Below are 119454 nucleotides of genomic sequence, written 5' to 3' on the forward strand. Positions count from 1 at the left end.
TGCTGTAGTACCATTCCACTCGGTGAATTTATCTAAGGCTAGATTTGAGTCAAGTTTAGCTCAATTGAATTGAATTTAAATTGTGGTTATTTCAATTTGAATTTGAGAGCTATCATCAGTTAGAGTCGGGTTTTTTGGTTTTAAGTCAACATTGAATCAATTCTTGTTTGGGTTCAACTCTTTTCAAATTCATCCCTGCTATTGCGATCAGAGTCATAGGATAAGAACAGTGTATATGGATTACAAATATGCAAACAAGTAGCAATTTTATTTTTGCCAACGTGTTTGCCATACAGTCAGAAGTGACCTAGAATTGAAATCAAAGCCCAACAAAATCTATTGTCCTGTGTATATAAATAGAACAAAATCTAGTGGGTATCCCTTTCTGTATCCACAAGGTATAAATAAATCTTTTTTTTTTACTTTTAATTGGGTAAGTTGGATAAATAATTCTTTCCTCTTTAAGCTTTTTGAGTTAACACAAGTCTGTCTGTTTTGGATTATGAAATTATTTGATTCTACAGAGATTTTGCTAAGGCTTGGGTATAGTTTTATTCACTTGTGCTTTACAACCGTACACAATCTTTCAACTTGCATTAAATTTATTGGTTAACAACTTGTAACCCAACTTGTTAACTATATGTATAAATATAGGTATAAATATCGATATATTGTTATGTAATTTTATATTATTTTATCTTTAATTTAAAAACATTCAATCATATAATAACACATCAATATTTATATTTGTAGTTGTGCTTGTTGTTAATATATAAAATATTATTGATAATAAATAATACTACTTCTATAAGTAAATTATATTATTATAATAATATATAATTAAATAATTTTAGAATTAAAAAAAATTACAAAAATTACTAGTGGGCATGAAAATGATTGGGCTAAAACCCTATTTTTTGATGCCAAAACTGTCCAGCCTTGTCTTCCATACACAGATTATTTTATCATCTGCGGAGATAAACTCAAATCCCGAAAAGCATTTGAAGCCGATAACAGGATGCAAATCCCAACTTGCAAAAGGCTGCTTTTTTTTTTTTTTTTTTTTAATATGATATGATATCGACCTCTGCATGCTTCACAGACAGCTTATTTTACTTCAATATAATCTTTTTCACAATCTCCAATGATTCCTTCGTATATCTCGCAACATTATATCATACTTTATAAATTCATACAAGCTTTCGTAATATTTGTAGTAAATATAAAAAAATATTAAAATATAAAATTATTAAAATGCCTTTTTAATTAATAAATATAAAAGTAAAATCGTGGTATACTATCTTTCCAAAGCAAATAAGACTATTGGATCGAAATGTTGCAACTTTCTTCGAACGCAAACACTACCTTCACTTTCTGTTGTCTCCATATATGCAAGCACCAACTATATATAACCCCATAATCTCAAACCCTTATTCACAGGCAAACTCTCATCAATTTAAAGCTTAGAGTTCTAGTTTCAATTCTGATACCTAGAAGGTATATATTCTAGATCATAAAAATGGTTGCTCACCCTCCTCAATTTGTTTCTTCACTTTCTTGTGAACTAAGAATCATAAGAGCCAAAAACATTGAGCTCAATAAGTCCATCAGTAATGGTGGACTCTTTGTTAGATACTATCTCTATGTAGGCAACAACAAGAGAATTCAACTGAACACTCAAGAGATCTCACCAAGCTCTGGTCATCTCATTTGGAATGAGTCCTTCTCATTGGAGTGTTTAGGAAGCGAAGAATCCATTTCCAACTTGAAGCAACAGACTGTAGTTTTTGAGCTGAGATGGAGAAGAACAACCCCTTCATTTCTTGGGAAAAAATGCAAGTCACAACTAATGGGAAGGGGTGAAATTCCATGGGAAAAAGTCCTTGAATCGCCAAAAATGGAAGTAGAAAACTGGGTTGTGATGGCTTCAAAGCAAAGTGATAATAATACTAGGGTTTGTAATGAAGATGTTAAGCCTCCATCTCTCCAAGTAGCCATGAAAGTTGAAGTTCCAAAGCTGGTGGAGATGAAGAGAAACGAGAAGTTGAAGAAGAGGGATGATCATCGTGAAGAGTGTGGATGTGGAGATGCTGGGGCATTTCATTGTGTAGATTATGAATTATATGCCCTGATGGGAGCTCTGGAAGTACTATAATTGATTAGCTTAATTAGCTAATTAAGCACTAAATTAGATTATGGTTGGTGTTGCTTCATTATTAACTTTTTTTTTTTTTTTTTTTTAAGTTTGTTCTTTTGAGTTCAGTGTATAAAAAATGGCTAAGATAAAACTTTTAGCGTAAACAATCAAGTTTTATATTAATCTATAACCACATGATTTTAAGAGAGTTTATGTTGGTTCATCTTCCGTAAAAATCAAGTTCAATCTTTGGTTTGAGCATGTTATCCTTTTACAATTTTTCTTTTAAATTTTACAATTCAAAATTTGAAATAACTATCTTGTCATATCATCTCAAACAATGAAAGATGTTACATTCTTATATATATATCTAGTAACAATGTGTTTGGTGATAAAAGTTGAACTTAGGCTATTAAACTTGGATTTGAAGTAGTTAGACAACATGAAACTACAAATTCCAAGTTGAATTTGACTTGGGGGCAATAATCTAATTTATACATTTTATATATCGCAATGGAGATTCTCTTTCCAAACTCATTACTGACGTTAGGGGTGTTAATGGGCCGAGCTAGACCCAGTTGGGTTGGCTCAGGCTCGACCCATTGGGCTAATACGCCGGGTCCAAAGCCCAAACAATAATAAACTTTCGACTGGGTCGACCCACTAATATATAAAAGCCTAAGGCTTGACCTATATAAAAATGAGTCTTAAATGGGCCGGGCCAGGCTGGGTTTTAAATATTTAAAAAAATTATTTAAAATTTTTAAACACAAATTATTTTTTAAATTATAAAACATAAATAAATATATATTATGATAATATTCAAATGGATTGAATTCATATGATACTTGATCCATTTGTAATATTTTGTAATGATAAAATAAAAATAAAAATAAAATTATAAACACAAAAAATTATTATTTATGCATTCAAATATTTTTTGAAAGATAATTGATGAGAGGAAATGAGATTAAAAATATAATGAAATAATTAAGATTGAGAGATTTGTAAATGAAATTGAAAATAAAGAAAAATTGAATAAGTTTATATAAAAATAAATAAATTAATTAAAAAATTAAAAAAAAAATGAAGGCCAAGGCTTCTACTACAAGGCAGAAGCTTTGCTTTCCTCTGCCTAACAAGGCTTTTGCTTTGCGGTAGAAGGCAAGAGCTTTCTGTCACAACGCAAAAGGATACACAAGACATAAACTTTGCTTTTGCTAGTAAAAATTAAAATTTTTTTTTTTTTTAAACAGTATCGACGTGACTGGACCAACCCATGGGTTTAATATTAAAGTTTGAGACTCGGCCCAATAAGCCTATGGGCCTAGCCCGACTGTTACAGTATCAGTTCAAACTTTCTCGTGCCGTACTTTTTATTCGTACTTCGTATTGAATCTCTATTCGATTTGACCTAATTGACATGTCTAACTGACGTAGATAATATGTATTATGCATATTGGTAAGTTAAGCTCGTGATTGTGATTCATCAAGTTAATAAAGCTCTTGATTGAATGGGCAAATTCACTTTAGATTGTTCTATGGAGTTGATATATTATCACGATCAAATTGAGTAACAAAGAAATTACTCAGGCCAATGAAGAACTTGCAACGCATTCAATCATTATTTTAAAAGATGGCGAGTATCAATACAATTTTGTACTCGTGAGAGTACCTCTTTTTCAAAAAGTTTAGTGCATTTTTTAAATTCAAAATAGATAAATAAAATTAAAAACAAGAGGAAGAAGAAAGGGCAGGAACTGGAACATGTAGAGTACAACGCCAGTGAGGAAGCCTCACATGTCAACTTCCGATCTGCTGACGTGGTCCGAAGTTCCTCCGTCGGAATCCGCCGCACCCGTCTCCGCTACTTGTTCTCATCTCACCAAGTAAAATCTCATGCATTTCTCTCTCTCTCTCTTTTTTAAGTTTTAAAAAATGTTGTGATGTTTTAGTCATTGTGAACTGGTGGGTGTGCAATGAATCTCAGCTGTCCGATGGTATCAGTAAAGTGTTGTTCGGAGGTCAAATCACCGACGAAGAAGCTCAGTCACTGAACAAGAAGTAAGTAAAGTGAAGATCTAGTGTGAAACGGCATCGTTTTTCAGCTCGGTTTTGGTGCAAAGTTTGGTTTTTGAGCTTAGTTTATCTGTGGAGTTTTGTTTTTTAAAATTTGCATGCGAAAATGAGGGGATGTGAAATCCGATCTAGTGTTTCATTTGAACTGATTTTGATTGATTCTAATGCCGTGAACAAGTAAAAATTGTCTTTTTTTCACAAGAGCTTTAAAATGTATTTGAATTTTTTATCAAAAAAATAATCTTGTTCTAGTAACAATATGGTGCTTTCTTTTGTTTTGGGGGACAATTATAGGTTATTGTAATTTTGATGATTCTGTAAAATATTATGCTAATGTTTATAATTGGACAATTTGAGCTTGTAATTTGATGGAGGAAGCTTATTGTTTTATTTTTGTTATTATTTCTTTTATTGAGTTTTTTTTCTAGTGAGCTGTAAATTTAGGTTTTGCAGTGTTGCATGTTGGCCTGTGACTTTATATTCTGTTGCTTTGTCGGGATTTTGATAAATTTTTTGAAATTTATGCTATAGAACTGGTAAATTTGGGGTCAAATGTGTTGATTGTCATCCTATTGTTGCCCGTAATTTGGAAAATGTAGAATCTAAACTTCTAACTTGATTTTTTATTTTTCTTTTTCCTGTTTTATGGTTAGCAGTACATGTAATTTTTGTAATGCTGCATGTTGGTGTGTGGCATTTTAGAAATCTGTTGTCACACCTGAAGATTTTGATAAAATTTTTAAATTTATGACCTTTTACTGGCAAATTGGAGCTAAATTTGTGGATGTTGAGCCTATTGTTTTTTGTAATCTGCAATCTAGTTTTTCATCATCTCTTGTTGAACTTTTTTATTGTCTAATTCATGGTGAATTGAAATTGTGAATAATGCTTTAGGTGGTGATACTGTTGAGAGTTTCAAATATGTTCATGACAATGCATAAGGCTGTATCATGTAGTATGTGCATCGAATGGGATATTGAGTGTCCTGTTTTCAAGATATTAATGGCTGTTTTCTTTATCTACTGTGATCTGAAGTTTTAATCTTTGGTGTTCTCAGGAAGCCTTGTTCAGGGTATAAATTGAAGGAAATAAATGGCAGTGGCATATTTGCAGCCAATGGCGAAAATGGTGGATCAGAATCTGATTCTGCTAATCATAATAAAACAGGGGTGCACATTTATCAGGTATGTATTTAATCTCTCCATATGCTTAGACATGAGAAGTGTTCATGAGCCCAATTTATTTATTTGCTTTTGATGGTTGAATTTCAGCAAGCATTGAATGGAATCAGCCAGATCTCATTCAGTGTTGAAGAGACTGTTACCCCAAAGAAGCCTACCTCTATGCCTGAGGTAGCAAAGCAGCGTGAGTTAAGTGGGACATTGCAATCCGAGGCAGACTTGAAGAATAAAAAACAGATATCAGAGGCAAAGTTCAAAGAGATTAGTGGTCATGATACATTCAGCCCTGCTCCTGAGATTCAGCCCAGATCATTGGCTGCTGCACGCTCCTTGGAATCCAAAGAAAATAAAGGCATGGGGGAACCTGCGCCTAGGAATGTGCACACTTCTGTTAAAGTTTCCAATGTGAGCATACTTCTCCAGTGCCCAATGATCTTTCCCCTGTATTTATCTGGTTACTTTAATCTCTCTTTCATGTTAATGATTCTAATTTGCCTGGGTAGTTTATAATAGACTCACCAGCAATGAGTTTGTTTTATATACCACTTTTATAGGTAGCATTGTGATAGTTGAATCTATCATGATTAAATTTTAAAGGCCTATAGAATCAAGATGTAGCCCAGTTCCTGGTGCATGTGGAAGACTGAGGAGGATCCAACAATTGTGAATTGTTATTATAGATTCATCTGGTTAGCTTTTCAACTTTACCATCAGTGGTAATTAATGTAACTCGTAATGAACAGTAGCTTTATTTTTTATAGCCTGCTGGAGGTCAGAGTAATATCCTGTTCAGTGAAGAACCTGTAATCCAGACCACCAAGAAAATACACAACCAGAAGTTCCAAGAGTTGACAGGCACTGATATCTTCAAGCGAGATGTACCACCAGGATCTGCTGAAAAGCCTCTAAGCACAGCTAAGCTGAGAGAGATGAGCGGCAGTAACATATTCGCTGATGGAAAGGTAGAGTCCAGAGACTATTTTGGTGGTGTCTGCAAGCCCCCTGGTGGCGAAAGCAGCATTTCCTTGGTTTGATTTACAACCAACTTTGTTGTTGTGTCACTTAACTATCAGTAAATGTAGGCTTCTATGTATCCCAGTGTAGTCACTATGTTTTGACCCGTGAATGGCCAATGCCTGATGAAGATCATGGGCATAAGAAATCTATCTGAGTAGCTATATTGTGGCGTGTGCAATACCCATTGAATGGCCTGCAATGCTTAATGATCATCATCAGCATAGGGTATCCATTTGAGTACGTGTATCTGGTTTATGCACTACTTTTTAGTTCTTAACTTTTAGATCAGAGCCAGTGGGGAGTTGTCTAATTTAGTTATTTAAACTTTGCTCTCTTTCTGGGCAGTTTTATTATGTTTGTTCATTTTACTCCCATTTTCTCAAATAATAAAAAGACTCCCACCATTATCATCTGCTTGATGACTTTGAATTGATACACGATGAAAATTAGTGATAGCATATAGCCTTGAAAATGAAATGAAGAACATGAATGATTAAACAAGTTGTTCTTATCTTTATTTATAAAAAAAAATATAGATAAATTTTTTCTAAGCTCTTTAAATGGTAATGTGTATATATATCTTTGTTAAAGAATGAGTGAGATTTCATTAAAACCCAGATTGAAAGCATTTTAGACTTTGTGGTCTGATGAATTCTGACTATTTCTATACTCTACTGTTTTTCGTTACAGTAACTTAAAAAGATGACTATATTGAGGAATTTTTCATAATTATAATGCTAATTTGAAACTTTCATAACCATGGCAATGACTAATCTACAAAAAAAGTCCTATTATTCCATTATTTCAGAAAACACCCACACGTTCCAACTTACAGCTCTCAGAAAACTGGTAAAGCAGAGTCATACGAGTACAATCAGCCAAGCATACAAGCAAAAGATAGTGCACGGCTAGTAGCACAGACTATAAGCTACTGCTTAAGCATCTCCATGTCCAATCAAAGCAAGAAGAATTTTCTCATAGTCCCCAGAAGTGTCACCAACAATTGCTTTCTCCAGTGTGACACTGTTCCTCTTATGATATTCCTCCTTAATGCGTTGCATGTCCACCTCTGCACGAGTTGTTACTACTCTTGTTAGAGCCCATTCATCCGTTCCCAACTTGTTGATGGCACGGCGCAAAACCTTCTCAAAGTACTTTTCTGGGCAAGTTAAGCACTTGATTGTGGCTCTCAGTAGTTTGAGGAACTCATCATTGGGATCAGCCTTCAAATTCTGTAAATAAGAACCCATTTTAGAATGGCAGGGAACTGAATATGGCATATATTAGCTACAGAACATTTCAATACCTTGTTGATAGCATTTCCAAATGCATTGTTGTAGTGATTGAGAGTTGCATTCAGCTGTGCCTTGCTCCGTGTAGCAAGAATCCGAATTACCTCTTCATCATTATACTTCTTGTCTGAGATCTTCTCGTTAAGAATCTTAGCCTCTGATTTTGCCAAAGTCATATTTACCTCATTTCCTTCATAGCGGAATGTGCTCACAAGAGGAACCAAAAGCTGCAAAGAATCTTGAGAGTTAGAACGAAACAAGAAAACGTATCATGGTACGCAATCGCATTACAGTAGAAAGACTTGCAATGCTAAGAAGTGAATCAAGTTTTTTTGTCAAGTTGGAGCAAGAACAAGTAAATTAAGCAGGCTATAGTCTAAACCTTGCGGTAATCTCCGGTTGTGTGATGTGCAACATCTTCCTCAAGGGACTTCTTGTAACGTGCATGGTAGGCCTGCTTCACAGCAATTAGTTCAAGTGAAGATCTAGTACATGCGATTTCCATGAGAGTCCAGTTGCTTGAAGTTAACTTCTTAGTCGCCTCATTAGCCAAATATGCATCACGCTCTGCAGGGGTCAATGTCCATAGCAGCACAGCCCGCTGTTTTTTGAAGCAAACAAACACAAACACACAAAAGCTGATGAAAAACTAAGACCATAGTGTACAAATCAACCAAAACAAGTCTGATGCATAAAACAACCAGGTGAAATATGAAGAAAACTTAAGAAACATCACAAATCTGACCTCAAAATCACTTGAAAGTTCTTTATCCAGTGCCTTCAGAAGGTCTTCTCCATAAGTTGAAGCATAGACTTCTCTAATTTGCTTGCGTTGCTCAGCATTTCTGTGAGCCAAGATCGAGATGATCAAAGCTTCGTTCGTGCCCCATCCTGCAAACATGCTCCTAATTAGTGATCCTCAAGACATAGAAGCAACAATACAGATCAAACAGATGCAATATTAATATAGCACTAGAATATAAGCACAAAAGAGCACGATGAGGATGACACTAAATTTTAGATCCAAACAGCAACAAAGAGAAAAATACAATCAACAGAGTGAATATAGGCTTTGAAATCATCAAAACTCAGATTTTTAATCTCAAAGTGACAAACAATTGATTTTGGCAGTTCTACAGGTTTAAAGGTCCAAAATTTACAGAAAGACTCCATTTAAAACTCAAATCAACAGTAAAAAACACACAAAAAAAAAGACCTTCACAAAAGCAAGATTACACAGATCCAACAACAACATATAAAGTTATGAACAGTAGATGATCCAAAAACTTGTTCAAAGTTAAACAAAGAACCGATCAGGATCCTACATTATTGACTTGAAAGATCATCAAGAAAAAACCAACACAAACATAAAAAAAGGCAGTGATGTACATTGTACTAACAACAAATGGATGAACAAACATGAAACAAAAAGATCAAACCCCATAAAAAAAATGAAACCAGAAAGAAATAGGAGCAAAAGGGTGATGAAAAAAAACCTTTAAAAGCTTTCTGGAGTTGCTCAGCATCCTCGGCTGCAGAGGGAATCTGGGATGGAACTTTGATGGTGGCCATCGTCGTTGTAGTTGTGTGTTGGTGGAGAAAAGAAAACGTTTCAGGTGATGAAGAGGTATGAGGCATTCAGTCATTCTTATAGCGGATAAGTGTAGTCCTTGCGTGGATAATGTCGTGAAATTACGGTAAAGCCGCAAAGTATTAGTTTTTTACTACCAAATAAAACGAGTAATAATTTATGGCTATCTCGTGTTTATTGTATTTTTAATATAAAAATTACTTAATTATATAATAATATATTATTTAAATAATTATTTAATTAAAATTTAAATTAACTATATATAAATTTATTATAAAGTATAAAATAATATTATTTATAATTATTTTTGTATTTAATCAAATAATTTAAATAATATATATCATATGATTAAAAATTATTTTATTTTAATTTAAAATTATTCAATTATGTGATAATATATTATTTAAATATTTTAAATAATACACCTAAATATATTTAGTTTATATAAAAAATAATATTACATACATCTAATTTTTATATTGAATGGAGTATTTATTCTAATAATATTTTATTTTAATTTAAAATTATTTAATTATATAATAATATAATTTTTTATAAATTTAAATTAACATATATAATAATACAGATAGTTTTATGATAAACCTGACGAGTTATAATTTAAAAATAAAATAAGTTTAAATTAATATTTTATTAAGTGTAGATAATTGTATAATATGTACATGCAATTGAGACTTGGATGTACATCCGAATGCCACGTGCTAATTATAGAAAGAAACAGTTGGTGAATCAGCAGCAAAGGCTGTCGTTTGTTGTCATTTCCTTTTTTGTCCTCTTAACATTTTCATCGCTTTCACACATGTGTGGGCTCCACCTCTGTTGTCGTCTTCCTTGGGATTATCCATTTTCTTTTACTTCGTCGGTAAGGAGTAATTTTGGAGGAAAGTGGGTGAGCCAGAGTTTTCTTGTTTTGTGTTTGATGGTATCCAGATTCCAGTTTAAGTATCGTTAAGGATGGATGATTTGGTTTAAGTAACAAGATAAATTATTTGAGTCTGAGATCGTTGATTTGAGTTAGCCTTTGTCCAAGATCCAAATTAATCTAAACTAAGTATTAATTGGCTCCAGTTCGAAAAAATAATAACTGATTTGAATTTAATTGGATAAATTATAATATTATATTTAAAATTGAAAGTAAAATTTTATGAGTTTATTATGGTTATAATGAACTTGAGTTTAATAATAATCAAGTTAAGTTAACTTGATTTAACTTATTTAAAGCTCTAATTTATGTCACATATGAAATACTAATTTTATAAATATGAACAAGGTATTTGTATAATAATGGACAATATTTTTTCAAACCTATAATCAATTTTAATAAAGAGTAAGAAAATTTAATTTTTGCAAAACTAAAATTATAAACTCAACGACTTCACTGGGGATCGAACCCAGAATCTCTGGTTCCGTAGACCAGCGCCTTATCCATTGGGCCATGAAGTCCCCTCTGTTAGATATTTTTTAATTTTTTCTTGAAAACTGCTATTAAAATCTGAGTCTTAATGAAAATTTAACTACTCATAAGTGAGTATTTGAGATTTTCAAAGTTAAAGGGGGATACTTGAAAAAACAGCAATCCTTGGGTGGGAAATTGTCCTTTGGCCATCATCAATTCCAAACTCACATTTTTCATCTCAAAGCGACAAACAATTGATTTTGACAGTTCTACAAGCTTAAAAGTCCAAAATTTGCAGAAAGACTCGCCATTTAAAACTCAAATCAACAGTCAAAAGCACAAAACAAAAAAAAAAACCTTTACAAGAATGAGATTACACATAGATCTTGAGCAAATACAACAGAAAATAAAGAAGAAGAAAATGGAGAGAAGTCCAGTTTATTCTCTTTAGAAGAAAAACAAAACAGAGTTGTGTTTATATACAAAAAAAAAAATCTAACCAACCTGCTGTCAAAACTAATTACACGACAAAACTATGCTAACAAAATAATGCTAACTTAATAACAGAATAAAAAAAAGAATAAAGGAATAAATAAAATAACAATCTCTACATCCCCCTTTCAAGTTAGAGTTTGGTGGATGTCAAACAAACCCAACTTGGACATGAGAAGACTGAATTGAGAACCAGAAAGAGGTTTTGTAAAGATATCAACAACTTGCTGGTCAGTTGAAATATGCTGAGATTTGATAAAACCTTGCTTGAATTGCTCTCTGATTAAGTGACAATCAATGTCCCGATGTTTTGTTCTTTCATGAAACACTAGATTAGCAGTGATATGTAAGGCAACTTGATTGTCACACCAAAGAGGAATTGAAAGCTGTAAATAAATGCCAAAATCTTTGAGAATATAAGAGATCCATTGAAGTTCACAAAGCGTTGATGCTAAACTCCTATATTCGGCTTCTACTGAGGATCTGGAGATTGTAGTTTGCTTCTTGGTCTTCTAGGAAATTAATGCAGAACCTAAATAAATACAAAAACCTGTTAAAGATTTGCGAGTTTCAATGCATGATGCCCAATCTACATCACTAAAAGCTTCCAATTTGAGGGAGTTGTTGATTGGATAGAACAAGCCTTTAGATGGACAACCTTTTAAATACCTAAGTAAGTGTAAGGCAGCCTCCCAGTGTGATTGATATGATGAGTTAACAAACTGGCTAAGTTGCTAGATTGTGTAAGTGATGTCTGGCCTGCTAATGCTGAGATACAATAAAGGCCCAACTAGCCTTCGATATCTGTCTGGTTCAATCAATAGGGAACCTTTGTTTGCAGAGAGCTTTTGACCTTTAGGAAATGGTGTTTGTGTTGGTTTAGCCCCTAGGAGTCCTGCATCTGTCAAGATGTCTAAAATGTATTTCCTTTGATTAATAGCAGTACCTATAGAACTCCTTGCAATCTCCAAACTAAGGAAGTATTTGGCATAGCCTAAGTCCTTGATTGTGAAGATTTTATCCAAGTACTGCTTGACAGAGATAATTTCTGCTTCAGAGGTACCTGTTAGAAACACATCATCTACATATACTAACAGTGCAAGAAAAGAATTAGATGTGTGCTTGACAAATAAATAGTGATCATGTGTTGATTGTTGGAAGCCAAAATCCTTAAGTTTAGCACAGAATTCAAAGTTCCATTGCCTTGAGGCTTGTTTCAAGCCATAGAGTGACATTTTTAGCCTGCAAACTTGACCTTTATTAGCCTTGAAATATCCTTCTGGAGGCTGCATATAAACCTCTTCATCTAAGTATCCATGCAAAAATGCATTGTTTATATCCAGTTGATGGATGGGCCATGATTTGGATGTGGCAATAGCAAGGAAGATTCTCACAGTGACTATCTTTGCTACAAGAGAAAAGCTATCAAAGTAGTCAATCCCTTCCACCTGATGAAAGCCTTTGGCAACAAGCTTGGCTTTATACCTCTCCATACTACCATATGGATTCAATTTCACTTTATAGACCCATTTAGAGCCTATGACTTTCTTTCCTTCTATTAAATCAGTAATTTCCCAAGTTTTGTTCTGCTCAAGTGCTTCTAATTCCTTATTCATGGCTTTAACCCAATTAGCATTAGTACTGACTTGCCAATAAGAAACTAGTTCTTGAATATGTGACACATTAGCTAAAAAAGATAAGGTGCAAAAAGTAAGGGTGGTTGAATGAATGGATATGTTGGTGGTGTGTGAGGTGTTGATGCAGAGACCTGTGATTGATTAAGGATTCTCTCAGTAAACTTAACAGTAATACAAGTTAAACTGGTGACATAATCTATAAGTCATGCTGGTTTATTTTTTATCCTAGTATTGTGTCTAGAAGGAAGTGAAACATCAATAGGGATTGGAATTGAGGGTGTAGAGTTTATTTCTTCAGGTAGAGAAACAGAAGATGTGTCTGTAATATCTGTTGTAGGTTCAAATGTGGGCATATCTATAGGTACAGGAGAATCATGTTGCACATTTGTTGTAGGTGTAGGTATGGAAGCATTATTGTTGGAATTAAGCAAGGAATCTGAATTTGAATCTAACACAGGCAATGGCAAAACAGTTGTAGGATTGACAACAAGAGAATCAAAAGTAACTTCATAAAGAAAAACCAATTCATGAAATATCACATCTCTAGAAACATATATCTTATGATTTTCTAAATCATAGGCTTTGTAAGCCTTTTGACCAAGACTATATCCTATAAAGACACATTTAAAAGCTCTATGGTCAAATTTGTTCTTATGAGGAATGATATTTGTCACAAAGCATAAGCAACCAAAACACCTCAAACTGGTATAATCAGGTAGTTTATTAAACAAGATTTCAAATGAAGATTTCCAAGCTAACAAGTAAGTAGGTAGTCTGTTTATACTGTGGGTGGCCATGAGAATTAAATGTCCCCAAAATTTTTTTGGTAAGTAAGATTGAAACATAAGAGCTCTTGCTATTTGCAAAAAGTGCTTATGTTTCCTCTCAACAACTCTATTTTGTTGAGGAGTATAAACACATGATTTTTTGTTTAACACCTCTTTGCTAGAAAGAAAAGATTGAAATTCATGATTTGTGAATTCTGTTCCATTATCAGATCTTATGGTTTTGATAATTTTATCAAATTGTGTCTAGATTATGTTGAAAATCTGAATGAATATGGTAAGTGTTTGGGTTTTATGCGACATCAAAAAGATCCAGGTGGCTCTAGAAAAGTCATCCACAATTGTTAAAACATAATGTGCCTCACTGATTGAAGGTTCTTTATATGGCCCCCAAATATCTAAATGCAACAGTTCAAATGGTTGTAAGGTACTGATGTTACTGACTGTAAAAGGTAACCTTTGTTGCTTAGATATGTGACAAATTTCACAAACATGTTCATTTAATATATCAAGATGATTGAGGAAATTAATATGTTTTAAAGCATTCACTGAGGCATGCCCCAAACGCTTGTGCCAAAGAGAAGATGAGGAATGTAATGAACTTTTATTACTGGAAACAGTAGCAGTACAAGGTGTTGAAATATTTGAAAGATTGGAAAAAATCCGATCACATTTAAGCTTATTGTTACAATTGAATTGCCTAAGACAAGAGTTGTCTAATATGTATAAGCTTCCTATGAGTTTGCCTACTGCTAGAATCCTTTCAGTCTACAGGTCCTGTAGCAAACAATGGTTGGGTAAGAATATGAACTTCATTGTAGCAAATTTAGCAAGTTTATTTACTGATAACAGGTTGAACTTAAAGCTAGGTATATGTAAGGCCTCTTTCAAGCAAATATCTGGTGACAAATGTATATTTCCAATATGATGAACAAATTTGACAGATCCATCAGGTAAGAAAACAGGTAGTAGGTGTTTAATTGGTCTAGGTTTATCAAAAAATGATTTATTACCACATATATGGTTTGATGCTCTTGTGTCAATTATCCAAGTATCAGGTTTCAACAGGTCAATAGTACTTAATGCAAAACTTAAAGCACATTCAGTATTTAAGGAATTACCTGCATAATTATCCAGGTTTGCAAAATTGACATGGCTTCCTTCCACAAGCATCTTGTCTTTCATCAGTTTTAGCACTTCTTGTTGCACCATGCTAGCCAAATCCATTTGCTTATTTGCCTTACCATTAAACTTCTTTTCCGTTTCAAAATCTAATGGAGTATCCACCATATTAGCCATACTTCTGCTTACTGACTTCCCTTGTTGCTCCTTAAGTTCCTTATACCAATTTGGGCATCCATGGAGCTTGAAACAATTCTCCTTCATATGCCCTTTCACATTGCAATGATCACATAACTTACTATCCTTATCCTTCTTACTAAAGTCTGTCTTCTTTGTATTTCCTTTACTAGTTCCATCTCTTTTGTACGATTGTGCATTACTTTGGGTTTTAGTAAATAACCCAACAGATTCAGTGTTCTCATTGAAGGTCACATGTACTTCCCTTTGCTTCTCAACTCTGAGAATTAATGAATAGACATGGTTCACAGAAGGTAAGGGCTCCATTACAAGGATTCGGTTTTTAACATTGTCATAACAGTCATTAAGACCCATCAGAAATTGCATTAGTCTATTTACTGTATTAAAATCAACAACAGCTTTAGCAAAACCACAAGTGCAAGTAGGAATCGACATCAAACAGGTTAATTCATCCCATAATCTCTTAAGTCTAATATAGTATTTAGCTATTGAATCATTTCCTTGAGATATTGAACTTATATCTCTTTGGATTTGATACAACAAGGGCCCGTTACTTTCACCATATCTTTCAACAATTTCTTCCCAGAGTTCTTTAGCAGAGGTGGTATATAGAAATGCATCTACTATATCTTTAAAGATTGAATTAAGGATCCAAGATGTTACCATGTAATTTACCCTTGTCCACAGCTCAAACTCAGTTGTTCCTTCATCTAGTTTGGAAATCCTTCCATCTATGAAACCCAACTTCAATTTCTCCTCTAGAGCTATCTTCATAGATCTGCTCCAGGTGAGATAATTATTTCCAGTCAATGGTACTGTCACAAGCACCATTCCAGGATAATCTGAACTTTGCAAAGAAAATGGATCTCCATTCAAGTTATAAGCCATCTCCTTCGTGATTCCACTGGCAGCTACACCGTCGGTTGTATTCTGGGCATATTGAGTAACAGAAACATCTTGCTCCTCTTCCATTATGATAATAGAGATTTACTTTAATCGATCATAAAAAAATCACAAATACTAGATCGAATGCTCTGATACCATGAGCAAACACAACAAAAAATAAAGAAAAAGAAAATGGAGAGAATTCCAGTTTATTCTCCTTAGAAGAAAAACAAAACAGACTTGTGTTTATATACAAAAAAAAAAAAATCTAACCAACCTGCTGCGAAAACTAATTACACGACAAAACTATGCTAACAGAATAATGTCAGCTCAATAATAGAATAAAAAAAAATTAAGGAATAAATAAAATAACAATCTCTACAGATCCAACACCAACATACAAAGTTATGAACAATAAAAGATCTAAAACCTTGTTCAAAGCGAAACAAAGAACCGATCAGGATCCTACATCATTGACCTAAAGGATCATCAAGAACAAACCAACACAAACGTAATAAACATTACATAAAAAAGGCAATGAATGGATATTGTAATAACAACGAATAGATGAACACAAATGAAACAAAAGGATCAAACCCCATGAAAAATGAAACCAGAAAGAAAAGGGTGATGAAAATAAAACCTTTAAAAGCTTTCTAGAGTTGCTTAGCATCTTTAGTTGCAGAGAAAATTTAGATAATATATTATTATGTAATTAAATATTATTTATTTTAATTCAAAATTATCTAATCATATGAAAACATATTATCTAAATATTTAAAACTAATACATTTAATTGGTTAACATGATTTTATTATATATAAACAAACTTTATATTTTCAAGTTTTTTAATGATAACTCGAAAAAATATAGACATTAGATTTTGATTTAAGGTTTTAAATTAAAAATAAAATAAATAACAAAATTTATTAAGTGTAAATAATTTTATAATATGTTGACGCAATTGTGACGTGGATGTAAAGGTGAGCTTGCTTTTTTTTTTTTTTTCCATAAAAGTAAATTAACATCAACCCTCTTTCTCTCCTTTTCAATGTACGTACCCAAGCTGTGAAGCTGATGCCTTTCATAACTCTAACAAAAGAATGCATGTAAAATGGTGGAATAGTCTAAACTTCAACCATTAATTAATAAATTAATATAACACAAGTTCACGCCCACATCAACTCATTCAATTTTCAAAATATAAAACACGAGGCCAATTGTGATATATGAAGCAATGGGTTATTTTTTGTGCTTATGATTGTTAATGCGAAGATGGGGGAAAATCAGAATTTCACTCCTCAAATTTCACTTTAAAGAAATTATTTTTGTATAAGTTTTTACTTTTTCTTTACATTTTGGTTTCAAAAAACCCTTTTCATTGTTTTGTTTGCTAGAAATGCAAGATTCAAAAAAAATTCAATTTTATGATATATCTCTACATCTTTTGATTTTTTTATTTGCTCGATTTATTTGTATTTATTCTCATAAATTCTGATCTTGCTAACTAGCCTGATTCACAAAAAAGACTTTTTTAGTCATTGAAAAGTGGATTTTCAATCGATTTGACAATAGCAAAACGAAAAGATTACTACGTAATATATGCTGCTCTCACTATATATCACTTGCGGCTCTGTTAAAAAACGACGATTTTAACCTAACTAGAAATGGTTTGAATGAACTGATAACAATATGTGTGCTGTGCGCTTTGCCCTTCCGATATTGTAGTTCAATTGGTCAGAGTACCATCCTTTCAAGGTGGAAGCTGCGGGTTCAAGCCCTATGAGTATTGATGGATCCAAATCCAAGAACCAATAAAAAAAATACGTCAATGGACCCCTTCTTTTTCCGTTAAACTGGTACAAATAGTATAATTTCATTCCCAGCAGTAAGGGTAGATTCGAACTGAATCAAATTTGAGTTTAAATTTGGTTCGACTTAATAATAATAGAGTTTGAGCTCAGGTTTGTCAAACTGGTTATGCTTGAGTTCGAACTCAGTTCAAGTTTAGTTCGATTTATTTTGAATTCGAATATTTGTTATTAAAATGACATCGTTTTAATACATATTGATCAAAACAACGTCATTTTGTATCAAAATTTTTAATTTACAAACTTTGACAATTAAGTTCGAACTCAAAAATATTGACTCAAGCTTGCTCGAGCTGGCTCATTTGAGTCAAACTTAAACTCAAATTTAAACAAATTTGACTCGAATTCAACCCTTACCAATAGTATCCTCCATTTTTCGTTTCGCATTTCTCATCAACCGGCACGGTTAATGAGAAAGAGACATGTAAGGAAATAAGTCCTTTGGCCTATTTTGTGTGCTTATGATTAGGACACTGCCGTCCAAGTCAATTTCGGTGGTCATTTATTTCGTTTCACATTTCTTTACTAGTTAAAAATATGAGATAAAAAGAAGACTTTAGTCAACGTACGCAAACTATATAAGAAAATAAATTACAAGATTATTAATTACAATTAATAAATATGTTATAAATAATCTAAACAATAATATCTAGTAAATAATGAATTTATATACATTTCAAAGAATTTCTTTTCTTTTTCTAAAATTGTCACTCCGAACTAAATAATATTACAAAATAAATGAAAATATTTTGGAAAAACTAGTGATTGGAGGGATGTTTTTATAATAGTCACAATAGAGATAGGGGCCGTTGCGAACTTGAATTTGCATTCAAAATTCAACCCACTAGGGCCCCCAAACAAACGCGAAGATTGGGGCAAATCACAAGTTCACCCCTCAATTAATTTTGTATATTTTTTACATTTCAGTCCTCCAATTTTCTAATTAACAAACAGGAGAATAAAAAATATACAAAAATTATATAAATACAATATGACAAATGTTAAAAAGTATATTTATAAAATGTAATCATAAATTCGGATGTGAGAAAATTATAAAAGGGGTATTCAAAATTTAATACAAAACATCGACAATAATAATAAGTTTACATAAATATTATAATATAAATATTACTTTTAACACTTTCTATATATTCTATAGCATTTTAAAAATAAAATATTTAATTAATTATTAAATTTAATAAAATAAAATACGAAATCAAGATTCGAATTATAGTATCAAGACTTTCAAACATAATACATAGTAAAAATTCAATCATAATCTTTCAAATATATGACATAATCAAGATTCAACACTAACATTGAACAAAATTTAAGTTGTAGTCTATGACATATAATATATAAACAAACAATAAAACTCAACATTAGCATTGAATTCTTTGGAATGTATTAAAAGTAATTTTATAGTACTGATTAATAAATTACAATAGTTTATTTTTCTAGTTTACATACATGAGTAATTTAACAATAATAAATTATTTGTCAAACCTTTCTCCTTTATACCAAAGTAAGATTCAAATAATGTAAATATCATCCTCATGAATTAAAAAAAACACTTTAAAAGTAAATAATAATTGAAAAAATTATAAACCAGTGACTATAACAATGAAATTTAACAGACATATAAGTATTTAGATTTTTAATAGTTATTAGTTGAAAGTTGGGTTTGCACCAAACCTTAGGCGAGAAATAATCATTTGGTTTAAATATTTAATAAAATTATATGTATAATTTTATATATAAACAATGATATATCATCATATAATTAATTGTTATTTTAATTTTAATTTAAAATTATTTAATTATAAAATAATATATCATTATTTATATACTAATTTATATATATTATTTATATACGTAATATTACTAATAAATATTTTCAGGTAGAAAGTCAGCTAATAACCGACAAATTGGGAAATAAAAATAAGATACCTTCTATCAATAACCAAAAAGTCTTGCATTTAATTATTTATCATCGTTATTTCTTTTATTTTTTCTTGTAACGACCATCATCGTTGTCTTTTGTAAGTCACTAACATCATTTTCTCTTACATGAAACTACTGTTTCATTTTTCATGAAGATTCCCCTGGAATTAATTTATTTAAAGTTTTTGTAAATGTTATATTATCCTAGAGTTGAAAGTTTATGTTAACAGATTTCATACATATTATCTCAGTTTAGATTTTATATTAGAGATCTTTAATTATAATTTAATCTGAATTAGAATTATATCAAAATTTTTTAATTATAACTCAACTCTTTAATATTCAAATTGATTCAACAAACCCAAATTTATTGAAAATAATATATTGTTTTCACTTTTTAAAATATTTTTACTTTTTTATTAAATTACCTTGGCATATTATCAATAAAATATATAATATAATATTTTATTTTATTAATAAATAGTCTAAAAATTTATATACTAAAATTTTAAAATATATTAATAAATTGGCTAATTAAATTAAAATTTTACTATCTAGAAATAAAATAAAATAAAAAAATAAAAAAAAACATAAATAATTATAATTATATAAATATATAATTTATAAATATTTTAAATACTTATTATAAAAATATAATCTATAAATATAAGACAAACGAATATACACACGTATCTTGCATCCCTTCTCTGTCATTACCTGTCAAAAATAAGAGAAAAATTAAGGAAACTTTCGCGAATTTTATAATAAAATAAATTAAAAGATTAATAATTACATTTACAATTAAGAAATGTATTTGATTCCTTATCAAATATATTATAATAAATTGATAGATCTCTTATTAAAATTCAATAAATCTTAAAACTTATGTTTATATTATTTATCTAAATTATAATTTTTAAATATATTAAATATATTTTTATTAATTATTTAAATTTATTTATAAACTTAAATTTATATATAAATTAATATTAAATTATTAAATTTTATTAAATAAAACTATAATTTGTGTTCGATAAGATGATATGGATATTTTGCAGAAATCTGAGGAGAGAGAGAGAGAAAGGGCTAAAATGGAAAGTTGGAAAAGCGAAGGAAGAAGAAAAAAGTTAATGGAGAGAGAGAGAGAGAATGAGGTGGGGGGCTGAATCTGTGTCACAGAGATAACGGAGATGGCGCTGCCTCGTTCTGTGTGTAAAAGTCTCACTACGTCTTCTTCTCTTTCATCACTGTTACAAAACCCAAACGGAAACAGAGAGAGATGGAGGCAGGTTTGGCCCGAATTGGGTATATTAAATTATTTGGTATAGCAAAATGTAGGTTTCTTTGTTTAATAAAATTATATAATTAATGGTGTATTATTACATAATTAAATATTATTTAATTTTTAATTATTTAATTAAATAATAATATATTATTATTTATATATATAATATTATTTTTTCATCTTATTGATATAATTGAAGGTTTAAGTTTGAGTTGAAGAATATTAATATTGTATCTTAAATTATTTGATATAATAAACTCAAGTTTTATTTAATTGATACAATTTAAAAAAAGTAATTCAGTTTAAATAAAATTTTTATTAAAAAAATTAAAAGATTTTAACTCTAAGGATAAACTTAAAAAAAATCCAAACTTAAGTTTAAGCCACACACTTTCAGAAATTTACTTTTTGTGGTCTTGTCTTAATTAGTATATTTGCAAAAATTAAGATAAATTAAAAGATTAATAATTACATTTACCATTAAGAAATATATTTGAACCCATAATCAAAACAACAATTCAGAGATTTTTTTTCTTTTTTAACTATGCCAGAAAAAATAAATTAAAATACTTCAGAACGCGAAGTCAGCATTTCAAACTTAAAACAAACCTTGGGTGCGAAATTACTTTTTGACCAACGACGAAACTAAACTTTGGCTCAGAGATGTCATTGACATTTGCCCCGCAAAGGATTCAGTGAGTCAATACTAAAACTCCACTCTTCTTTCTCAAACACGTTCACCATTGTTTAGTGAAGAAGCAGCAGCTACTAACAGCCTCTGATGAGGCAGCCATAGTGTGTTCTGTATCTCCTTTTCCGGTTTTGTACTCTCATCCTTTCCATTTCTTTTCAGCTTAAAACCTTTGTTATGGAGATTTCAGGTGGACGTTTTACTGCTCAACAAGGTAAGCACTTAATGAATGAGCTACACTATTGAAAAGAAGATCATGACCAAACCAACATCTTAATTGTTTATTGATTTGAATGATACAGAAACCGTAGCAATACGGCAAAAAGCTAAAATCCGATGGTTTTCTGCTGTTGAAATACTTCAAATATTTGCCAACCATGACAGCCTCGATCTATTTATCTCTGAACAACCAGAAAAGCCTGCAAGTATAGTTTCATTTTGAACTCTGTTTCAACAAACTTTTTTACCCACGCAATTCACTGTTGCATTTATTTACATTTATTTGTAAATTCTAATTCCAGGTGGTTCATTTTTTATGATAACTCGTCAAAATAGTAGAAAGTTTCGAAAAGATGGACACTTGTGGAGCAAAAAGAAAGATGGAAAAACAATTCAGGAATCGCATGCCAACCTCAAGGTTATATTGCATAATTTGATTAAAAGAGATTTCAATATGCATAAAAATTCATCTTTGTAAATTTATATTATTCAATGGTGTTAGTTTAGCAGATTAACAATTCGAATTTTGTCAGGTGGGCACCGTTGAGATGGAGTGCTTGTATGTCCGTTCGCAAGAAAATGAAAATTTTCAAAGACGCATCTATCGCATGATTAAAGAGTAAGAACTTATAGTCTCAGAGATTTCTGGGTTTACCGAGTTATTATCCTGAAGGATTTTGATTCTGTTTTACCTTTGATTTCCTATTACTGTTCTTTTTTTTTTAGAAGAAAAATCTCCTCCGATAATAAATTTGCTTAGGTGGCCACTTGAATTAAAAAAATAAAGAAAAAATATATATTTCAAGCGTTGACCGGCCTTCTCAGTCACCGGTTTCTGATAATATGATTGTGTGCTCTGTAAATGCTGACTGCTCTTTCTGATTTGGTCCTTATACCATCACTCTATCCATGGATTTTCAGCTGTTTTTGTTGATTTGGGAGTATATGATTGAGCTTAATATGATATCCATTTCCCCTTTCATTTTGAAAGAAACTACTTTTTTTCTGTTGTTGACTACTGCCTAATTGAATCCTATTGCTGCAGAGAGCCTTTAGACATACTTCTTTTTCATTACCGAGAAGACAAGGTTAGCTCTTATCTTTCTATTTTTGTGCTTCGTCTGTTGTCATCTAAAATCTGCTTATTTATTTCAAGCCCTTGTTCAATTCTCAGAAAGCCAGGAAATCTGACGAAGGCAGAAAGAAGACCGCCAAAGTAACAACGCCATCTTCCCAAGGAACTGCAGAAACTAATCCCATTTTGGGGGCAACAGGTTCTGCAGAAACTAATCCCATTTTAACAAATCAAAGCAGAGCCTTTAGTTCATCATTAGCTCTGTGGTTCTTTAACTTTATATCATTTACTAGTAAAATGGGTTGATTTACTAAAACTGTGCATAGTAATACATGCATCTTTTGCTTCTTTCTGTTGAAGGAGATGGCTTGCTATATTATGATAACAACTATGAAGATGAGTCTTATTGCAATATATGGTTCACAGGTATTCAGTTGAATAGTTTTCTCTGATTAGTTAAGAGGAGTGCTCGTTAATAGAAATGTTGCTTCTTTTCTTTTCTTTTTTTGGCAGGATATGGCATGCAAGATTTTAATGACGACTTTGAAAATCAGCCTTTTCTCCCTGTAATTGCGGGGATGATTTACTCCCAAACCTGAGTATGCCTGGGAGTCCTCCTGAATTGCCGGAGTTGCTTAACTTTATAGAACAGTATTCAGAGGTGAGGCATCATAAGCTTCTGAAATTAGCTCAAATATAAGAACTTGAACTTTGATTGTTGGCTTAAGTCTAACTTTGTGATCTGACATTGATGGAAAATAATTGTAATAATTTTCTTCTTCGATTTGCTTATAGTTCTCATGTTTTGGATCTTAATACATCTTCTTGAAATTATCAGAGAAAGATGGAAGATCCAAATGGAGGGAGTGCAATTCCTGGAGAACTTGCTAAATGAAGAAACAGTAGACGTGGCCGCCATGAAACTTCATCATGATGAGCACTTTGAAGGAGATGGCTTGCTATATTGCAATATATGGTTCACACGTTTTCAATTGAATAGTTTTCTTTGATTAGTTAGGAGTTGTGCTCGTTAACAGAAATGTTGCTTCCTTTCTTTTTTTTTTTTCTCTCTCCCTCTCTCTTTTGCTTTTTGTTTTTTTTTTTTTTTGCAGGATATGGCATGCGAGATTGTAATGATGACTAAGAAAATCAGCCTTTTCTCCCTGTAATTGGGGGGGATGATTTCCCCCCAAACCTGAGTATGCCTGGGAGTCCTCGTGAATTGCAGGAGTTGCTTAATTTCATAGAACAGTATCCAGAGGTGAGGCATAATAAGTTTCTGAAATCAACTAAAACATAAGAACTTGAACTTGATTGTTGGCTTAAGTCTGACTTTGTGATATGACATTGATGGAAAATAATTGTAATAATTTTCTTCTTAGATTTGCTGATAGTTCTCATGTTTTGGATCTTAATACATCTTCTTGAAATTATTAGAGAAAGATGGAAGATCCAAATGGAGGGAGTGCAATTCCTGGAGTCCTTGCTAAATGAAGAAACAGTAGATGTAGCGGCCATGATACGCCATATTCAAAAACATAAAAACCTTCGTATTATAATTTGGAACTGTTTTTTTCTTTAAATTACTGTTGTGTGTGTGTGTGTGTGTGTGTGTGTGTGTGTGTGTGTGTGTGTAAGGACTAAACTAAAATATAAATGTTGTTGTAAAATAGAGGGTACAGGCTTTTTCTTTTTTTAAATTAACTTGGGAATCTTGTGATAAAGCCCGAGGATTTACATTCACTTAAACCTGCAGTTATGAATCGAATAAATAAGAGATAAACTTTATTATGATACATCACGTTAAAGTTATTCAAACTCTGATATTTACAAATGACCTTTTACCTTTTATCACTTAAACTATTCTTAAGGTTAGGCTACAAATGACCTCATTCCTTTGAGTTTTATTTTATGCATTGAAATGGAGAGTGATTAATCTTTCAGGTCTACACTTGAATATTTCTGGGCACACTTGAAAAATGACTCCAGAAAACTCTATTTGTTCCAACTTTCATATCTTTTTTTCTTACATCTCTCAACCAAATCAAGCGATCAATCACAACCCCTTTTTAGATTGAAAAAGACATTTGCGTTGTGTGGTATAAATGTATTTTCTCCTCACTTTCTCCTGCCAAAAAGGCACAGACAAACATTACTTTAAGCAACTCAAAAAAGGCCCTTCAAAAAATTAATCAATGTGTTATACATGGTGGATTTTTCCACCACATGCATTTGACTTTGGCCAAAAGATAATGGGAAGGCATTAATGCCTTGAAAAATTAGCTTAGAAAATTGTCATTTTTGTTGACTGGAGGGGCGGCAAAATTTCCTATAAATACCGCACCCGCCCCCCTCTCTGCAATGTAATATATACATTTTCCTCTCTTCATCCGAATTCTATATAAAATTACTCTCTCAATTCTTTCTCACTTCCTTCAATTCTTTATTTATCTTTCATATTGGTTAAATTAATTTTATAACATGTTATCAATATGAGCAACTCATGTATATTATAATTTTTCCATTATATCATTATACTACTTATATATTATAAATACGAATATCCCAATTGTGATATCTCAGTTATCTTTTAATTTTTGTTATGTTTCTATTTAATTTTTCTTTATAATTATATCATATTTACAACCTGAAGTTTACAAAATTATAAATCTTGACCTGAAGTCCTGAAACCTTTGAATCTAGACCTGAAGTCTGGAATATCATAAATCTAGACCCGAAGTCCTGAATATTATTTGTAACTTGAAGTTTACAAAATTATGAATCTAGACCTGAAATCTAGAATATCACAAATCTGGACCTGAAGTCCTGAATATTATTTGTAACTTGAAGTTTACAAAATTATGAATCTAAACCTGAAATCTAGAATATCACAAATCTGGACCTGAAGTTCTGAATCTTATTTGTAACTTGAAGTTTACAAAATTATGAATCCGCACCTATAGTCCTGAATATCATGAATCTGGATCTGAAATCCTGAATATCATTCGTAACCCGAAGTTTACGAAATCATAAATTTAGACCTGAAGTCATAAATATCATTTGTGACCTGAAGCTTATCAAAACCAAGAATTTGGACCAGAAGTCCTGATATTATTTAAATATTTATTTTTATTATATTAATTGTATTCAGTTTATTTTAATATTTATTTATTTGCATAGTTAGTTATTTGAATATTTATTTATCTGAATCTTTATTTTTATTATGATAATTATATCCGATTTACAACTTGAAGCTTGTAAAATCGTGAGAATATATATATATGGGTCTGAAGTCCCAAGTTTTACGATTTGCAACTTGAAGTTTGTAAAATCATGAGAAATCATATATATGGGCCGGAAGTCCCAAGTTTTATCAAAGTCTTTATTTTGGAATAATGATATCACTTTTGCAACCTGAAGTTTGCATAAAGTGTGAAAAATATGGACTTAAAGTCCAAAATATAATCAGAATACGTATTATAATATTCTGAATACTAATTACAAAATCAGAAGTTTTGTAAATATGAGATAACATATGAACCTGAAGTTTCTAAAAATTAGTTCCAATATTTCTCCTACAAAATTAGCTATTTTGTAAATATGAGATAATATTTGAACCTGAAGTTTCAAAGATTAGCTCATATATATTGTCTACAAAACCAGAAGTTTTGTAAATATTATAATAATTGAACCTGAAGTTCCTAAAATTGGATGGATAATATTAAATGGGCTTTTTGCATGAGTCTCCATCTAGAATTTATGAGCCTTGAAAAATTAACTAAATAAAATATCCCAGAAGGACAAATACAAGACTATTATCTTTCGGCATCATATCTCTGAAGAATTGCAAGCCGAAATATGGATATAATGATAAATCTATTAAATTTGTGGAGAAATTTGAAAGATATATTTGAACATCAAAATTAATAATACTCTCAATGGCTCTATAATTTAGTATGACTTTGCAATGTTCAGAATCTTTTCCTGAATATGGAAGATAAAAAATTTTTCACATTTTATTTTATGCTCCTGTAGTAGCAATATCGAAAAAAGAAATTTTGAATTAATATTTTCTCGTTATACATCGTTCCCTGAAGTTAACGTAACTATCAGAAGTAGTTATCATAAGTATGAGTAACTCACCCCATAAGTATTATATTGTTCCCTGAAGTGAATACAACTACTAGAAGTAGTTATCACGGATGTGAGAAATAATAGAAAATCTCAGTGACACCACCAGAAGTGAACTAAGACTGAGACGAAGTAAATTATAATGTAGAGTAAACCATAAAATAATAAGTGTAGTTATAAATGTCATTGGTGGTGTACCTATAGTACACACAAACATTGAGTGGATCTATATTAAGCACCTATAAGAATTAATTTTTTGATAAGTTAGATCATGTTGATCTAATGATTTTTGATATTTCAAAGCTTCTTTCAAAGAATAACAATATGAGTCACTTGAATAGTGACAAGGATGTCCAAGATTTTTATAAGTCTATCATATATATTTTGGAGTCATAAATATTATTTTGTCTTTTAGTATCATGTTCTCTTCCTTTCAATATTTTGTGTACGTTATAACTAATGTAATTTTTAAATAAAAGGAAATAAACTCCAAAATTGAAGCGTTGACTTCGAAAGCTAATGTGAGAGACATGTGTTTGGTAGATAGTGCAACAACGCACATAATTTTCAAGGAAAAGAAATTTTTCTTAACTTTAGCATTAATTGAAGCTAAAATAAATACCATATCATGATCAATTAATCTAATAGAAGGCTCCGAAAGAGCCACAATTATGTTAAACAATGGGATCAAATTAGGCATCAATGATGCATTATATTCAAGTAGATACAGAAGAAATCTACTAAGTTTTAAAGATATAAGAAAAAATGGTTATCATCTTGAAACCATGAGTGAAAATGGTGCAGAATTTATCTGTATAACTAGTAATGCCTTCGGAAGAAGGCTTATACTAGAAAAGTTGTCTGCTTTATAATCTGGATTGTATTATACAATCATAATGACAATTAAAACCTACGCAGTATCGAACCAGAAGTTCGTTGATCCAAAAGTATTTATGCTTTGACATGATCGTTTAGGCCACCTAGGATCTATAATGATGCATAGGATTATTGAAAATTCACATGAACATACATTACAGAATCATAAAATTTTATTGTCTAGTGAACAATTCTGCAATGTCTATTCTCAAGGCAAATTAGTAACAATTCTGCTTGCGACCTTCTTATTATCATCAATATTCTCCCCTACAATTGGTTTTTGGTCACCAACCTGATATATCTCATTTCAGAATATTTGGTTGTGTTGTATATGTCCCTATTGCGTCTTCTCAATGCACAAAAATGGGACCCCAACGTCGCTTGAGAATATATGTTGGATATAATTCACCATCTATTATCAGGTATCTGGAACCATTAACAGATGATCTTTTTACTGCACGATTTACAAATTGTCACTTTGATGAGACAACTTTTCCATCTTTAGGGAAAAAGAAAATACCTCCTAAAGTTAGACATGAACTTACTTGGTATGTACCTACCATGTCTCATTTAGATCCTTGCACATCCTAAAGTGAAACTGAAGTGCAGAGGATAGTGCGTTTACAAATTATTGTCAACCAAATGTCTGATGCATTTGTAGATACGACAAAAGTGATAAGATCATATGTTCCAACTGCTAATACACCAGCAAGAATCAATGTGACTGTTGAACAGTCCATTCAAGCCGTAACTGATCAATCTATTATACACCAGAAGCGTGGTAGACCTGTTAGATCGAAGGACACTGTTTCTCGAAAAAGAAAGGCAAATAAATAAACAAATATCAATCATGATAATCCTAAGATAAATGAAAAATCTACACTCTCTAATACTCCTCCAAAAGAGGTTATGGTCCCTGAAGAAACTCAAGCCCTTGAAGTGGCATAAGCCCCTGAAGTGGTATAAAATCTTGAAGAATAGGAAAATGAGAATATTAAAATATCTTTAAATTATGTTCATACACGAGAGATGTGAAATCGTGAAACAATTATAATTGATGATATATTCTCATTTGCAGTAGCTACTGAAATTTTGACTGATGATGACTTTGAACCACGTACTGTGGTTGAATGTAAACAAAGACATGATTAGCCTAAATGGGAAGAAGCAATTCAAACAGAATTCACTTCTCTAGCAAAACGTCAAGTGTTTGGGTTTGTAGTTCCAACACCTCAAGACGTATAACCCGTTGGATATAAATGGGTATTTGTGAGAAAAAGAAATGAGAAAAATGAAATTGCTAGATATAAAGCCAAGCTTGTAGCCCAAGGCTTTTCCTAAAGGCCCGGTATAGACTTTGATGAAACATATACAATTGTGATGGATATAATCACATTCAGATATTTAATCAGTTTAACAGTCTCTGAAGGACTAGATATGCGTCTAATAGATGTAGTTACTGGTTATTTGTATAAAAATTTGGACACTAAAATTTACATGAAACTCCCTGAAGGATATAAATTGCCTGAAGCAAAAAGGGTCAATTCGAAAGACATATATTCAATTAAATTACAATGATCATTGTACGGATTAAAAAAATCCGAACGTATGTGGTACAATCGCTTTAGTGAATATTTGAAAAAATAAGGCTATGTGAATGACTTTATATGCCCATGTGTCTTTATTAAAAGGTTAGAATCGAAATTTGTTATTGTAGCAGTTTATATTGATGACATGAATTTAATTGGGACTTTTGAAGAGCTCTCAAAAACTGCTGAATATCTGAAAAAGAATTTGAAATGAAGGATTTGGGGAAAACAAAATATTGTCTCGGCCTACAGATCGAGCACAATTCAAATGGAATACTAATCCATCAATCAACGTATATTGAAAAATTATTAAAACGCTTTAATATGGATAAGACTTATCCTTTGAGCACCTCAATGGTTGTTCGGTCTTTTGATTCAAAAAATGACTCATTTCGTTCTAAAGAAGAAGATGAAAAGATACTTGGTCCTGAAGTACCATATCTTAATATCATTGGAGCCTCATTATATTTGACCTAATGCACGAGGTCGGATATATCTTTTGCAGTTAATTTATTGGCCCGATTTAGCTCTATACCAACCCATCGCCATTGGAACGGAATCAAACATATACTTCGTTACCTATGTGGAACTAGAGATTTGAAATTATTCTATTCTATCAAATCCCCTAAAAATTCTAGTTTAGTTGGATATACAAATGTTGGTTATCTTTCTTACCCCCATAAGGCTCGTTCATAGACGGGATATGTTTTCACTTATAATGACACAGCTATATCATGACGCTCTACCAAACAGACCTTGGTTGTAACTTCTTCGAATCATTTAGAAATTTTAGCTCTCCATGAAGCTAATCGAGAAGTATATGGTTACGGTCTGTTATCTATCATATCCGAAATGCATGTAGTCTTCTTTCAGGAAAAATTTTGAAGTTTATCAAATATTAGACAAAATGTGTACTGTACTTTTTTTTCCTTCACTAGGTTTTGTCCTATTGGATTTTCCTAGTAAGATTTTTAATGAGACAGTTTAAGCACGTTCAACGCCAATTTACAGAACATTTAATAATTATGTTTCTTTGCTTTGGTTTTTATCCCACTGAGTTTTTCCTTAACAAGGTTAATATAATTATCTGTAAGTGGTGGAAATCCAAGAAGAAGTGTTATACATGATGGATTTTTCCACCACATGCATTTGACTTTGGCCAAAAGATAATGGGAAGACATTAAATGCCTTGGAAAATTGGCTTGGAAAATTGTGATTTTTGTTGACTGGAGGGGCGGCAAAATTTCCTATAAATACCCCCTCTCCTCTCTTTATGTAATATATACATTTTCCTCTCTTCATCCGGATTCTATATAAAATTACTATCTCAATTCTTTCTCACTTCCTTCCTTCAATTCTTTCTTTATCTTTCATATTGATTAAATTTATTTTATAACACAATGCAAATATTAGTTATCCGTGAACACAAATAAAAAGTCTCAAATGTTCTTATTCTAATTTTGGATTTCATACTTACTCGTAACTCTTATTATCCTTATTAATTTATTTTCTTAAACCTTACTTTATATACATATTGTAAAGTTTTCCATAAAAATGATTTTAATTTATTGGATCTAGGGTTTATCCTATTCGGTGTAGTTAGTTTAGTTTTGAAAGTGGTGATCCGGTTTGGATGGAGTTTCTCATTACAAAAAAAAAAAAAAAATCTTTTTTTGACACTTGGACCTACGTTTTTCACCCAATAAGCAAGATAGAAGTTTGATGGTTAAAACTATGTGTATCTACTTTGATTATATAAATAAATACATATTTGATATGTGTTATTATGTGATTAAATAATTTTGAATTACAGATAAAATAATATATAATCACATAATGATATACATAAACGTGTATTCATTTGTATAGTCAAAGAGGGTATGCATAGTACTGCTCATGGCTAAGTTATCTTCGGGCTTCATCTTCCATCAAATGTGTTTTTTTGCATCTTTAAATTTGATTTGGTGTTATTTTATTTTTAATTCAAAATCATTCAATCACATGATGATATAATATTTGTATTTTTAATTATATACTTAAAAGTATGTACACATAATTTTATTAATATAATATGAATTAAGTTGTAACTAAAGATTATACTTGCTTTCATAAAATAAATTGACTTTTGAGTTTAAATGAATATTTGAATTTGAGTTGGACCGGATTGAATTTTAAAATAAATTATTTTTAACTGAAATCGAGTCTTAGTTCAAGTCTTAGATCACCTAGGACCTTGTTCAAGATTTAAACTAGGGTTGAGCTCACCTAAGTTGAGTATTAATTAGTTCGAGCTCAGTTTGATTGTATTTATGTAAAGCTAGAACATGAGATAAAAACAATTTATTTAAGTTCAATTCGAGAAATTATATATAAATCTTATAATTTGTATATTTATCAATTATCATTATATTCAAAACTATAAGTAAGATTTTATAAATGTAAATGTAAAATTTTAAACTTTTAAAGATTTATTAATGTTATAACAACAAACAGAAGCTCAACAATATTTAAGTTAAACTAACTCGGTTTACTTGTTTCAAGCCCTAATCTCCACCACATATGAAATCTAATATATTTAAACAATTTTCAAGAGAAAATGTAATGCTAACCTATTTTTAAAATATTAAAGATATTTTTTTAGCTCGACTCAATTAATTCGCAGTCCAAATCTACACCACAAATGGAACATACTTGTAAAAACATATATAATTATACAAAAACACAATTATATGTCCTCTATAAATATTTTAAAATTTTAATATAAAGATACAATATATAATTATAACAGTAAAAACTTTAAAAAACGTATATAATTTGATTAATCAAATCAAATTTTTACTACTTAATAATAAAATAAAAATAAATAATTATAATAAAAGTAATTATAATTATATGCAATTTATAAAAATTTCAATTGTTGTTGATATTGTCTTTTTACATTTCTATAATTTATCCTTAACAAATTCTATTAAAGTAATATTTCTTTAAAATATTCAAATTATTTTCATGTGAACCTTAAAACTACCTAATTTAATTTTGTGTCATATTGAGTTGACTCAAAAAAATTTGGTGTCGAAAAGCTCAACTTTAACACGATATTTTTTGTGTCATGTCATGTTAGGTTAATGGGTCGTATTGAAAATTGTCAATTCTAAAACACCAGTTTTAATTAACAAATATTTGTTCAAAACTATCGAAAATGTAGCTCACGAACTTGGTTAACAACCAATGGAGATTTTTATGTACACAACAAGATTTCAATAATTTTTTATTACCTGTAATAACATGACAGATAATATAAAAAATAATCTTATTATCACCTTCACTTTTAAAAAATTATTAAGATAAGCTTAATTTTTGTTATTATTTTATCATTACTTATTAAATTTTTTAAGACAAAAATATCTTAAATTTTTAATTAAAATAAGTAATATAAAAAATATTTTTATATCTATTAATTTTTTATATAATAAATAAAATAATATATTAATATTCTTTTATTACTTTCAACCAACCACAATAATTATTTATATATACTAATTTTGTCAAACATAATAATAAATTTAAACCTAGATAATCTATCTTCGCTATACCTTTCATTTTAGTAATAAAATATTACTGAAAGCCAAAGGCAACTTAAATGTATCAATCATTGTACACAATCTTGTATATACAGAGTACACTCTTGTAGTTTCATGCAATTTTATATATAAGGCCAAAGGACTTATTCTCACCAAGTTATAGTGAAATTCCAAACTCCTGCTTTCAAAAACTTATTCATAAACAAATTTCTATTAAAAATCTTAGATAGAGATATGGATAAAATCGTCATTTATTAAAAAATTAAAGTTTTATCACATTTTCTTCCCCAAGTTTAGAAATCTTATAATTCCCTGCCCCCCCAACCCAAAGTTTCAAAATTGACAAATACCCCATAGAATTTGTTCCTTCTCTCTCTAGCGTCGATTCGCCGTCTTTGGCCATCGGTCGTTTTCCCTCCTACCTTATCTCTCCCTCCGATCACTCTCTCTTCCCTCTCTAACCGTTTTTGGTTGAGACAAAGACGAGATGAAGACAAAGACGAGATGAAGATGAATGGTCTTTGTCTCAACAGAAGACTACCGGAAAGGAAAGGGAAAGTGATCGAAAGGAGAGCTAAGGCAGGAAGGAAGATGACTGACTGTGAATCAGTGTCGGAGAGAAGAGAAATAAACCCGAGGAAGGTATTTGTCAATTTTTAAACTTTGGATTGGGGAGAATTATAAGTTTCTAAATCTGGGAAAAAATGTGACAAAGCTTTAAATTTTTTAATAAATGACGGTTTATTTCTAACCCTAATTAAGATTTTTAACAGAAATTTACTTATAGGTAGGTGTTTAGATTTATGAAAGTTAAAAGATAAAAGTTTGAGATTTCACTATACCTTGAATGGGAATAAGCCTTTTGGCCTTTATATAATCAGTTAGTAAGATTTATGCATACTATTAGCTAAATCACCATTTATGATAGAAGAGTCTGAGATAAAAACATAAGGTCTAAAATTGTTACATTTATAATTGAAGAGAACATGGTAAATTACAATTAAATTTCATCAAGAAAAATTTTTCCTTGCTAAAATAAAAGTCCTTTTCATCTCAAATATTAACGTAGATCGGATGTTGATCTGGTCAAAGAGTTAGTCAAGACCTGCGTATTGATTTGACTGGTTCATCGACATAAGCATAATATTGGATAATGTTGAACAAAAATGCGGTCATGGCGAGAGCTTCAAGCTTTCAACTAAATCCAGTGTAACCATACCTTCGTTGTCAGTGATTAACCCTTGCGCTGTCTTCAATCAATTGCTATTCATTGGCTTGGCGAGCTTAGTTTCTGCTGCTTCCTTGTATGCAGCTTCATGCACACCCAGGGCAGCACGACCAGATGGATCAGGATTTTTAGACCATGCAGCATCCCATTCCACTGCTTTTGCGGTACTGCAAGCCACACTTGGACCTCCAGGAACAGTTGATCTTGCAGCATTCTACATAAAAGTGTAAAATCAACACCATATTAAAAACAAATTCAAGGACAGTCAGTTGAATTCCAGACAACATTTAAGCTTTCGTAACAGTCTAAATGCTTCTAAAAATCAAACTAAATACACATAAAATAATGTTACAACATCTTTCAATCATATACTAATACATCATTATTAATTATATATAGTTTTATTGTCGACAGAATACCCTACCTTTGGATAGAATTTCTCAAAAATAGTTCTATAGTAGTATGCCTCTTTGGTGGTAGGAGTGTTTTCAGGGTATACAAAGTTTGCATTCATCAGCATTGCGTCAGTAACCTGAAAGTTGCAAGCATAACTTAGTAGTTGTACAAATGCAGCAACGCACTGAAAATGATAGAACAGAGTTGAAGAGAACAAATCAAATGTACTAATAAGTTAAGGCCATCACGCACATGCTGGTTCGCATGATCCCTCAGGCCATCAATCCAGCTGTACCCGACTCCGTCACTGAATTGTTCCTTTTGCCTGTATAATATGTGCTTTACCAAGACAAAAAGAAAACAACTTTAGAAAGTCCTAGCAAGAATATTTGTAAAAGGGTAATCCAAAATGATAGTGATCTAAATGTTATTAGCTCATGGCTGAACGAAGCAACAGCAGGAGGCATTAAACCTTTGGCAGGTATGGCTCCTCTTCATCATCAAATGCATTGCGTAAGACCCACTTCTCTATCCTTCCAAGATCAGGCCTGATCTGTGATCAGCACAAAAAATTGATGCAATTAATGGTAAATAAACAGTGATCAAGTTCTTTTGTTTTCATATTAACAAAGACAAAGATCTCTCATAAAATAAACAATGCAGAGGGTGTCTAGAGTGTAAGGATAGTATGACACAAGGACCAGATACACACAATGTATTTTCAGATATCATGGCTTATAGAAGGTAAAACTAGAGAATACAGTGTGAGAGGAGAATCATTCATGCAGTAAGTGAGAAAACAGATCCATCTGATTAACTGTTGTTTTTAAACAAAATGAGCTTATTCCTTGCTCATTGTTACTCATCGTAGGCCAATAATTACAAGTGATAGTAAATCAGCCTGTATCATAGAGCAAACTATGGTTCATATAGCTCAAAATGGAAGAATAAACATGTAGGCCATGAAGTCCCATACCATTTTCCATTCTGGATCTATACTCATTGCAAGATTGATGAATTCTTTGTCTAAGAAGGGAACACGCGCTTCAACACCCCATGCACAGGTTGCTTTATTTGCTCTCAAGCAATCATAAAGATGAAGAGCTTTAATCTGTTAAAATATCAAATCTACATCAGAACACTGAGAAAGAAATTCAGGCAAAGTAGTATGTCAGAAATACCTTTCAACATGTTTCTTGGTGAAATTCCTCTTTGTTGGGTGCCTTGTGGAAATACAGATAACCTCCAAAGATTTCATCTGAACCTTCCCCAGATAAAACCATTTTCACTCCTAAAGATTTAATTTTTCGAGACATAAGAAACATTGGAGTGCTAGCTCTAATAGTGGTCACATCATATGTTTCAATATGGTAAATGACTTCCTCAAGAGCATCTATTCCTTCCTGATATTGCAACAAAAAGTAAGACATAATTTTCAAGTACCAAGGATGCACACAATAGGTCCTACTCCTAGTTTTTGCTGGAAAAACATGAGATTACCTGAACGGTAAAGTGGAACTCGTGGTGACGAGTTTTAAGATAATCTGCTACCTCTCTGGCAGCTTTTAGATCTGGAGAACCCTGAAGAATGAAAATGTGAAGGGAAGTACATTAATTGAAAGAAAATTTGCAGAAAAAGATTATCTCAGGATGAGATAATTACACACAAGAAAACAAGGAATATCTAAAATATCAATGTTGTCAATACACACTGAAATTGTAGAAGTTTAGTATCTCCCAATTAAGCATCAAGTAACTAGCAAACATTTTTTGTAGTTATTGGTGTGCCAATAGCTGCCACATACAGCTTAATCAAAATTTCAATGATCTTATCAGATACAAAGTTGAAGAAAGTTACACCTAAATTGAAGAAAAAGTAAAGTGACATTTCTTCTTATTTAGAAAAACATAATCAAGGATTCAATTTGATTTTCAGAACTCTAGTAGTAAGATACTCCTAAGTCTGTAATTAAAGTGTATAAAAGAAAGGGAAAATGCATGAAATTTCAGTTTGACACTGAATATCCATTTGGAAGCAATCACATATTTGCACTTTCTATATCTAGTCAAGGTAACACTACTTAGAAAGGGAATGTAAAAGCACAAAGAATAAACATAAATTGGAGTTCCCTTCAAAAAATAGGATTTAAGATAGACTACTACACTAAGAGGAAAGGCATGTGATGTGATTATATACTTGCACATTTAGAAGGAAATTACAACAAAACAACGAAATAATTTATACCATACATATACATAGAAGATGACTATATCATGTGAAAGTGAGAATCAACACCTTCAAACCAATGCAAAAAGTGTGCAACTGAGACCCCCACTGACAAGCACCTTCTGATTCAGCTAAATAGCGGGAAGCCACAGCAGCAACAAGTGATGAGTCCAGTCCTCCAGATAGAAGCACACCAAATGGTACATCTGTCATAAGTCTCTTTGACACAGCCTACAACAGATCAAGAGACAAACAAGTTAAGAATTATTATATAATAGTGTTCTACTTCATGTATTTCTATCCAAAAATCTCCCACCAAACTGGTTAAATATAATCTTCTCTATCTCTCTTATTACACGTCTAACTCCATCCATTCATGGATAGCTAGAAAACAAGAGCCAAGAGAAAATAAGGACAGTCCGGTGCATGCCTTCTCAAAGGCCATACGTAAAGCCAAGGGATCATATGGAGTTGAAGGTATCTGCTCTGAAAACCAAGGTGGGTTGTACCACCTTCTAAGCGCTCCTGCAAATGTTTCAAACAAAAACAACAGATTTAGAATGCTACATCATACAATTCACAATAATAGAAATGTTATAAACTTAAAAATTATACATTAAGGAACATAAAAGAGTATTTAAGAATAGATGGAAAAGAAATTCTTCCCCCCTCTACTTTTTGTTAAAATTAGTCCCTCATATTATAAAATTTAATTTGGTCAAGTAGCAGGTTAACACCCAACTAGTTACTGTGAGTTCTTTTGTCTAGCACAAACCCATAAAATACTTCAACGACCTTGAGATTACTACGCCAAAATGCTAACCACCCAAAACTGAAGTGTCCTCAGGTCCACCTGATGATTATATAACTTAACTCACAGGTTAATCTAATTATTATCATCACAAAATCCAATCATTTACATGCAATCTTTGAAGTCATGCATGAATAGATAACATTAACTGAAAAGAATATTCAAATGTAATTACTAGTAATTGCTGTGATTTTTACATTACTATATTAATTTCATCTTAACGTTCGCCTCCAATGTAATTTTGGGTCAAACCACTAAATAAAACAGTATTTCTATTGAAAACAACAGAAATTAATTCCAACGAGTCATAAACATTCATTATCTAAAGACTAGAAATTTTTCAAGATTATGAAAAAGAAAATGATAACTAATACTGAAGTATCCCAGCTTAAGATATACAAACCTTCTTTGCCTGAATAAATATGCCCTGGGAGGAAAGACATGAATTGCTCGCAATCATCACTCAAAGCTTTCATTTCTGAAGCGAACCATATTGATCCTGCAGGATAGTCAGCAATTAATAAAGGTGAAACTGTGAATTTTTTAGAAGGGGAAGAAATTATTAAACACAAAACTGATATCAAAACTTGTAGTCGGATACAAAACAAAAGCTGAAGCGTCATTTTAGCCAAATTACATAACATCAAAAGAAAAGTTCAAATACCATCAAGACCCCAGCCCATATAAAGTGGGATAACGCCAATAGCATCCCGAGCAGCAATAAAGCTGTTGTCACGTGTGTCAAGAAGGGCAAATGCGAACATGCCATCCAACATGTGCACAAAATTTTCTCCATATTCTTCATACTAGTAAAATAAGTAGAAAAATTACAAGATAATAAACAAAAATAAATAAAAGCAGCAACAAAGTCCAATACTTCTTAAAAACAAAAATTCCAATTTCCTCACTACCACTATAGATATAAAAATTATGAAAACCTATGGATCTCAATTAGTTTGTAGGTCTATCAAATGCAAGCTGCATTTATTGAAGCTGCGAATAGAACAAGACAACAAAAAATTGCCATGGGCAACATAATTACTCATATACTTACAAGATGAGCAATCACTTCACAGTCACTTCCAGTTCGGAATGTGTGATTCTTCAGCTGTGCTTTCAACTGTTTATGGTTGTATATCTCACCGTTCACCTAAATCACAAAGTTCCATCAGTCTATCATAGGAATAATTACAAATAAAAATACCAATCAAAGGAAGACATACATTATTCTCTCAAAATCTAACATGATCCCAGCCAAACAAACAATTACAATAACAAATGCATTTTCATTATCATTGTAAATAACATTTGTTGAATAGTTAGTATAGAGACGTTACAGTGACAACAACAGTCTTGTCTTCATTGTAAAGCGGCTGATCCCCTGAAGTAGGGTCTACAATAGCCAATCGTTGGTGAGCAAGATAACAATCCCCATGACAATGCAAGCCACTCCAATCAGGACCTCTATGACGCAACCTGCACTTCCAAACCAATAGAATCAAAACCACTTCACACTATTTGGATCAAAATCAATTCCATATAACCAATAATTTCAACATGAATTATAAAAAAAAAAAAAAATGGACTCATACATGAAGACTATTCCAAAAAAATACTTAAATTGCTATTTCAACAATCCCCATGAAGACTAGTTTATCGTATATCCAAAAACTAATTTTTTGTACTGTATATTACATAAGTAGGACACATAAATTTTAAAATAATTATAAAATAATACAAATCTCTAATTGTCATCTCATCGTTTTGGAAAACATCATAATCACATACAAAGTTTTAAAAACATCATCGTTCCACTTAGAAAGGTTCATCCATTGTATCAGCAAAACTATACATAAGGACAAACACTTTTAGTATTCTACAATACAATCACCCTATTATACAAATTTTTGATATATTATAAGATACAGATCATTTTCCACCCTTCTCTTAGCTTATACTACTGATAAACATGCTATTTATATCCAAAACTTGACATGCAAAAGAACGTATATATCGTCTTCCTTTCTTCTAATTACTAACATCTAAAAAGCAATATAAATCCAAACACAAAATTAGCACAAAGCATTACTATTTTCTTTTTAAATGAACCGACAAACACGCATCAAACATGCAATGCCTTCAGAAAATCACACAATAATTATTTTAAACAATTTGGAGAAAAACGAACTGGAAGAGAAAAATGGAAAGGAGAAAACCTTCGAGATAATTCGATGATACGAGAGCGTTTAGCTTGAGAGTTGTCAATGCAACCGAAGACGGCGAGAATTCCGCACATGGCGAGCAGGCGGGTGGGCGGCGGCTCGCCTTTTCTTCTTTCTCTGGTGGCAAAGTGAAGTGAGAAATGAAGGAGAGCGGCTGACTGAGCCACCGGCTGCTGAATAGGATGAATTTATACTGACAACTTTAACAAGTGATTCTCAGACAGACGTCACCTTTTTCTATTAAAAAAATTCCACCCTTTCTTTCGGTCAATTTCATAATTCTCCCTTTAGTTTAGCAAACTTACGGTTAAATCCTTTAGGAGGCTTTTGGTTTGACATTACCTTAATTTCCTTATTTGATTTATAAGGGGATAGAAATATATGATAACCTGATTATTATGTCCCTATAAGATATTAAAATATTAGAAAAATCATTTTAATAATATTATTATTATTTTATCTCTATTTATTAAATTTTTTAAACAAACATATCCTCAATTTTTAGTTAATATAATAAATAATATCGAAAATTATATACATATATATATATATATATATATATATATATATATATATATATATATATATATATATACACGGACAATAAGATTATAACTAAAACAAATAATTTAATTAATTTATATCATAACTTGATAACATGAAAAAACTCTTCATATATTAATAACATGGAAAATAGTTTAGAAAATACACAAATAAAATATATTAACATAAAATATGTTAATTTAACTAAATACAATACTAATTTATATCTAATAATTTTTTAAAGGCATTTAAGTAAAATAATATTATAATATTCTTTTATAACTTTCAATTATACACAATAATTATTTATTAAAAACCTATTAATTTCCTTCTTTCATCCCACCAGTTTTTCCCAACTTCTTGGTTTCAAGTCATTGTCAATAACATTTTTTTCCTATATTTCATTTCTTTTTACCTGTTTATCTTCTTCATCGATTCGACTATTTTAGGTTGTCTTCGACAACAAGTTTCATTTGATCATGTTGTTGATTATTTAATTAGTTGAAGTTGTTGTTGATGATAACTTATACCACAATGGAAGAGAGGGTGGTTGGTTGACAACGCTGGCATGGTGGTAATGTTAAAAACGTTTGCGGGGGGCTAAGGTTCCAAAAAATTCCAAGGAGTACTTTTAAGTTTTAAAATTTTTTTAAAAGTTAAATTGTCATGTCATGAATGTTTGACTTTGATTTGTTAAAGAGTTTTTTTTTTTTAATTAATTGATAATAAAATTATTATTTTACTCTTACATAATTAATTTTGTTAAAACAAATATTAAGACCCAAACCAATCCTTTGATCAAGTTAATACTCTATTTAAGTTTAAAAACATTATTTTGAACTTTGTCTTACATACAATTATTCTCCTTTCAATTATAAGATATAGAATAAAATTATGTGTATTGGGTACCAATAATAATATATTATTATGTGATTAAATAATTTTAAATCATGAATAAAATAATATTTAGTTATGTAATGATATATATCATTCATACCCAATTTGATTAGTAATTGTTTTAAGATAAATATGGGAAATATTGATCTTCTTTCCTACCCTACCCCATTAGGGCATCAATACAGGCAAGTTAGTGGTCAGAGCAAAGAAGGAAGGCAAGCCATTGATAGATTTGAGTAGTGGAAGAAAGACCAAAAGTTGGTGAGAGACTAGAGAATGAGATGTTAGGGTTTGAGATATTTATAGATAGTTTTTGGATTTTGGTAAACATTTAAAATTACAAAAACTATTTTAGTAATTTTATATAGGGAATATTTTCGTAGAGTAGAAAGATAATTATCTTTATTTCTTTCTCATTTGTGATGAGTTTTTTTTTTTTTTTTTGTCTTTATATTTATTAACTGTAATACCCTCAGGTATGTTCTAGGGGTAATTATATTTTTCGACCATATTTTGAGATATTTTCTATTTTAAATATATATATATATATATTCACATGTATGGATGTGTTTATATATATATATGTATAAATGACTATATAGTTATATACATAAATACAAAAAGAGAAAGTGATAAAGATGTATATAAAGAGAGAAAAAACAAAAAAAATAAAGGAAACTTCAAGCTTTTTCTATCATCTTCTCCCGTCCACTCTAGCAACCAGCCTCCTTCATGTTGTTTTCTTTTGTTTTATGAAGTAAAAGGAAGGAATTGTAAGGATTTTGGAAGATAAAATAAGAAGAGAAAAAAAAAAGAAGCATTTTAGAAGCTTTGGTAACCAAAAGATTTCCTTCATTTCCCTTTACCTATGATTATATATATTTGATACATGTTATATGAATATGTTAGTGTGTTTTGTATTGATTTAAGGTGATTTTGGTGATAAATGAAGTAAGATAAGGAAGAGGAAGCTAACTTGCAAAGATTGACTTGAAACAAGGTAAGGGGTATTATCCTTGATATGTTTTATGTTTTTGGTTTCTTGGATCTATGTTATAAATGATGATTTTGAAGTTGAGAAATGTCATTTTCTCATTTGGAATATTTATGTGTGTGATTTTGTTCATGGCAAAAAGTTGGATAATATTTACAATTTTATCACTGATTTCATCCTACGTTTTGACTATTTTAAATGATGAATCATGAGTGCTATTATAGCTTGTTGGAAAGCTCTTTGAATATTTTTTCCAATTATATATATCTTATATGAATTAGAGATCATTTAGACTATTAAATATTGTATGAACCAAAAAGACTGTTTTACCAAACAAACATAGAAGACAGTTTTTTGTCATTAATTTCATCTCACGTTTTAACTATCTTATCTAATGAATTATGAGTGCTATTATAGCTTGTTGGAAAGCTCTTTGAATCATCTTTTCAACGATATATAGCTTGTATGAATTAGAAACCGTTTGGACTGTTAAATTGTAATAAAAAAAAAAGGTTGTCCTGTCAAATAAACAGTATTTCACAGTTTTTGGAAAAAAAGAAAAGGAGGAGAAAAAGGAAAGGAAGAAAGAAAGAAAAGAAAGGAAAGGAAAGGAAAGAAAGGATAGAAAAAGAAAAGAAGAAGAAAAGAAAGAAAAGCAAGAAAATGAATTTGAGACTCAAGATTCAGGGGTCGTCCCAAGAGTATGGTCTGGTGAGTTTTAAATAGCTTTAGGTGAAAGTAAGATTAGTAAGATATAATATACGTATGCATGCTATGAACTATGAGGGCGCACTTTACACTACATCGCTCTCAGTAGGACATGTCTATAGTAGGACATATACCCCTCGTAGGGTCTGTCCACAGTAGAGCATGCTCGTAGTAGAGTTCAATTCAAATTCAAAATGGTGTAATAAGTGAAAGGAAGAGAGCTCGAGCTTAGAAAAATGTCAAATCCCTATAGTCAGCTTCCAAAAAATATCAAATCGACACCAGATGGGACAAAGTATGATCCAAATAGTAAAGAATAAACTAGATTATCCCCTCGATTTCTTATGGAGGTTATGAATGAGGTTGAGTCTCGAGAGTAAGTTAAAACAAGAAAGGAGATAATTTACTTAATTTTTTCCCCTTACTGAATGTTCTTATCTCTCACTTCCTTTTCTTTCATGATTACAAGTACAAGTGATAGAGGTAGCTGTGAGGCAAGGTCAAGTCAGCGAAGATAGATCTGACTGGAGCAGGTTATCTCTGGTTTATATTACATGCATACAGTCGCATATTCTTATTTACTTTTGACCTTTTTGAGATGATTGTACAGTTATATATGAGTACTCTATGTTTTCAGATGCTTTCAGATGAGTTTTCATATGAGTATATACATCTTTTATTCGCTTCTAGATTTTCAGTTTTCTTAAAATAATTTCTAAACACTTTTAGTGATGCGTTCATTTTAAAGTATTTAAAAAAAAAATAGACGCTTCAGATATTAATTCGTAACATTTCTCTTTCGACGGGTAGTACTTCTAGGGGGGGATGTTACATTAACCGTATTCAACATCAGTTACTCAAACTGTGTTAACATTATTTTGAACTAAATTAAATTTTTTATTAGAAGAAAATACCATAAATGAGAACTAAATCAATTACTAGTTAACAAATAAATAAAACGGTACTCAAACAAAAATATTAATTTTGTTATTTTTTCAATTGGTAATCAAATCAATTTTATCAAATGATCTATTTTTTCAATTTGACCTTAAGTATTAGTTTGTAGGCCAAAAGAATTATTTCCATGCAAGCTTATTTGCATTCACAAGGTTTCAAAAATTTAAATACTCACCCGTTATTCAATTTTTGTTAAAATTTTTTATTAGTTATAAGGGTAAAACCATTATTTTGTTAGTAATATTAAAATAAATAAAATTATATATCATCTTCCCACCTTAATTTTTAAAACTTACAATTTTCTTCTATTATAAGTTTTAAAAAATTGCATTTCCCCTATAGGGTTTATTTTTCAAATCCAATATTTTCTAACCACCAGAACTGCTTCTAGCGACCGTCAACCCACTAGACTCTCCCTTCCAATGTGCTCTCTCTTCCATCGGAATGCCCCCAATGTGGCTTTGTCATATATGAAGATGAAGAGTTTATTCGTCTTCGTGCACGATGGCTCTTCGTCTTTGATCCGTCATCATGAGCCAATGACAAATGAAGAGTCAACAAGAAGACAACTAGAATGCTAGCCCATTTTCATGAAGCATTGACAAAGATGGGTGAATAGTCCATCTAAATGAAGCACCAACGGATGATCCGATTGGTTTTTGATTTTCAACGAATGATAGGGCTTAAAGAGATATCGTCGAGAAGGAGAGAGACTAGGCATGGGCCATCGACCGAAGAGGGAGAAGGTGACCAAAAAGAGGGAGAAAGAAAAGTAAACTCTAATAGGGGAAAATACAACTTTTCAAACTTTTAAATTGGTAAAAGTTGTTAATTTTTTAAATTAAGAAAAAAATAAAATATAATTTTATTTATTTTAATATTATTAATAAAATAATAGTTTTACTTTTATAATTAATAAAAAAATTTAATGATAATTAAATAATAATTAGATATTTAAATTTTTGAAATCTTGTTGGTGAAAGTTCCGGGGTTGATTAAACCTTGGGTGGGAATAGGTCGTTTGGCCCTGGTTTGAAGTAAAGGATAATTTTTGTTTCGCAAGAGACTCTACCTTATACGGACGGCGCAAGAATTCGGAACTTAGGGGACAATTGTCGTCTTTACATGAATGCTATATTGACTGAAAAATAGATAAATAATAATAGTAGATTTTCAGGTAAAATCAAATGTACCTTTCTTCTTGGGCAAGGGTCAAGACGACGATTTGCAATTCCATTACATAGGAAAAGCAGAAGAAAAATCCCAACTTCAAGGCTCATCGTACCAATCGGAGTCGTGGAAATGCGGTCGGCGGCGATTAAAGGAACGGCTCCACCTGTGAGCTCGTCGAAAATGAGCTCAAGGGTTTTGCTCTTCTCCATTCTTCTTGCTCTGCAATACGGCTCTCAGCCTCTGATCTCCAAACGTTGCGTAAGGTATTAAACATCGATCTCTTTTCATTCTTGTTGAGCTTAAGTGATTCTATTATATGGGTCATTGACAAAATTGGAATTGTTATCAATTACTCTTCTTGATCGTGCAATGATCTGAATATACTCGTAGAAATTTCAATACTAGATAGTTTGAACGACACCTGCTATGTTAAGTGCATGTTTCTCATTAAAAAGAAAAAAAAAAAATCTGGGAGGGTAGTTTTATTTATAACTGTAATCTTTAGTCCAGTGGTTCATTGATTCTTGGTGTTCATACCATTTGATGTCATAGAATCTTCTTTTGATATAAAATTTTCTTGGGATTTTTATGTTATTAGGCAATTAATTTTTTAAAAAATTTGCATCTAATAGTTCATTTATACCGTCTGGTGTTCTTTATTGTTTTACTGTTTCAATGGGAATGCTATGTTGGTAGACAAATAATGTTCACAATAACGGCCTTTTCTCATCTAATTCTTCATTTATACATTGTTTCTATTTCATCTGGTATATAAAATCTCTATTACTATGTATAGATCTTCTCCATGCTTTGCATTGTAGGTCTTGGACCCTTGCATACTAATCTATACAAATTGCAAAGATGTGTGCAAGTCACTAACTCAAGTTTGCTCTTGCTACAGGCGAGAAGTCATTGTGACTACATCTGTCTTAACATGTGAGTTAGCAAAGGTAAATCATATACTACAAATATGATTTTCTTTCATTTGTATGCTTTGCTTTCCCAATTTCTCCCTCTTTAATTTGTAAAATGATAATTGCTTTTCGTATGTCATTAGGTTATATGTGCCTTATTTCTCATGGCAAAAGAAGGTACTTTGAGGAAACTATTCAACAATTGGACTTTGGTTGGCTCATTAACTGCATCAGGACTTCCTGCTGCTATTTATGCCCTGCAAAATAGCTTGCTGCAGATTTCCTACAAGAATCTTGATTCACTGACCTTCTCCATGCTGAATCAGACAAAAATATTCTTTACTGCTTTCTTTACATATATAATATTGAGGTATTTATTGATTCTCCTCTTTGTTTACTTATTTTGAACCAAAGGAATATCTTGATTAATATAAACAATTAATTGTTTTTAAGCACTTCATAAATGATCATTTATGATGGGATAACAGGGTGTTTTTTGTATTTTTGGTCAGAAGTTTTAATATGATTTGATGTCAGGCTTTGAAGAAATTTTAGTTTTACTTTTTGGTGAATTAAGGCTGACTTTTACGTGGAAACTAACTGATAGAGAAAGTAAAATTTTTTGACTTATATCTGAACAAAGGAGTCTAAATGACTTTTGGACTCAACTTGTATAGGCAGAGGCAATCAATGCAACAAATTGGGGCCCTGTTTCTGTTGATCATGGCAGCTGTTCTTCTTAGTATTGGTGAAGGCTCCAGCAAAGGTTCTAGTACTGATGACCCTCACCAAATTTTATTCTATGGGATTGTTCCTGTCTTGGTTGCATCTGTTCTCTCCGGTCTGGCTTCTTCTTTGTGTCAATGGGCTTCTCAGGTTAGTTAGACTTCTCAGTTCTCCTTACATGATTCTGCTATCTTATAAAAGAGCTGATTTTATGTTCCCTTATGTTTCCTTTTACTTAGGTTAAGAAGCACTCGTCTTACTTAATGACTATTGAAATGTCTATTGTTGGTAGTCTGTGCTTGTTAGCTAGCACCTCTAAATCTCCAGATGGAGAAGCTATAAGACAACACGGATTTTTTTATGGGTGGACTCCACTGACTTTGGTAAGCATCTTCTTATCATTTAAAATTTTTCTCCTGGTGAAGACAGAGTAAATGCAGTCTTTAGCTCAAATATTACAGTTGGATTGTGAATGATTTTGGCTTGAAAGTTAAAGGGGAATGAACTTTGGTTCTTTAGTCTTCTAAAGTGAATTTAGGTGACATAATATCCTTTCTTGATTGAGATAATCCTCAACAGCCATTTTGGTTTCAGGCCAAGAATAATTTACACTAGGCATCTTTTTATTGAGTTTACTGTAAAACTCTTTTGAAGCAGGTCGTTTTCATTCAGTGCTATAGTGAGTATTGGAATGGGTGTCGGTTTCCTTTTCTTCTTCATTCATTTTACTGGAGCCTTCTACCATCCTCTCACCAAGTTCACTGCAGATTAACTTTTATCAACAAGTATGAATATATACATCTTATTCCTTTTCCTAGTGCCCACAATGCTTTTCCCCATCCCAGTTTAAATTGAAAATGTGACACCTGAGGGCTTTGTCTTCTTGTTTGTTCATGGATGTGCTCTTTCTTGGGCAAAACTTCGGATGGTTTCCTGGTTTTGTTGAATAAGCTGTTAGAACACATTTACACAAGCAACTCAAAATTTAACAATCTTTATTTGTTCCATTTCAGATCCCTGTTATATTAAATGCTCTTGGTGGAATTCTAGTTGGCCTAGTTACAACCCATGCTGGTGGCGTTAGAAAAGTAAGTTTGATTTTGTGGTTGTAAACAGTTTTTCAGACAAAATATAGGGGAATAGAAAGACATTAATATGGTGTTTGAAATGTTTTAATACTCGATCATTGTTATAATGGTACTTATGTTAACAAATCTACATTCAATACATGCAGGGGTTTGTCATTGTCTCTGCACTCCTTGTAACGGCGTTGCTGCAATTCATTTTTGAAGGGAAACCACCTTCACTGTATTGTCTCATAGCTTTTCCCCTCATAGTTACTAGCATTTCAATCTACCAGAAGTATCCATACAAAGCCAAAAAGAAGGAAGCCTAATCCATAACCATTATACTGTAACAGATGCTATTACAGTTACTCAATTTTACAGTACCCATTTGGACTCTCGTAAATCTTAATTTGTAGCGTAGGGGTCACTGGATTTTTGGAAGTGTCATAGAATCAAGGAAGCAGATTGTGTTAGCTTTCATCGAGTTCAATGAAATATGTGAACTGGGTGGTAGATGATTTTCTTCACAACAGAAGAAAATAAGCAATATTTTGGGCTGGTTCAAGCTTGACTCAATCTATTATGGTCAGTTTAAGCTCATTCGAGCTAATAGGAGATATCATCAAAGGGTTGCTAGTGTCACCAGTGGGATGATTAGTATCACAAGAAGAATAAACATTGTTATTGGAGAAGGATTCAAACTGAACTGAAGTTGAGCCTCTGAGCTGAAACTCCAATCCAAACTTAGCTCAAATTTGGTTGAACACTGAGCCAAACCAGCTGCTTGTTTGGTTTAGATTCAGCCCCTAATTTTATGAAATAAATCATAAAATGTTAGGCTCTTTCATTCTGCAGCAAATGAAAACTCATTTTTGGGCCTTTGACATATTCACTATATAAAGTTTACAAAATCTAGCTTTGAGACCCTTTTTAAGTGCAAAAACCTCCCCTAAGATTGAAGAGGAGAACCTAATTATTACTTTTATGAATATTTATGAAATTTGAGATATCATAAAATTTCAATGTCGAGGTTTTGACATACAAATGATATGATTCGTTTAATATATGATAAAATTCTTTCAAAACAGAAGAGTTTTGTGTTTATTATTACATGAATCTAACAATAAAATTTCTTATATGCTAGGTCAATTTAAGAAGGAAGGACACATTTATTTCTTATTCAGAAATTATGTGATACATAGTACCAATATAGTTTTAAGACTCGGACAGACTGAATTTGATCAAGAACCAAAAGCTAATCCGTTATGAGAATGTTTTAAACTTGTTGAAGGTTTTAAACTGGATTGAACTGTGATCTAACCGATCTAAATTAACTAGTTTACAAATTACATCAATTAAACCCAATAGAAACAAGACTCAATTCTAAGTCTTAATCTTTACTAACTTGGGAAACACAATCATGCTATATATCATATTTTATTTTACTATAAAATTATGTGTATATACTTTTCATACACAATTGATATATTATTATATGATTGAATGATTTTAAATTAAAAATAAAGTAATATTTAATTATATGATCACACATTATATGTATATTTAAATTGTGTATAAAAATGCATACGCATTATTATTTGGTTAAATTCATTTTTAGGTTAATATAATTCAAAATTTATATTCAATTTGTTAATTAGTGAAAATTATATCATATATCATTTTCAATATCTACTTAAACAATTTACTGATGTATATGTACTCAACCGGTCTGACCATCAATTGACCTAGACCGAACTGTCCCCGCTCCTATCCGGATATGAAAGCCATGAGTTACAAGTATTTCTCCTAAAAGTTTTCTCAAAATGCCCAATTGATGGGTTTTGGATTATCATAAGCCCAAGCCCAAGCCCAAAAGCTCAGACTACAAAAACCCCAAATAAACCCTTCTTTTTCACTTCGCACAAGCACAACACAGCGCAACAGCGATGGCAGGTAGACTAGGAAGAAGGGTGGTTCACTTCGCGAATCTTCCCATCAAACTCTTAATGCCCACCACCCCAAACCTAACAAGCATCTCAGAAATCGCGATCAAAACCATCCCATCGGCTAACAAGATCGAAATCAAACGGGTCCTCGAGTCGCTCTACGGCTTTGAAGTCGAGAAGGTCCGCACACTCAACATGGAGGGCAAGAAGAAGAAGCGGGGCGGCTTGTTGATCGCGAAACCCGACTACAAGAAGGCTTATATTACTCTAAAGAATCCCCTGTCATTGTCGCGAGATTTGTTTCCGGTTGGGGCTATTTTAGATGAAAAGGAGCGGATGAGTAAAGAGAAGAAGTTGAGTTTTGTTGAGGAAGGGAAGCCACAGCATTGGCTCGAGGGAGAGGCGAGAAGTGAAGAGAAGAAGAAGAAGAAGAAGAAAGGGAAGGGGTTGGTTGATGACGTGGCGGCTGTGAAGTTTCCCTGGAGTAGCATGAGGTCGAGGTAGAAAAATGCTTGCTTGATTGATTAATGAGGGTTTGTGGATAATTAATTATGGTTTAATTGAGGTTTTGTTGTGTTTGTGATAATGAGTTTGTTGTGAACTTCATTGAAATAATGATGAAAGTTTTAAAATTTTATGCTTTGCCGAGTTTAAGTTTTTGGCAATATGTTATCGCTTCCAGTGACCATACTGAGCTAGTTTCGTGGGAATTGGTGATATTTACCTATCATGTTATGTATGCTACCAAAATAATGTTGTTGAAAGTTCTGATTTTTATGTTTTGTTGAGTTTGATTTATCGCAATATGTGACATTGAAAAATATAAATATGGCAAAGATTGAGCTTTATTTATGTTAATTAACATGAAAAATATTTCCAAAAGTACAAACTTTGAGTTTGGCTATATATTTCTAAAAGAGATGCTATAGAAACAGATTTTTTTATACAGAAAATGTAGAAATATTTGTGATATTTAGGCCATAGACTGCCTTCTTCTGCTGCTGGTTTGGACACTGGTTGAGTTGGGTCCTTGTTGTTGGTCACCAGTTTCATCTGCATCAATTTTTGAATGGAATGAGTTCTTGATCTTCCTCCAACCTGAACTCCATACTGTTATGATCTTCTGTTTGTTGCTTAGCTTCTCGTACTCTTGTTGCAGCTCAGAATAGTCACTTTGTAGCTCTGCCATTCTCGTCTTTACATTCTCAAGTTCAACTTTAAGGTTCTTTATCTCTGCACTTGTAGGTGACTGGTTTTCATCTTGTTCAGAATTTTCACCTCCTGGTGCTGGATCCTTCCCTTGCATTGCTGTCCTCATTTTCACTTGCTCTGAAAATAGCACCTACATCACATATGGTGACTCAGTCAGTGCTAAGCACATCGTCTATTTCTCTCTAAACAGTATCCTTGGATCACGTCCAACAAAGTGATAATTCAAAAATTCTTGTTAAATTTCTGTTATATCACTAGTAGTTCATACATTATGACATATTTCTGGCTTAAAGTTCTTAGGAATCTTACCTGGACAACAGTTCTTAGAGGCAATCGATCGTTCTGTGCAGCATGTGTGCATGCATCAAGCGACAGTTTCTCACAGTTCATTATTTTGCACAGCCTTTTTCGTTCATGTTCAGGTAGTGAAGGATGAGACTGAAAAATTATTAGGTTTTTAGGCTTACAGAATTGAGTAGCCTATAAATTCTGAGAGATACAATGAATAAATGAGAGGCAACCTTTAGGTAGGTATCTATGGCTCTGTACAGACCATCATGACATGTTCGAGCATTGCCTGGTAAGGATTCAGCCAGTACCTGAAACTTGGTGATGGAAAGGTTTGGGTCCCTGGCAATCTCAGCAAGGTAATTGTCTAAGAGCTTACTCACATTAGTTTTACCAAATTTTTGTTGCATTTGCTGCTGCTGTTGTTCATGCATCAAGAAGTATTCCACAATCCTTTGCACCACATCGATGTTGTGCATTGTGTGTTGTTCAGGTGAACTGCATCATGATCACAGATAAAGAATATTACTAATTAGTTAAGTGTTGATGATGAAAATCTCTTCATAAGAGTTCCTCTTTGGATATATTAATCCCACTCAAAGATTTTGGAGTAAAGAGATTAGACTACTCACTTGACTGGTTTCCCTTGATCTTCATTCTTATAATTAGGAATCAAAAGATCATTGACGTTGGCTTCTTCTAACATCATTCCTACTCTCTTCTCAAGCTCTGCAATTAAAGCTGGTGATGCAGAATACACCATTGCCATCTTCAGTATCTGCAAGAAGAACTTGCAAGAAACAGCTTCTTGCTGAGGAGGAAGCACACTCACTAAGCTTTCAATAATTATTCTTTGCTCTTTGTGTCCAACCCCACCTTCCTCCTTTCCTGCATTCAAAATTCTGAACTGCAGCTCATTCTTTCCATGCCCGTATGCCCTTAGTCCTTCTAACTCTACTTCCATGCCTGGCAATGATTTCTTGGCATAATGCATGATGCATTTTACAATTACCTCTGGTTTTTCACCTTTTGCCTTTATTGTTGTTATAATCCTTGTGAAATGATGAATCCGAAGGGTAGCGACATCATCAAACCACCATCCCTCTTCATTAATGATGTCTCTGTTTGTTGAATTTTCTCTAGAAGCCTTCCAGGCAATTGAATCACAGCATCTTCTGACAATTTGAAGGTTTTCAGCCCACGGAGATAAAGTTTCGCATGATTTGAGAACAGTAATGGTTTCTTTCCATGAAGAAAGGATCACCAATGTTAGGAATGATTCTGTTTTGGAGATTAGATTTCCATCTTCATATTCTTCACTCATATCTAGAAATTCTGCTGCACATCTTAGAGGAGCAATGTTTTCAGGGCTGAAGTTTATTGGGAGACCATAACAAAATTTCAGAATGATCTTGAAAATTTCTGGCCCTCCTGGAAAGTTCTCAAGCTTAAGTTCATACCCAAAATTCGATATTGAAGGCTGAAGTTCCAGTCGGCCTATGTACCCACATTTTGACACCAAAGGATACTGTTTCAGGGAAATTATATAAGATATCCAATAACTGAATTTGAAGTTCTGCACCCTTAAACAGTTTAATCCTAATGATATATTGAAAGTAAAATTGTCAAATGGAGTGCCATGTTGAATGTCATTTAAGCAAGTGCTTGTTGCATGTCATCTATTTACTAATATGTAGTGAAGATATCTATTTATCTTCAGGATTTGAATGTGATGCAGTGTCTCAATTTAGACTATTATGAGTATATAACGTAACTTTCTATAATCAAGAAGCTGTTCAGTTTCTTTTAGCTTGACAATGAAAGGATTCAATAGCTGTGCATTAAACTCCAACTCTTGTTTAGAATTGTTACCTTGTGAACATTGAAGGTGACATCTTGAACTTGAATTAATAGATCTGTTGGGATTTGAGAAGTGGCAAACCTGCGGAACCGAATCAAGAGAAGGTGAGAAGTAAATGAAACAATAAACAATATGCTACATCAAGCTCTTTAGTTCACATATGTAGAACATTCTTGTTCTATACCAGGAATGTTCTTTTTTGTCGATGCTATCGGCTATTGTGATGAATCTGTTTGGAATTACCATACTTTGTTCATAAGCTTGATCAGGGCCATCTGAATCACTCCAGGGGCTGTGCAATTGAGCCACCGAAGAGGAGGAATTCATGGCTGCTCACTGGGTGCAGCTTCTAGTAAAGAGATCAAGTTATAGGAGACTGGGGTCTGGGGCATGGCTTAAATGAATGTGAGAAGTGAGTCTGTGGTTGAAATGGTAGTAACATTTAGTGGGTTTGGTGGGATGTTAATACAAGTCCTTTTTATTGACTAAATATCTGTTAAATTTTGATAGGGACCAAACATCCAGGTGCACATTTAGGGGCGATTGGTTTTATCAAAATAGAAAGATTACCTTAAAGATAGATTATTTAGAAGTTGATTAGATATAAATGATTACTATGTTTAATAAAATTTGATAGATATAAATAAGTATTATGTTTGGTTAAAGATAATAAAATATTACTAATAAATTATTTTATTTAAATGTCTTTAAATATAATTATTTTAAATATTTTTTATATTATTTGTCATATTAATTAAAAATAAATTTATTTTTATTTTAAAAAACTAATAAATAATAATATAATTTTAATAAAATCAAGATTAGTTTGATAATCTTTAAATATTTAAGATGAAGTTGATAATCAGATTATTATCTATATTATTTATCATATCAGTATTAGTAATAGAATATTATTATAATATTTTATTATTGATAAATTAAATAAAAAAATAAAAGATAGATTAGCAAGGTAATATATTTTAATTAGAATCAAACCGCGTCTTATGGTCATGGACAAGCAGAGAGAATATTAGGCATGAATCGTCCATTTTCAACCACGTAAAGGCTGACAGGACCAGCTATTCTGTGGCTCCAACTTTCATAATACTTGGTTTGAAATGAGTCTTTTCTTGCTTAAGCTTCACTATTTATTCTGGTTTTTCGTTGGTGCTCCCTTTGAGGCGAGCCTAGGTTGTTCTTGGGCTTTCTTTGAGGCCGTTTCTTTTTTAATATATTCTTTTGCTCAGAAAAAAAAAAAAAAAAAAAAGGCCCTTTTGCTGCTTTTATAGAACTCATAATTGCACCATGGAAGTGCTACATAGCATATGTGGATGGAGAAAATATGTGGAACCTCCTTTTTCTCGATGGAGCCTTAACCTTTGATAATTTTACACATAGAAAAAAGCCATTATTGGAGCTAAAATGCACATGCATGTCATATAAAAAGTGTAATTTTTCTTTGCCAGTGAGATCTCTTTCATGCATGAGTTATGTGTTAGGTGTGTGATCAAATCAAACAAAAGCTGGATCGCTTTCCATCGGTGCATGTATGCAAAGAAATTTGACCTTGGATTCATAAGTTTCAAATTATGTTTTCGGATAAAGAGCTTTCATTTTAACATATTGAACTTATAATTGATAATAAAATAAACACATCATACGGTAAATTTTCCTCTTCATCATACTCACATGAATTGACACTTAAAAAGTAATATCTCGATGGTAAGTCAAAATGATAAAAATTAAAAACGTTTTTTACTCGTTGACTAAATCAAAATACGAATAGAAGTTTCATTATTTTGAGACAGAGTGAACTCTATTTAATAATATATCTTCTTAATATCTAAAATATTATTTTTCTATTTTATGTTGTAGTCGTAGAAGCTACCATTTTTTATCAAAATAATTATTTTGTATTTATACATTTAAAATATATACAAATCTCTAGAATTATGCTTGTATTAGGAATCTTTAGATATAGTATCTGCATGTTATTCCATCTCTTTTGTCAATGTTATGGAGAACACACATAGACATACAAGACACATAACGTCCCAAAAGAATCTCTAAGAGATATACAAAACTTTCACTAAAGATTTTTAAAACCAAACTCTATTAAATAAAAATAAATGTAGGTACAAACTTTTTAACAATTAATCAAACTATATTAAAAATTCTTCTATATTCCTCGTTCATTTATATATAATTTTATATAATATTTTATTTATAACCATTATATATATTATAATAATATGACTATTTTATAATTTCAGTCGTTTTTATCATAATATTGTAAATTTGTCGTTAATGATCTAAAATTGCATAAACAAATACAAAACACTTAAAAGCTTGAAAGAAAGCTTAGAGAAGTTGTTAATTTGTTTTTCATTATAAAAGAGAGCTTAGAGAAGTATGAACCTTGTACATCATAGTACATGTATATAAATTGTAATTTATTGTAGCAATTTACCTTGCATTGAAGTTACTTGGTAGATGGGAGACAACGGGGAGAGGTGGGCTTGAATAACCTATTTTTCGTTCTTGTTCTTGTAGAAGATTTCAATCTCTATCTCTAGCTTGTCTCTATCACGGGGATGACAACAATTCTTTGTTTCCTTTCTACAGGAAAAATCCCCGTTTCCATCCATGTACACGTGAGAAAAAAATATTCTTTTCATATCCTTTAAATACAACATAAATATATTAAACAATAAAATTAACTAAAATTAAAACCAACTTATTTTAAATGTTACAAATAACATATGTTAACTATATTAATATACACAACAAAAATATAAATAAATTTTAAAAAACATAAATAATTTTAAATTATAAGAATATGTTAGTATTTTAAATAAAGATATTAATATTAAAAAAATGGAAGAAAAAAGGGGCACGGTGGGGTGGAGTAAGGAGGGGACACATATATTCCCATCCTCGATTTTAAGAATATTTTTTTTCTTTGTCTTCATTCATTTTCTCATTTTTATCGAAAAATCTTATTTTTATTAAGATTAACCCTAAGTTTGAGCCAAAATTGTCATCTCTAGAGGGGAGGCAGCTAGCAATCTTTTTGCTTAAAAAGCTTAGAAAAAGACTGAAGTGTGTGAGTGAGATTCAAGATAATAAGTGTGACTAACCAAGAGTTTGCCTACTTATGTTATAAAGGCTAAATATTTAGAGATAGTTCATTATCAAAGGTGTAATCCAGTAAAAATAAATTACTCATAAGCAAAGCTTCATGGTTTTGCTTGCTACGTAGAAATTTAAATCCACTGATATGTTATTAATATTTTATTGTGTAAATTAGATAAATTAATAAGAGAGATTGTAAATTGTCGTCCCTAAGCATCTAAAAAATCCAAGAGGAAAGTTTTAAATAAGTAGATCCTAGCGTACTAAATTTAGATATCTAATGAACTTTGCTTATGAGGGAATTGCACAAATGGTAAAAAGTGATTAATATTTTCATAATAAGAGGAGATAAGAATGGAAGATAATCTCTTAATAATAAAAAATATAGGCGATATATTAAAGAGATTGTGGAAATATTTAAAATTACTAAAAGTCTCTCTTTTCATTGGTCTGTATAAAAATATGTTTACTTGTACTTCGGATTAACTTATATGTAGGTGACATGTCAGTTTGTTCATACAATTAATATTTATTATATGATAATTGAATTATGTATTAAAAATATAATTTTTTGTATCATATATTATGTTTATATTGTATCATATAATATATTTTAAAATTCTAATTGTTAGTGATCTCTTAGAAAATATTATAAACATTTTTATATATATTATGATCTATTATTATTTCTTTAGAAAAGTGTATTGTTTGTATTAATATTGTATCATACGATACACTTAATAGTTATATCAATATTTTATACACTTCAAAATATATATCGTTTTTTATTTATATTATATTATATAATACTATATATATATATATATATATATATATATATATATATATATATATATATATATATATATATATATATATATATATATATATATATATCATATATCACCCGGTATCGTACTAATAATCATGATTGATTGTTTGATCATCTAGTATTATTGTTTTATAAAATGGGCTGTAGTTGTCCCTGATGACTAGTTTAATTATTGGGGTGCAAAAGGGAATAAAGAAAAAGAGAAGGGTAAAATAGTGACAGAACAAGTTCAAAGTCTCCCTCGTCATAGTTGGCGGTTTTTTCTCGTTCTTCATGGAACGGATTGAATCTGAAAGCTGCTTCTTCTTCTCTCTTCAAATCAATCAATCTGAACAAATTTTCAGATCTCAATTTCAAGAAACAATAATCATGGCAACAGTCTCACCTCTAGCCAAGTACAAGTTGGTTTTCTTGGGAGATCAATCCGTCGGAAAAACCAGCATCATCACCCGCTTCATGTACGATAAATTCGACACCACTTACCAGGTCTTGAATTTTTTTTCCTTTTTTTCTTTTCATTTTAACTTACATTTGTTACCCAGATTTTTATTTCTTCTATTTTTGATGGGTTTTTGTTCTTTCTGTGAACGATTACTTGTTGGATATTCTTTTTCGGTTTTCAAACTTAGTGGATTTATTTGAATGAATTTTATGTGTTTTTCTTTGGGATATGTGAATTGCAGGCTACAATTGGGATTGATTTCTTATCCAAAACAATGTACCTTGAAGATCGGACGGTCCGTTTGCAACTTTGGTAAGAATTATTATTATGATGAATGTCAATTGTGTAAACAAGCTATTTTGTTGTGTTGATTTAGAGTTTATTTTTTTTTCTTTTTCTACTTTTTGGGGGTTGAAATTTAGTATTGTGAAATTGCAGGGATACGGCTGGGCAAGAGAGATTTAGGAGTCTGATTCCGAGCTATATCAGAGATTCTTCTGTTGCAGTAATAGTCTATGATGTGGCTAGTGAGTATTTTAGTATAACTCTGCTCTATTCATTTATTTAAAAGAAATTTCATCATTTGATCTGTTATCATATGTTTTTCAACTTAGTAAAATTAAAAGATCATGACAGTAGTTTTTTTTTTGGTAAAAAAGGAAAAATGAAAATATTGGTGTCAAATAAAATGTCGGATTTAAATGAAATCAATAAATTGGTTTAAATTCAATTTGAACTTCAAATAATTAGTTCAAGAATGAGTTGATATTTTGTTAGAGTCACTCACATCAATGATAAATAATGTCATCAGTGAGATAAATAATATTGTCAGAAAGAGATTTAAGTCGAGCTGGTTGGGTTGGAGTCCACCCCTCCCCTAGTTAGTTTTCAATGCAACTGGCTCTAAAATACAAATAATATGATGTTAAACTGAAGAAACCAGCATTGTTTTTGATGAAATGGTGTATCAAGTTTTTTATCTTTTAGTTAACTGTTCTTCAATTTGTGTCATTTAAAAGATGCTCAAAATTCTCACATAAATAAAAAATTTGCAGATAGACAATCATTCTTGAACACTTCTAGGTGGATTGAGGAGGTTCGAACAGAGCGAGGTGGTGATGTTATTATCGTCCTTGTAGGGAACAAAACCGATCTTGTTGATAAAAGGTAATGAATTTTCAAAGAACTTACTTGCTGGATTGGAGTTTTGAGATAGCTCAATGTGGATTCTTTCATGAACGAATAGGGCATTTTAGTGCAGATTATATTGGTTTTTCATGTATGATGTATTGATAAGACGAGTAAATAAATTATATATTCAAATAAATTTTATTAATTTATTTATATAAACTGGTGTAATAATATTTTTTCTTCAAAATTATACCATCATATGTTATCTTATTATTTCATATAAATAAATTAGTGAAATTTGTTGCTACATGTATCTTTACTCTTTGTAAAATTAGCTAGCATCTCCTTCTTTTGGTAATGTGGGTTTGATGTGAATCAAAACAGGCAAGTGTCCATAGAGGAAGGAGATGGCAAGGCTCGCGAGTCCGGGGTCATGTTTATAGAAACAAGTGCAAAAGCAGGATTCAATATCAAGGTTAATAATAGTTGACAACTTGCATTTCTTTTTCATTTCATAATTGTTGTCATTTGGGTCCATTTTGTTGAAGAGTGGATTCGAATCAAGTTAAGTTTGGGTCAACTTAAAAGAGTTAAGTTTGAGCCTTGACTAGCTCTCTTTAAATCAGTTCAAATTCGATTTGGTTGGATGGAAGTTGAATTTGAGTTAGGTTACAGTATTGAACAAACTTAAATTGAGTTTGATACTATATTTGAACCAAAACAAATGAAGTTATTTTGATGAATATTGATAAAAATAAAGTCATTTTAACTTATTCAAATCAAATTTTTTTAAGCTCACGAAGTTAAGTGAATCGAATACCCCATAAGCTTGAGCTCAAACTCAACTATACAAAATCTTTAAGATTGTGCTCAAGCTCGTTCGAGTCGAGCTAGCTTGAGCTCCATTGCCAACTTGGCTCGAATCCACTCCAATGTTTCATAACACTAACATTGATGGTTTAATGTACACTTACAGCCTCTCTTTCGCAAGATAGCGGCTGCATTGCCAGGAATGGAGACTCTTTCTTCCACAAAACAAGAAGACATGGTGGATGTGAACCTAAAGCCTACTGTGAGTTCATCGCAGTCAGATAACCAAGGAGGAGGTTGTGCTTGTTAAACAGAATGTAGAAAATAATATACAAAGGAGCTACAACTTTGAACCATTCAACACTCCAGAGGGATTTCGGCTAATGTGACCGCAATTTTTTGATCAATATACTTTCAAGCTTTTGAGTGTTTTAAAGTTGTAGAAGGAATTATTCTCGTGTTCCAGAATACTAGAACATTTTGAAAATTTTGTAACTGAGTATTAAGCTGTATTTGGGATTTTTTTTTTCGTCAGATTGACTCATTTTTAGGCATATTGAAAGCTTTAAATGGAGTAGTTGTTTTGCAGAATAATGAATTGGATCCAATTACAATGTTTTGAAGGCATTAGTTTCATAATCTACAAGTTCTTGTTGAATGTTACAAGTCTATCATTGAATGTGAAAATTGCAAATCCTCTTTATTTAGGCTTTCAATGATTTAAGCAAGATATTTCAGGTAAGAATACTGCTTTTATTGAAAAGAAAGAAAAAACTAAAGACTTTGAGAGCCGAAAAGAGATAGATTGAATAGCAAAAGTGAGACACCTATGCAAGAGGACATAGGTTCGTCAAACTCTTAGCTTGCATGATATAATGAGTATGTAATGAATCACTAGAAGACAACAGTTTGGTCTAATCGAGCAATCGTTGACGAACCCTAGAACTAGAACTTAAACCTTGTTGGCGATATTGTTGCTTAATTTGTAACCAACAATGGATATGTTAATCTGTTTCTTACTTCATAGTAATTTATTTTGTCTCTGTTTATTTGTTTGTGTACTTCATACTTTAACTAAAATTCGTTTGTCTAGTACAATACAATATTTAATGATCGAAGCATGTAATTGCATACCAAAATCTCAATTAGAATCGTGGATCCTAGTTATGTACAAAGGCCAGAAGCCTAAAACATATTAACATTGCCAAAAAATAGAATCATTACAGGACCTAGAAAAAGGAACTGAAACAACGTGATTCCTAAACAAACTTTCAAAGAGGTTCAATCATGAGATATAAAATGGAAATGTCACAGCAATTAGACCTGGCTAAAACCGTCGCTGTTCTGTCGTACCCTCAGGGTCAGATATATCAATATCAAGGTCCCCAAGCTTGACCTGAAACCAGAAAGAAAGAGACAGTTAGTCAGTAATTAGCTGCTAAAGAAAGGATTGGTAAAGATGTTAGTGAAGCTTTAGAGCTATGTCAAAACAGATGCAACATCATGCTTAGGAAGGTGTCGTCTCATATATTCCATAGGTATATGCAGTTTGCTTGAGATTCTAGAGCTTACAACACAGAGAATAGGAGGACAACTTTTCTTGAGTCAAATGAGGCAGCACGTCTATATCTCCTCCATCTATTAATTGGCGCATCGTGAATCCTCTCAGTCAGTGATTTATCTGTTGAAACAAACACTAGTTCAGTTAGTTGTCAGCGTTTTATCTGATAAAAGTTACAAAGCAGTGACCAAAATATTTGACACATGCATTGCTTATACAGTGGGGACTGATACAACATGTTTTTTGAAGAGATTAAGCAGCAGCCTAAGAGATCTAACATAACTGAATTTCAATATGTTGGATTTTCAGGCTGTCAGAAAAATAGGTAACAAACAATCTAGGAAGAAACTGCAGGACCAGAGTGGACAAATCCAAGCAGAGCAACCATATGGACACCTACTGGCTTGATGACACATGACAGAGGCAATTACATCCAAAAGCAAGGCTGTAAGGCAGAGTGAACCAATAAAGATCACCTTGTTTTGCATAGGGATAAATTTCCACGTAATGTAGTAACCACACTCCTGTTGTCTATACTGTGAGTTTGAAAGTGCAGGTGCATGTGTGTGCATTAACACCTTGTCAATATAGTATGAATGTCATGTGATATTCTTTCCTCAGATTTGATCTTGTACTTGAGAAGTCATGGCAGGGCTTAGATTCTATCACAATTTGCAAGAACATTCCATAACTACTTTAAAAAAAAACTAAAAATTCTCACCTATATTTAAGCTTGATTGCCTCTGCAACACCTTTTGCATATGCTGGAAGCCAACAACTAAAATTAGAAATAGAAGAGAAAAAAAGAAGACTACCAACGATTGAGAAAATCACTTGAAGATGATGTTTTTCCAAACTTTTTCAGACCACATCTGATGCTGATATAAGAATGAGGTTCATTAAGTCCATGCAATATTCAGAAAAGACTTACATTTATCATGCCCTCACTTTTTATACTGCTGACAATTTCATCATTGGATTTAAGTGGTTCCAAATTTTCCTTATCAATGTTAATATCCACAATACAAGATGGATAAGCATCAGCACTTTTCATCGGTAGATCAATGTAGTTATGATAATCCAGTTGGTCATCCAGGCACATCTGATTTTTAGATGGAAAAGGAACTTCAACAAAGCTCAAAAAAGCTAACTGTGATGTGCATTCTGGACTGGTGTTGTCTTCCTCGGGCAACACTGAAATGTCATACACATCTTGAACCTGCACATACAAAAATCAAGTTTCAAAGAAATATAGAATTTCCAACTTCCCACAAAGTATTCATTTGGAGGGAAGTACACAAATACCGAATTAACTTGAGACACAGTCATTTAGGATGGATAATTCTTTTGAAGATTTTGGACAGAACAAAGAAAATCTAGTTATAAGGTTATGGCAGTTCAAAGATGCAAGAAGGAAATTGAAAGGTAAAACAGGAATTGATTATGCATTAACATTATGGCCAGTACTACAGCTGATTTATGCTGTTGCTTAAGGAAAACACAGATTCATGTTGTTGCTTAAAGCAAACACAGAATTTAAAAGTTCATGAAAGGAAATTTTGTTTCCATGTACAACTACGAAGACATTGGTTGCTTCAATCAAATTTTTTGAAGCATCAAGCTCTCATTCAAAATAAAAGGATCCAATTACACAAAAGAACAAAGTAAAGCATGACATCTTAAGATGAACTTACATGTGAACTCTAAAATAAGTAAAGCACAAGATGAACTTACATGTAAACAGTGAGGAAGTAAAGGATACTCATTAATATGAACTTACATGTGAACAGTGAAGATTAGAGGATGCCATATTACGATGAACTTACATGTGAACTGTGAAAGGGGCACTTTTCCCTTACAGGAAATGAAGCTTCCTCAATTAGAATAGGCAAAACACCTGAAATTTCAGATCAAAGTGAATCCACCAAACAATTAATAGAAGAAAGCATATTGAATTACTCATGTCACCTAAGTAGAGGACCATTACCCAGAGAACAGTGATGATTGGCCTCATCTAAACTTGGCTTAAGCAACTGGAAGCATGAACAGCTGACAGGTAGATTGCTATTTGCATCCATTATGCCAGGGAAGTATAGTTTTTCCTGGAATCCATTGTGTTAAATTAGAATGTGCAAAAGGAGAGTATGCATAAACCACCATTAATTCATTTAACTAGCATGGGACCTTATGATAGTGTAACATCATATTGAACAAATGCTTCTTGAAAAGTTCAGTAATAATCTACATCGATAAATGTATTTAATTCAAACCAAAAACAAGATCAATCCACCATCATTTCCCATGATCTTCTTAATTTATCTTATAATTATCATTAATTTAGATATATATGTGACAGAGAATGGATAAACATAGACAATAAAGGAATCCAATTTCAAAAAAAGACAATGAACCAAGAATAAGTTGGGCTGACCCATGTCAATCTTTAGTAGAGCTGCTTTCTAAAAGTGTTGTGACTTAATTGATTGGCTAACTCCTATCAAATCTGATCCTTTTATCCTTTTCTTAGTGGTGGAAATTTTGTAATAGTAATGGTCAGAGCTTTACACATCAACACACCAAAATTCCCTCCAGATGAAATGAAAGGATTTGTCTTGCAAGCTAGATACAAAAAATTTAACGAAAAAAATCCAAGATAGCAGCAATTTGTGAATGCAAAAACCAAAATAGAATAAATGCATTAGCTGGCAAAAGAATTCTACTATTTTTAATCCTTGTTTTTCTGCATGAATTGAGTAATTTTATTACAAATTGAACACTAACAAAAACTTTTTCAAAAATAAAAATTCTTAGTTCGTTGACATGTTGATAAAATAGAGACTCACGGTTCTATCCTTTCTTTTTCGACAATTATCGCAATCAAATAAATAAAAAATAAAATAAACGTTAACGGAAAAAATAAGAAGTTCCAAGATTTGAACTTTCTATAGCACGCAAATTAAAAAAAAATCGAAACTAGAGAACAAACTTCCACAACAACCATAGACAACTGTAAACACTTCGATTTCTCACACTTTCTTAGCAGCCAAACTAAAAACACTAAAAGTCCCAAAAAAAAAAAAACAGCATGCAAATCAAGAAAAATACAACTACAAAGCTGAACTTCCACATCAGGCATCTGTAACAACAAACATTTCGATTTCAAATTTTCTCAACAAATAAACAGACAAAAAACACTAAAAATTCAAAAAAAATCCAAAATTGAACTCTTTTGAGCATGTAAATCAAGAATAAAATAACTAAACAGCTAAACTTCCGCATCCACCAGCCAAAACAACAAACAGTTCAACTTCTCATCACTTCATCTGCATTTTCACACCATTTTCTCAGTAACCAAACAAAAAAACAGTAATGATCTGAATCTAAACAATCAACAACCACTAAAACCGCGCGAAATCAAACTATTCACCGCAAATTACACACACATTGCTACAAAGAGACAAGTATCTCAAACGGGACCAAAACGAGGTCGTTTCTGACAAAATTAGGCTCGTTTTGCAGAGAAATAGAGCAATTAGTAGCTCAAAAGAACGAAAATTCTCACCTCGTCTCATGAATTGGCTGCCATTGGAGAGCTTGTGAAGAGTATATAAGAGTGAAAACAAGAGAGAGAAGAGACAGTGAAATCTTCGAGTTACGGAAAAATATTGGAAAAAATGAAAACTGATAGACTGACGTGGCATAAAGCTTCTTTCGATTTTGTGATATGAAATTCCTGAAATACCCTTAAATACTATGTTTATCTTATCGTTTTATTTCCTTATTGAATGAATTTTTAATATTTAATCTTTGTTCCCTCTAATTAATGGATTCAAACCTTTAGATATTTACAATTTTAAGACGTGGGTGTTTGACTATATTAGATTTGGATATAAATCTAACCTTGTTTAAACATATATGGCTTGAGTTTGGTTATAATGGTATGATTCAAATTTGGCTCAAATTTATTAAAAAAAAATCAAACTCAGTTCAATGGAGAATTTCAAAACTCAAAATTGAACTTGTCTTCGGGATTAGAGTTTTACCACTTAAAACATTGTTGTTTTTATAATAATCAAAATGATATTATTTTAACAATTACATATTTTTTAGTTTAAGTTTGATTCAGTTACTCAGTCTAGAACTCAAGCTTAAATTGAGCTTAATCTATCCAAACCCAAATCAAATTAAATTAGTATTCGAGTCTGAGCAAACACGGGTTGGGACTTATATAATATCCACACTGAAGGGCAAAAAGGGGAAAGGAAAAAATGTGAGAGAAAGATGATGAAATAGGTGTAGTAGATTTGGTCCGGCTGTCTCTACATTGAGGTGCATGTGAGTCTAGGAGGAGTCACGGGTCTCAAACTATTTCTATTCCAAACTTTTGTTTATTTCAATTGCACGCCTCTTTACTCCTTTCCCAATCACCTTTCCAACCATTAGACCCACATTTGACAGTGATCCCATCCCCCCATAACATAGTTAACCCGTGATTAATAGTACCCACGTCCACACTTTATATGGGTTGCAGAGGGTATTTTGGGATTTAAAAAAATATGTTATAGTAACATTGCTTAGTCAATTTAGGTTTTGGATATGGGAATTTGATTCTTGGATTTATACAATATGTTAACGTTCGTTCAGGTTTATGATTTGTGAATTTAGTTACCGAGATTTTCCATGGAGGATTATCAAGAGTAGAATAATAATGTTATAAGGTAGTTTAAGTTTTGGGATACTACAATACAAAAAAACAAGGCCAAAGGATTTATTTCCACCCAATGTTTGGTTCATACCCTAATTTTTATTTAATAAATTTTAAAAATTCAAATATTTACTCTTTAATTATTAAAATTAATAAAATTTATTAAATCTAATAGTATAATTATCATTTAATTAGTAAAATAAAAAAAATTATCTCATTTCTCTCTTTTTAGTTTTAAAAACTAACAATTTTTTTCTAACTCTAAATTTTGAAAAATTATATTTTCCCCCGTTAACTCAAAAATGAAACCATTTTTTCGACGACAAAATCACTCCAATCACCTTTTTCTAATATCAAAGAGTTATGGCTCAGTGCTCTCTCTCTGTGTCGAAGAAACAAATCAATGTTGATGATTCGTCAAAAGACCAATCGTAAAAAGACAAATTCGATCGATTCATCTCTCTGACAACTAGATTTGTGTCTATGCCTTGAGAGATTCATCTAGGCTCTCACAATTTGACTGTCAAAGAGACAAATTGGTCGGATTCATGAGATGAAGGAAAAGAAGAATTAGTCAGATTCATCTTCTCACAAATTGTCGGCACCAATTTGTCTCTTCAACAAAGAGAGAGAGCACTAAGTCATCTATCGTTGATCTTAGAGAAAGGGGTTGAAGGGACTTTGTCATCAGAAAAGTGGTTAACCCTAACAAGGGAAAAATGTAATTTCTCAAAACCTAGGGTTGGAAACAATTATTATTTCTTAAAACTAAGGGGGAAGGTTAAATTATAATTATATACTTAGATTTAACGAATTTTATTAATTTTAACAACTAACGGATGAGTTCTTAAGTTTTTTAAACTTAATGAATGAAAATTTAGTGATAGACTAAACTTTGGGTAACAAAAAGTCTTTCGGCCAAAAAACAATGTTATTCCCTTTTTATTACGGATGGATATAAATCGAGTAATCAAATGTTTGACTCGAATGAATGCTAATTTGATTCAATCAATTTGTTTGACAAATTCATTTTTTTTATAACTTTTTATTTTTTATAATGATTTTTTTTCAATTTTTTTCTAACGATTCTTTTTCTTCATTTTTGGTATCTTTTTTTCTTTTTCTCCGACAAACTCATTACGATTTGAACTAATTATTTTATATTTGAGCTAAACTTGAATGGATAGTTATTTAATCTCTTTTTGTTTCGAATCCATTTAGCTTTTGATAACATTTGAATCAAGGACTAAGAGTGATTAATGTTTTTTACCATTCAATGAGTGTTGCTGCTTTATGTAGGGATAGCAACATAAAGGTGTTACCCTTTTAAACGTGAAATAATGGAGCTTGATTTAAGAGAAATTATGGTTGTTAGTATTAATTTGGAGCCAACTTCGCAATAAATTTTGTGTATATTATTTCCAACAAAAATATGTCACATTATTGACTTGCTTACATCCTAATTTAATGACTTCTTTTGCATAATTGACAAACAGAGACCTTACCGCCTCCAAACTTGCTCACTTTTTTTCATGCTTTTTATAATATAATAAAACAATTAAATAATTTTATTATAAAATTTTTGGAAATTTATGATTATAAATGTTTTGCGGTATTTACCTACTCACAAAATATCTTCTCAAAAGAACAATCAGTCACAAGACCAGAGTCTAAAAAACATGAGTAGGCATTTCAGCCAAGATCATAAAAAAACTTTTGCTTAATGGAAATTTTTTTCATAATCTTTCACAAAAATTTCTTATCTTTTTTACATGGAAACCAATTGAAGTTGTCTTTATTTTCCCAATCAATATTGTAAATATTCTTGTCTGATTTAATAAGATTAAAGATAAATTCTCATAATCATATTTAGATTAGAAATCTTTTAATTATTTTAATTTTTATTAGTTCTATCATTCAAAATTAGAAGTCTTGTTAAATTCTTATCATTATTATTAAGGATATTAAATTAAATGCCCTCTATTAAGGACAAAAGCAAAAATGCTTTCATTTTAAAAAGTTTAAGCAAGAAAGCGTAAAATATTTTTTAAGAATTCCAAAAATACTCATATCTTCCCCACTCTATTTAAATTGTTAGGGATATTAATTAAAATCAGTAAAAATTTTTCTGCGTAAACCTTTTTAGGTAAATATACAGTGATTTTATTTTTATAAGTAAATTTACTTTTAATTTCAAAAATACTCTTTCCGACTTATTACGTGATTTTCAGTAACTTACGTAAATGTATCACAGTGTATGGGTGCGTACAGGGTATGTGCAAGATGCGTAGGGTGAGTATAGAAAGCATAGGATGAGTACAAGATATATGAGTACGTGTAGAGTGTAGAGATGCGTAAAAAATATATATATTAAATATTATAATATAATATAATATTTAAAAAATATAATAATAATATAATATATATTTAAAAATTATTATTATTTATATAATTATATTAAATATTATAATATTTAATATATATTATATTATACGAAACCTTATATTATATTTAATAATAATTTTTAATTATATATTATATTATTATATTTTTTACGCACCCATGCACCCTGTTATATATATATATATATATATATATATATATATATATATATATATATATATATATATATATATATATTTTATGCATCCTACACTCCACACCCTGTATGCACCCTCGCACCCTGCACGCACCCTACATTTACAGCATCAGTTAGCATTTATCATTCTTCTCATCTATGTTATCTGTATTTGAAATTTAAACAAAAATTTATCAATTTTTAAGTATGTTTTTAATCCTTAGAACATAAATTAGTGATAGTTCAAATAAAAAATTATCAAATCTGTTAAGAAAATTTATATTAAATTAAATGCCCCTATTGAGGACATAAACAAAAACGCTTTCATTTTAAAGGTTTAAGCAAATATGTGCAAATTTTTCAATAAAATTCCAAAAGTACTCATATCTTCCTCGGTTTATTTAAATTTTCGGTTTTACTTAATATTTAATATTATTGATTTGTTTAGAAAGAAGAAAATTTGTGTTTTTGAATTGAAATAAAAAAAATCGATTCGTGCTAATAAAATATTTATACGAACTTTAACCCAAAACTAATTTACTTGTTAAATCAATTTTGTATATTTTATATAGGAAAATTAAATTAAATAGCCTAAATTCATATGTTCAAAGCAAAAATATTTAACATTATTTAGGTTAAGATTTTTGAATCTATACAATTAATTATATACGTTAATTTTTTAGTGTTTTAAATAAATTTATTGAACGGTTTCATATTAGAATAAATATAGATTTGATTGTTGTTATTTTAGATATATTATTTTTGGATAATTAATTTAGTTTTTGAAAATTAAATTTGTGATAAACAATACGCTATGAGTAAACAGTAAATTTCATGATGCATTGTTCACATGCCAATTAATTACTTCACGTAAAATACAATAATTTTTCGTAATATACTGTTCAATATGAGTGAATAGTCTGGTGGAAAACACAGTTTCACATGAAAAGTGAACAGTAATTTTTCACACTAGACTGTTGACCGTGAGTGAACAGTCTCACAAAATCATATAAAAAGGTATTTTGATTTTTTAACACAATTAAGATATTTTTGCTTTATATTAAATATTTTAAACATTTTTGTTTAAGGTATTTAATTTAATAACCCTTTTTTAAGTTAGCTCACGTAAGAAGATAAATTGCGCTGGAATGGGAATGAAAGATCTCACAAAAATAAATAATAGAAAACTCGCTGCCACGTAATAAATAATATAAAAGGACAGACAAAATATGGATATCAAAGTTGTCAAATGGGTTCGATAGACCTTGAACAAGATCTGATGCAGCTACCAACTTGTATATATATTTTAAATAGATTTTATTTCTACTTTTTTTGTTTTTTTGGCAACAAAACAACAGACAAAGTATATTAAATTGTATCAATAAGTGCACCCATTTGTGAGTTGAAATTTGTACGAATCCAAACACATGAGCCAGCTTTAGAAATTGGTAGGCAGCAGCTGAGCAATAATGTTTTGAGCTTGATTCCACCCAAGCCTCTTTACTAATTGGGCTTTTGGCCCAAATAATAATGGGCTCTATGCTAAAGCCCCAATGAATTCAAACCGAAGTAGTTTAAGTTTATTGAAAACTCTTTTTTATTTTTTTTGGCAATTTATTTTCTTCTTTCCTTATCACTCTTTTTAATTTTTTTATGTAATTAATTGTTTACCAGTTTTAACGGATTACTATTAACCAAACACACATAATTAATTAAAAAAAAAGTAATTGTACTTCGATTTAATTTTTATAGAACTTTTGGGAAGAGCACATGTTCTATGTACAAGTTGAGCCAAGTGGGAAAGCATATTTCTGTATCAAGATAGGCTATAATGTCTTGGGTATATATTAGCTACTATTTGATCTTTACAAGTTATTAGATATACTGTTCTCACGTGATTGAAAGAAGTATATAAATAGATACATATTTATATGTATTATCACGTGATTGAATATTATTTTATTTTTAATTTAAAATCATCAAATTATACAATAACATATATAACTATATGTATATAAAAAATAAATTCGCATAATTTTATTGTTTTTTTTAAAAAACTATTTATGATAGTTTAGAAACTTGTATTCTATTTAACTAATCTTATACAATCATTTAAAAAAAAAATGTTATGCATATCACTTTTAAATGCATATATGATATGTTATTATGTGATTGTATATTATTTTATTAATTAAAAGACTATTATCTCCCAATTTTAGGTGCGTTCTCAAAGTCACACATTTGAGGTTTGAAAATCCAAAAATCTCAATCATAGTTAGGGGAAAAATTATCATTTAATAAAAAATTTTAAAAATCTAAAGTTTTATTAGCTTGAAAATCTCATAATTTCCCCTAACCTGAAGTTTGAAAAATTAAAAAATTTCCCCTAGGATTTGCAAACCATTATCAGAGACAACAAACTTCGCCATCTTCAGTAGTGTTGGCTCTCTCTCTCGGCGTAACTCTCACTGTCAATCACTTTCCAACTATTGACGAAACCTATTTCCTCTAACAAAGATGAAATCGTTTTCGTTTTGGATGAAAATAATTTCATCTTTACTTAAGATGAAGACCATCATCGGAGATCTCAAACGTAGACGACGTGACCGTTTGAGACCTTCGACGATTGTCTTTGTTGGAGACGAAGACAACTTCAACGAAAATGATTTCGTTTTCGTCAAAGGAAATAGGCTTTGTCGATGATTGGAAAGTGATCGACATGGTGAGTTTAGCAGGGAGAGAGAGCCAACGCCACTGGAGATGGTGAAGTTTGCTATCTTTGATGACAGTTTATAAACCTTGAGGGAAAATTTTGATTTTTCAAATTTCAAATGGGGAGAATTGGGAGATTTTCAAGCTAAGGAGAAAAACGTAATAAAACTTTAGTTTTTTTATTAAATAATAATTTTACCTTTAATTTCAACTCAAATTTTTAATAGATAGATGATATTTTCGAATTTTCAAACTTTACGGTGTATAACTTTGAGAACCCACTTAAACTTAGGTGAGAAATATTCTTTTAATCTATTTTATTTTTAATTTAAAACAATTCAATCATATTAATAACAAATACATGCGTATTTATATATTTAAAATATATATAAAATTTTATCCATGAATAAATTTCAAATGTGATAGATTAGCTTAATATCTTATTTCATCCAACACTGGAATGGTATTTCGTAAACAGATTTTTACTTGTATCTTGAAAGTTGAAACATTCGACGTTGTTTCGGTAATGAAAGCTCGATCCAGATAATGTTATAATCTACCATGTTTGATGAGCTAAAAGGGACGGCATTTCACATCACATGCACACGTGTGAAATGTGTCACATCCGCCAATGTTGCGAGAGTGGTCAAAACAAAAACACCCTAAGTAAAACAAACGACTCGGAGCTGCGGCGATCAAGCATAGGATTACACCAACGAGAACTGAGAAGGAAGGCGTATTAAATATTAAGCATCTCCGAAAACTTCCATTTGTCATTTTCATTCTAATCTATTCAATTCCATTCCTTTTTCTCTTCTTGTTCACGCCTCCTCGCTCTACAAAAATCCCATTTCGTTATACGTTATGTAATGCTACTGGCACCCACCAACTACCTGCAATAACAATGAACGGTCAAGATCGGTCTTTGAGCTTCGGTTCTTTGATCAAAGGTCAAACTTTTTCTGATCAAACTGTTCCTTTTTTTTATGGGGGCTTGTTCCTTGATGATCAAAGGGTTCCCGCTTCGTTTGTTTCGTTGATATTTAAGAATGGTGATTGTGATGGTTCGGGTTTTGGGTTAAGTAAAACGGTGCGTTTAGTGAAGAGAAGGCAAGGGGGAGGTGGATTTTTGTCGGTGAGTTTATCGGTGAAGGGAAGTGAAGGTGGGTATGTTGGGGAATCAAGTGAAAGTTGGGGGCAAAATGGGAACGGGGAATGTAAAAGTGCAGAGGCGGAGGTGCACGAGAAGAAGAAGGAGAAGGAGTTAGGTGCTTTCAATACTACTAAGCATTTGTTGGCTGGAGCTGTTGCTGCTGCTGTCTCAAGGTTTTGTTTTTAGCTTTACTCGCTTTATGTTTTTGTTTTATTTGTTTTTATTGTTGTGTTTAATCTGTAAATGGACTTGCTTGGACTCTGTTACAATTTGAGGAAAAAAAAAAGTAATTTTTAACTGTTATACTAACTCAATGAGATAAACATTTCTCATGGTTTGGAATTTGAGAAATTAGAATTTTAAGCTGCACATTCTTTGGATGGCAGTGTTTTCTGGAGGACAGACAGTTTTCATTGTGCTTCTTTTGCTGGGGATTGACATGAGTTCACTGAATGTTGCATTGTAAAGCTACAGTAGACTTGGAGGAGTCTGGATTTTTAGAGCCTACTGATATGAGTAGTAGCATAAAATGTTAAACTTGTAGTTTGGATGTCAATGTTTTTTGTTTGATATGTTGCAGATGGAACATTCTAAGCTTATCCTTGTTGTAATTGGCTGTGAAAATTCCTTTTTTTTTTTTTGGGTTAGATACGAAATAAAATGTTTTGGTTCAAGTTTTTTTGATTATTTTATGTTGAATAAATCTTGAGCAAAACATGAGAGTTGAAGAAAATTGTGCATGTGCACACCCTGATTTTTTTTTTTCTGGTTCCATAAGTTGTCTCACTTATTATAGTCATCACAAGACAGATATTGTAGTTTAATTGCTTGTATGAATCTAGTTTATGAGTATAAATTATTCCATTAAATTTAGATTTTGGCTGAATTTTTTTTGGTGTTGTATGATCAGAACTTTTGTTGCCCCTCTTGAGAGACTGAAGTTGGAATACATAGTTCGTGGTGAGCAGAAGAACCTTTTTGACCTTATAAAAACAATTGCTGTTACTCAAGGGCTCAGAGGTTTTTGGAAAGGAAATTTCATTAATATTCTTCGTACTGCTCCATTTAAGGCTATCAACTTTTATGCTTATGATACATACAGAAGTCATCTGTTGAAATTGACCAGGAATGAAGAAACCACAAATTTTGAGCGGTTTGTTGCTGGTGCTGCATCTGGAATCACTGCTACCTTGCTCTGCTTACCATTGGACACCGTAAGTGTGAATTTATGATTATTTTATTATGGTCATGTAATTTGCTTCTGTAAAAAAAATTCTTTAATGTTGTAAGTTGTTTTGTGTTTAAGGACTAATATTCACATTGGGATCTTTGTTAAATATCCTTTGTATCTGGTTAGAGAGAAATCACTGGAGGGGAAGTAAGCATATTTCAAGGAGTTTAAACTACTAGCGCTGAGCATGTTTTGGCCATAGAAATCTATTATACCCTTATAATTATGTGTATATTTCGGCTGAACTCTGATGTACTCTTACTGCCTTCTGAAATGACAAATATTGCAGATAAGAACAGTGATTGTGGCACCTGGTGGGGAAGCTTTGGGTGGTCTAATTGGTGCTTTCCGCCACATGATCCAAACCGAAGGATTCTTTTCTCTTTATAAGGGTTTGGTGCCCTCAATTGCAAGCATGGCACCTTCAGGTGCAGTTTTCTATGGTGTTTATGATATTTTGAAGTCAGCTTATCTCCATTCACCAGAAGGGAAGAAAAGACTTGAGTATATGAAACAGGAAGGTCAGGAGCTGAATGCATTGGAACAGCTGGAGTTGGGTCCAATCCGAACATTGCTTTATGGGGCAATTGCTGGTGCATGTGCTGAAGCTGCTACATATCCCTTTGAAGTTGTGAGAAGACAACTTCAAATGCAAGTCCGTGCAACAAAGTTAAGTGTATTGGCAACTTGTGTCAAGGTAGTTGAGCAAGGTGGTGTTCCTGCACTATACGCAGGATTAATTCCTAGCTTATTACAAGTATGATGCTTATGTCTTTCTTCTTTTCGCTTTCTCATTTCTTCTCTATAACAATAGATTTCTTGGATACGGATGATCAGTATGTGGTCCTTGTGTGTCTTATGCTTGGCATCGGCACATAGCCTTTTTGTGGGGAATCAATAAAAAAGTGTATTATACCTCTGTTTCATTTTTTTATCTCTACCGTAACATTTCAATTGATCAAAATTGCTGATCTTCATTTTTTGTGAACTTTTTGGTGATGTTTCAGGTTCTACCATCCGCTGCCATAAGTTACTTTGTATACGAGTTTATGAAGATTGTTCTCAAAGTAGAATCTGCATAGACATTCAATCCAATCAATTGAAACATCAAGGAGCCACAGGAGGATGAGGCTTTTGCCAAAGAAATATTTAAATTGTTTTTGGCTGTGATTCTGTGAGTTGACAAGTTTGTTTTTGTTGTACCATCTGCAAACACAAGTGTGGGATAGTGCCCCCTTGCATCTACTTTTAGCCCCTCCTGGCTCTCTTCTAATTCAAAGAGAATAAATTCAGCAAAATTCTGATGCTAGTAGACATACATCTATACTTTATACGAGAACATTATTTGTTCTCTTTTGCCATTATTTGTTCTGTATCTAATTTCCAAAGACGAGAACAGTCATGGGAACTAAAAGATCATCATCAAAGATTTCCTTTTCCTATAAGACAATTTGTGAAGCATGTAAATAACAGGGCATATATTTGATACGAGAATTTATATCCATTACAAAAACTGAGAGTGCTGGTCTATACAGATGAACATGAAGGAAAAAAGCTTTTAAATATAAAACCAAAAGCCTATAAAAAGATGCATAAAAAGTCTTGACATAAGAGGCATCCAAAACTAAGGGCAGAGGGATTCATCTCAGTTTATTGTATCACTTATATTTAGTTAGTGTAGTATCTGGTCGACTTCAAGCAGTACTCGTAAACCTTATTGCTGCCAACCATACTGTTGATTTCGATTACCACCTGGTGGGTTTGGACCTCGGCCAGTGCCGGAGTTTCCATATTGACCACTTTGGGAATAGTTTGGTGGGCCAACACCATAGCCACCACTGGGTCCTCTAGGACCATTAGCAGCCATACCCCCACCAGCATATGGTGGACCTCGGCCTTGTGATGGATATGGCCCATTGTTATAACCTCCAACTTGGCCTCCGCGATTTTGGTTATATCCCCCACTCTGGTTTCCACCTGGGTACCTGTTTGGACCTCCAGGAGGCCCTCGAGGCTTTCCATAGTGATGGTGACCAGGACCAGCAGGACCTGGAGGTGCCGCATTATTCATAGGATGATTTGGTCCAGACCAGTGATGAGACTGCCCAGTGTGTTGTATTGGAGGCAGACGACCATGCTGCTGTGAGTGATGTATTTTCTGTCTCTTTGCTGCTTCTTCATGTTGCCGTTGCTGCTGCCTTCTTTTCTTTGTCTGGTACTCATGTGATGATTCATATTGAGGCAAGCTGCATAAATAAAAAACACCATATAACACGCCTTATGATCAAGGAAAAGAGTAGAGGTTGGATATAATTTGGAATTGCTTCGTCTTTCAAGTAAACACAAATTGGACAAATATGTAGCAAGCATAGGATTATCAACCGAACTAAGTCAAGACTGTTGCTAGCTCTAGTTTTTCTAATATTATTATGGATATGAGCTAATGCAAATGGATTGGAATATGATTAAGATAGGAGAGGCACCTCTTGGGATCACAAGGTAAGGGGTCAGTCCAGAAATACTCGGCATCAAGTGCGTCCTTTGCAGATATTCTCTGCTAAAAAAGGAAATAAGTGAACAAACTAAAGCGTAATTGAACATGAAGCATTGAAGCATCATATATAACAATGCGGTGCAACAGAATGAGCATGTATTATGCAGACAGTCAAATTACAATAATAGTTTTAGGGTGATACCTGGGAAGGATCAAGCATTAGCATTTTCTCCAATAACTCCAGAGCATGGCGGTCAAAACTGTAAAAGCAAATAAACTTTTATCAAAATATTATTTCATGCACGCACAAAATTCCATTATCTTTTGATTAAAAATAAGGAAACAACACTAGATGTGAAAGGCAAATCTTTCTTTACGCACTGTCTAAAAACCTCCCTAACGCGCCTCTTCATGGGCCTTGAAGGCTTCAAATTGTTATACCCAGGCATCTTGGAAACACCAGGCCAGTTGACTTCATCAGGAGAACCACAAAGCTCAAATATCTTATTCAATTGCTCAGGCTGCAATTAAATTAAAATTTATACATCAGATGTAGCCATCAGAAATATCAATCAATTTTATACCATAAGTGAAGATGTGAAAAAACTGTAACGAATGCCATTTGATCCCTCATAGAAACTTCCCAACAGTTCCAACTGAAACTCTAACATTAGAAGACAATTATAATCTGAAAATACTGGCTGATTTGTTGCACATAGAATGGGAAACAAAGCACTTAAACTAGTACACTGACAAAATAAGGCACAGCCCTAATAAGAAAGGAGCACAAATTGAGCTTCACATGATTACTAGTGCGTATTGTCGGGTTCCTCAAATTTAAGCGGTTAAGAATATTCTTGCTTGAACCCACAATATAAAATAGATTGACAGCATGAAGAAAATACTGCATGAAGACTTTATCCTAAAAGCTAGAACCTTCAGCTCTTCATCTTAAATTCCCCTATGCTCACAAAGTCGCAAAACTTCTCCTTATGCAACTATTCTATCATAGTCATAAACACATTTCTCTCTCCAAGTCTATAGCACATTTCAGTTGAGCACAGCACAAATCATTCTGTGTCACTATATTATCATTAAAAAACAGATTCCCTCATTGAGGGAAAAAGATAAAAACCAACCTTATTTTACCACCTAAAACCAAATCTCACTTGAATTACAGTCAAGTCTATGTTCAGCATTCTTAAAAGCTGAAATTTGTGAGAAACAACACAATCTTGATGAGGACGGCTAGCAAATTAGGAATTTAATACAATCACTATCACTTTACGAGCCCAACCACACTAATTCCCACGCAATAATCACAGCAGACCAAAATAAATCCAGGACATACACCTAACCTCATTTTTTCCCGGCAAGATAGGCTTTCCATTCAATAGCTCTGCAAAGATGCAGCCAACAGACCACATGTCTACAGCTGGTCCATACTTTGTGGCTCCGAGTAGCAACTCTGGAGGCCTGGCCATTTCACATGTTTCAGAAACAATTAAATATATAAACAAAAGCACATTCTTTTTTTTTTAAAAAAAAAAAGACTGTAGTACATGGAGATCATGCTTGGCACTACAGATACAATTTACCATGCTGTTTGTAAAGTTGAGACTTACCGATACCACAAAGTAATAACACGATTTGTGAGAGTGTTATTGTGGTCATAAGAAAATGACCTTGCAAGACCAAAATCTGCTAGCTTCAAATTTCCTTCATTATCTATCAAAAGATTTGAGCCTGCAGGAAGAAGTTTTGTGCAGTCATAACCAAGAAGCTCAATTAACAACAAAGGTCCAAAAAGCAAAATGCTTATAACCTTTAATATCCCTATGAAGTACTTGATTAACATGACAGTAGTGCAGCCCAGTCAGCAGCTGCCTCATGTAACACTTGCAAAACAAAAAAATAATTCAGATATCATCAATCACTTGATGTTTGATGCAAAAGAAATAAACATTCCAAAGTATCAAGAATATAATACCTTTATCTGGGGAATTGTAAATCGAAGTCCAGGACGATCAGCAAGGCCTGTCAAGTCATGGTCCATGTACTCAAAAACCATATAGGTGCTGCCCTTGTACTTGTTACCATCTGTAGTCTCAACAAAGATACAACTCAAGTAAACTTTCAAGCAAAACATAAAAGCAAATAAATTGCAGTCTCTGCAACAGCTATACTCACCTGGCCTCCCTTGCTCATCCCTCTCTGGACCTTTAAGCAAAAGAAATATATTAGAGGTTTGAGCAATATAGATCCAATAATAATCATAAAATTTCATAGAAAAGAGCAAATGGGCAAAAGAGCTAAAACTAAAATACCTGGAGAAGTAACTATCTCTTTCAGCTTAATAACATTTTCATGGTGAAGCTTCTTCAGAATCTTAATTTCACGTATGGCAGTGATAGGGAACTACATAATTTAAAAAAAAGTGTCAGAGAAACTATAGAACCAAAGGCAGATCCATTTCTCCCTCTAATTAGTAGTATTGTATGCATGGAGAAACAGCTAACTTTTATAAATAAATCTTGGACTTTTGATAAACCAAAACAATCATTAACTAACTATCATATGCCTGAAAATAAAAGCACATATTAACTTAACAGAAACATACCCCTTCTTTCTCATTATCCATACGTATCTTTTTCAAAGCAACAATCTCCCCAGTCTTGATTTCCCTGGCCATGAAAACTTGTCTGCAAAATAGAAACATAAACCCTAATGATAATGTATCAACAAACCCAAAAAGGAACTGCACTATTTTCTCCATAATCCACCACTATGAATAAATCCTTTTCCATATTCCATCATAAGCTAAACACCCAAAAGGAAAAAACACCACAAAATTGTATTTTTGATATTGCTTTAAACATCTAACGAGTCAATTTTATCTTTCCTTCCCTTAAAGAAAAACCTAAAAGACTTAAAATTTAGGTGAAAATTTCAAATTATTTTTTAAATTTCAGTCACAAAAAGAAACCTCAATAGATCAAAAGAAAGGGAAATTCCCTAAACATGAACCCGTCACAACACAGAATTAAAAATTGAAACTTTATCAGCACAAGGCTTCAATTTCCAAGATTCCTTCCAGATTATATATGCGAATACACAAAACAACAATGGGTAATAATTATTTTGGCAAAAGAATACCTAAAACAGAAAAGGTTTTAATCCTATTGAAAGGACTTGACTTACCCATAAGTTCCTTCACCAATCTGCTCCAATCTCTCGAAGCAATCAACACTACGGGAACCCCACGCCGGCGGAGGCTCGTCCACATTGAGTTGGCCAAGTGCCGCCACTGCCATCTCTCACAGCCACCTCGCTTCCGTCGATTTCTTGAAGACTTCAGCTTTATTCCCTTGTGATTTCTACTGTTCGTTATGTTCCACGTGAGACACACGTAACTATTCGGAGGAGTTGAAAGATTTTGTGTCTGAAGACTCACGCAATTTTACTGTTTGTATTTCTTTCTAAATTTAAAAAAACAAAAACGTCTTATTCAGCTTCAATTTTTCATCCATTTAGTAAATTTATTTTTTTAAATAAAAATATGAAAAGACAAATCATCTAGTTAGATAAAATAATATTATGTGTATATATTTTTATTTATAATTTAAATATATAGATAATATATTATTATATTATTATATATTATTTTATTTTTAATTTAAAATCACTCAATCACATAATATAAATTATTTATATATTTAAATTATGTATTAAAAAATATATATATAATTTTCTTAAGTTACATTAAATATTTTATATACCTAATTTCTCTTAAAAATAAATAAATTACAAATATAAATATAAATAAGAGTTTCAATAGTATTTAATTTTTAATTTTTTAAACTTTTAAAAGTGATGATAGAATTTTCTTCTTAAAATTTAAGGGTATTTTTAAAAATTTTAAATTTAATATATCTTTTAATAGTTTAAAAAATTATAATTATATCTTCAAAATAATTAATAGAATGAAATAAATTAATAAGGTAAATATCATATAAAAATTATTTGAAATATAAAATATATTTTTCAAATAAATGAGATAAATATAATAATTTTTTAAATAAAATAAGAAAATATTTATTTACCCTTTAATAAATTTTGAAAAATGATATTTATACTCTATATTATAATATCTAGATAAATGACATAAAAAATAATGATTAACTTTCATAGATAGATGAGAAATTGGTTTTTTCAAACATAAAAACTCCAAATTATCATTCCATCAAACCTTGGGTGGAATTACTCATTTGGCCTTTATATTAATGATATGTTTATTGAGATAGTGCTCAGTCAAAATCATTATGTATACTCATTTATACTAAACAATTATAATTTAAGTGAAATTTTTTATTACCAAAAAAATTATAAATTTATATTGGCAAAAGCACTATTTCCCACCTAAAGTATACTATTATCTCAAGTTTCTCGTATTAACTTTGAAAATTTCATCTACCCACTCATGAACAGTTAAAATTAATAGTTTTAAGAGTAAAATTATCATTTTATTTGTAATATTAAAAATAAATTAAAATTTAATTTAATTTTTTCTATAACCCCTAAAAACTAATTATTTCTCTCTTAGGCCAAGTTTTAAAAAATAGCATTCTCCCTACAGGGTTTAGTTTTCAATCTTCAATGCTAAATCTGGTGCCATTGTTGACGATGAAGCTTTTTTGACATATCACCATGCTCAGACAGTCTCTCTTTCCTCCTCTAGAATGTTGAGCAATGTATATCTGATCTAAAAAGATGAAGAGCTTTGTTAGCAAATGAAGCTCTTCGTCTTCTCAGACGTAGACAATGACCTCGTCTTTGTCTCTCGACGAAGTTCTTCAACTTTTCATACCAAATCTATGTCAATCGATGTTCCAGAGGAGGGAAGAGAGACCGTCGAAGCATGATGATGCATCAAAAAAGCTTCATCATTGGCAATGATATCAAATTTGACATCGGAGATTAAAAACTAAACTCTTAGAGGGAAATACTATTTTTTAAATTTTGGTCTATAAGAAAAATGATTAGTTTTTAGGGGTTGAAATGGGAGAGAGGAAGATATAAAATTTTAAGGAATTATGGTTCTATTAATTTTAATCGTTCATAGATAGATAAATGAAATTTTCAAAGTTAACGAAGAGAATCTTAAAATAATAACATACTTTAGGTGGGAATAAGCCCTTTGGGCATTTATATTTATAAAAAGGTAGATTTGTATATGTGGAACATCTTTTGGAGAAACTTCTTATCCAAATGAACATGTTCAACTTCCATTAGGTTATAATAAATGACGGCCTATTAAAGCAACAACTAAATATATCTTTTATTTGTTAGTCATCCAAGGATGAAGACAAACTTTCTACTCTAAAACAATGAGAAGGACTTTACAAAATAATATATCTTCTCAATATGGTAATTTTCCTAATCTTCTTCGTTCCTAAAAGAGAGAATCATCTTTTCTTATCAAGTCGAGATTATATTATTAATATAATTAATTAGCATTAGTTTAATTAAAATATATATAGATTTTGAGAGCAAAAATAGTAACCTCTCTTCTTTGTCTTATAAATACAAGGGACAACTACAAAGAGAGCAGAGATAGTATTTTAAATACATGTAAATAGAAGGAGAATTATTATTCTTGATAATTATCATCAAATTCAGCAGAAAACTCTCTTAGGAATTTAGTTATCATTTTAAAGATCTTTGTTTATATCATTCCCATGACATATATTAATTAATGTAATAACAATAATTAATAATAGATTATGGATGTAGCTTTTCGATTATCAGATCGAACCATATTAAATATCTTTTGAATTCTATTTTTTTCTTCGTATTTATTATATCTTACATTATAATAGATATAAATATTAACAATCTAATTCCCTATGCCACTATTGTGACACTGCATAGTCTTTTTTATGCAGAGTTTCGAATCTGAATTGCATACATTGGTAAGAGAAACGGCTTGAATATTAAGTAAAGCTTCGGATAAATTTTATGAGTTATATTATTATGTAATTAGATAATTAAAAATTAAAAATAAAATAATATTCAATTATATAACTTTACCGTTTATACTTTAAAAATAATAATAAAAGAAGACACAGATGTCAAAGGTCCGTACAAATCGGTAAAAACTTGTCAAAAATCATTTTTCAACCACTTTAAACAGCACAAAAAAGAAGCATAACACCATTGTTTATAATTCAGACTTTACACCCAAACAATAATTATAAAAAGAAAATAAAAACAGTTCCAAATTATAATATGAAGTTTTTTATTTTTAATATGACATTATAATCATTATTAAATAATAAGACTTAGGAGTCAAAGTCTCATCATAATGAAGCTCCAGGGCTGCCACCGCGACCTCTGCTTTCTTCTTCATTTGGTTAGAAGAGTGTCCCGGAATTTCACTCCCTCTACTCATTGCAGTATATCCTTTTTCAGGAAGGGCTCCATGGACTTATCAAATCCAACAATTCAATAGGGCCACCAGGTGTTCCCGGGTTTGGGAGGAAATCATTCCCAGTCGAGTGGGGAAAAGGCTGATTTTCAAAGTCATTACAATAATCTTGCATGCCATCTCCTGGAACAAAAAGAAGCAATATTTCAACTAACCAGCTCACATCTTAACAAATCAAAGAAAACTATTCAGTTGAATACCTGTAAACGATATACTATGATAAGTATCAAAGAATCCTGCATCTCCTATTTGCATCCCACCCAGCGCTAATTCAGAGAAATTCTGGTTGCTTGTATCTGTACTTATAGGATGCAAATGCAATTGGTTACTTGAATGCACCTGAGTACTTCCTGAGACAAAAGTGATTCATAATTATGAAGTAAAAGCTGAGAACTTAAAAAAGCTGCCGCAATGCACCTGTAAATTCAACATTTTCCTGAATGTTGTTTAGGGTACTTGTATTTGTAGCTTCTGAAGGTAGAGGTAACCCGTTACAGCCGTCACTGGCAGCGCCAGAGGAAGAACCCTGAGCCAGTTTTCCAATTTCCTATGAGTTTCCAAAACAAAAGATTAGTTAAATAATATGTGAGTTTATAAAAAACCAGAATAAGTGCAAACATGGAAAGATAAGACCTAACATAATGACAGACTAAGCACAACGTTATATAAACACACAAATGTAACATAGAAAAATCAAGTGAGTATAAAAGAAGTGACAAAGATTTGAGTCCTATGTTTCAATAATATAAATAAATAAGGGGTCAATCCAACTGAGGAAAAAAAAGCAAGGGATTCTGCCGATGTTCTTTGATGGCTGAATCCAGCTTGTCAGTAACTATTATTTTTCAACCGTCACAATTAGAACAACACCGTTTATAATTTTACAAAAACATTTCCAAATTATAATCTCAAGTGTTTTCATTTTTAAATATGGCATTATAATTATTAATTAATTATAAAACTTAGAATTCAAAGTACTCATCATGATAAAGTTCCTGGGCCTCAACGGTGACCTCTACCTTATCTTTAAGATAATCACCAATTTTACGGTGTCCAGCAGCATAAGCTAAGTCGGCCGGTGTGTTGCCTCCAGGAAAAGATGGTAATCCAGGAGCTGCACCTTCACAGATGAGAAGCTCAACTGTATGCATTCTGTAATCAAAGCAAATTCAGATTACACCTTTGTAAACAAGTAGAAAAATCAGACGAAGTGAAGAAGTTTACCTCCCAAACTTTGCTGCCCAGTGAAGAGCTGTACACCCATTCTTACCGCCTAAATTTATATCTATATTTGCTGCACCAATTATGTTTTGTATGATTACGTTATAACCAAGTGCAGCTGCAAGATGTATCACTTGTACATCTAACATAGTAAAGTCACTTTCACTTTCAACAAGTTTCTTGAGCCATAAATAAAATTTCTGCAAAATTATACAACAGAATTTTAGATAAACAACTTTAAGGTAGCAATGGATTGTTTGAACCCACCCAAAAAGAGATAAACAAAACTTTAAAATCAATACAAGAACTCATGTGGAAGAAACCTATGTAAAAACAAATTTTTGTTACCTCTTCCAAAGAAATTTCAGTTTTAATGTTGTTAGGGCAACTCAGAGATAACAGGTCTTCAAATCTTTTATGGAGACTTTCCGTTGTAATGCCATCAGAATTATTAAAAGGATCCAGAACAGGAATAAAATACTGCAAAATTAATGAATGTAAGTATAATGGTTACTAATTATGCTCAAGATGATGATTAAAAATATTATTTCCACAATCTTAAACTTCAAGTTAATAATCAAATACATCTTCATAAATTGTCCTCTTTGTATTTGGAAACACTCTGGATTTTTACAGAAATTATAACTACAATGTTTAACATGCCTCACCTCTGAAAACTGTTCCACAGACTTCGACTTCAGCAGTTCACAAGGTGCACCAATTATACCAGGGTTTGGGAGGAAATCATTCTCAATCGCTCCTTGAAAAGACAGATTTCGATTATCTGGTTTGCCATCTCCTTGAACAAAAAGAAAGTAACATATGTATTAGCAAACACATATTTCAATCAATCAAAACAAGCTAATCAACATAATACTTGTTAAATGATATAAACTTACATGAACCAGATAACATAATCATGAATTTAGAAGCTCTGAGAACATTAAGGAGATAAAAGAATGCACCTGATCCACCATATCCTAGAATGTTGCTCAGGTTGTTTGTATAGATGGTCTGTGAAGACGAAGCTGATTGATGACTCTCATAATGTACAACGCTATAAGGAGAACCTTCTATCTCGAAAACGTTTAGCTTGTTGCTGCATTTGCAATTTTTCCTGCTTCCCTGAAGGTTTCAAAAACAGCAAATAAAAAAGTAAGACCCAAAATATGGCTCTCTATCTGTGTGGGGCAACATTCAAGAGTCATGGAGCATAATCTTCAGATATAGCCTAAAGACAAGAGTCACAACATCCCTATTAACATCAATATCAATGGTCTAATACCCTGCCTGGAGGCAGAGGCTCCTGCATCTTATTACTGAAACTGTTATTAGCTGATGTTTCTTTGTCACATCCGCAAGGAGACCACATTGTTATAATGGAAGAAATTGAAACATAATGTGAGTGGAGCATATGTTTCTTAAGCATTAAGTACAACTAGCAGAGAAATACAATGTTTTAGGAGGCATGAATGATATGAGAACTTTAAGTTGCAAATTGAGAAATCAGTTATTTTCGAGAAGTGATACTTCATGCACAAACAATTTTCACTAACTTATTCATAAAAATTGATGTGGAAGCATATGAGTGATGTGATTGTTTGCTGTCACATTAGTTTGTATAGATAAGTTTATAAGAAATGTTAAAACAGTTAGTTACATTTTTTTCAAGATATGTTATGTTTCCACTGTGTGCGATCTCCTGAGACAATGGATGCAGCTGGAGAAGGCTATAGAGAAACTGTGATGCCAATGATACAGTAGCTTTATCATGAACTTTTTACCTGCCAATCTGGATTCTCCTGGAAAATCGTGCAATCTTGATATCCATCAATGGTGTTGGCAAGAAGCTCCGCCGGAATGTCACTTACTCGCTTGAGATTGTTCTTGTTCCTCTAATATTTTCAAGAAAAAATGTTAACGTCCAAAATTTGCCTATGTGGGGCAAAATGAAAACTGAAGTCAGCAAACAAACACATCTACTTCTTATAAATTTCAGAAAGTACAATCATTGTGGTTTAAACATTCAGAAATACTACAGCAATTACAATTCCTTTATGTTCTTAAACTTGTTAAAATAAAGATGTGGGAATGAGATTGATTGAAAGTGCAGTTTCCATTGTAATACAAAGAGAAATTTTATGTCAAGAGGTTCCATTTCATCTTATGGTAAACCTTTGGAGCCAAAATTACTTATCATGTCTCACCTCTGAAACCTGATCCACAGACTTCTCCGACTCTGGCAGTTCACAGGGGCTACTGAGGGTACCGGGGTTTGGGGGAAAATCATCCTCGGTCTGTTGAGAAGAAAGCAAATTCTGGAACTCATAATCACAATGTGGCATACCATCTCCTGGAACAAAAAGCAAGAATATTGACAAGCACATGTCTCAATAAATTGAAGCAAGTTGACTTATTACCTGTAAATGATACCAAGTTATGAGAGCCAGAACATTCCGCATCTGTTGTCTGCATCAAATTCTGATGTAAATCAGGGAGAGAATGGAATCCAGAACTTGGTTGGTTGCTACAAACTGCAAAAAAAAAAAAATCATCGTTCATTTGAAGCAACTATCAATTCAATCCCAAATTACAGAACACTAGTTTTTCATAATTATAAACTTAAAGTACTTAGAACATAAAAGAAGCTACAGCGACTATTGCACCTGCAAATTCATCGTTTGCTTGAATTGCCTGAATGTTGCTCTGGTTAATAGAATCTGTAGTTTTCGGAGCCACAGATAATTGATAGTTGCCATGATTGACAATACTGGAGGAACAACCTGTTATCACCAAAATTACAAAACACTAGTGATTCATGTTTACTAAAATAAAACCTGAGAACATAAAGAAGCTACAACAATGCACCTGCAGAGTCAGCATTTCCTTGAATGTTTTCCAGGTTAATTGTATCTGTTGTTTGTAGAGGCAAAAACAATTGGTTACTGTCATAATCAACAATACCAGAAGAACCCTGGGAATCTGTCACCACCAATGTGTGTATAGCTTTTCTAACTTCTTGGGAAGATTGATGAGTTACTTTGATTGTCTTTTCCTTCTTTTGCTGATTGTTTTAGAGAAAAAAGTAATATAAAAGATTAAGACTCAAAACATGGCTCTATGCACAACAATTGAACAACACCATATAATCTAACCTTGTCTTCTAGGTAGTGAAAAAGTGCTATGCCTAAATATTCCCTGCATCAATAGTATTCAATTAACTTGATAGGAAATCAAAAACAGAAATCAACCCAACAAAAATCTGTACTTCCCTTCAACATGAAAGGGAAACATGAAATCATATCAACCTTATGCATGTACTTCAAATCAACCAAACAAAAGCTGAAAAGCCATGAACAGATCAGATTGCCACAACAGTAAGCATACATATTTTCATGAATCTTTCAGAGGATACATACATATTCACACAAACCAGAGATCTAGAAAGGCAACCCTAATACCAGTTTTACCTTTTTTTCAATTTTTTATTTGAAGATGGCGGTTTCCCAAGTGGGCTCCGGCACCTAAGAAATTTATTTAGAGAAAAGATTAAAAAAATAAATAAAATAAAAACAACATATTCCAAAAAAGCATGTCATAACAAAATCTGGATAAACCCCAAGAATCTTTGAGGAGGAGACTATAGTTTCTTACTCTTTAAACATGCGATAAATACGCCTTCCAAAATTTTCATTTGTTTCCAAATGAGCATAATCGCAATTCAATTTCACAACTTCATTCACCTGTAAGATTTGACTCTTGTTAATCGTCGAAACTGACAGACAGCCTTGAAAATAAAATTTTACATCAAATTATTGCACGAACCTTGAGGTCTTCATGATCTTCCCTTATGGTCTTTCCATCCTTCCTTTTTCTCCAGACGTAGCCATCCTCTCTAAAGTCCCTGAGCCTTTGCAGCTTAATGACAAAAATTGAACCACCTGCCATTAATGTAAATCAAGCCAGAGCAAATTCCACTTTAAAATTTAATATAAAACAAAATCCCGAATGAAACAATACTTGTAGGCCTTTGTTGTGGTTGGGAGGCAAGTATTTGAAGCTTTTCATGGTTCTCAAATATTTTCCATAATTCAGGTGTTTTCAACCTCCTGTGCTGCGCTTCTTTCACTATTTCTTCAGGACCTGTGTAATTTCAATCAAACAGCGTCATTCATATCAGTAAACCAATTCAAGTACAATCTGGAACTCATTCATAAGCACTTACTTAGGTCAATCGTCAAGCGACTAGCTGAACGTGCCATAGTAAGAAAGGTGTTAAAGACGAAACGAATGGTTGCAAGAACAGAGTACTCTGTTTATAACGAGTGGGTTTATGAGATTAGGGGAGGAGAATGTCAAGATGACGACAAATGAGGCAGTGGTTACTAAGACCGGGCAGTCTAGTGGTAACTACTATGTTTTACAAAGGGGAAGAAGAGAGGCGAAAAGATTTGTAAAAGAGATGAGAACTGTCAGGGAATGAGAGAAGTTCATATGGAGTTGGTCGAAGCCGAACTCCAAGATGTTGGAATGGTAAACATGGTTGGTGAAAGACACTAGGAGAGAGACAAAAACACCCAATCCCAACCCACCGGAATTTCAGTGAAGGAAGGTCGGGAAAAAGACTGAGCTCATGGCTTGCTCGGCTGCTGGCTGTAGAGGAAGCTAAAGCCAATGACAAGGAATTTACGCGTTCATAATTAAATATTAATTTGTTATCGAAATTTTAGAGGGAGTTGGGTTGGTAGAGCTGGTGTTTTGTAATAGCATCTATTAACCAGATACAATCGTGCACTAAAAAAAAAAAAAAAAAGCTAAATGATAAACTTATGTTAGATGGAGTTAAAAGTAAAATTATTATTTAATTAATAATATTTAAAAAATATAAAATTTATTATATTTATTTTTTTTATAATTTTAAAAATTATTAAATTTTTATTTATCTAAAGTTTTTTAATTTTTAAAAGTAATATTTTTTTTCTGAAACCTTAAGATTTATTTTTTTAGAGACTCTTAGACCACTGGAGAAGACATTTCAACCTACCATCTCTTTGGCTATCTCTAAAGTTTCAAGATGAAGCACCGAATATGTATCTTTATCAATTTCAAAAGAATTGACAAAGACTTATCTTCATCGATTCTTTTGGAATTGACAAAGTTTTTGTTAATTCTAGATGAATTGACAAAGACAAGGGTCTTTGTCGATTCAAATGAACCGAAGCATTTTCGTCACCTCTTCTTGCTTTAGAAAGTAAAGATTTGATGACCGACGAGATAATGGGTTGAAACATTGTCGGAGATGATAGTCAAAGAACGTTTGGAAAATAATCCTTAGGTTTTTGGGGGGAAAATGTTACTTTTGACAGTTAAAAACTTTATGGAGGGGTAAAATTGTTAGTTTTTAAACTTGTAGAAGAAAAATATAATTAATTTTATATTTTTTAATATTATTAGTGAAATAATGATTTTACTCTTACTTCTTTTAACAAAAATTAATCTATATAGGATTTCTAGTTTTTAAATTCTCGTAGATGTAATTTTAAGAACGCACTAAATCTTTGGGGGGAAAATGTTACTTTTGACAGTTTAAAACTTTATTGACGGGTAAAATTATTAGTTTTTAAACTTGTAGAAGAAAAATATAATTAATTTTATATATTTTTAATATTATTAGTAAAATAATAATTTTACTCTTATTTCTTATAACAAAAATTAATCTATATAAGATTTTTAGTTTTTAAAATCTCACAGATGTAATTTTAAGAGCACACTAAATCTTTGGGGGGAGGGGGTGCAGGAAAGGGGAGACATAGTCCTTTTGGCCCCAAAAAAAAAAAAGGACTGAGATTGAGTATATTTTCCATGAATAGCAATGGGTTTTTTTAAACCGGTTTGCAAAACAGGTTCTATTCCAATTGAATTTCCCTAATCCAAATACTATTTGCATAAAAGTATCAGAACGTTTGTTATCAATTCAGATGAAATAAGTTGAGTAAATTATGTGATGAACGGTTGCTAAGACGAGTTTAATTGTCTCATGTCAATTCAGAAATTGAGTAGCATTTAGGATAACTGTCTTCTGACCATTAACATGAAAAGGCATATATAATCACTATCCATTAACATGCACAGCCAGGTGTAGCTTTTGGGTGAAGAAAAATGAGCTCTTGGCTTCATCGGCATCTTACTGTAGAAAAAGCAAAACCCAGTGAGCAGGAATTTTCGTGTGAGGTGCCTGAAGGTAGACGCAACGATAACAAATTTTCCTACTTAAATATTAATATGGTCATTTTCTTATTTGAATCCCAGGGAAAGTGATAGATGTGGAAGGTGGGTTGCAACCCAACCGGCTAAGCTAATAAAATCAACTTCTTCTTAATAATCACCCACGTTGATCGCTGCCCCATTTATAAAATTTATTATTATTCGATGTCCAAGCATTTTCTAGACTTCCGTGATATTAATAATAACAACTGGTTCTATAAATATGATATTTTCAAAACTTTTAGTGAGACAATATTTTCCATAAATTAACCACAATTGATCTTACTTCTTTTTTTTTATTTTTTAATTTTTAATTGGATTGGAGCACATATTTACATAATTAATATAGAAGATGAGGTTCAAATCTTTAATGCTCTTCTTCCAACCATAATTATTCCACTCAAAATTAATCTACTTTTGTAAGTATGTATGCCAAATAAGTAAAGTCCTACGCAGAAGTTAAAATATTAAGTGATGTCGTAGTTGAAAACGTACAGTTTTAATTAGGACCAACGTGAAAAATGTTTCTCCACAAAATGTAAAAATCAGAATACCATATAAAAGCATGACATGAACTTAATCAGATAATGCTTTACAAAGTTGAAGCATTTGTGGTTGATTTTGGATGTCTAATTATTAATTATATAATTGTAGATGTTAGTTTGTGATGTTGAAAAGGTGACAACTTTAACACTTTATATCTTGACAAAACAAGATAAAGACATGGCGGTCAAAGGCACCTTCATTAGCTTGTAGGCTTGACTCATCTCATCTTTCAGTATGCCCCTTTCTCACCAGTCAAAAATAAGAGAAAAATTAAGGAGAATTTACGCCAATAACTTTATGAGAAAATAAATTACATGATTATTAATTCAAATTAAAAATTATGTTTTAAATTATCTAAACAAAAGTATGCACTAGATAATGAATGTACATCAAATTCAAATATTCTATTTTTTTTTTCTAAAAATTTCAATATAAATCAAATAATATTACACCAGGAAAAAATAAATGAAAATACTTGGGAAATACCACGTGCTGGATGGAGGGACGTCAAGGCAAAGGCCGAGGGCTATGGCTGCCATTGTAATCTGTATGCAAAATTCAACCCCTTAGGGTCCCACAGGAACGCGAAGTTGGGCAAAATGACCATTCAACCCTTAAGTTTCACTTTAACTAGCCAGGTGAAAAGTTAGGAACGCGAAGTTGGGAAAAATGACAGTTGCAACCCTTAAGGTTCATTTAACTAACGTTTTGGTGTTTTCACTGTTATTAAATAAGAATTTCAATCCCTCAAATTTGCTGGACTATATTGTTACCGATAGAGGGACCTAAATGTTATTAAAATTGTATGACTAAGATACGAAACTAATCCTTACCTCAGGGATGCGTGGGGAACTTTGGCCTGAGCCTTATCATTGTGTTTTCTGGTTACAGAATTAAAACTTCTCGATATATATATATATATATATATATATATATATATATATATATATATATATATATATTGACATTTAATTTATATTTTATATATAGTTTTTCAGTAACAAGTTGGCATTTGAGCTAGGGAGAGGGTGAAAATGTACTAAAATGGTGTGAGGGGATGACTGTGTACTTAAATATGGTTTGTGACATAGTTATCCTTATAATTCTTAAAAATTAAATTAATTTTCAAAATGATGCATTAAAAGTTAATTTGAGTGCAGTTTGAAATCAAAATGTTAAATCTGAATTTAAATTCAAATTCACTCAAATGATAAACAATGATATAAAAAAAATTTTAATTAAAAAAAAGAAGAAAAAGAATTCAAGAAGAAAATAAGTCATTAAATAAAAAAAGGGAATGAAAATTTTTTGATATAACAAATTCTTAAACTCAAATTAAACTATTAAACTTAAATTTTAATTTGAATTTAACTCAAATCAAATATAGATTAAAAGTCAAGCCACTCTGCTTAGTTGTAATCCCATCCTCCATTATAGACCTCAATAATTTTAAATGTAGACGGAACTATAATAAATTATGGTATGTTATTATAAATGCCTTAATGTTTTGATATATATATATATATATATATATATATATATATATATATATATATATATATATATATATATTTATTTATTTATTTATTTATTTATTTATTATCGACATGTATTTTATTTTTTAATATATAGTCTGCTAGTAACAAGTTCATAATTTTGACCAGAGGAGAGGGTGATTTGTGTTAAGATGGTGGGTCCATAGAGTTGACTAACTTGAGTTGTGAGGGGAACGAAGATGACTGCGTAATCCTGATTTTATCACTTACAATTCTTTTATAATTAGTATTCTGTGTATAAATAATAATATATTATTACATAATTAAATAATTAAAAAAATAACATCCCATATATATATAAAAGTATTGTCTTTTTATTATTATTATTATAACATTTAGTCTTATTATCATATATAATATATAGTTTCTATATTTTAAGCCCAGTAAACTTGTAAAAGAGAATCAATCTCTCCCACTCTAAATAGATGATCTAATCTTCTTCACCCAACTATCATCAATTTCTTCTTCCGAGTTAATCTTAAAACCATCTTCCCTATAACAACATAAAACACTCAAAATCTCTAATTCCTCACCCCTTAGATAGGGCCAATTTGGATCATCTTCCTCAATCATCATCATCTTTTTCTGTCTCCCTTTACAAACAGTCTGAACTTCCTTTTCATTCTCACCATCACTGGCTTTTGATTTCTCTACAACTCTATCTTTAAAAACATTATCATTATTCTTTAAAACTTCATAATTTTGTTGTCTAATAGATAAAAATATACACCCAAATGAGTGATGTAATGATGAAAAGCTTTAGCACCTATTTAAGGTTTGATATTCTCTCATTCTATTCAATAGAATTTGAAAAGGGGAACAATTTGTCATCTAATATATGAGTGATTTAATGGTTGAGTTAGGGAATGGGTGAGGAAATGTTTCATATATATTCAAAGTTTTTTTTTTTTTGATAATTTCATATAATTAAAAGTTAATTTTTTATTACTATGTAAATTGTCTATTTTATCTTTATCTTTAACAAAAATTATTAATTTTAATAGTTTATGGGTGGATATTTAGCTTTTTCAAAACTGATGTGCGGGACTTTGTCATTTCACTGAACTTGGGGTGAGACTAAATTTTTTGGCCAAATGACAATTGTAACCCTTAAGTTTCCCTTTAACCAACATTTTGGTTTCTTTCACTATTATTAAATTGACATTTGAATCCCTCAAAGTGGGATTTAATTTGAAGTGAGTTTGGTCAGATTCAAAACTAGCTTTACTCGAATAAACCTAAGCTAAGTCTGCCTTAAATGAACACGAACATGAGCATGAATGTGAGCTTGAGTTTTAAGCAAAAAAGATCACAAACCCAAACCCAAATCAAGCAAGCTTGCTTAAATAAAAAAGTTTTTTAAACAAGTTGTTTATGATACATATCATTATACATAATAATTTAGAATTTGAAAAGAGTCTAAAATACGAACCCCAAGCAAAGACAAATATCTCATACAAACCTGAGCTATACACACGAACCTAAGCTAATGTGAGTCAATCAGAAACGGTAAAATTATCAAACAAACCAAATACAAATATGTGATTGAGTGAACTCGAGCCTCAACTAGGAGCCAGGCCCTATTCAAGCTCAACTCGGCTCGTTTTTAGCCTTGCCTCAAAGCCAAATTTGCTAATGATATGGATTATATTGTTACTAACATAGGGACCAAAATGTTATTGAAAATTTTCATCACTGAAATTAGAGACTAAACCTTACATCAGGGATGTCACGGTTATTTTCCCCACAAAAGGTTGCGTTGGGGCCTTAGCCTCCTCCGCTTGTTGAGTAACTTGTTATAATTTTACATTCTGGTCTTAAAATTAAAACTCCACCTTTTTTCTTTCAAGCACGTTCACCTGCCTTACTTTGTCTAACGATGCAACCTTCGTTGGTCCTTCGAAACACAGAAAATACTTTATGTGATTAATTAATATGTTCAATCTGCTTTCATTTATAATTCTGGTTGTTTTGTTTAGTGAAAGGATTAGACACATTTGACGAAGTATTAGAAGCAGCTATGGTTATTATAAATAACAATAAAATTATATGTACATATTTTAAATATATAATTGAATATATAGATAATATATAATAATATATTTAAATAATTTTTAATTAAATATTAAAAATATTTATTATATAATAATATATCACCTATCTACTCTATTATATATTAAAATAAAATAAAAAAAGTGAGTGTTCAGTTTCTCTTTCTTCCCCTCACTTTTGTCTCTGAAACTTTCACACCTCTTTCCTCCCTTAACCCATTCCTTATAAGCGCAGGCCCCCTTTCAATTGCCCAGCCCGGAACCCAACCCACTAAAGTACTCATAATCAAACCCAAAAAAAAATGTACCCTTACATTAAAATGTATATATGAACAAAGATACGAAGAAACAGTAAAGGAGAAGATTTTGAAGGATTGGGGGCTGCCGGAATGCATCTTTGATAGAAGGTGCTCGGCTGGAGTTTTTTTCCAAACTTGGCTTTCCGTTTTGCAGGTCCTTTCAATCTTGCTCTAAAGGTTAATGGCTGGAGTCCATTCCTTGAAGTTTGCCTTGAGTTAGTGCATTTCCTTTGCTAGATAAAAATTCGCTGGATTCCCAAGAATCCTCTCCTACTTGCCTAGAAGCCTACCTCCAGGTGTTGTTCATCCTGCATGGGTTTTGTCTTTATGAAAAATGCAAATAGTGTGGCTGGAACAAAGATGAAGATCTGTACTCTTTTTCCTTCGCTGCTTGCCGAGAAGCCTTCCTTCAGGCGGTGTTCATCCTTCTTGGCTATTGTCCTTGTGACCAGAGAAAAAATTATGGCTAGAACAAAGAAGAAGTGTACTCTGTTCGGACAGTCCACAAGTGCTTTCATGTGTCCATGTATGATTCACGCTGTCTGCAATCTTCCCTTCGATTGTCCTTTCAGCTAGAACAAGTGGCTTTTTTACGTTTTGTTTGGTTGGTTTTGAGGAGTATAATCTGGGCTCTGTTTGTTATTTCTCAAAGCCCTCAAACTTGTCTTTTGGGTGTTAGATATTGGACAACTTTGTAGTATCCATTTTTGTAGTATCTTTTTTAATTTCTATCTGTGTAATAATTTAAGATAGACTTTCAAGAAAAGACATGTATAGGTGTTCGCATTTATGAGTTGAGTTTGTAAGCTTTATTGTGTTTTGATACTTTGGGTGTTTTGCTAAGACGTGCTTTGTATGTCCTCCATTCAAGCCTTAATACATGATTTGAATGCCCAGTTCTCATTGAAAGACTTAGGAGAACTTAGTTTTTTTTTAGGCATAGAAGTTTATAAGAATGAATCAGGAATACACTTGTGCCAGTCTAAGTATGCAGCTGAATTGCTAGTGAAAACACAGATGCAAGACTCCAAATCCTGTAAAACACCTATGGCAGCCAACACTAAACTGTTTATTAGAGACAGTGAACCCTACTCTAACCCAACTCAGTATAGAAGCACTATTGGAGCACTTCAATATCTAACCTTGACTAGACTTGATCTCTCTTTTGTTGTGATCAAATTAAGTCAGTTTTTGAAGGACCCTTCTCAACTTCAATGTCAGGCTTGTAAGAGGGTCTTAAGATATATCAAAGGTACTTAGTCTTTTGGGCTGTTGATCAAACCAGCTAAGTGTTTTTCTATAGAGGCATACGCTGATGCAGACTGGGCAAGGAATTTGAGTGATAGGAGGTCTGCCAGTGGTTTTGCTATGTATTTTGGGGGTAATTTGGTGCAATGGGGCTCTAGAAAACAAAGAGTTGTGGCTCTCTCTTCCACGGAAGTTGAGTACAGGGTTGTCAGTCAAGCATCTACTGAAATTTTTTAGCTGAAAAGCTTACTAATTGAACTAAAATCGCAATGTTTCTCAGTTCTCATAATTTGGTGTGATAATCTCAGTGCAGGTTTATTGGCTTCTAATGCAGCCTTACATAGCAGAACCAAACATATAGAAATTGACATTCATTTTGTGAGAGAACAGGTTACTGCAAAAAAGCTGAAGGCGCAGTATGTCCCTGTACAATTTCAAACAGCAGATATTTTTACTAAATCTTTTTCTGTTCTCAGGTTTGAAGAGCTCAGAAGTAAATTGAATATTGTTGATTGGGTGAGCTGGAGTAAAGCTTTGGAGAAAAATAGTCTAGATCCTGGAGGTTCTGAAGGTTTCAAAGAGAACTCTTCAGCAACAGTTAACATAAAGGAAATGTCTGATACTGAAGAACATGGTTGAAGGTAAAGATTGGTGGAAACAACAAGCTACAAATGCAGACTCTATGGTGTACTACAGTGCTCTGAGGAAAGCGTTTTCTTAATTAAGAAGAGAGCTACAACTGAGGGAGGAATTGTTTGGCTGCATATGCTCTGAGTGTCAATTAATTCAGTTGCCTGCATAGTTGAGACTAAAGGGAATTCAAATTGAGGGAGGAAATATTTTACTTCTGAGAAGGGTCTATCTGCTTTGTGTGAAAATCAACCTGACAGAGGATTAGTGAAGCTGAGGGTAGAAGATATGGCATTGCAGTTCTGGGCATTGTATTTTTCTGGGTTCTCTGCTGCATCTTTTTTCTAATTTTCACTTTGTTTATTTGTTGCAGGCCTACAATAGCATGCTGCTATCTTGGCTTGAGAGAGGATGTTAAGGTTACAAAGGAAAACGGTGCGTTTTGATGGAAAGATGAAACACACCGTTTCAATTAAAAATTCATTAAACGAGAAATATCTGCTTCTTGTTTCTTGTAACTGTCATTTGCGAATGTTTAAGAAAAGTGAACTGCTCCTCTTTCCTTCACTGTTTTCTCATACTCTCACCATCACAGCCACTCATCTTTGCATCCCCAGAAGTTTCATCAAGCAAATAAGTCATTGGTCTTGTGTTGTACTGTGATTAGATGTAGGATTGTGATTTGTTTGACAGTTATTGTCAGGCTGTTAGTGTTTACTATATAAAAACAATTATGTACCTAATTTTGGCTTTGCAAGAAAGTTTGATGCATTTCAATAAAATTTTCTTGGTGTTTGATTTCTCTGATCTGAAAGTTTTTACTTAGGTTTCTTCGATCTGGAAGTTTTACTAATGGTGTCAGTTTTCAAGTGGGCAGCGCTGAGATATTGGAGTGCTTGTATGTCCATGGTTCAAAGGCACACCTATCGGATGATTGAAGGGTGAGAATTTGTAGTCTAAAAGATTCTTGGGGTTTGCCCTGGTTTTGTTCGGAAGTATTTCAGTTCCTTCTACTCATTTTTTTTTTAAAATCTCTCCTCTAATAATAAATTTGCTTAGGTGCCCACATCCTCATTAAAAAAAAAAAATGAAAAAGAAAGAGCCAAATGACTATTTCCCACCCAAGGTTTAGTGAAAAAATAAATTTTTAACTATTAATTTTTAAAAACCTAAATATTCACCTATTTATTAAAATTTACTATTAGAGTTAAAAATAAAATTATTATTTAAAAAACAAAAAATTATCATATTCCTTTTTAAGTTTAAAAATCTAATAATTTTTTCTTATTTAAAGTTTAAAAAATTGTATTTTCCCCTCTAGAGTTTAATTTTTTTCAACAATCACTTTTCGTCAACCACTTCGAGAAGGTTGTCATCAACTTTTCCACCACCTTCTTCCTTCGTGATTTCTTGGCATGGAAACCAATGAAAATATGGCCAAAATAGTTGGATGATAACACACAGATCTGTGCATCATTCTGCCACTTTGGTGTCAGTCAAACGATGCACAGATAATGACACACGTGTTTGTGTGTCATTTGACTGACGTTGAAATGGTTGGATGATGCACAGATTCTTGTGACGTTGCACATATCTGTGTGACATAGTCTGACTATTTCAATTGAATTTTCAGAAGTTTCCATATCGGAAAGCCACCGAGGATATAAGTGGTGGGAAGGCCAACCAATGACCTTCCTAGACTGGTTGTCGAAAAATGGGTATTGGAAAAAATAATCTTTAAGGGGGAAAATGCAACTTTTTAAACCTTGGATGAGGGAAATTATTAACTTTTTAAACTTAGAGAGGAAATATGATAATTTTTTAATATTTTTAACTAAATAGTAATTTTACGTTAAACTCTAACAGTAAATTTTAACAGATTGGTGGGTATTTAGGTTTTTTTAAGTTAACGGGTGGCAATTTGTCTTTTCACTAAACCTTGGGTGGGACATGGTCATTTGGCCAAAAGAAAGTCAGTCTTTTAAAATTTATTTTTTAGACGTTGACCAGCATTAGCGATTGCCCTTATCAGTTACTAATTTATGTGGTTGCATGCTCCGTAATTGTTTATTGCTCTGGCAGTCTGATTTGTTCCTTAGACGGTTACCCTATCCATGGCTTTTTATTAGTGCATTTAGGAGTCTTCTGCAAGATTTAATTTGTTGTGTCCTATATTAGAATATTACCAAGTCTTATTTGTAAGAAACAAATCATGTGAGGGTCCTTCAAACTTCTTTGAAAGTTGTAACAAGCTGTTAAAACTAACACCTACCGTTAGGTCCATTGTATACAGAGGAGTGCACGATTATTAGTCATTCGCTTATTCTTCATGATTACATTCCTCTCTGGAACCTCTCTCTCTCCTCTTCCTCCTCCTTTTTCTTGGTCTGCAGATTTAGGGTTCTTGCCAAGTTTTCTCTTTTTTCTTTAAAGTTTCGTCTTGGCACTTTTCAGCTATTTTTGTTGATTTGCATTTCGCACCATATACTAATACAAAGTGAATCTTAATTTTTCTTCCCCACAATATTAGAGATATAATAAAAATCTTAAACGAGGGAGTGTAACTTCGAGGGAACTTCTTGCTAATTGCTTCGATTAATATCAAGATCAAATAGTTTTCTAAAAAAAATCCAGATTGGCAGGTAAAGAATTATTTATGAAGATCGGTTGATTAGTTTGCTTTCATTTATTGAAAATGTGCAAGTTAATGCATCTTTTGCTTTCTTCCTGTTGAAGAAAATGGCTTGCCATATGATAACGACTATGAAGAGGAGTCTTGTTGCAGTATATCATTTATAGGTATTCAATTAAATAGCTTTCTCTGAGTTTTAAAGATATGTGCTCGTCAATATTAATGTTGCTTCTTCTCTTTTCGTTTTAGGAGATGGCGTGTAAGATTATAATAATGACTTTGAAATCAGCCTTTTCCCCGTGTATTTAATGATTTGCTCCCAAAACTGAGTACACCTAGTAGCCCTTGTGAACTGCTGGAGTTGATCAAGTTTATTGAACAATTTTTAGAGGTGAGGCATCATAAATGTCATTGCTAATAAATGTTTATTATCAAATGAAATTAACTGAGCATGCTAGAGAAATTAAATTTTCAAAGTTAGTATTTGAATTTTTCCAGGCGCACTTAAAAAATGACTACACATATAACTCTATCTATTCCAACTGTTATATCTTTCTTCCGAAAATCTCTCCATGAAGTGATCAATACCCACTTGGATTTGCTCTTCGACCATCTCAGTATAAACTTCTCTCATTTCATTTCGTTTGATCACGGTTCTCTTTTCATTTATGGTACTTTTTGCCTTTTTTTTTTTTTTTGTCGTTTTGGTTGGGAATGAAGAAAAAGAAGTAATAAGGTCGGTGCTTTGGCTTAATGGTGTTAGAGGAGGCACAAGCCTTTCAGCAGCAAATTAACGGTTACTTAACGGCTCATTTAGTAAAATCCAACGGCTTAGAATCAATGTTAGTGTGTTTTCTCTTTAAAAAATCAATGGTGGTGATTGCATTTCACCAGGATTGCCACATCAGACACAAAGGAATCTGAATTAAATTTAATAAAATAAGAGTTTCTCCAGTATTTCAGTCGGTGCCTTTTCTCTCTATAAACTCAGGATTCCTTTTCTGCTCTTCAACTTTCTGCAATCGATCTACACTCTTTCTAATAAACAGAGTACTCTGTTTTTGCAATCATTCGTTTCATCTTTAACACCTTCCTTATGGCACTTTCAGTTAGACGCGTTTTGGTTGAACAGAGTAAGTACTTATGAATGATTTCACAATTTTAATTGTTTTATTGATATGAATGATGTTGCAGATTGTTTAAATGACGAGGATGTTGAATAAATCGTGAAAGAAGCACAACACAAGTGGTTGACTGCAGTTGAAATATGTAAAATATTTGAAAATCATGAAAAGCTTTAAAAACTTGCCTCTCAAACACAACTAAGGCCTCCAAGTGTTGTTTCATCTGGGGTTTTATTTTTCTAACCTTTTTCTGATGGAATTTGCTTTGGCTAAGTTACATTAATTATAGGTGGCTCTTTTTTTTTTTTTTTGGGGGGGGGGGGGGGGGGGTTCATTAAGTTGCAAAGGCTTAGAGAGTTTAGGAACAATGACCACATGTGGAGTAAAAAGAAAAAGAAAGATGCTAAGATGATCCAGTTACGTAAATTAGCAAGAGTGAAATCTTTCAAGTTAACGAAGTTGAGAAGTTGAATTGCTTGTACGTAACAAATGAAAATTTGCAAAGGCCTATTTATCGTATGATTGAAAAGTAAGAAACCATTGTATCCACAAAGATTCTTCGGGTTTATTCATATGTTATAATTCTTGTGACAGCTTCTCAGAAGATATTGTTTTTTAATTTTTAATTTCTGTATATTTTCTTAAATAAATTTGTATGCTAATTGTTGCCGTTGCCCACTTTGGTAACTAATGTCTTCAAATAAAAAATTCATAGAAATATGTATGCTTATTGTTGTCGTAGTTTGATCTCTCCATGGCTTTTTGACCTTTTTTTGGTTGATTTGGAAGTGCACGTTTAATATGGATATAATTTCATTTTTTTTTTTACTTTTATATATTTGTTATTGATTTCCTACCAAGTTAATTGGATGCCATTGATGCAGGTAACGTGTAGACATAGTACTTTACCACTACAGAGAAGAGAAGGTTAGATCACTTTGTATCTTTTAATTATTGTGTAGAGAGTCATAATTTGAGTCTTACTAAAATACAAGTAGGAAAGCATGAAAAATTGTTAATGCCGCATAAAGACAACCAAAGTAACCCCTCAATCTTTCCAAGAAGTTAGAAAAATTGTATTTCTCTATCGTAAATGCGCTAAAATTTTAATTAGCATGCTAACATCTATTTAATTTTGTGGTGTTTCATCCTTATTGTGGATCTTGCTAATAATTTTGATAACACTTCAATTGAAAGTCTCTATAAAAAAAATATGAAAACTTATTAATTTAAAGTTGTTTTAACAGTAATATATTTGAAATTTCAGGTAATAAAAAATCTATCTTTACATAGTTTTCTCTCCATAAAAGGTTCTTGTATTGATTCTAGAGTTTTTTTTTTTTTAATTTTGAATTAAAACAATCTATTGTTATCCTAAAGGTGTTTATTTGAAATTCTATTGCATAGTATTGTAGAAATTTCAATTATGAGTCAAAAAACTTGGTGAAGGTGAAGGCAGGTTTATGGTGGTAGATATAGAAATGATACATTTTGTAGTTGCACTTGGTTATACTTTGGCCTTAGATAAATTTAAGTGATGAGAAGAAATTTGCAATTTTAATTGGGCGGCAAAGATGAAAAATAAATCTCTTCAAGGTACTTTACCTTTATGGGTGGCAACAAATATGTGGTTGGAGTTTTATCTTTCATATTTTGTTGCCCAATGAAGAGTTGTAAATCTATTTTCATAATTTGAATTTATATATATTTTTGCTGCACCAATTATGTCTTGTAATACCAAAGTTAACCAAGTGCAAGTGTAACGTGTGTTATTTCTATATCTAACACAGTAAGTTAATCTCTGACTTCACCAAGTTTTTTCAGCCATAAATGAAACTTCTACAATACCCTTTTAGGGTAGTAGTGGATTGTTTAAATAGAAAAAAAAATTAATCAATACAAGAACTTATAGCGAAGAGAAACATATGTACAATAACTTTTTTGTTATGTTTTCTAATGAAATTTCAGTTATATTGTTGTTAAGAGAATTTTAAGACAGTAAGTCTTTATATCTTTTATGGAGACTTTCAACTAGAGTGTCACTAGAATTATCAGTGGGATCTATAACAGGGATAAAACATTGTAAAATTAAATAGATGTTAACATACTCATTAAAATTATGACGTGTTTACGAATGAAGGGTATAACTTTTATAACTTCTTGGGAAGATTGAGAGGTTACTTTGGTGGTCTTTTTGCTGTATTTACGATTTATCTAGTTCCTAGTTGTGACAAAAAAACATTGTATAAAAGAGTAAGACTCAACAAATGGCTCTATAACAATTGGAAGATACGATGTGATCTAAAAACACATTTAAAAAGTTTTACTCTAGGGATACGTCGAAACATGTTTGAAATGGTAAATTACGACACACATGTATTATACACTTATAAAATGCATATTTACTAACTCGCACAAATTTGATGGTTTAGTGCAGCTAAAATATGTGCAATATTTGCTAACTATAGAAGCCTCAATACACTTATTTCCCAACAATCAGAAATGCCTACAAGTATGGTTTCATTAATAACTTTGCTTCTTCCAACTTTTTGACCCATGCAATTCGTTGTTGCATTGATTTACATTCATTTCTAATTCCAGGTGGTTCATTTTTTATGATAGCTCATCAAACTCTTAGAAAGTGTAAGAAGGATGAGTTGATCAAAAAGAAGGATGGAAAGACTATTAAGGAATCTCATGTCAGCCTCAAGGTTATTGCATAATTTGATTGAAAGAGATTTCAATATGCATAGAAGTTCGTCTCTCTAAATTTGTATTCAATAGATTCAGTTTTGCAGATTAACAGTTTTTTATTCTTTCTGGTGGGTAGCGTTGGGATGGAGTGCTTGTATATCCATGGACAAGAAGTGAAAATTTTCAGAGATGCATCTATTGGATGGTTAACAGGTGAGAATATATAGTTTCACAGATTCATTGGGTTTATCCGGACTTTGTTCAGAAGTGATTTGATTTCCATTTACTGATTTTTTAAAAATTTTTAAAATCTTTTTGTCTAATAATAGATTTGCTTAGGTGCCCATTGGAATTAAAAAAATAAAGAAAAAGAAAGCGAGTCTTTTAAAATTCGTTTATCAGGCGTTGACTGACGTTGGAGATTGCCCTTCTCAGTCAGCAGTTTATGAGAATGTGGTTGTGTGCTCTGTAAATGCTGATTGCTCTGATAGTCTGATTTGTTCCTTGTACCATTATCCCATCCATGGCTTTTCAGCTATTTTTGTTGATTTGTATTAGGGGCAAAGTGTATACAAAGAAGGAGGGGAGGATGAGAGCAAAAAGGGTGACACCTGGCAGAATATTACAGGAAACAAATGGGAATAATTCATAAGGGACATATGACAAGCAAAGTTGGCTGTATCCACCTGGAGAGCAGAGAAGACAGACAGCAACCAACAGAAGGAATATCAGCAGCAGAACAGCAGTTAGCAGTTAGCTAAAAAGGGAGCAGCAAGGGAGCAACAAACCAAAGGGGCCATCAGGATGTTCCAGCTAAAATTAGCTGGGCTGGAGAGGAGAATAGGGGGATTTTACAAAAAAATAGTGGGCAGCTCCGGCTGAAAAGGAGAGCCTCTCAAAAGCTAGGTCATTTAGGAGAGATTTGTGGCCGCTTGAAAGCTGGAAATTGAGTCTTGAGTCCTTGTTATTTAGTTGTTTTATGTCACTTGTGATTGTGAAATGGAGAGAAAACGGTGTTATTTTGCAAGCTTATTTGGATTATTGGAAATATTTTGAGTACAAACTGAATTTCACAAACTAATGTTGTACTGGAACACAATATTGCTTTTCAACCACATCTGTCTCAGTACTGTAAATTCAAAAGCCAAAAAAACGCAAACCAGCAACCTTCCTCTCCGGCAAATTCATCCGAAGCAGCTTCCGGGGTTATCACATTAACAGCTGAGTCAACGGGCTGAGAGAGGCTTCGACATCAAGCTTCAATTCCACACCAGGTCTGAAACACAGGAACTGAAGAAGGCAGAGCACATCTTAGGTACCCATCAATTGGCATTGGAGCGTCGATTCTAAGGATGGAAGAAGAGGATCTGGATGGTGAGAGGATCCTAATCATATACAAAGATGACACCCAAAGGAAAGAAACTAAGTTGGTTGATTCCAGTGTTCTAGAGGGAAATTTGGCATTATTTGAAGACTCATCGATGAAAAACGACCATCAGTATGAAGACATATAATAATCTGTCAAGACCCAACCGTCTGGGTATCTTTTTTGCATCTGAAGGAACTCAAATGGTGGTCCAATTGAAATTACACGGAGACAAGAAAGACGAAATGAATAGATCAAAAGAAATTCTAACTCACTGGTATGCGCACATCTTAACTTTCTTTTCATCTTTTCAACTTCACAATGTAGAAGATGAAAGAAGCAAAATCAATCTCCTCCATAGGCCTAATTTGGCTATGCTTGAATACCAAAGCAATTCATTTTTAGTTCGATCCAAGCTCAAATGCTGAATACTGTTTCTCTGGATGCCACCGGTATGAGGATCACCCCCGACGTGGCCTCCCAACAATCCGCTACAATGGGTTGTAATGTTGGTCATCGAACAGAAGAAACCAAGGTTTTGCTTTCTGCACAATTCCCTACTATCTTCCTGCAATCTTCTCATTCACCAACATAAATTCTTTCCATATCCATTTTGAGGGCACCATTTTTATGCCACCCATTAAAAGATAAAAAGATTTATTTGACAAATTTATTCATTTAAATATCTTATTGCATGTACGGTTGAATTAATATTGATTGATATGGTATCGCATAAATAATCATGCATGTTTTAAGAACGGTCATTTAAATGACGTTTTACACTGTTAAATGACAATCCATCTCTTTGGAATGCACGTTCATGAGTCATTGTATAAACAAAATGTATCATGAACTGTCAAAACTTTCCTGTCAACGTAGGAAAGCCATATGGTTGAATTGTACTATAAATATTATTGCTCATAATTGGATTTTGTGTTCAAAGTATGGATGAATATCAATCAATCAGAATTTTAATTGAAGTCTATGATTAAATCCGCAGTATCCCTAGCCCACTCCCAGGGCTCGTTCTCCATGGAACCAGCCCTGGGCCCAACTCCCTTCACTAAGCACAGGGCTTTTTGCTAAATGATATTCTTTTAAGTCGTGGGAATATGTCAAAAACAAAAAATATTACTATCGCCATTAATGAATAAGATATTAATATGGCTTTGGTTTTATAATTTGCAAATTTAAAAAAGGAAAAATGTTGATGAAAGGAGAGGAGAGAGGGGAGAGATTAGGTAGCATTACACAATGGAGAAATAATTGTTTGATTTGAGAGAATGGTTTAATTTGTGTAGAAAAATATAATAATGAAAAGGTGAAGTTGGCTGGCTTAGCTCAAATCGCTAATTTTTTAAAGTTTGAAGAAGGTTTCATAGTCCCATTTTTTTATTTGATCTCTTTCTTTTAAGGAGGGTAACTCAAAGATAGTTAATTTTTTTAAAATAAAATAATATTTAATCATATAATAATATATTATGTGTGTAACATTAAAAAAACTAGTAGTTTGAAAATTGACATTTATGTTCTATATTATAATATCTAGGTAAAATAATATTAAAAATAGGTGAAATATTAGTTTTTTCAAACTTAAAAAGTGTAGATTGTCATTTAATCAAACTTTGGGTGGAACATAGTGATTTGGCCTTTATATTAATGAGCAATTTATTGTGATAACGCTCCATCAAGATGGTCTTCTGTACTCAGTGATACCAAACAATTATAAATTTGTATTAATAATAAGGTAGATTTGTATATGTGGTACATCTTCTCGAGAAACTTCTTATCCAAATGAGCATGCATGACCCCTATGAGGCAAGCAGTATTTAAATACATTATTTATTCGTCAATCGTACAAGAATTAAGATAAAAGTTTCACTCTAAAACAATCAAAAAACCTCTATAGTGTAGTATGTCTACTCAATACAATAATTTCCCCTTTTTTTTTCTCATTCATACAAGAGATAATCATCTTTTTTTTTTTTTAAACAAATTGAGATTATGTTATTAATGTAATTATTTAATATTAGTTTAATTAAAATAAATATAGATTTTGAGAGCAAATATAATTATCTACCTTCTTTGTCCTGTAAAAATGAGGGACTAATGTAAAGAGAATAGAGAAAGTATTTCAAGTACATGTAAACAGAAAAAGAATTATCATTTTTGATAGTTATTATCAAATTCAACAGAAAACTCTTTTAGGAATTTAGTTATCATTTTAAGATCTTTGTTTATATCATCTCCATGACCTATATTAATGAATGCAATTACAATAATTAATAATATACTATAAACATATATTTTTTATTATTAGATTGAATCATATTAAACATATTTATTATAGTGGATATTAATATTAACTATTTAATTCTTAATATCACTATCACAACACTATCATAGTCTTTTTAATGCAAAGTTTTGAATCATACATGGGAAAGAGAAAGGGTTCGATATTAAGTTAAGCTTAAAAGAGATTTTGTGTTAGATAGTTTTACTTTTTAATAATAATGGTAAATAATGGATTATATGGGAGGAAAAAATATCTTTTTTGGAATTTTAACAATCATCTTAAGGGGACGTTTGGTTAGAGTTTTTTAAGATTATCTTGATAATTTATCTTTTATTCTCCTGTTTGATTTGTTAGTAATAAAATATTACAGTAGTATTCTATTACTAATACTGACGTGACATGTAATATAGGTGATAATCTGATTATTACCTTCATTATAGTTATGTAAAGATTACTGAGGTAATCTTGAGTTTATTATAATTATATTATTATTTATTAATTTTTTGAGATAAAAATAAATTTATTTTTAATCAATATGACAAATAATATAAAAAATATTTAAAAATAATTATATTCATGAGTATTTAAGTAAAATAATTTATTAGTAATCTTTTATTATCTTTAATCAAACACAATAATTATTTATATTTAACAAATTTTATCAAACATAGTAATTATTTATACCTAGTAATCTTTCTATTTTGATAATAAAACATTACCCAAATCAAATGTCTTCTAAATAGCACAGAACATTATCATAACAACACTATTTATGATCTGGTCTTCACATCCAAACAAAACAGTTCTAAATTACAGTATAAAGGGTTTTTTTTATTCTTAAATATGGCATTGCAATTATTATTAAATGATAAGGCTTATGAGTCAAAGAACTCATCAAGATTAAGTTCTAAGGCCGCCATCGTGACCTCTACTTTTTTCTTCATCTGGCAAGGTCTTCTGGAATTTCACTCTCTTGTAGCATATCGTTTGACAGGTAGGGTTTCATCAACTCCATCAACTCTTGCGTTTCACAAAAGGTTTCATCAAATTCCGCATCTTCTGTTTGCATCCAACCTGTTATTACCAAAAATTATAAAACAGTAGTTATTAATGATTATAAAGTAAAAACTGAGAGAATAAAGAAGCAACAACAATACACCTCTAGATTCAACGTTAAAAGGAAAACCTTGAGAACTTGCTTCTTTAGCTCCATGGTTTACTTTCTTTCCTTTTCTATTGTTTTCCTGATTCTTTCAGGAATAAAAAAGGTAATATAAAAGATCAAAACTCAAAATATGGCTATGTACACAGTTGAAATATACCATATGATCTAACCTTGACTTTTCTGTAGTGAAAAAGTGCTACATCTTTCCTGCATCAATAGTATTCAATTAACTTGATAGGAAATCAAAACAGAAATCAGCCCAACAAAATAATGGGACTTTCCTTCAAAAAGAAAGGGCCAAAATGAAATCATGTCAACCTTAAGCATGAACTTCCCAATCAACCAAAACAAAAGCTAAATAGCCGTGAAAAGGCCACTTTCCTATTTTTAAATTTTATATTTGAAGACAGTACTTTCCAAAGTGGGCAGTGGCACCTCAGTAAATTTATTTAGAGAAAAGATTTAAAAAAAAAAAAAAAAACAGAATCTTTGGAAAAGCATATCATAACAACATCTCGATAAACCCCAAGAATAGTTGAGGAGAAGGTTATGGTTTCTTACTTTTCAATCAACCGATATATACGCCTTCGGAAATTTTGATCTGTTTCCAAATAAGCATACAAGCATTTCAACCTGGCCTCTCCTTTCACCTGTAAGATTTCCCTCGTTAATCTTCGATTTTGACGGACAGCATTAAACATAAAATTCTACATCTGCACGAACCCTGAGATTTTCATGAGATTCCTGGATTCTCTTTCCATCTCTCTTTTTACTCCACACGTAGCCATCCCTTCTAAACTCTCTGAGCCTATGCAGTTGAATGAAAAAAAAGGAACCACCTGAAATTCATGTAAATCAAGCCAGAGCAAATTCAACCTTAGATATTTTAATAAAACGAAATGCCAAATGAAACAATACTTGTAGGCATTTGTTGTGGTTTCTTGGCAAGTATGTCAAGCTTTTCACGGTTTTCAAATATTTTATATACTTCAGCTGTATTGAACCATCTGTGTGTCGCTTGTTTCACTATTTCTTCAACATCTGCGTAATTCCAATCAATCAGCGTCATTCATATGATCGTATCAGTAAAACAATTCAAATCTAATTTGGAACTCATTCATAAGCACTCACTCTGTTCAACAGGAAAGCGTCTAGCTGAAAGTTCCATAGTAAGAAAGTGTTCAAATGAAACGAATTGTTCCAAAAACAGAGTACTGTGGAAAAAAAAAAGAAAGGGTGAAAAGTTTCAGAAAGATGTGAGATTATGGGTGGAGAATGTGAAAATGACAAGAAATGAGGCTGTTGTTACATAAACAGAGCACTCTAGTAATAACCACTGAGTTCAAACGGGGAAGAAGAGAGGCGAAAAGTTTCATGAAAGAGGGGACTTGAGCTCAATGAACACAAATGCAAGAAATTCATATTATTTTATGTTTACACATTACATTTTATATACAACAAAATCACGCGAAAAAAATATTTTGGGACCAACATCTCGTTCCCATTGTATTGAGGTGGCCGAAGAGCAGATCCTAGTTGTTGTGGGAAAGCAAAAGGGGTGGTTGAAAGAGACAGGTTGATTCGCTTTTCAGAGAAATGTGCACTTGCTGACTAGGACTGGATGTTCTCCACAGCAGTTTGGTTTCGAAAGTTCATTCAATTCGATTTAACTTGATTCAAATTCGTTTAATTAAAATTTGAATCTAACTTGAGCTAAAATATTTAACTCATTTTTTAATTCGAATCGAATTTAAGCCAAAGGGTGTTCGATTGGGTTAGGCTCGAATTCATGGCTTGAATTAGTAGTTTAAATTTATGACTCGATTTGATGCCAATTGACTCAAATTCAGTAATTCAAATTGGGTTTTCAAAAACATGACTTGATTTGGTTTAAATTTATGGCTCGAATATTTTTAGGTAAAATAACGTTATTTTGTTAATGAGTTATGAACTCGAACTATAAATCTGAATCATACATTCGAACCGTCAATTAGAACCATTAATTCAAACTGAATCAAGCTACAAATTCAAATAATTTTACTGCTTTGAAATATATCAAAGGAATTTGTCATTTTATCATGTTGGGTCAATGTCATTAACAAACCATTACTCCAGGTTGTCGGAAAGAAAAATGGAAAATTGAAAGAGACTGAAAAAATACACGAACTTTAAAAGAATTTAAAAAAAAAAAAGAAACAAAAATGGAAAGTTGAAAGAGAGAGAAAGAAAACACGTAAGCTTAACGAATGATTTAAAAAAATAAAAGAAAGTGGGAAGTCCAAGGAGACAGAAAAAAAAGAAAACACAACCAAACAACGGAAATTTTAGGGAAATTAAATTAAATACGCATTTTATATTTTTATTAAGTAAAAATTTCGATTTCCCTCGTTCTAAAGTAAAAATACATATTTTTTTATTTTTAAAACATCAAAATTATCATTCACCATATTTATATAAACTTTTTTACTATTATTATTATTTTTTCTCAATATTATGTATTTGAGATTCGTTCGAAAGAAAGAAGTTCATATTTTTGAATTCAAATTGAAAAAAATCAATTTATTATGAAAAAATATTTATAAAAATCTTAACTCAAAACTTAATTTTATTTGTTAAATCTAGTTAATATCTCATCTCAAGGGAGCATTTAGATATTTGATAATAATTTAGAGGTTAAATAAAATATTAAAAAATATAGAGATATTTTAATATTACACAATATATATATAATTTAAATAACATGTTAAGAATAAATAGATACATTTGATACAAGACGACAAACAATAGTGTTAAATAAAATATTAGATAATTATGGGGGTGTAAAATAATATTATAAAAATATGATGGTATTTTGATATTAAACATTATAAGAACGTTGTAAATGAAATGTTAGTAATAGATAGATGCATTTTGATGTAAAACAACATACAAGGGTGTTAAATGTAATGTTAGATAATTATCGGGGTTAAATGAAATGTAAAAAAACTATGAGGATATTTTGATATTAAATATTATAAGATGGTTTTAAATGATATGTTAAAAGTAGATAGATGTATTTTCATACAAGACAATATGTAAGAGTGTTATATGAAATATTAGATAATTATAAATGGTTAATTATAATATTAGAAAAATACGGCTGTATTTTGATATTAAATTTTTTACGGCAGTTTTAAATGACATGTTAAGAGTAGATAGATGTATTTTTATATAAGACAATATGTGAGAGTGCTATATGAAATGTTAGATAATATAAATGATTAATTTTAATATTAGAAAAATGCAAGGGTATTTTGATATTAAATTTTTTAATACAGTTTTAAATGACATGTTAGAAGTAGATAAATGCATTTCGAGAGAACACAATATTTAAGAGTGTTAAATGGCCTATTACATAATTATAAGAGGTTAAATGAAATGTTAAAGACATATAAGGGTATTTTGATATTAAACATTATAAGAACGTTTATGAATAGATAAATACATTTTGATACAAGACAATATGTGAGAGTATTATATGAAATGTTAGATAATTATAAGGGGTTAATTAAAATTTTGAAAAAATATGAAAGGTATTTTGATATTAAACATTTTCAGATGGTTTTAAATAACATGTTATGAGTAGGTTGAGATATTTTGGCAAATTATATGTGGCATATATATATATTAATAAATGGTTATTGTGAATTTTGTCTTATAAATGTTTAATTTTTCCCAAAAATTTGTAATTGTAGGATTAATAATTAAAAGAGCAATGTTATGTGTACCCATTTTTGGTACACAATTCATGTACACAGTAATGTATCATCATGTAATTGGTTGATTTTAAAACATGTGTTATCATATGATAAAGAAATATCTAATCAAATGATAATATCTCATCTGTATACATAAATTGTGTATAAAAAATAGATATACATAATTTTATTGATAATTAAAATGACTAGTTATGTGTCGATTCGTTTCTAAGAAAAATAGATTTAACATGATGACAACATAATAAAATATGTTAGAGGATATAAATAATTGATTAAAATTCTCTCTGGGATAACATTTAAAGGATTCATTTAATTTTTGAGTGAGCATTACGATCTTGATCCAATCAATTATTTGCGAAGCTAAGAAAAATTGAACTTAACTACCTATATCTCTGATCTGTTATTTACGTTAATACCATTTTCCTTAAAAGTCGATATTTCGATCATTTATTCCTTGTGGTGGATCTCGATAATAATAACTAGATATACCCAATTGATTTTAGTGTCGGTAAAAAAAAGATCATGACATATGGTGTTGGTTTCTCAGGAAGGTTAAATAATGTATCTATGTAATTTTTGAGTTAACCATAATCTTGGATCGACATTATGCTATATACTCTGTAACGGCTAAAGTCTTTCCAAATATCTACCATGAGTGTTATTGTCATTATATTCTATGTAACATACGATCAAAGTACAAACACGACTCAAAGGTAACGTATTTAAACATGTATAAAATTTTTATTCTATTTAACATTTTATAAATTTTGATCATGATGTTCTTTTATTATTTATTACTTTTCAAGTTGCCAGTGCATATTAGAAAACCGCAAATTCATATACAGAAATAGATTTTAAGGCTATAATGTGATGAATCCTCAAGCTGAGGCTTATTTATTTGAGGTGGGATTTCAGTGATGAAGCAAGACACTTTTTTCGAGGTATCGATATAACATAACGATAACTAATATTGTGGAGTCATTTAACTCTGCAAACGCAAATCCCCGCAATTTATCGGAAAATACAACAATTTTTGTTTTCCTTAGATCTAAACACCAAAACTATTGAATGTACAAATAATGTAAGTATTTATAAAAAGATTCAAACCCTTTCAAAAATCATCGTTAAAGTTTTTTACTATTTATCTCTATAAAAGTTATTCGATTCACAGTTTTTTTAATACAGATTGTTATTTATATAAAAGAAACTTACTTATTATATGCTAATGATGAATAACAAAGAAAACAACTAGAATCTCTTGTTGTCGGAGTATTGATAGAAGATGAGCATTGAGAAAAATGATGATAATGAAAATAAGATGAAAACTACGAAAATAGATTAGTTAAGTGAAATAAAAAAAAATTATTATTGAAATAAAAATATGAGTTTGCTTATAAAAGTAAAAAGTATGATAATTGGCATAAAAACGTATAAACAGAAATTTATTTACTTATTTTAATTAATTTCCCATAGCTCGTTGATACGAAGTCTAATCTACAAAATTTGGTAAAAATATTGTTAAATCACTAACTTTTGGCAAATATTAAATGTTATATGTACAATAAAATTATGTGTATAATTTTTTTAAACAATTTTATACCCGATTAATGATATATCATAATGTGATTATGTATTATTTTATTTTTAATTTTTAACTATCCAATCATATAGTAATATACTGTTATTTATATATAAAATTGTATACAAAATTATACATATCGCATTACTCTTTTATATATAAAAGAGTATTGATGATTCTAAATAACAAAGTATTGACGCTTTGTTCTCTAGAATCGTTGACGCTTTTGAACGATGATATGTCATCCAAAGGCATTGATGAAGGAAGCTTTTTCTCCATCGAACTTTGTTGAAGCTCCTCCTCCACGACGACCAGATTCTAGTTTACTTGTAAAAGTGAAACATTAGAGGGAGAAATGTAATTTTTTAAAGTTTAATTATGAAAAATTGTTAGTTTTCTAAACTTAGAGAGAAAAATGATATAAATTTTTAAGATTTTAGGATTTAATAATAAAATAATAATTTTATTTTTGTCTCTAATAAAAATTAATTTATAAATAAATATATACATTTCTGATTCACTAGAAAAATTTAAACCTTAAGAAGGAAAATGAAGTTTTTCAAAATTTAATTACATAAAAATTATTTTTAAAATTTTAAGATTTAATAATAAAATAATATTTTTTATTTTTAATAAATTAATTTATAAATAAGTATTTATATTTTTAAATAGGTATTTATATTTTTAAATTATTACAAATATTTTTTAAAAATTGTGTTACATCTTGAATGAGAAATAGTGCTTCGGCATGGACAAAAAGTAGACGTCCAGCTGGCCTCCTTGGAAGACTGGAACTTTTTTTATAGGTATTATAATAATAATAATAATAATATTAATACGAGGAAAAACGGAAAACCTTCCAACTGATATTATAACTTCTGAATGTTACTTTTAGAACCACTGCTTGGTACTACACTATAAATTTCTTGTGCTGTGAAATTTAGTTATATATTCATTATTCATTTGGAAAATTAGAGTAAAGTCTAATTCTAAGCCCAAAATAGTTTGGAAAATTATAATAATAATAAGGTATATACCACCCCCTTTTCACAACCCCAGCCCATCTAAATACAGCTTTGCCATTGCATGTCCACAAATCATTCTAACTCAACCCAAACCTCGATATTTTATCCAACTCCAATATAATATTCAACTTGACCCAGATAAGAATCCACAAACCCAATCCATATAACACCCACTCAAAAATGAATCCAACCCAATTCCATTTATCGAATTACCAAATTAGTCTTATGTCAAAACCTACCCAATTGACCAATCTAGAACCCAATCCGCTAAACTACTCATACTCAAACCTACCCAAGCCCAAGGTCAGACCCAAAAGCCAATTGGCTCACACCAAGTCTAAGACCATGTACAGGCAAACCCCCTAAACAAAGCCCAACCCACCTCTACCGCCTGTTCTAAACAACCCAAACTCAAACTCTATTAACCAAACCCAACGCAATTACACAAGCATCCCCAACCCAAATCAAACCCAACCCAACTACCTAAAATATACAAACTCATCTATTAACCAAACCCAAATTACTTAAACAAACAACTCAAACCCACACTCTGTTAACTAAACCCAGCCCAATTACACAAGCAATCCCAACCCAAACTCACTTAATAAAACCCAACCCAATCGGAACCTTCTTAACCCGATCTACGATAACCAATACAACTAAAATCTATTCCACCCGACTCAACCCAACACGTCAATGTACAATTCAATGTATGTTTCTACAAATCAGTTCAACCCCAAACAGCATGCTTTCTTACGTTAACTCATCCACTTGCAACACATCACATAGATAATTTATGACAACCAATTCACATATAAGCAACCTACACCACAAATTTCCCCTCCATTCCATATCTCTCTCTGTTTTCTCTGAAATTCCATCTTTGTCACCACTTTCTTCCCAGAAATCACTAGGCCAGGTTGAAGAGAAAAAACAAGTGAATGTTGCTCGATTCTCTCCAATAAAAGCATGACAAGATGGTGGATTGTTTTGAAAGTTGAATTGGCAAAAAATGTTGAGCCGAAGAAACAACTTTCCACCCCTCACCTTTTGGACAAGGTGATACTTTAGGAGAGGGTATTTATTTCTAGACTTTCCATTGTGAACGTCTACAACAGGAATGGTTGGAGTAAGAACAGGAGGAATTGCAAGGGCTAATGCAAAGAAAGCAACGATAATATTTTAAACACATGTACACAGAGAGAGAACTATTATTCTTAATAGTTATTATCAAATTAAGCAGAAAACCCTTCTAGGAATTTAGTTATCATTTTAAGAATTTTTGTCCAAAGTTATATCATCCCGCATATATTAATTAGTTATCATTTTAACTTTTTGATTATCAGATTAAATTACATTAAACATCATTTCGATTATCAGATTGAGCAATATTAAACATCATTTGAATTCTATTTCTTTTTCATATTGATTATATTATATGTTATAAGGGATATAAATATCAACTATAGTAATTGTCAGTTTTTTTTATACAAAGTTTTAAATTTGAATTGAATACATAGATAAGAGAAAGCGTTTAGATATTAAGTAAAGCTTAAAAGAAATTTTATGAGTCATATAGTTTTACACTTGAGTAATATTATATACATAACTTTTATGTTTAATCAATGATATGTTATCATATAATTGAATAGTTAAAAATTAAAAAAAAATAATATTCGATCATATAATAATACATAATTATTTATATAGAAAATTATACACATAATTTTATCATTTACACTTTAATAATAATAATAAAAGAAAAAGACAGAGATATCAAAAAGTCTATAAAAGACAGTAAAAACTTGTCAAAACCATAGATGGTACAAAAAATTCTCATAACAACATTTATAAACAACAGAGATATCAATCGGTCCGTAAGAGATAGTAAAAACTTGTCAAAAATCATTTTACAACCAACATAAATAGCATGAAATTTTACCATAACAACAGCATTTTTAATTTAGTCTTTACGCCCAAACAAAAATTGAGAAAATAGTTCCAAATTATGATATGAATATTTTTTATTTTTTTTCATATGATATTATAATTATCAATGAGTAATGAGACTTACAAGTCGAAGTCTCATTATAATGAAGTTCCAGGGCCACCACCACGACCTCTACTTTTTTCATTCGGCAAGAACGTCTCCCGGAATTTCACTCCCTCTACTTATTGCAGTATATCCTTTTTCAGGTATGGATATATGGCTTTATCACCTTCGACAATTCACAAGTGTTCTCTGGTTCGGGACGAAGTGATTCCCAGTCAAGGTGGGGAGGAGGCTGATTTACAAAATGATCTTGCATGCCATCTCCTGGAACAAAAAGAAGCAATATTTCTATCAACCATCTCACATCTTAACAAATCAGAGAAAGTTATTCAATTGAATACCTGTAAACGATATATTGCGATGAGTATCGAAGAATCTTGCATCTGTTATTCGCATCCCACTCTCCGGTAATTCAGGGAAAACATCCTGAATGTTGTTCTGGGTGCATGTATCTGTGTACTTATCATAGGCAAAAGCAATTGGTTACTTGAATGCACCTGAGTACTTACTGGAGACAAAAGTGATTCATAACTATAAAGTAAAAGCTGAGAACATAAAAGAAGCTGCAATAATGCACCTTTAAATTCAACATTTTCCTGATTGTTGTTTAGGTTACTTGTATTTGTAGTTTGTGAAGGTAGAGGCAAACTCTACTTTATCAAATCATAAAAAAGACTTTATGTATAAATGATAATAAAAAATTAGTTAAATAGTACGTGAGTTTATAAATACAAGAATAAGTACAAACATAGAAAGATAAGATGTAATATAATAAAAAACTAAGCACAGTAATATATAAACACATTAGTGTAACATAGGAAAATTTAGTGAGTATAAAGAAGTGATAAAGATTTGAGTCCCATGTTTCAATGATATGAATAAATAAGTGGTCAATTCAATTTTGGAAAAAAAAAAGCAAGAGATTCTACTGATGTTCTTTGATGGCTGAATCCAACTTGTTAGTAATTTTAATTTTTCAACCATATTAAATAACAGAGTCAGAACAACACCATTTATAATTTTACAAAAACATTTCCAAATTAGAATCTCAAGTGGGTTTTTTTTTTTTTTTTAAATATGGCATTATAATTATTATTAAATAATAAAATTTAGAATTCAAAGTATTGGGGTGACCTTTACCTCATTTTTAAGATAATCACCAATTTCATGGTGCCCAGCAGCATAAGCTAAGTCAACTGGTGTGTTGTTTCCAGGAAAAGATGGTAATCCAGAAGTTGCGCCTTCAGAGATGAGAAGCTTAACTGTATGCATTCTGTAATCAAAACAAATTCAGATTGCACCTTTGTAAACAAGTAGAAAAATAAGACTAAGTGAAGAGGTTTACCTCCCGAACTTGGCTGCCCAATGAAGGGCTGTAAATCCATTCCTATCAATAAAATTTATATCTATATTTGCTTAATCAATTATGTATTTTAAGACCAAGTCATAATCAAGTACAATTGTAAGATATATCACTTATATATTTAGCATTGTAAAATCACCTCTATTTTCTATAAGTTTTTTGAGTCATAACTTAAACTTTTACAAAACTATATAACAAAATTTTAGATAAATATTTTTATGACAACAGTAGATTGTTTGAATGTACAGAAAAATAAAAACACAAAACGCTAGAATCGATATAAGAACTTATGTGAGAGAACTTTATGTAAAAACAAATTTTTCGCTACTTTTGTCAATGAAATTTCAGTTTTCCTATTAGGATAAATCAAAGTTAACAAGCAATCAAATTTTTTAAGGAGACGAACACGCAAAATTAAATAAATGTAAGTATAATTCTTACTAATTATGCTCAAGATGACGATGATTAAAAATATTATTTTACAGTCTTAAACTTCAAGTTAAAAATCAAATACATCTTCAGAATGTCCTCTTTGTATATTCAAAAACTTAGGATTTCTACAGAAATCAAAACTACAATGTTTATTATGTCTCACCTCTGAAAACTGTTCCAAAAACTCCGACTTGTGAACTATATTGGGGTTTGGGGGTAAACCATTTTCATTAGCTCGTTGAAAAGACAGATTCTGATTATCTCCTTTGCCATCTCCTTGAACAAAAAGAAAGTAACTTATGTATTAGCAAACACAAATTGTATCAATCGAAACAAACTAGTCAACATAATACTAATTAAATGATATAAAGTTACATGAATCAGATAACATAATTATGCACTTAAAAGCTCTGAGAACATAAAGGAGATACAAGAATGCCCCTGATCCACCATGTCCTTGAATGTTGCTCAGATTGTTTGTATTTGTGGTCTGTGAAGACGAGACAACGGCAGAATTCAGCTTTTTGTTGCATTTGCAATTTTTCCTGCTTTCCTGATGGTTTCAAAAACAGCAAATAAAAAAGTGAGACCCCAAATATGACTCTGTATCTGTGTGGGGCAACATTCAAGAGACATAGAGCATAAGCTCAAGATATAGCCTAAAGACAAGAGTCACAACATCCCTATTAACATCAATATCAATGGTCTAATACCCTGCCAATAATACGTCGTAAATAAATGAATTTGTTCAAAATTTTTTTCTTTTTCTAAAATTTCAGTATAAATCAAATGATAAATAAATGAAACATACTTGGGAAATACTAGGTGTTGGAGGGATGTTAAGTCAAAGGCCTGTCGCTATTGGAATTTGGATGCAAAATTCAACCCACTAGGGCCCCACAGGAACGCGCAGTTGGGTGGGGACATTAACAATTTCAATTCAACCCTCAAGTTTCACTTCAACCATTTTTGGTTTCTTTTCACTGTTATTAAATTGACATATGAATCCCTCAAAGTCGAATTTGCTGATGACATAGACTATCGTGATACTGACATACTAATATAGGGATCAAAATGTTCTTAGAAATTTTCATGACTGAAATTGAAAATCCAAACCTGACTTTTACCGGATGTTTGATTTAAAAAATATTTTATTATAAAAAAATTATTTTAAAAATAAATTATATAAAAAAATTATTAGATATAAATTATTATCATATTTAATAAAATTTAATAATAATATATTAGATAAATTATCCAAAATTGAATAGCTTTCACTGATGTGTTAAGATACGAGCTCGTCAATATTATTGTTGCTTCTTCTCTTTCTGCTATGGGAGATGGCATGTAGGATTATAATAATGACTTTGAAATCAGTCTCTTCTCCACATCTATTTGAGAATGATTTCCTCCCAACCCTGAGTACAGCTAGTAGCCCTTGCGAACTGCCGGAGTTGATCAAGTCTATGGAACAATTTTCAGAGGTGAGGCATCTCAAGTGTCATTGCTAATAAATTAATTGAGCATGCTAGAGAAATTAAATTTTCAAAGTTAGCATTTGAATTTTTCTGGGCGCACTTCAAAAATGACTCCACATAAAACTCTATCAATACCAACTT

General features: G+C 31.5%; 11 protein-coding genes, 2 long non-coding RNA genes, 1 other non-coding gene and 1 pseudogene across 19 annotated transcripts; 8 read left to right on the plus strand and 7 right to left on the minus strand.

Annotated features, from left to right (window-relative positions):
* Nucleotides 1-1367: 1367 nt before the first annotated feature.
* Nucleotides 1368-2200, plus strand: LOC123198506. The gene has a single exon (XM_044613190.1). The coding sequence runs from the start codon at nucleotides 1520-1522 to the stop codon at nucleotides 2153-2155; it is 636 nt and encodes a 211-aa protein (XP_044469125.1). The 5' UTR covers nucleotides 1368-1519; the 3' UTR covers nucleotides 2156-2200.
* A 1670-nt stretch (nucleotides 2201-3870) lies between these two features.
* LOC123199028 lies at nucleotides 3871-6831 on the plus strand (the record flags this gene model as incomplete). Its single annotated transcript, XM_044613823.1, has 5 exons — nucleotides 3871-4026; nucleotides 4128-4201; nucleotides 5274-5400; nucleotides 5488-5802; nucleotides 6159-6831. Coding segments are annotated over 5 exons (945 nt in total), but the record flags the coding sequence as incomplete, so codon positions are not given.
* Nucleotides 6832-7189: 358 nt separating this feature from the next.
* On the minus strand, nucleotides 7190-9364 carry LOC123198548 (annexin D2-like). The gene is made up of 5 exons (XM_044613234.1): nucleotides 9203-9364; nucleotides 8452-8597; nucleotides 8089-8307; nucleotides 7721-7933; nucleotides 7190-7646 (listed from the first exon to the last, which is right to left on the minus strand). The coding sequence occupies exons 1-5, from the start codon at nucleotides 9342-9344 to the stop codon at nucleotides 7350-7352; spliced, it is 1017 nt and encodes a 338-aa protein (XP_044469169.1). The 5' UTR covers nucleotides 9345-9364; the 3' UTR covers nucleotides 7190-7349.
* Nucleotides 9365-10685: 1321 nt separating this feature from the next.
* On the minus strand, nucleotides 10686-10758 carry TRNAR-ACG. The gene has a single exon. It is a non-coding gene; the product is annotated as a tRNA-Arg (tRNA).
* An 11959-nt stretch (nucleotides 10759-22717) lies between these two features.
* Nucleotides 22718-24550, plus strand: LOC123199766. The gene is made up of 6 exons (XR_006498416.1): nucleotides 22718-22928; nucleotides 23015-23114; nucleotides 23276-23341; nucleotides 23429-23576; nucleotides 23754-24176; nucleotides 24353-24550. It is a non-coding gene; the product is annotated as an uncharacterized LOC123199766 (long non-coding RNA).
* Nucleotides 24551-34040: 9490 nt separating this feature from the next.
* On the minus strand, nucleotides 34041-40159 carry LOC123198673 (annotated as a pseudogene).
* A 4965-nt stretch (nucleotides 40160-45124) lies between these two features.
* On the plus strand, nucleotides 45125-48468 carry LOC123198628 (UDP-N-acetylglucosamine transporter ROCK1-like). The gene is made up of 7 exons (XM_044613352.1): nucleotides 45125-45511; nucleotides 46150-46198; nucleotides 46306-46532; nucleotides 46840-47038; nucleotides 47128-47271; nucleotides 47902-47976; nucleotides 48123-48468. Exons 1-7 carry the CDS (start codon nucleotides 45378-45380, stop codon nucleotides 48282-48284), a joined length of 990 nt encoding a protein of 329 aa, XP_044469287.1. The 5' UTR covers nucleotides 45125-45377; the 3' UTR covers nucleotides 48285-48468.
* A 1383-nt stretch (nucleotides 48469-49851) lies between these two features.
* Nucleotides 49852-51390, plus strand: LOC123199337. The gene is made up of 2 exons (XM_044614288.1): nucleotides 49852-50401; nucleotides 51147-51390. The coding sequence occupies exons 1-2, from the start codon at nucleotides 49902-49904 to the stop codon at nucleotides 51148-51150; spliced, it is 504 nt and encodes a 167-aa protein (XP_044470223.1). The 5' UTR covers nucleotides 49852-49901; the 3' UTR covers nucleotides 51151-51390.
* LOC123199336 (BTB/POZ domain-containing protein DOT3) lies at nucleotides 50729-53589 on the minus strand. Of its 2 annotated transcripts, XM_044614287.1 has the most exons (7): nucleotides 53447-53589; nucleotides 53274-53343; nucleotides 52034-52929; nucleotides 51785-51899; nucleotides 51635-51712; nucleotides 51423-51551; nucleotides 50729-51243 (listed from the first exon to the last, which is right to left on the minus strand). In XM_044614287.1, the coding sequence occupies exons 1-7, from the start codon at nucleotides 53587-53589 to the stop codon at nucleotides 50875-50877; spliced, it is 1800 nt and encodes a 599-aa protein (XP_044470222.1). In that variant the 3' UTR covers nucleotides 50729-50874. The 2 variants fall into 2 exon arrangements, with proteins under 2 accessions (XP_044470222.1, XP_044470221.1); XM_044614286.1 differs by having other exon boundaries at nucleotides 51635-51899.
* Nucleotides 52956-53748, plus strand: LOC123199338. Its single transcript, XR_006498325.1, has 2 exons — nucleotides 52956-53366; nucleotides 53552-53748. It is a non-coding gene; the product is annotated as an uncharacterized LOC123199338 (long non-coding RNA).
* Nucleotides 53749-57445: 3697 nt separating this feature from the next.
* Nucleotides 57446-60391, plus strand: LOC123199499 (ras-related protein RABH1e-like). Its single transcript, XM_044614535.1, has 6 exons — nucleotides 57446-57715; nucleotides 57913-57983; nucleotides 58110-58198; nucleotides 58727-58838; nucleotides 59187-59277; nucleotides 59779-60391. Exons 1-6 carry the CDS (start codon nucleotides 57503-57505, stop codon nucleotides 59920-59922), a joined length of 720 nt encoding a protein of 239 aa, XP_044470470.1. The 5' UTR covers nucleotides 57446-57502; the 3' UTR covers nucleotides 59923-60391.
* Nucleotides 60392-60717: 326 nt separating this feature from the next.
* Nucleotides 60718-64870, minus strand: LOC123199498. Of its 3 annotated transcripts, none has more exons than XM_044614532.1 (7): nucleotides 64736-64870; nucleotides 63161-63275; nucleotides 63000-63070; nucleotides 62105-62392; nucleotides 61895-61937; nucleotides 61185-61293; nucleotides 60718-61008 (listed from the first exon to the last, which is right to left on the minus strand). In XM_044614532.1, exons 2-7 carry the CDS (start codon nucleotides 63249-63251, stop codon nucleotides 60930-60932), a joined length of 681 nt encoding a protein of 226 aa, XP_044470467.1. In that variant the 5' UTR covers nucleotides 63252-63275; nucleotides 64736-64870; the 3' UTR covers nucleotides 60718-60929. The 3 variants fall into 3 exon arrangements, with proteins under 3 accessions (XP_044470467.1, XP_044470468.1, XP_044470466.1); XM_044614533.1 differs by lacking the exon at nucleotides 64736-64870 and adding an exon at nucleotides 63605-63723; XM_044614531.1 differs by lacking the exon at nucleotides 64736-64870 and adding an exon at nucleotides 63358-63536.
* Nucleotides 64871-71722: 6852 nt separating this feature from the next.
* Nucleotides 71723-74859, plus strand: LOC123199175 (probable mitochondrial adenine nucleotide transporter BTL3). The gene is made up of 4 exons (XM_044614055.1): nucleotides 71723-72494; nucleotides 73232-73535; nucleotides 73842-74309; nucleotides 74560-74859. The coding sequence occupies exons 1-4, from the start codon at nucleotides 72073-72075 to the stop codon at nucleotides 74632-74634; spliced, it is 1269 nt and encodes a 422-aa protein (XP_044469990.1). The 5' UTR covers nucleotides 71723-72072; the 3' UTR covers nucleotides 74635-74859.
* Nucleotides 74860-75015: 156 nt separating this feature from the next.
* On the minus strand, nucleotides 75016-79490 carry LOC123199173 (cyclin-dependent kinase C-1-like). 3 transcript variants are annotated; one of them, XM_044614053.1, is made up of 12 exons: nucleotides 79248-79488; nucleotides 78667-78748; nucleotides 78374-78464; nucleotides 78237-78266; nucleotides 78037-78146; nucleotides 77872-77944; nucleotides 77672-77792; nucleotides 77405-77522; nucleotides 76428-76567; nucleotides 76249-76306; nucleotides 76036-76106; nucleotides 75016-75798 (listed from the first exon to the last, which is right to left on the minus strand). In XM_044614053.1, the coding sequence occupies exons 1-12, from the start codon at nucleotides 79358-79360 to the stop codon at nucleotides 75267-75269; spliced, it is 1539 nt and encodes a 512-aa protein (XP_044469988.1). In that variant the 5' UTR covers nucleotides 79361-79488; the 3' UTR covers nucleotides 75016-75266. The 3 variants fall into 3 exon arrangements, with proteins under 3 accessions (XP_044469988.1, XP_044469989.1, XP_044469987.1); XM_044614054.1 differs by lacking the exon at nucleotides 79248-79488 and adding an exon at nucleotides 79067-79085; XM_044614052.1 differs by having other exon boundaries at nucleotides 78037-78266; nucleotides 79248-79490.
* A 2706-nt stretch (nucleotides 79491-82196) lies between these two features.
* LOC123199029 (calmodulin-binding transcription activator 2-like) lies at nucleotides 82197-88016 on the minus strand. Its single transcript, XM_044613825.1, has 18 exons — nucleotides 87980-88016; nucleotides 87775-87897; nucleotides 87580-87695; nucleotides 87409-87497; nucleotides 86910-86952; nucleotides 86623-86818; nucleotides 86421-86537; nucleotides 86175-86288; nucleotides 85962-86107; nucleotides 85539-85649; nucleotides 84720-84879; nucleotides 84423-84553; nucleotides 84103-84234; nucleotides 83758-83954; nucleotides 83553-83685; nucleotides 82951-83080; nucleotides 82734-82829; nucleotides 82197-82656 (listed from the first exon to the last, which is right to left on the minus strand). The coding sequence occupies exons 1-18, from the start codon at nucleotides 88014-88016 to the stop codon at nucleotides 82514-82516; spliced, it is 2214 nt and encodes a 737-aa protein (XP_044469760.1). The 3' UTR covers nucleotides 82197-82513.
* Nucleotides 88017-119454: the final 31438 nt, after the last annotated feature.

This window comes from Mangifera indica, chromosome 16, assembly GCF_011075055.1.
Source record: "Mangifera indica cultivar Alphonso chromosome 16, CATAS_Mindica_2.1, whole genome shotgun sequence".
NCBI lineage: Eukaryota > Viridiplantae > Streptophyta > Magnoliopsida > Sapindales > Anacardiaceae > Mangifera > Mangifera indica.

What these genes read in the sequence shown, in the direction of transcription:
- LOC123198506 (XM_044613190.1), top strand. Translation starts at nt 1,520, where the DNA reads ATGGTTGCTCACCCTCCTCAATTTGTTTCTTCACTTTCTTGTGAACTA.
- LOC123198548 (XM_044613234.1), bottom strand. Translation starts at nt 9,344, where the DNA reads ATGCCTCATACCTCTTCATCACCTGAAACGTTTTCTTTTCTCCACCAA. An exon ending in AACTTTCAAGTGATTTTGAG is followed by an intron (nt 8,308 to 8,451) that starts GTCAGATTTGTG and finishes TTCAAAAAACAG; the next exon opens with CGGGCTGTGCTGCTATGGAC. An exon ending in CAACCGGAGATTACCGCAAG is followed by an intron (nt 7,934 to 8,088) that starts GTTTAGACTATA and finishes GATTCTTTGCAG; the next exon opens with CTTTTGGTTCCTCTTGTGAG.
- LOC123198628 (XM_044613352.1), top strand. Translation starts at nt 45,378, where the DNA reads ATGCGGTCGGCGGCGATTAAAGGAACGGCTCCACCTGTGAGCTCGTCG. An exon ending in TAACATGTGAGTTAGCAAAG is followed by an intron (nt 46,199 to 46,305) that starts GTAAATCATATA and finishes GTATGTCATTAG; the next exon opens with GTTATATGTGCCTTATTTCT. An exon ending in TGTGTCAATGGGCTTCTCAG is followed by an intron (nt 47,039 to 47,127) that starts GTTAGTTAGACT and finishes CCTTTTACTTAG; the next exon opens with GTTAAGAAGCACTCGTCTTA.
- LOC123199337 (XM_044614288.1), top strand. Translation starts at nt 49,902, where the DNA reads ATGGCAGGTAGACTAGGAAGAAGGGTGGTTCACTTCGCGAATCTTCCC.
- LOC123199336 (XM_044614286.1), bottom strand. Translation starts at nt 53,589, where the DNA reads ATGAATTCCTCCTCTTCGGTGGCTCAATTGCACAGCCCCTGGAGTGAT. An exon ending in TCACCTTCAATGTTCACAAG is followed by an intron (nt 52,930 to 53,273) that starts GTAACAATTCTA and finishes TCCCTGAAACAG; the next exon opens with TATCCTTTGGTGTCAAAATG. An exon ending in CCATAGATACCTACCTAAAG is followed by an intron (nt 51,552 to 51,634) that starts GTTGCCTCTCAT and finishes ATAATTTTTCAG; the next exon opens with TCTCATCCTTCACTACCTGA.
- LOC123199499 (XM_044614535.1), top strand. Translation starts at nt 57,503, where the DNA reads ATGGAACGGATTGAATCTGAAAGCTGCTTCTTCTTCTCTCTTCAAATC. An exon ending in AATTCGACACCACTTACCAG is followed by an intron (nt 57,716 to 57,912) that starts GTCTTGAATTTT and finishes TGTGAATTGCAG; the next exon opens with GCTACAATTGGGATTGATTT. An exon ending in ACGGTCCGTTTGCAACTTTG is followed by an intron (nt 57,984 to 58,109) that starts GTAAGAATTATT and finishes GTGAAATTGCAG; the next exon opens with GGATACGGCTGGGCAAGAGA.
- LOC123199498 (XM_044614531.1), bottom strand. Translation starts at nt 63,378, where the DNA reads ATGATGTTACACTATCATAAG. An exon ending in CAATCATCACTGTTCTCTGG is followed by an intron (nt 63,071 to 63,160) that starts GTAATGGTCCTC and finishes CTGAAATTTCAG; the next exon opens with GTGTTTTGCCTATTCTAATT. An exon ending in GCCCCTTTCACAGTTCACAT is followed by an intron (nt 62,393 to 62,999) that starts GTAAGTTCATCG and finishes TTGTATGTGCAG; the next exon opens with GTTCAAGATGTGTATGACAT.
- LOC123199175 (XM_044614055.1), top strand. Translation starts at nt 72,073, where the DNA reads ATGAACGGTCAAGATCGGTCTTTGAGCTTCGGTTCTTTGATCAAAGGT. An exon ending in GTTGCTGCTGCTGTCTCAAG is followed by an intron (nt 72,495 to 73,231) that starts GTTTTGTTTTTA and finishes TTGTATGATCAG; the next exon opens with AACTTTTGTTGCCCCTCTTG. An exon ending in TAATTCCTAGCTTATTACAA is followed by an intron (nt 74,310 to 74,559) that starts GTATGATGCTTA and finishes GTGATGTTTCAG; the next exon opens with GTTCTACCATCCGCTGCCAT.
- LOC123199173 (XM_044614052.1), bottom strand. Translation starts at nt 79,360, where the DNA reads ATGGCAGTGGCGGCACTTGGCCAACTCAATGTGGACGAGCCTCCGCCG. An exon ending in TGGATAATGAGAAAGAAGGG is followed by an intron (nt 78,465 to 78,666) that starts GTATGTTTCTGT and finishes TAAATTATGTAG; the next exon opens with TTCCCTATCACTGCCATACG. An exon ending in TCTTGCCGGGAAAAAATGAG is followed by an intron (nt 76,568 to 77,404) that starts GTTAGGTGTATG and finishes ATTTAATTGCAG; the next exon opens with CCTGAGCAATTGAATAAGAT.
- LOC123199029 (XM_044613825.1), bottom strand. Translation starts at nt 88,016, where the DNA reads ATGGCACGTTCAGCTAGTCGCTTGACGATTGACCTAA. An exon ending in ACCACAACAAAGGCCTACAA is followed by an intron (nt 87,696 to 87,774) that starts GTATTGTTTCAT and finishes CATTAATGGCAG; the next exon opens with GTGGTTCAATTTTTGTCATT. An exon ending in TCTAGGATATGGTGGATCAG is followed by an intron (nt 84,554 to 84,719) that starts GTGCATTCTTTT and finishes TTTTTGTTCAAG; the next exon opens with GAGATGGCAAACCAGATAAT.